At 40.2% G+C, this 144,179-nt stretch overlaps 4 protein-coding genes across 7 annotated transcripts; 2 read left to right on the forward strand and 2 right to left on the reverse strand.

Annotated features, from left to right (window-relative positions):
• The first annotated feature begins 16,342 nt into the window (after positions 1 to 16,342).
• Positions 16,343 to 32,130, forward strand: HEXB (hexosaminidase subunit beta). Its single transcript, XM_066180743.1, has 14 exons — positions 16,343 to 16,667; positions 16,761 to 16,918; positions 20,246 to 20,311; positions 21,075 to 21,121; positions 21,327 to 21,437; positions 23,954 to 24,055; positions 25,647 to 25,776; positions 26,460 to 26,640; positions 27,662 to 27,748; positions 28,331 to 28,403; positions 29,051 to 29,225; positions 30,126 to 30,216; positions 30,447 to 30,551; positions 31,944 to 32,130. The coding sequence occupies exons 1-14, from the start codon at positions 16,375 to 16,377 to the stop codon at positions 32,005 to 32,007; spliced, it is 1,683 nt and encodes a 560-aa protein (XP_066036840.1). The 5' UTR covers positions 16,343 to 16,374; the 3' UTR covers positions 32,008 to 32,130.
• Positions 32,131 to 32,265: 135 nt separating this feature from the next.
• GFM2 (GTP dependent ribosome recycling factor mitochondrial 2) lies at positions 32,266 to 50,904 on the reverse strand. 3 transcript variants are annotated; one of them, XM_066180741.1, is made up of 22 exons: positions 50,767 to 50,904; positions 50,195 to 50,283; positions 49,834 to 49,923; positions 49,227 to 49,311; positions 48,232 to 48,277; positions 47,671 to 47,768; positions 46,509 to 46,634; positions 46,032 to 46,120; positions 43,644 to 43,732; positions 42,899 to 42,959; positions 42,618 to 42,803; positions 40,696 to 40,776; positions 39,819 to 39,967; positions 39,153 to 39,293; positions 38,973 to 39,072; positions 38,249 to 38,438; positions 36,982 to 37,058; positions 36,335 to 36,473; positions 36,033 to 36,218; positions 34,032 to 34,147; positions 33,620 to 33,802; positions 32,266 to 33,173 (listed from the first exon to the last, which is right to left on the reverse strand). In XM_066180741.1, the coding sequence occupies exons 3-22, from the start codon at positions 49,894 to 49,896 to the stop codon at positions 33,045 to 33,047; spliced, it is 2,334 nt and encodes a 777-aa protein (XP_066036838.1). In that variant the 5' UTR covers positions 49,897 to 49,923; positions 50,195 to 50,283; positions 50,767 to 50,904; the 3' UTR covers positions 32,266 to 33,044. The 3 variants fall into 3 exon arrangements, with proteins under 3 accessions (XP_066036838.1, XP_066036837.1, XP_066036839.1); XM_066180740.1 differs by lacking the exon at positions 50,767 to 50,904 and adding an exon at positions 50,493 to 50,718; XM_066180742.1 differs by lacking the exons at positions 50,195 to 50,283; positions 50,767 to 50,904 and adding an exon at positions 50,493 to 50,718.
• Positions 50,810 to 56,551, forward strand: NSA2 (NSA2 ribosome biogenesis factor). The gene is made up of 6 exons (XM_066180744.1): positions 50,810 to 51,020; positions 51,251 to 51,438; positions 53,021 to 53,171; positions 53,511 to 53,690; positions 54,772 to 54,964; positions 56,286 to 56,551. Exons 1-6 carry the CDS (start codon positions 51,018 to 51,020, stop codon positions 56,351 to 56,353), a joined length of 783 nt encoding a protein of 260 aa, XP_066036841.1. The 5' UTR covers positions 50,810 to 51,017; the 3' UTR covers positions 56,354 to 56,551.
• A 2,231-nt stretch (positions 56,552 to 58,782) lies between these two features.
• Positions 58,783 to 98,816, reverse strand: FAM169A (family with sequence similarity 169 member A). Of its 2 annotated transcripts, none has more exons than XM_066180747.1 (13): positions 98,760 to 98,816; positions 84,053 to 84,190; positions 82,499 to 82,598; positions 81,303 to 81,388; positions 79,902 to 80,073; positions 77,873 to 78,052; positions 76,312 to 76,440; positions 69,966 to 70,075; positions 67,538 to 67,592; positions 67,063 to 67,201; positions 64,825 to 64,990; positions 63,755 to 63,961; positions 58,783 to 63,011 (listed from the first exon to the last, which is right to left on the reverse strand). In XM_066180747.1, the coding sequence occupies exons 1-13, from the start codon at positions 98,799 to 98,801 to the stop codon at positions 62,478 to 62,480; spliced, it is 2,058 nt and encodes a 685-aa protein (XP_066036844.1). In that variant the 5' UTR covers positions 98,802 to 98,816; the 3' UTR covers positions 58,783 to 62,477. The 2 variants fall into 2 exon arrangements, with proteins under 2 accessions (XP_066036844.1, XP_066036843.1); XM_066180746.1 differs by lacking the exon at positions 98,760 to 98,816 and adding an exon at positions 91,292 to 91,719.
• Between the last annotated feature and the right edge of the window lie 45,363 nt (positions 98,817 to 144,179).

Consider the following 144,179-nt stretch of genomic DNA (forward strand, 5'->3'; position numbering starts at 1 on the left):
GTCTAAATATACTGAGCAACACTGCTTACAAAAGCCTTTTAGTTTTTATTGTGGTAGCTCTTTGGATTGTGAATCAGTGTTTAGATATATTTTCTTTGATACTTTCAGGCTCTACACTGTACTTTTAAAATGTTATCATAATAAATTAAATATTCACAGTAAAGATAAGGAACATGGGGAGGTGTGCATATCAATAATTATATTAATTATATATTAAAGGATCTATTATTCACTTTACGAATACACAGAAGGTTTAAAATATTTCAAATCTAAAGTCTTTCTCGTAAACAAAGCACTTTAAATATGAACTCTATAAATTCCATCAAATTTACTTTGCACTTGCCCATTAAGTGCTTTATTAAAGTTAATCCTGAGAGCTGACTGTGATGACTAAAATATATCAGATTATTTTCTCTATTATGGCAAAAACATAGACTATTGGCTGGAAAGGGTCTTTGGGGTCTCTAGTCTAACCTCTTATTCAAAGGAGGGTTATTTTTGCTGCTAAATCAGACTGCCTACTGCCCTTTTGAAAATCTCCAGGCAAGTTTTGAAAAATCTTCAAGAATGGAGAATATTAACTTCATTTAATCCACTGGTGGTGTTGCTTATACCACCCAGGACACCATGCCCCATCACTGCTGTGAGATCACGCTGCTGATCAGGTTAAACCTGCAGTTCACCAAAGCTGGTCTTGTGACAGTGTCCAGCTGGTACCAATGCATGGGGGTTTTCTGCCTCAAGTGCAGGCCTTTACACTTGTGGAAGTTGTTTCTCCTTGTTCCATGGTTGCAAGGCTCCATGGGTTTGTTTATCTCCAGCTCATTTAAGTATATTCTAACTTGAGCCTCCTCTGAGCTATTACAATAGTACAGAAGAGAACACAGTGGAACAGCCCAGTTCTTGTTGGAAGGGACCTACAATGATCATCCAGTCCAGCTGCCTGACTGAGGCCAGCCAGAAGTGAAAGCATGTTATTGAGGGCATTGTTCAAATGCATCTTAAATGCTGTGACAAGCTCAGGGCCTTGACCACCTCTCCAGGAAGCCCATTCCAGTGTTTGACAGCCCTCTCAGTAGAGAAATGGTTCCTAACGTCCAGGTTGACCCTCCCCTGGCACAGCTTTGTATCATTCCCACACATTCCATCACTGGGTCCCAAGGAGAAGGGATGGACATCTCTCACTCCCTGTGCTCAGGAAGCTGTACAGAATAATGAGGTCACTCCTCAGCCTCCTTTTCTTCAAAGTGGAGAGGCCCACAGTCCTTTGTGACTTCTCACCGAACACATCTTCCAGAACTCTTGCCAGCTTTGTTGCCCTCCTTGGGGCATATTCAACAACTGTCACCTCCTTCTTCTCTGATTCTATGATTTTTTAATCACAGGGCCCAGAACTGCACTCAACACTCCAGAAGAGGCTGCACCAATGCTGAGTACAGTGATAATCACTTCTCTTGCACTGGCAGTGCAGTGTTTGATGCATCCTGGGATGCTGTTTTCCTGCCAGGCTGGCAGGGCTCACTGCTGACTCACACTGAGCTGCTGCTGACCAGCACCCCACATTCATCTCCGCAGGGCTGCTCTCCTGCCACTCCTTTTCCAGTTGGTACTTGTGTCCAGTCTTATCCTGTCCCAGGTACAGAACCCAGCATTTATTCTTGCATTTCATGCCCTTGATGGTTGCCTAATGCTCTATTTAGATCCCTCTGCAAGGCCCCTCATCACTCAAGAGAGTCAAAAGCACCTCCCAGTTTATTATCATCAGCATAATAATGGTGCGTTCATCTCCTGCATCCAGATCACCGATAAAAAGATCGAACAGAACTGGCAGAACCTGGAAGGCTTAGCAGGAGACTCTGCTAGTAAAGGCTGAAATAAGTAAAGCATTAGGTACGTCAGCATCTTTCATGCCCTTCATTAGTAGATCACCCACCTGATTCACCACCACGTCTGTGATTTCCCCAGTCTTCTTTTTGCTGCCAATATACCTGCAGAAACCCTTCTTGTTTCACTTCATATGCCTTGTATGTTTCAATGCCAGCCAAACTTTGGTATTGCTGATTTCATCCTTGCATCCCCATATGGTGTTTCTATTCTCAGTATTATATCCCAACTTTTCATACTCTCCTTTCTGATGTTTGTGCTCAGTCAGATGGTCTCTGTTTGACCACATTGGTTTCCTGTGTATGTCTTGAATATTGGGGTGATATCTGTGGCCAATAAAGATTGAGTCAAAGCAGATTGTGTCCACAGGGATGGACAAATTTCAAAAAAAATTGTTCCAGTTTGGACTTTGGGAACATTCTAATATTTTGGCTTAGAATTATCTTTTTCTGATGAAATCTCTTCATGTCCCTCATATCTGAATTACACATAAAGGCTGAGACATGCTATCCCTCTCTGTCAGGGCTATAGATTATTAATAAATCCATACATCACCGTTTATTTGTTACTGTAATGAAAGGGGTGACAGGAACACTGGATCCTGAATTTGAATTTCAGGCCTTTTTCTCTACACCATGTTTTTCTTTTGCCTTCATCAATCTTGTTACTGAATGAAGCACGTATACCTACTCTGTTCATCACAGTCTCAAAAGTGGAAAATGAGATACAAATCCAGGGAAAATTCTAAAAAGCAGGAACTTAATGTTGAACCTGAATTCAAAGATACCTTTGGAGGGATAGATGGAGAATATAAACGAAAAAGTAATCCAAGCACAGAATTTTGTGTCTCCTGAAGCCTAAAATTATTGGGACTTAGAAGAACTATTTAAAAAGAATTGAAAAAGTTGAGAGAGGAAATGATTCAAGAATGAATAAGAATTTCAGAAGAGCCAGAGCTGAATCAGGGAAGAAGCCTGGCAGTGCTGTAGGGATTGGGAAAGGTCAGTGACACACAAGCAAACTGTAAGGAGGATAGAAGGCTTAGAAATCAGGTCAGCCAATCAAGGATGGCTTTGAGATTTCTGGTCTTCAGTACTGCAGAAGATAAGTAGGCAAATTATTGCAACAGCTGGAGTCCTCTTACAAAGTTTAAAGAAAACAAAACGTATTTCATAGCTGCCAAACCAGCATCCCTGCAGATTTTTGCTCCCTTTCAATAAAAGTTAATGAAAGGAGGGATGCACTAGTGGAGTTCTGGTACTGACACCTGTCAAGGCTGGCCTTAATGCATTCGCTTTAAAACAAAATGTAACATATTTGGAAATACTTATGTAGAGGATTTATTTGTTTGAGGAGATTTTGCAGAGTGAAAAGGAAAAATAAAACCAAAAAAACAAACTAAAGAAACTGTAAGAGATTGACATTGACAGCACTTGTACAGATAATAAGCATGTAAAAAGCCATGGAACAAATGAGTATAGCAAATGCAGAATGCCATGTAAACAAAACTCAATGTGCTCAACAGAGATGGCAATGGTAAACGAAAAAAAGTTGCAAGTACTATTTTTGAAAAAGTGGTGATGTTTCAGGGTGAGAACAGTGACAACCTTAGACAAAGAAAAGGTGTAGAGGAGAGAACAGCTCAGTTATGTGCTTTTCAGAGTTGTTTGGAAATTAACAATGGCAAAAGCAAGGTGGGCATGATTCAGTGAAATCTCTTTTCCACTTGACAGAAGTTCAGTTCACCTTACCAGAAAATGTCATGCAAGACTGTAAAAATTGAGACTTTGCAGCTGGCTTTCATGCAAAGCTGTTGTCCTAATGAGAAAATGTGAAAGGCTGAAGAACAATAATTTCATGGATCTGTAAATCTAACAGAACACAGTCCTAGAGAAGAAATAAACAAGTCCTGGATCAAAGGCTTCATATATCACCTTCACTGGAGGAATAAGTACAAATTTATTAGTTGCTTTTGTTTTTCTTTTTTTTTTTTTTCTTTTTAAGCCAGCTCACAATAAGTATATAGTTTAATGTCAACTTAAATTACATCTATAGTTTTCTGACAGATTCATTTGCTTTTTGAGGTTTATGTCTAACACACTGACAGTTTCTAATCAATAGGAGACAATTCCCTTTGAGAGTTATTAAAATATACCTTGCATTTAAATGCAATAAAAAGCATGACTGAACATGCCTCTGTTCCTCATAACACATAAATGCCACATCTGGCCCATAAAAAACATGCATTATACAAAAGTTGTATGAATGCCAGATACATATTATTACATGGAACTGTTTTATCCATCTAGCCTAATTTCCAGATGTTTTATTACTTGTAGACAAGAGTGTTGTCAAAACTGTTGTTGGAAGTCCATTTATTTCAAGAGGGCAAGGGACAGGAATAGCAAGTTAAGCTACAGGAAATGTTTGTGATACAGTTAATGGCAAATCATGTGACTGAATCATCAGTGCTATCATGTTTAAAGAGACACACTTAAAAATTCAATTTCAGACTAAGACTTCACTTGACTTCATTTTAAATATGCACTTACTTATTCTTCCAGAAGTAAATGGCACATAATTGTAGGTAATATTTACAAAAAGCAGAGCAAGCAACTAATGAAAATGAAATGGAAACCATTAGTAGAAAAATTGCTGGTAACTGTAACCATATCCGAAAACATATCAAGCAGTTAGCTAAAAATTCTGAAGACATTGAAAACTAATATCCTTGAATTCCTCCAATTTGGAACTGGGCTGTGGGATTCTTCTTGGGTTTTGTGGGGGGGGGGGAGTGGTTGTTGGTTTGTGGTTGGTTTATTTTTTAATCTCTAAGGAACAGAAATATATTTTCAAATATATTTGAAATTAGAGTGACAGTTCTCAAAGAACCATATGGCATCTGAAAAGCTTCTTTGGGTCCCTCATAAAAGCCAGGTTTCTAGTGCAATAGTAAAAGTATAAGGTAGAGGAGGGGATGAAAAGGCATGTAAGTGAGCACATAAAAGAAAGGAAAAGCAGCAGACACTATGTCATGAAAATGGTGTTTCACCAAGGTGTCCAAAGAGACAGGACACAGAAGACTTTAAGCACAGCAAAGTAGAAATGAAGAATTGTAAGAACACCACTAAAAAAGAGGTACTAATATAGGGGTTGGGCAGTAACGACTAGTTTTCCTTGTAATGAAAGCATATTTTATTAAATGCTGCGTTTGGTTTAATGAAATACAAGATATACAAAGAGATGTGAAGGTTACCAACTGAAAACACACATTTTTAGAACAATCAATGTATCAGTGTGACATTTCTGCTTTTCTTCTCGAAAACAAACAAAAAAGCAACAATCTCAGAATGACTATAGCAAATATACTTCATAATCCTATTCAAAATGGGATCATAACAGGATCTCATAACTTCTGTTTCTAAAAAAATAACATTAACCCCAGGGTCTTTTCTGTCCTGTAATATTTTCTATACTGGCACTGAAAACCTAAATTCCTCTGCTCAATTCATTGTGAGTCCTGTTTCAAATTACATACTACTTCTCACATCATGTTTTCTTTTTTAGTAAGTCCCACGCAGGAGCACAGCCATTTAAAAGGGAAAAAAAAAAAAAAAAAAAAAAAAAAACAAACAACAACAACAACAAAAAAACCACCAGCAAAAAACCCCAGACATTTCAGGTGAAGAAAGGCAGAATAGGGTCTCAAAGAAACCTGGAGGCTACACTCTAGGGTTGACTTCATAGTTAATGATTAATTTATCTCTCTTCAAATTTACTAAACACCAATATTTAAAACAGGATTACACTATATCCACTGAAAACATAAAAAACCCCAAGTTTTTTGAAATACAAAACAGCTGGGAAGATATAATTATTTTCAGTCCTATGAATACCCTGACCCCGTAACTTGTATTTACCTGAAACTCAACAAAGACTACAAAAATGTCCCAAGGTTTTAGACAGGACTCAAAAGATGGGAAAACATTCATCATTCTGTTTATGAAAAATATGATGGTTGATCCACCATCAGTAATTATTCCTCAGAAGTTGAGCTAAGATGAGGACCAATAATTTACTCTACTTCTCAAGTTAAGACCTGTCCTACTACATCCATCAATTGTCTTCTCTAAAGACAGCTCCAGTGACTGCCTGATTGGTTAGCATTTCAGCAGGCCCCTAAACCAGTCAGAAAACTTGGGGCTTAGTGTACTGCTAACTACAAGACAAGGACATTTAGTTATGGACTGAGTAGCACAGCACAGCATATTATCCTTAGTAAACACAAAGCTGGCTATTTACTTGCCTTGCTGTGAAAAGCTGAATGGGTTTTCAGTGTGGCTCCAGACCAAAGGCAGAAGACTTCTTACATCCCATGTCTAAAGGTTTGTGTACAATGATTAAGATAGCTGTGACAAGACTAAGCAGGTAATTAATATTTCTCACTGTATGTATTAGCCTAATTGCCATTGCATTTCTCTTAGAAACTCTTTGTTCGTTTATTGTAAAGAGAAAGCAATCTAGACCAAGAGCATACCTGATTCTTCTTGTCCAATGGATTGCTTAAGGAGGACAGAGTACACAGAAATATTCTGTGTACAGACAGCAGCAAGAAAAGTGAAACAATGCACTTGTGCAATGCTGGAAGGAAAATAACCTACACATGCCCTGCAATGTTTCTGAGTTGGAAATGTAAGTGAATTATTCATTTTTGGATTCCACAAAGGCCTGGTTAAATCAGTCTTGAGGTTCTGTATGACTCCCGCTATTGAAAATAAAAACTTCTCAGACTATCTACACTGCTACATATCCTGACACCTCTAGGAATCAAATCTTAGATTACATCTAAGATTAGAATACATCTATAATGTATCCAACAGAATGAAATTAAAATTGACTGGTTACAGCAGTATAAACACATTATTAAAAAATTCAAAACAAGCAGCTTGTTACACACATTACAGATTTACACACTTATGCTCAAATTATTTTTTCTCCAAAGCTAAGAACACAAAGAACTAAAAACTAAGAACACAAACACTACTAGTAGTGTTTATGTTAGGAGGTCTCCAAACACTTTGCAAAGGAGACACTGCTCTCCAAATGTAACATGCTAGCTAAAACCATGCTAACCAAGTCAGAATACTCACAAGCTAAATCAGAACAGATCCAAATATATGGCAGGTAGAACTGGCCTCATCCTCACCCTTTGAGTAATGCATTCACCTGTGTTCTACTATCAGTTTTTATTGAAAGCATCTGCAAGCTCTCACTGTAACACTCCATTGTCCAGGAGAAAGACAAGTGTTATTAAAAACAAAACAGTATCCTCAAAGTTTTCCTCTCTGGAGATTTTTTTAATATACTGTTACCTATATTATTGTCTAAACCATAGGGTATTCCTTTCGCAGTTCTCATGAAGTCCAAGGAAAAAAAGGTATACATTTATCTTTGATTTTCTGGTCTAGAAAATGCATCTGCCTTGTATGTACTCTGGGTCTTGTTTGCATATATGCTGTAATCCTAACACATGTTCTTGTTTCATTTTATAAGGACCAGTGGAAGAGTTTGTATGCTCTGGTTTCTTTACTGCTCCATAAAGCATGACTCTTCTGTAATCAAAGTTCACGTTAAAAATTAAATGAGCCTAAGGAGGATAAGTTGTATCTCCTTCCTTCATGTTCCCCCATCCGTGCCATCCTGCATCAAGAAGACTGTACTTGATATGGCAAAAAAAGAAAGGGTTGGATTACTTTCTTTTTAACAGACTGCATGCAGCTTGCTGCTTTTGGGGATCATAATGCTGTATGAAAATAATAAAAAATCAGTAACAAGCTGCCAGCAGTGAACAATGCACCAGATCTAGTTTGGCAATATACTGGAACACATTACTGGTCAGCAACACTGTCTGACCTTTTCGACCTGAAGATCCCATATCACAGAATCATAGAATGGTTTAGGCTGGAAGGGACCTCAAAGATCGCCTAGTTCTACCCACCCTGCCACAGGCAGGGACACCTACCACTAGACCAGGTTGCCCAGAGCTCCATCCAACCTGGCCTTGAACACTTGCAGGGATGGGGCATCCACAGCTTGTCCAGGCAACCTGTTCTAGTGTCTCAGCACCCTTATAGTGAAGGATTTATTTCTAATGTCCAATCTAAACCTAGCCTTTGCCATCTTGCAGCTATTCCCTCTTGTCCTATCTCTACATGTCCTTGTAAAAAGTCCCTCTCCATCTCTTCTGTAGGCCTCCTTTACATACTGGATGGTGCTCTAAGGTCTCCCAAGAGCCTTCCCTTTTCCAGGCTGAACAACCCCAACTCTCTCAGTTCGTCTTCACAGGATAGGTGTTCCTGCCTTGTGATCATCTCCATGGCCCTCATCTGGACTAATTCCAACAAGCCTATGCCTTTTTTATGCTGGAAGCCCCATTGCTCCAGGTCGGGTCTCAGCAGAGCAGAGCAGAGGGGCAGAATCCCCTCCCTGGCCCTGCTGCCCACACTGCTCTGGATGCAGCCCAGGACACATTTGGCTCTCTGGGCTGTCAGTGCCCCCATGGCTGGGTCATGTCCAGCGTCTCACCCTCCAGCACCCCCAAGTCTTGACTCAAATCTATTATCAGTCCATTCTCTTCTTCTCCCCCCCTCCCCCCCTCCACCCCCCGTCCCCATACTTGTGGTTGGGATTATGAGATGTAGCACCTTGCATTTGACCTTGTTGAACTTAATGAGATTTACACAGACCCAGCCCTCAAGACTAACAAGGTCCCTCTGGATGGCATCCCTTCCCTGCAATACATCAACTGCACCACAGAGCTTGGTGGTGCTGGCAGCCTTGCTGAGATTGCACTCAATCCCACTGTCCATGTGTCTTGGTTTAGATAGACAGGTATCTGCCAGGGAGGGTTGGAGTCTCCCTTAAAATGTAGGCCCCTCCCCCCCTTTTCCAAATTATCATAAATTTGCAATTTAAAAGGCTGTCAGGCAAAGATTTTGGGAATAGGTAGAGCAGTTCTTTACTAGGGATATAAAAATACAAATGTTGTAGTACAGAAGAATAAGCAAGCAAACAAACAAACAAGAAATCCTAGAAAACCCTGACAGAGTCAGAAGTACAACCTGACACCCTGTTGGTCAGGGTGTTGGAAACAGTCCAAAGTAAGCCCTACTGGAGTGGCAGATGTGATTCTGTTGGAGTAGAGATGGTCCCGTTGAAGAAAAAGGGTCCAGTAATGGGGAGATAGGTCCAGTCTTCCTCCAGGAATCCTGTGGAAAACTGGATGACTGGTGACACTTGTGGCTCCTTTTTATCGAGGTTAAGATGGTTTGGCTCCTCCTCCCTGTGTGGAGCAGCTTACAATAGTGCAGTGTAATGTGTAATGTCATTGATGAGCTCTTAATGGTCCATTAGCAGAAGACATTCCCATGGAAGTAGTGAAACAATGAAGAGAGATAAGTAGCACTCCACCATCTGCTAAGTGACACTGACCCATTTGGGCAAAGATAAACAATTCTGCTTCACCCAGATGGAATAGAATAATATGCTCTTTACAAAACCCATGACACCATGTCACCAACAGATATTTTAAACAGGGACAATCACAATACTAACCCCTGAGAAATTCCACACATCACTGGTTTCCACTTGGACATTGAACCACAGGCTGCAACTCTTGGAGTGTGACCATCCAGCCAATTCTTTATCCACCAAGTGATCCACCCATACAATCCACATCTCCCCAGTTTAGAGACAAAGATGTCATGCAGGACAGAGCCCTTTACAACAGAAAGAGCAACAAAAGCACTCTGTTTTTGGAGCACCTCTTCCTTTTACCTTTTCTTGCTAGGTGATCTTACTGCCCTTGAGCTGGAACTTGATGTATGGGACTTTATCTCAATAGAAAATGGAGTACTGAGTAATACATGCACTCTTTTTTGTTCTTCTCTTTTGCTCTCCTACAAAACTTCTCTTCCAGGACAATATAAATGCAGTCTTAGCTTTGTTCCATGTCCAGATCAGTTTTAGTGAACCCTACCCATCCCAGCACACAACAGTGAAGCTGTAGGGTCCCTCAGTTCAGCTGCAGCAGAGAGAGGCACAGCATGGTCAGGTGACATAGAGCAGATGAACCTGGCTTAGGGTATCCAAGGTGAACAGAAGACAATATCATTAGATTACTGTTCCTAGAAACTTTTATGTCATGCAAATTTCCCACACTAATCAGTGCATATTCATAATTTAAATATAGTGTGCAACATAGATCTACTGCAGCTGGCACTAAGCCGAAGCAACATGGCTAAAGGAATTCTAGCAGGAAAGAACTTCTGCGCAAAATGGATTAACAGCAACCCAGATGACGTCAGCTTCAGCCTTACCTGGCCAAGCTCAAATGCCCCATGGATGAAACAACACAGCCTCTCCAGAGAGCTTGTTTCAGTGCTGCACTGACGAAATCACCAAACAGCATGTTCTGATGTGCAGGGCACTGAAGTTAATGAGCTTTCTGTTAGTCCAATCCTTAAGTTTCTCAAAGTCTCTCTGAAGCTGTACCTGCAGGTATGTCACCCCCTCTGACTAAATCATGCTGTCCATAAATTGGACATTTCATCACAACAGACCAATGGGTCTCCACTTGAAAACATTGTGTTTGTTTAGTCGGGACCTAGTTTTCAGAGTAAAATTAGGAAAAAGACAAGAAAACTTTTCCAAGGCCACAACAGTTTAATTCATCCTAAGTTTGACATTTTCAGTGACAGCAATGAAGGAAGCAGAAACAAAACAAGATCTGCTCAGGTCCTGAATAATAATAATTTGATTTCTTGCCTGTCTAAACATAGCTGATTTAGCTCTTTTTTCCCACTGGAAAGTTCTTCTGGTGTCCCTAAGGAGGACACAGACTTAGCCCTGTACACCGGGCTTCCTATTATCCTGTAATGTGTAATCAGTAAATTTGAACATTAACTACTCAGAACACAAACAGTCATTAAGTAGGCATCTGATTTGCATGGATTTCTTCAGTGATATTAATTTTGCTGTATAAGCATAGCATGGAGAAACTCAGCAAAAAAACTTTGCACAGGGAATCCTGGGATGGTTTGTAATCAGCTAACAAGATGTAGAGACGAGAATAATTGTTGTTGCCATCAAGCCTGCAGTTACACTTTCAGGGTGAAGTCCCCAGGAAGGAGAGACGCTGATGCAGTGAGACCATAGCACCACCTCCTGGTGAAGACGTGGCTTCAGAAGGGAGGAAAAGATTTTGTCATCTTTCCCCACAATAATTAGATATAAGTCAATCAATCAATAAAAGCTCTCTGTATAGACTTTGTCCTCTTTGATTATTAAAGAAATCTCCAACATGTAAAACTTGCAAGGGTTCTGCACCTCAGAGATTGTGTGGACACTCCTAGTGTTTTGTTATAAAAGAAAAAAAATATTAAAGGGAGTGTATAGTAAAGGGGGGCATAGAGAAGGCAATTCAGGTAGTCAGTACCTTCCAAGGACCTCAGCCAGTGGGGAAAAGAAGGGGTGATGTTGCCAGGAACTCAGGATAAAAAGGGGGCTGTGTCCCCCAACAATTTGAGAGATCCCAGGGGAATGCCCAATGGCCTCTCCCTTTATATAAAGTTACATAAAGTGAATAAAGTTACTGGACTCCTCTGTTTCCTGTCTGGACATAAACCTCTGCTGTTGTGAATTTTTCCACATATTTCTAATCCAGGACAGCTCTACTATGTCCTACTTGACAAACTGAGTCTGCAATGATGACCAAAGCACTTTGAGAAATCAGCAGTTAATGAACAGGCACAGATCATTACCCAAAACAGACTGTACAAAGGCTTTACTTAGCCTTTTTCTCCCTCTGATATCTCACTGCAGTTGCTGCAGACCAAAAAAACAGTGCTGATGAAACCAAAGACCCCAGAGCAATCTATTTCTGAGCAGCATATCTCTACCAGAATAGGAGGCTCCATGACACTGAAGTCCCCAAGCCCAGTGACAGCACTGCTCCAGACCTGACTTTCACAGAGTTTCCCAGAATTCCAGCTGTGAAACTAAAAAGACAAATCAACAAAAGACCGTGAGGGGTTTTATAGCCACCCAGTAGCCTAGAACATTTCTGCATCTGGCATGTGTTAGCACTTTCTCCCAACATGTTTTACACACCTTCTAGGGGCTTAGGCACTGAAGCCACAGACACGACCCAGTACTAGAATCATATAGATTTCTTTCTATCCAAGCCACATAACAAATACTAAAAGTAGTCAGACAGTAGCACACAAAGAGGCTGGCAGCCTAAACCACAATTCCCTTTACAAGAGAATGTGCATGTATTATGTATGCTGTGTCCACAGTTTTCTTTCTAGCTGGTTCACCTACTTACATTAATCATGCATCTGGCATGTGCATCCATTCACAAACTGTCCTTGCTATTGTTTGAAATGCTATATGCTATATGTTGAAACATTTTCAGCCTGTGAGTTCCCTTGAAGTTACATCACTTAAAACATCCTGTTTTCATTAGTTCTTATCCCTAATTATGTATGTCAACATCCATACCAGCATTCTCAGTGTGTAGCTCACAGACAGCCCACATATTATGTTCCATTTAGAAATTCCCTTCAGCCAACAAACATACTTAAAGCTGGACAGTTCTAAACCCATCATTCAAGCACTCATTGGTCACACACAGGATTTCTAGGCTGTCAGGCTTTCCAGCCTTCTTGTTGCCTGGATACTCCTGACATATAAGAGACATCCTTAAAAGGTATCTATACAAAGCAGCCAGGATGAAAAAGAACATTATGAAAAATGTGGACAGACAGTAGCCCTACAGAAGACTGTGTGCAAGCTAGGTTAGGAACTTACAGTGCAGCAAGTGACTCCCTGCTAGAAGTTTATCGCATTTCCAAAGTGCAGAATCTTCACAATCTTTCCCTATACAAAATTACTGTCAGCAGCTGTATGTAGTATGAAATTATCATCCTACTTTATTCAATCACAAAACCCCCTTGTAGGCAAGACCTTCATCTGAGGTACCCTATGCCATGTACCTACAAGTAATCAGCTGCATGGAAGGATTCAGTCCCATCTGCAAATGATATCTACTACTCATAGGTTCCACTTCTCAGATAGTGGAACAGCAGCACTTATTACAACTATGGTAAAAAACATTGACTTGTGATCTGTCAGTTTCAGGTAACATAAGAATTTAGCTTAGCTTGGCAATGCAGCAAATAAAATATCACCAGGATTCCAAATAATGGGGAAGTCATATTTTCACTAACAGTCATTAATTTCTTTCAAAATTTAATGGATGAACCTTTACCATACTCCAAAAATGTCTTTGTGAGACACTGATGTGCAATTTCCAGTCTGGTCTCAGCTCACACCCTAGACTACCGGGCAGTAACATTCCTTCTTTCTTTCTTTTTTTCTTTTTTTTTTTTTTTTTAATTCCTATTTAACACAGGAATGTGTGTGAAGGAATCTGTACAATTCTGTTGTAGGAGTCAAGCTCAGCTACATTTACCATGGTTTTTTCCTCCCGTTTTCAGAAACGATTAGTCTGCAACTAACTGACACATAACTTCTGTCTTGGGGTATGAAAAAACCATCTGTGGTAGAAACAGGGGATTGAAGTTCCTGATCTGAATAACTCATGATTGCACTTTTCAATTTTTCCACGAAAATGCAAAACAGTACTTTACTACTCATTCAGTGGGTATGTATAACCTATAAAACCATGTAAGTCTTTACAAGCCTAGGTAAGAGTACATTCCCATTCTAATGTTTTGCCAATCTAGGCAAAATGTCAACAATAAAAAAAGATCAAAAATACATTCCTCTCAGAAGCACAACATCAAACTTAAAGAACAGGCTAAGGCTAAAGTATGGTGGATTTCCACATTCAAGATTTTGAGTTGATACTGGAGGTCTTTTTTTTTTTTTTTTTTTTTTTTTTTTAAGAGTATGAAGCACACTGATGTCTTCTTTCATTGTGCACAATGCTGGAAACAATTACAGTCCTAGCTCCGCAGTTTCATCATTCTGCTCTGTCCTATGGAAATCCCACTGAAATCACTCTTCAGTTTTGTGTCCTGCTCATCCTCTACTGCAAGCTTAGAACCAGTCCTAAGATGCAACTTAAAACTGGGTTACACCATATCACTTCAAACCTAAGTGTCTAAAAATGCCAATGCAGACTTAGATTGTTTGTGCTAACCAAACGTACTTCAAAAAGGTTTCCTTAAAAAATGAGCCTAGCATGTTTATGTCTGAGTACTCCACCAGTAATTGTTAAATCTCAGCGGCCACCTGAAGCAAAACTGGCAGATATATAAATATCTCAAAGATACCAAGTTTCTACAATTTTGTAAAGTATACCAAGGAGTACAAGAAAGAAGCTATATTCATGGTCTTACACAAGGAAAGACTACCTGATCTCTTTATTGATTATCAGAAAATCTATCCAGAGAAGACAGAAAAGCAAAATTAATTTAAATTATTATTTTGTGCACAGGGTAATTTTAAAGTGTGATAATAAGAAATAAGTAGGTGAATATTTATTAGATGACTAGTGAATGGGTGCACTTCATTGGTATAAAACAAACTTGCTCTACAGAAGATACAGCCACTGAAAACTGAAAGAATAAAAATCTCACTGTGTCTGAGAATTACCTTAGGGGTGGCCAGGGTGATTAACATTTACCTGTAAACAAAAGATTTAGTTTACTGTACTACAGTACCCCCTGCAACTGCAGCTACTTATCCTTACCCTCTCCTTCCCATGAGAGCTTACTGATCTCTCAGATAAGTCAAAGAAACCTATGAAAGAATCCATCTTTTTTAAGTATGTCTAAAAAGACGAACAAGGGTAGGCAGCAGGAACAATTGAACCAACACAGCTAAGGAGACAATCACACCAGGCAAAGGAAAGATATATAAGGTATATGTAACAGGCAGCTGGAAACCTCTGCCACAGCTTGAGGAGTGTTACAATTGCCGCTGAGAGCGCCAGAAAAGACAGCACTGCCACTTCCATGTGTTTCCTGACATGCAGGGGCAGGAGGGTAGGCTTGCAGGTGTCACGTCCTGTTGTGCCTCTTTGATATCACCTAAGAAAGAATTCCTTTTACTTACAGCATTACAAGATTAAATAACATTCCGCTATGGATAGCACGCATCAAACACTTTCCATTAAGCCTTTATGCACTCCACTTGCATGGCTGGGCACAGAAAATGGCAAAACTAGAATGTTTTGTGATCCATCCCCTTCAGAATGGCTGAGCAGCTCCTCAGTTACTCTGCAGTGGCAGAGTGCAGGTGTCAGCTTCCCCCACCACTGCTGTGGGTTTAACTGGTGCATCAGCCAAAGCAACAACGATGACACTTCAGCGTTTGCATTAACCATTCAATTAGAAATGGCATGAAGCCTGAAATCCTCCCCATGAAGACTTCCAGTCTTGAAATGCTTGATTTGCCTTCTTCACTAACACTTCAGAACAACTTCCCCAAGTTTGCACTGAGATTGGCCAAAACACCGGGTTTGTTTGGTTTACAGGCTAAAACACTTAACTGCAACTCAGACTCCTGCTTATTCACCACACAGCTTATAACATTCTGTAGAAAGCCTGTGAAAAAGTAGCTTCTGCTGAGACTGAAATTGTTTTGTAGTAGTACAAGAGAAGCAGTCTTTCTTTCATAAAAGTGTGCCCTGTATCACAGCCTTTTCCATACAGAAAATTAAGCTGGCCCAGCCACACTCCCTTATTCTATAGAGCTGTGCCATGCCCATGATCTCATGGTGCCAGCTGATAGAAAGGCATGGAATATGCTGAGCTGCAAGGGACCCATCAGGAACGCTGAAGCCTAGCTCTGAACAGGACAGTCCCAAGAATTACACCATGTCCCTGAAAGCATTTTTCAAATGCCTCTTGAACCCTGTCAGGCTGGTGCTATGACCACTTCCCTGTTCCAGCGCCAACCACCCTGTGTGTGAAGAACCTTTTCCTGATAATAACGTGAACTTCTCCTAACTCAGCTGCGCACTGTTACCTCAAGCCCTGTCACTAGTTACCCGAGCGAAGGGATGGGGACCTGCCCCATGCGAGAGTGTTGAAAACCACAATGAGGCCTCCTCTCAGTCTCCTCCAGGCTGAATCGACCAAGTGACCTCAGCCACTGCTCATACGGCTTCCTGACTAGATTCTCCACCATCCTCGTGGCTCTCCTTTGGACCGTAATAATGGTTCTTTAAGTGAGAAAACCCCTCGGACGAGCGTGAAACATCCACTCGCTGCAGCAAATCGCGTCTCCGGCCCCAGCGCCGCCGCACCGCTCCTGAGGGGCCGCCGGGCGGGCGGAGCCGCGGGGGGGGGGGGGGGCACTGGGGCTCCCGAGCCCGCCCTGACCGGCTCCGTGACGCCGAAGGCGGAGTCGGGCTGCCCGTGAGTGGAACGGGCGGGTTGTGGCGGCTGCCCCACTATGTGCCGAGCCATGGGGCTGGCTGGGCTGCTGCTGGGGCTCGTCGTGGTGCCCGCCGTCCTGGTGAGCACCAACCTCCGCCACGGCGCCCCGCGGACCGGGGCCGACCCGGAGCCGTCCGACTGGGAGCTGGCGGCAGACGCCGGCCCCGACGACTCGCTGTGGCCGCTGCCGCAGTGGGTCCGCACGTACCCTCGCCAGCTGCTGCTAGCGCCCAGCCGCTTCCAGCTGGTGCACGGCGCCGGCTCCTCGGCGGGGCCGGGCTGCGGGCTGCTGCAGGATGCCTTTCGCAGGTGAGCGGCGGCGGGGCCGAGGCGCTGCAGCGGCGGGCCGGGGACGGGAGCAGCCGCCTCAGGGCCCCGCCGGCGCCTCTGCTTCCGCGGCAGGTACTACGAGTACATGTTCGGGCATTCCCGGTGGCGGACGTGGGGCCCCAGGCCGCTGGCCGCCCGAGCGGAGCCCGAGCTGTTCCAGCTGCAGGTGGTGATCGAGGCGGGGGACCCTGGCTGTGACAGGCACCCGCACCTCGCCGCCAACGAGGCCTGTGAGTACCCGTTCACCGCGCTTCTCTTCCCCGGCTTAGGCGGCACCGTTAAGCGCTTGTTTTCCTATCACGTGTCCGGTGCAGAAGTCAGCTGGTTTCGGGGTGGTTTTATTTAAGGAACTGGGAAGCAAAGGCTCTCCGAAGCGCGCAAAAACGTTTCACAACAGCGGCGAGCAGAAGATGGGTCTTGCTCTTGATGCTGAGGGAAATCTCAGCCCACAGTGAATCATGAAAGCTCGTCACGTGTCGCCCATGAGTTTTGCAGTTCAGCTGTCATACAGCTCGCTTACCTGCTGCTATCCTTTCTAGCAGCTAGCATTAGGAATCAGAGATACCATGTGTGCAATAGCCAGTTATCTCTGGTGAGATCTGTGCTTAGTCAGGAGATGATCCCTTTCAGTAGAGGGTATTTATTGAGTGAAGGCTGTCACTGCTTACCTGTCTCCTAAGAAATGATTGCATTTAAATTGAAGCTACTTACACTGAGATATGTACATGGTATTTCCTGTTTTTCCAGGAAAACCAGAAAATGCTCGTTGAACTTGTTATTCATCTTGCAGTGCTGTAAATCTACTTCCTTTCTATGCGTAGATACAAGAAAGGATTTAAAAAATTATGTTTATATTGGATGTATTTTTCTATGCTTCTTTAGCTCTGTGACTGAAGTCCAGAGTGAAGAACTACTCTAAGTAAAGTATTAATTGCCAGAGAATTTCCTTAACAGAAATAAGACTGAGCAATGATACTGCTTTTTGTCTGAGCATGCTAACACAAAAATTAACATACTCAGTTAATCTAGTCCTGTTTTGAGATAATATTCTGTTGTTTGGTATCGAGGATACAGATCCTTAGAAAAAAGATCCTTTTAATCTCAAGTCATAGATCTGCAGCAGGATTAATTCCACCTGACTTGTGACAGAATGTACTGATATTAAATTACTCAGTCCTTCTGACATACAGCCAAAGAGTTCGGTTTTTATGTGCAAGCTTATAATACATTTCAATGCAAATGAAATATGGCAGCAAAAATGCTAATGGTCTTAACATGGTTCTGCCAGTCAGGTTATTGTGCTGTTTTATTATTATTATTTGAACTCTGAACTGGTTTGTGAACTTTAGATTACAGCCAAGGCTAGTTCTTGTCTTATGTCATGGAATCTGTTAGACCATGTGATTTTTAGGTTGCATTCTTTAGAACTGGCAGTTTTTCCCAGGTGCTTTAAGAAATAAGTTTTCTGTTACAAGTAACATGTTTTCTTCATGTAAGAAGCTGAGCTTTCCAGACTGCAGAAAGTTTTAATTTTCTGGTTTTTAATGGGCCATCTTTATAAGGGTACAGATTTTGAAAAATGCTGTTATTGGTGACTTGCTGGTTTGGGTGGTCTGGCTCATTAGTAAAGATAGTATGGGCCAGTAGCAAGAGTATTGGATATGTTATCAAAGTCCAGGTTGTCTGCCTTTCTGCCTGCTGGGTTCTTACCTGTTTGTGTAAAATGTGTCAAGTAGCTTATTAGAACATTTTCCAAGTTCATTAAGGTATGATACCTGTTCAGAAAAAAAAAAAGAAACCAAAACCAAACAACCCTGCTGTGTTGGAAATAAATCCTTGACAATTTATCACATTTTTCCTACAGTTTAGCTGCGGAGATTGCAGTAGTCTTTGAAATTCTCATTCTTACCCCAAACTTCCAGTATGTGTAATCAGTGCTTAGGTTAACATGGAAGCTTGAGGTACTTCCTTCATGTCACTAAATGACTTTTCTCTGGTAGTTTAGATAAATGTTTGAACTGTGTAAATCGTAGCCAACCATTCTTTCATATTGACACAGATCAAATAAGTCATTGTACAGTATTGCAACCCTTTTTTTCCTCTGCTGTTTCAGATGTGCAGTTATTGCTTTGATGTTTGAAGAATAATATCTATCTATATACTTATAGATGTAGTACATTTTTATGCATATATATGTATGTGATTTAAAAAATACTTAAAAGGTATTTGTTCCTTCTCTAAAATTTACTGAATCACCTTAAATTCAAAACCAAAATTATTTTAGCATTTTTTTTTCCTCCACCAGTACTTTGTACTGTACTTCAGTACTCAAACTTAAGGAAGGATTGTTATGAATTCCTTCAGGTACCACTCATTATTTTACTTCGTCTCATTGCCCCCATACTGGTGCTCAGGTCGAGAGGGTGACCTGGCACCCTGTTGGTACATCAGGGACAGTATCAGCTGGGCAAGGGAAGGGATTGTCCTGCTCTGCTCTGGGGCAGCCTCACCTCCAGTGCTGGGGGCAGTTCTGGATGCCACAATAAAAGAGAGATATAAAACTCCTGGGGAGTGTCCAAAGGAGGCCACAATGATGGTGAAGGGTCTGGAGGGGAGGCTGTATGAGGAGAGGCTGAGGTGACCTGGTCTGTTCAGCCTGGAGGAGACTGAGGGGTGACGTCACTCTGGTCTTCAGCATCCTCCTGAGGGGAAGCAGAGGGGCAGGCCCTGATCTCTTCACTCCCATGACCAGTGACAGGACTGGAGGTAGCAGCACAAAGCTGAGTCAGGGAAGGTTTAGGCTGGGTATCAGGAAAAAGGTTCTTCACCTCGGCTGTGGTTGGACACTGGAACGGGCTCCTCATGGAAGTGGTTACAGCACCAGCCTGACAGAGTCCAAGAGGCATTTGAATAATGCTTTCAGCACATGGTGTGACTCTTGGGGGTGTCCTGTGCAGGGCCAGGAGTTGGACTCCATGATCCTGATGGATCCCTTCCAACTCAGCATATTCTGTGATTCTATATTTTGATTAGTGATTTCTTTTCTTTGTAATAAGACCTTAATAGTAAGCACCTGACAATATGATGTGACAAGTTATGTCTCTAAAAAAATACATAACCAAAAAAAGGAAGGAATATATATATAAGGAAGGTAAAAGGAGAAGTAAACTTTTCATGATTAGGTTTGGCTTAGCTGCCCAGCCCTTTTCACATATGTCTTAAATGCAAAAATATAGTCTGTTATGTTTTAAGTCAATTGGGTTAAACTTGGCTGGAATTTTGGCTTATGTACAATATTTTTACATTGCCCTTACTAAGCACCTTACTTCTTTTATCTTTCTGATTAGCTGTTGACTCTCCGAACAGTTTGCTTTATATATATATACACAGATGAAAAATAATTGCATGCTATCACCATTAAAAGCAGGATTGGTTGGAATTTAATACACAAATGGAGATGTGGTACTTAAAGAATCTTTTTAATGCCTTTTGGGATTGTCCTGTCAATTCATTCGTTCTTGATGAGTAAGCTTTTTTTTTTTCTTTTCTTTCTTTAGACCATTTAACTGTTACTGAGCCTGTCGCTGTACTGAAAGCTCCTGAGGTATGGGGTGCTTTAAGAGGTAAGCTGATGCTTTTTCACCTTGAGCTATTTGTTTGGGGCTTATACAAACTTTGTGGTAGACCGTGAAGAACCAGCTGATCACGGAGCCTTGCCCTCATTCAGTACTTTATTGTAAGTAAGCTTAGTCAGGACAGAAGGATACTCAGATGTGTATCAGTGGTGCAGATGCTCAGCATCTCAGACCCAGTGGCACACTGTAAGTGCATTCTTTCTGGGCCTGAAATAAGCCAGGCCAAGCAAAAAGCTTTCTAAACTACTGTGTGAACAGATTCTTTTCTGACTGCACCTATAAAGTGGACATGCTGAACACAACACAAAGAATAATAATCCTGACATTTCGGTCTGCAGTTCTTACTGGAATGTTAAGTCTATGTATTAGTTACCTATAAATCAACAGATTTTTCATGCTGAATTAGAAACCACTTCCAGAAATTACAGGAATAGATGTACAACAAGACCAGAAATTCCCACCTTACTCCCAGTAACCTTCCTTCTATTTGGGGATTTATCTGCTACAGCTGAGTGGAAGCACAAGTATTCAGTGTCTGTGCATAATAGACAATTTTAATGGTTCTCTCCAAAATTTTTTAAATGGTGGTGCTTGAGCAATTAAGGGAACTGTGCTAAAGAGGAAGAAACTCAGCTACAAAGCATTCTTTCTACATGAATGTCTGTTAATAGTTACGGTGCTGTTTGTAACTAAAATTCTAAGGGCAAGTACTGGGTTGTAACTGAGATCCCTTTCTTGGATATTTTTCCAGGTTTGGAAACCTTCAGCCAGTTGGTTCATGAAGATGACTATGGAAGTGTAAGTATGGCTGCTAACTGAATCCACTGTCCTGGTAACTGGGTGCTTTTCTAGAAACAGCAGGTCTACCAGTTTCTTTCAAAAACATTTCAGCTTGTTACATATTTCCAAGAACCATTTTCTGAAAAAGAAAAAGTATTTCCTATTTGAAGTTATGAAGATGAAAATAAAATAAAACTCTAATTTTTAAATTTTGTTCTCACAGTTCCTTGTCAATGAATCTGAAATCAATGACTTCCCAAGATTTCCTCATCGAGGAGTCTTACTAGATACTTCAAGGCATTATTTACCATTGAAATCTATTCTTACAACCCTGGTAAGTAGGCAGTTTTGTATCAATTATAATGAAGGCTTTTTGTTGTTGTGTTTTGGCCTTTGAAATAGGTAGCAACTGGAGCTGGTGAAAGAAGAACCCATCTCCTGTGCCTGACTTTAAAAGTACAGTGAACTTTGATAAGCAAAGGCCTGAAGATAGACTGGAGAGGAATCAAGTGGGCAGACACAGTGATTATTGAATCTGTAAAGGGGACTGGTGTTTGTGGTACCTTGGATTCTCTTGTTTTCTGATGCCTAAACCAGCTTATGTATTATTTCTTAGAAGGATATTTTGAGACATTTGACTGTCATCAAGAAATACAAGGGATACCTTGCAAATTCTAGCTTCAGTCCCAGTGATTTCGGGAAAACTCCAGTCTTTCAGAGCAAACTTTGGTAGTCCAGCATCAGGTTTTGGTAGTCCTTCCTTAGCCTGGTAAGTGCAAGCCAGTAATTAAGTATTACAGAGCAAGGGAGGAAATTCGAAATGTTTACTGGAAGCTACTTAAAAATAAGCCCTGACTATCAGATAAATACAAACAAAACTTCCTCCAAAAAACTTAAGCACATTAAGAATTAATGTGCTCCAGCCCTGTTGGAAAGGTGGTGTATTTGTGTGAGCTTAGCAGCCAAAGCTGGGGTTTTTACTGTTTTGCACTTCCCTTATTTTTTTTTGTTGAACTTCCTTGTAGAAGGGATTTAGTTAGTTGAAGAGGAGGAACAGGTTTTGATTCTGTCTTGCTTCTCCAAGATGAAATAATACTCAAAATTTCCCCTCCGTATTGCAGACCTTTTTGAAAAACAGGTTTAAGATAGCCAGATAGAGTGCAAACCTGTTTGATTTCTGTGGTCATCCTTGAGCTATGTTCAGAACTTGTCCTTTTGGTATTTACCACTTGTTTTCACATTTGAGCTCAGTGCCTGTTCAGCAAGTAATGCTGGTATAGTGTTACGTTTGCGACAGAGAATGCTTCAAAGTCTCTAATGTTTGTGTCAGTCTTTTTTTGTCTTGTCTAAAAGAGGTGTCCAAAGAGACTTGCATTTCTAGCTATTTTTGTATTCTTGTAACTGCTGCTGTTCAGCTTTCTTTCCTTAAATTGCATGTCTGTCCGATATATTATCAGAGGCACATTTCATGCTGTTTACTGGTTTAAAAACAAGCATGCTTTTCTTCCCACCTCTGTGCCTGCTTGAATCCAGACTAATAAAAAGCATCAGTAATCTCTTCTCTGACATGTGGTGATTAAATACTTAGGGCAACAGTTCAAGTACATTTCTTGTTTCTGTTCAACTGCTGCACTGTATTTTCAGGAAGGGCATTGTCCCTGAGGAAGGAGTAGGTGAACTGAAGGTCCAGAGATGTAATTTTCTATGCAGAAGGATGGTATCTGTTAGAAATGCGTGAAGACATGGCAATTAAAACTTCTGAAGTGTCTTGAAACAGATGAGATAAATTTGGGGAATGAAAAAGATATGAAATTTCTTTGTATTTGGTGGGAGTTCCTGAAGAGATTTATTACCTCTTTAAATACACCTAGGTAAAAAAAGAATGGGAGGAGTGGGTGGTGAAAACAATTTTATTGCAGCAAGGGATTAGGAGTAGCTGTGTTGCAGTCAGTCATGGACAATGCAAACATTATTTCGTCTGCTCACAGCACACCCTTCTAGTGACTGTCAAGCCAGCATAACTCAAGGTATGTGTGTGACTGTCCAACTGGAGTCATTATTCTAAAATAAGTGTGATAACGTTTTGATCTTGATTATTTTCAAGATCAAAAAAAAAGGGAAGTACTGACACTATTATGAACGAAACCAAAAAAGGAACAGTGTTTTTTGCAGGGAAAATGCATAGTTTATTTTGCATGTGTTGGAAATGGATTCTGCAGAAGTCACTAGCAAGAAGGGATATACTGTGTAGTAGGAAACTCATGCTGGTTTTGAGTCCAAGATATTTAGTTATAAAAGTATAAGCTTCTCTGTAAGCTGAAATAGCTGATAGATGGTTTTGTGGGTAATTCTCTATGCACTATGTTGGAAGGGACCCAGAAAGATCAAGTCCAACTCTTAAGTGAGTGGCCCATGTTGGGGCCAAACCTGCAACCTTGGTGTCAGTAGCATAATGCTGTAATCACCTGGGCTCATCTCAGGGTATGTGTTCTGAAGTGGAAGAAATTCCTAAGTGTTCACAGCAGTTCATACTACACAGGTTGGTAGAACAGGGGTCAGATCAAAAATTTTTTTACAGTAGTGGTGAAAATAGATTGCAGAGGGGTAGAGCAGTTGGAGGTATGTGCTTCTAGGATTTAATGAAACAATTAAATTGAATGCTTATTTGGTTTGGTGGGGGGATTGGTGGGTTTTAGTTGGTTTTTTGGGTAGTTTGGTTTGGTTAAGGTTTTTTCTTTTTTAGTTGTTGCTCTAGCCATCTGGGATATGCTGAGACAAGACCACTTTTTTGCATAGATTTTCTATGAGAATGAAGTGTTTAACTAGACTTTATTGCATTATTTGTTACAGGACGCCATGGCTTTTAATAAGTTCAATGTTTTCCACTGGCATATAGTAGATGATCAGTCCTTCCCTTACCAGAGCATTTATTTCCCTGAATTAAGTGATAAGGTGAGTGAACATGATTGGAGCAGGGTGGAAGGGCAGAAATCTGGCACATTTCATGATAATAAAATGCGGAGTTTACCAATGCTTGAGGTCATCTGCTTTGGCTGATTGTAAAACCAGTACCATGGGACCAGTAACCAGCAAGTCCACATTTAGGATCCTGCCTGAGTTTCTATGTGGACCATTTTGAAGTCTTCTTTTGGATACATGGTAAATTACCACCTTTACTCTACTGTGCAAATTTTCTGAATGATCCTCGGTGTTTGCAGGCCTTCAAACACTAATAGTATGCAAATAAGTAGTGAATACTGCTTGGATTTCTGTTGATGGGTTTCTTTAACTGGTTGACTTTTGCCACTCAAACGAATATAAGAGATTTTCCTGCCAGCTCTTGGCACCACTGCAATAGTACTTTTGCCTTGTCTGATACCTAGTTAGCTTTACAAAACACACCATGTCTGTAAGAGATTCAAAAGCACAAGGTTGTTTCCTGAAACAAATACAGTGGAATGTATCTCTATTTCTAGAGGCATAATAGGCTTTGTTACACTAGTGAGAGCCATCGTGAGGTTCTTGCTTAGTCACGGTACAGTAGGAGCCAAATCAAACGTACTTAAGTAGTTAAGAATAATTAAATAGACTAAGCCTAAGTACAAGATTTGTGATTCTGTTTTAAAATGCTTGTTAGAACCTGACCTCCATGAAAATTATGTTGGCAGTCCTTGAGCAGATGCTATGAAGAATTTCATAATTCAAAAATTGTAGATGTTGCACAGTGCAGTCAGATTATTTTGTCTAGTAAAGGTAAAAACTCTAGTAGAGTTCTGTCATATATCCCACTGACAGCCAGCAAGAAAGAAGGTCTTTGTCTCAACAAGCTCCTCTTTGAAAGGCTTCTGTTGTCTACTGTTTCTTTTTTGAGTAACTCAGCTGTGGAAACCATTTTCAGGTAAACAGAAGCTTTAGGTGCCATAAATCATGAAGCGTCATGATGTGTTCTTATGTAGTTTGGCTCTTAGGCAAGCATCTGTTTCACCAAACCATAGTAATCTGGGTCATTTTCAAATTTGTTGGCTGTGTGGGAGTGGAATTACACTCTAATTTAGTGTCACAGAATAAACATGTCCTGATGCTAAATTGACCAGTTTTGGCTGTATCAAAACTGAGAAGAAGAGATGTTGGAAGTTCTTTCTGACTTGGCAGAATTTTTCCAATTATCTTGTATGTTATGTAGCAAGGGCCCCATGTTTCAGAGCTAATGGGCAAAAATAACTTGGCTTTGTACAGAGAAACTGAAAACCATAACTTTCAAAATTCTCAAGGAAAATAAACTAGCTTTTCTGTGTTCTTTAGTAATTGTGAGCTAAGGAGGAAAGGAAGGTCTCCTCAGAGAGATCTGTCTCAGTGTTGTGAATTTGTTGTTTTGGTGGGGTTTTTTTCCATCTCCGCAAGTTAAGTGAAAAGTTCTGTCTGTGCAGTTGATAAACCACAGCCAACTTGTAAAACTGCTCTCCAGTCTAAGATAAAGTGCTTCTGTCCAAATTTTGTGATCTGCTGGTACAGTGTGTTGTCTCTAAATATGAATATTTTACAGGGGGCCTACTCCTCTAATCTCATCTATACTCCTACTGATGTGCGCCTGGTGATTGAGTATGCCCGATTAAGAGGCATCAGAGTTATCCCGGAGTTTGATACGCCTGGACACACGCAGTCTTGGGGAAAAGGTATGCCCAAGAAAGTATTCATTGTTAAGAGACTGTGGTAAGTAACAGCAAGCAAATTAATTTTTTAAGAAGTAACCAATAAAGTGCTTTGGAAGGCTCTTGAAAAGAGGTAAGGAAGGGGCACTAAGTGATGTCACGACCCTTAGAGGTTACAGGAAATAAAATGTATGAGGAAAGTTGACGTGTTCTATGCAAGATGTATGTGCAAGGGTACAGATACATTCTGCTTTAGACTTCATTCTACCTTGTACTATGTACCTCACACTGACTTAGGTGTTAAAAAAGCAGAGTAATAAAAAGAGAAAAGAAGCTTCTGAAGCACACTCATTATGTTTGGCTTTCTTCTAACTGGCTTCCCTCTGATATTCATTAAAGCTTTCTTTGTTGTTGTTCAGTAGTTATCCAAATGCTGTTTTCCTGGTATTGTAACATATTACATGTAACATATATTAGTGTGTGTTAGATCACAGATCTGAAAGTCAGTCCTGACTGCCAGGTAGCGGGTTCTTCAACCTTTTACAAGTTGTCTTACTTCATCCCACCTCTATTTGATTATACTTAAAATTGGTGAGCACTTAGGTCATGAATATTTACCTTTTTAACATGGCTAACTGCTTCTTCTTCCTAGCAAAGTTAGCATAGCAACATGAAACTGAATATCATCTATTAATTGTTTTTATTAGGTCAAAAAGATCTTCTCACTCCTTGTTACAGTGGAGGACAGCCAACTGGGTCCTTTGGACCTGTAAATCCTGTTTGGAATACAACTTATGACTTCATGACTAAGTTCTTTAAAGAGATCAGCAGTGTATTTCCAGATGAATTCATTCATTTAGGAGGAGATGAAGTGGACTTCAGTTGTTGGTATGGTGACAATTCAAGGAACAAATACCTAGTGCTTCCTAAATCTGTCCACCTCCATCAATTATGGAACTCAGTTGCATAGGACAGTTTTTACTGCATAAGCAAAAGATCTCCACTCCTACCTCTATTTACAGGCAGGTCATTTGTGATCCTCAAAAGGCAGCTGATGTGCAGAATTTTGCTTTGACTCACAATTTCATAAATACTCAGGTATTCTAAAGGATTTCTTTATGAAAATTACCCTGGCAGGACAGAGAACTAGTATATTAGAAAAGTACTAGATAAAAAAATTAACATTTAAATGGTTTGGCTTAAAGTAAATGTTTACATTGAGTTCTGCCCACCAGAAAACCTGGTAAAAGTAAGAATTACCAAACAGATTCATGTGTGATTGTATTAGAAATACAGCAGGTACTTAATAGTGTTCTGAATTCGGTTGTGAATGTTGAATATTTTGGAGTCTTTCTCTGCTGGAGAGACTAGCTAATAATAAAGAGTTTGGAGTATTTTGATGAGTATTCAAATTGATTTAGTTAGTATTTCTACATTCTCTTTCAAGATCAAATCCAAACACTTGGGACATGATTTAATTTTTATAGAAAAGGAAAACTTCTGGCAAATGCTTCAACACAAAAACGTTGGTTTGTTTTTTGTGGTAGAAACACAATATTGTTGAGTTCTCAGACTGCTGATAACCCTGGCACAAAGTGGCTGAGATGCCAGGAACCCCAAAGCTCTTAGGAGTTTGAGGCAGCCTGCCAGAGACTGCTTCAGAACGGGGACTCCAGCAGATTTACCAGAGAATTAGGTCTATCAGCTTTATTTCAAATCAGGATGAAACTCTTCCCAAATATCTAAGTCATGTTAACCTGCTGCTTCTGCTCTGCAACGTGTTCCAGGCTGTGGCATGCTTAAGGCATCAGTTTGTGTGCTGTGCATAGGTAGAAATGATTGGTAAATCTGGTTTAAAACACAACAGAAATAATCCTTTTTTTAACTTGTTTTCTTGTTATTATTTAAGGAAATCTAACCCTGAAGTGAGAGAGTTCATGAAGAAGCAAGGTTTTGGCCTTGACTATGCTAAACTGGAATCTTACTATGTTCAGAAGTATGTTGTTTTTTTAAATTCTTGCTCAGTTTTTCACAGCCATTATTTAAGGGTGGCATTGAGGTGCAGATACAAAAGCTGACTTAGTATCTACATTATTTTTAAAAGTTGCCACATATTTGGGACTATCCACTTTATTTTAAAATACCAGGTCTGAAGGTTCATAGCTTTAAAATGTGGGACACAGCACGGGTATGTAGGCTACTTTTACTTACAGTGTGAATGTATTTGGTATCTTAAACTAGGTATCTGCAGTAATGTTAGCACACAGGGTGGAAGGAAGTTTTTGCAGATGTTTCTTTCCCTCCTTAAATAACACTGATTTCGTCACCCTGTATGAGTTCCTGGTAGTTCTGAACATCAGTTTGTGTTAATGGTTGTGCACGTTGTTCTACATGGTAGAACATGCTCTGCAAGACAGAATGCTGAAGACCAAAACCAGAACAACCAGCTTTTTCTTGGTCCCCTATGCAGTGGTGAGAAAGGTCTGATGTGCCTTGGGGTAGAAAATGTTGCTCTGCTTTGAGTGCTTCTACTTATCTCACTGAAGTTCAACAACCTGATCTTATTTTTGAATTCTAGCATTTTGGACATTGTTTCCTCCTACAACAAAGGACAAATGGTCTGGCAAGAAGTGTTTGATCACAAAGCGCAGGTAAGATGGGAAAATTAGCGAGGTACTCTTACACAATGTTGTGTGAGGCTTCCAAAGCAGACTATTAAGTATATCTGGCTTTATCTCTTAAGAGTTAAAGCAAGTCTGCTGACCTTAGCAAGTCTCTCCAGCTGTGGGTAATTTCAATCCCTTGAAACTATAATTTGTTGAGTATGTAATAGGTGAAATAGGAACAACAGCATTGAAGTGCTTTTTTAAGGTGAACACAGTTAATATAATATGCTTTAAAACATCGGAGTAAAGGGTAGAAAAGCTTCTGTGAGGTTTTTTTTTTTTTTTTTCCTCACATAGCTGTGTGTCTGGTCTAGTAACACCAAATGCTCAGCTTTTAAGAGCTGGTCAGATACACAGTGCATGTAGGAATCCTCTTAGAGCATTAGTTGTCTGTAGTATAACCTAGGCTTCACTCCAGCTGAATGTTTAAAACCAGCAAAGAGCTAATCAGCTTTAGATTTGGGGGGAGGGAAGGGATGACAAAAGCTAGTTTCCAAAATGTTCCTCTTCAAAACAAAATAGTTTTGAAATTCATGATCCTTTTCCTTGATAACAGCAATTAGGATTGTTGTTAAATCAATGTTTTTTGATTAAATTGGTTAGTTTGCTTATTTTGTCTTTTCCTCTTCTAGCTGAAACCAGACACCGTAGTTCAAGTGTGGATGGCAAATAACTACGCTCATGAACTGAGCAGTGTCACTGGAGCTGGACTGACTGCTATCCTGTCAGCACCCTGGTACTTAGACTACATTAGTTATGGGCAAGACTGGAAGAAATACTACAGTGTTGAACCACTTAAATTCCCTGGTTTGTTGTTTTTTTGTTTCATTTTTTTTTTTATACACATGTTCTGTGCATGAAACTCCTTGGTTTATAGTACAGTGTAAATGGAAAAAAATAGGGGCTGTTTAGAGTGGCCATTCCATGACTGTGATCATAGTGATTATAGTATCATCAAAGAAACTATGGTCAGCTAGAGCTCTGGAAAACTCTTTCCTTAAAGAAAGGAACTCTTCCTTTCTTTAAAGGAAATAAAGTTTCTTTAATTTAAGGAACTTTTTTTAATTAAAGTTCCTTAAATTAAAAAAAAGGAACTTTGCACTTCTCACGGGTAAAGGTGTTACCTTCCTCAAGCATCTGATACTGGTGTTTGCGTAAGATAAGGGTGCTGGACTAGGTGGGCAGATGCTTTTGGAGCAGAGTTGTGCAAAATGGCTGTTTGTAGACAGACAATGAATTTATGTTACCAAGCTTCTTGAGTATTAAACTAGCCTAGAAAAAGACATGTTCTCTCCCTGTATCTAAAGCTGATATAAACCTCTTACACTTTCCATGGGGCTTTCATTTTGTGCAAGGGAGCTCTCAGAGCTCATAAAGGACAATACCTGACTAAGTAATTTTTTCAAGGAATGTTCTGCATGTGATAGAATGAACAGTTTTCATCAGGATTTAAATCTCTGAGGAATGTCAAAAAACTGAGGAATCTCTTCAGAGCATAAAAGGTAAAATCCTTTCTGACAGAGCAGAGCAATGGCTTCTCTGGGCAAAGAGCTTGGTGGTTCTCACATTCAGTAATAAGACTACCAAAATGTAAGTTAATGCTCAGGATAGGTATTTTATACAAAAACAACTGAACATCAGTCCAATCTAATTGTTGATATATGCCATCTTCTGGGCAGAAATACTGACTCTCTGCTTTGAATTCAGGATCTGAAAAACAGAAGAAACTTGTAATAGGTGGAGAAGCCTGCCTGTGGGGGGAATTTGTGGACGCAACTAACCTGACACCAAGATTATGGTATGGACTGCTTTATCATTAGATAATTTTAAAAAGCCAGCTACAAGAAGTATTAATTAATCCCACAGGACTGTATGCTAGTGGTAACAGTGCTCTATGCTGAACCTAAGCAGCTATGAATATTAATGCTTCTGGGTATTAAAGTATTATATTAGACCTGGTATTAAAAAAAAAATATCCATTCTTGGTTTTAAACCATACCTACTCTCAAACTTAGTATACCTTTACAGGCCTCGAGCAAGTGCTGTTGGGGAAAGACTCTGGAGCAGCAGCAATGTGACCAACTTGCAGGATGCCTACAAAAGGCTAAGGCATCATCGATGCCGAATGCTCAGGTAAGATTTAGTAGCTACAGTGTATCTTGGTTCTCAAGTTTTATAACCAATGGAATAAAGATACCGGCATGGAGAGGAAGGGAAGAGAGCTAGCAGTTTAATCTGACTGTAAATGCAATGCCATTTGGTTTTGTATCCACAGAAGAGGAAGACAGACACATTAGGACAGGAGCTCTGGACAGTTTTGCAACTAAAATTTTCAGAACTCACTTTTTTCAGTGAAATACTAGGACTCATCTGTGTTTCTCTTTCTTGTAAAGGAAAAAAAGAACACCATGACTGACTTATTTCAGACAAAAATTACATTTAAGGGTATGTGGGAGGGGTACACTGACAGAAGGAAAAGCAGACTTCTAAAAAAGCCAGTAGTATTATTTATTATGAATAATAATTAAAGACCTGCAGCAGGAAATCAGTTGGAGCTGTTTGCATGAGAGTTGAGCCTTGGGCAAGCTATTCTTTCAGGTACTGCCTTACTTTAGGGGCTGTCCATGACAAGCAGTCCATGACAAATTTTAATTCATTTAGGAGCTGACTTTGTTTACAGTAGTCATAACACATTCTTCTCCCAATTCTTTCCTAAAAAGTACCTAGGCAAGTTACTGATTATTTATTGCCAATGTTGTTTTTGAACATTCACGGTGGCAGATATGAGTGATTTCTAAGTTTTAAGTCCAATTTTGACTCCACTTTGAAGTATACAGTCAGCTGAATAGTTGGACTGCAGCAAGCATGAAACATACCTTTTTTTTTCTATAAAGAAGTTTATGACAACTTATTGAAAATCTCAGCTCTGTGGTAGGAGTTCAAGGAAGATACAAATCAATTTTTTAAAGAACAGGATACAACAGCCGTTACAGTCAGCACTTGAAACTCAAGCTCATGTTCATGAAGATGTCTTAGCATGATTATCTGTTGGAATCACTTTTGTTTAGAGTATATAGTATACTGTCACTCTTGATTAAAGAGGGACTGACGCACTTGAAACAGCTCCCAAACTAATGAAAATTATAGAGATGTATATGAAGGAAACAGTGATGTTGGGAGAGGGGAGAGTGTGTAAATGTCAGCTGATTCATATTTGCCTTACTTATGACTTCTTTTCAATAAAAGCATTAGATTTTGCGGAACATAAAAGAACTAGCCCCTGAATTTGAGCTTTTCAACACGTCTGCTAATAGCTAGGTGCCTCTGAAACAGAGGTTCAATCAAAAGTACAGTCAAAAGTTGAATAGGACCCTTTATCACTCCCTAAATAGGCCATCTGTTGTTTGTTGGGAGTAGTTGTGTTTATGTAGTAATTAAAATAAGATTGCCAGTATCTCTCTTCCTGCCGACCCAAGCAGCCAGTTGTTTGACTACAGTCATACCCATTCCACTTTATTTTAACAGCCGTGGCATAGCGGCCGAGCCGGTGTTTGTTGGATACTGTGCCCATGAAGCAAGAGTGCCCTAACTGCTGCACAGAGTACTTCTCAACAGCCTCAAGTGCCTCTGGGGTATGAATATGTACGTGAGGTTTCGTATCTGAATCAAGACTCAAAATTTTCACTTTTAAAATAAAATTATTTGACAGCCCTGTTGGAGTAAAAATGATCGTTTTAAACCTTTCAAAAATACTGTGAAATCATGAAACTTGATATCGTAGAGTTACTAATTCTAGTTTCCTTACACTCCCAGGTTGAAGAAAAATACAGCTAAGACACTATTTAAATTAGGAGCAACCTCTCTTTTTTATTTCAAAGTATCACTTGCCACTTTTCTAGGTCATCAGATATTTGCAACCCATAGCAAATCAGAACGATTACAGCTTAATTCACGTATTGCTAAAGGTAAACAAACAAACAAATCCTTTCTCAACATACTGCAGGGTGGTAGGTAGGAATTAATGTCCTGGAAAAACTGCCCTTCTTGTATTTTTTTTTGGACAGATCTTACCTGATTTGCAGAAGTATCTATTTCACTTAGTTGCTAAACTAAATGCAGGTAGAAATTACACCCAGTCTGGAACTCTTGATTCATAACTGGTTTCTACCAGTAGAACCTGTCCAGTTTAAAGTGCTTATTAACCATATCCTTTCACACAGCTGAAAACATACCAAGATACAGAGTGCCCAAACTGTAAAGTTATTACAGTGATAGACAAAAATTTCACAAACTTTATTTGCTAGATTAGGAAAACAGTCCCAGTGGCACATTAAGGTGGACTTAGTGCTCATTTCTATGAAGACTATTTGCATCACTCCTCATTACAGATGTCTGCAAGGTAAGAATTTGCAAAGCAACAACTTGTGGTTGCATCCCTGCTTTGCAATCACAAGGTTACGCCAGCAGAGCAGAGTCTCTTGAACCTTCCTCCCTGGACAATTAAAAGCAGTCTGCTCATACAGCTGCTAACTCACTTTTTGCCATCACCAGTTGATCTGAGACGAACACACTGGTGGTACATCTGAAAATATTTAACAGGGGGATAGCAAATACTGTTCCTAAAGATCACACCAAACCCATCCTCCTCTGAAGAAGTGCACTTTGCTCTTCACTGCTCAGGGCTTGATAACTGGCAAGCTCCAACGTGAAGGTTGCTGAGCCCGATGTTAGAGAACGCAGAACTGTTGAGTAGCCCTGGACAAAATGGAGAGCACACATCACTCAAGATAAGGGGAAGGTAAATTAGCATGGAAAACTGATTAGACCACAGAGAGACAAAGAGTGGCAGAAGTATACTGCACCGTACTAGTAAGTTAACTTTCCAATTTTACTGTATTAGAATTGCAATACATGCATGAGTCAATAATAATATTTTTTAAAAACTGTTCTCTGCAAACCTATTTTGGTATTTACTACTTCTCTAACTTACAGCTGAATACATGCTGTTTTAGCAATCTGAGCTGGCCATAAAAACACTCTTCAATTTGTGGGCACTTCCTCCAACCTTCAATAATTAAAATACAATTTTAAAAAATCATTCTAAATTTACTTATCCATAAAAAATGAAAATTAAACTGAAGCCAAATATTTTAAAGCATATTAAAAAGACCAGTTTTACCATTGGTAAGGTAATCACATACCCTCATTTCTGCTAGTGGAACAGCAGCAACCACAACTCTGTTATCTTGACGAGACTGGATTTCTTGAATATGACCTCTCCGCTGTGCAAGATCAGCAAGTGCTGCACTGAGGTGATCTTCACTTACTGTGATTTCTAGGTTCATCAAGGGCTCCAGTATTTGTACACCAGCTTTTTTCAAAGCCTACATGAAAAGAAAGGAAGTTACACTGATATACTCTTATGGGATTTTTAAAATAAAATTGATATAAGTACTTATATCACTGAAGCTGACTCAAACTCTCTACTTGCAAAAGCTATAAATTCCCCAGCAAGGGCATTACAAGGCATCAAAAGAGGAACAATGACCAGATATTGATATACATGTTTTCCCAGCAGTAGATCATGCTACAGTGCTTACAGTTTCACTGTACCTTTTGCATGCAACGAGAGACACAGGCTGATACCATTGTGTGCGAGGTGTCCGGGTGCACTGTCAGTGACTGCACTGTCACATCTATATCTTGAACTGGGAATCCAAGCAGAGGTCCTGGGCAGAGCCATAGAGAAGAGATAAAAGGAAAAAGAAAAGAAAAAAGAAAAAGAAGAAGAAAAAGAAAAGGGAAGGGAAGGGAAGGGAAGGGAAGGGAAGGGAAGGGAAGGGAAGGGAAGGGAAGGGAAGGGAAGGGAAGGGAAGGGAAGGGAAGGGAAGGGAAGGGAAGGGAAGGGAAGGGAAGGGAAGGGAAGGGAAGGGAAGGGAAGGGAAGGGAAGGGAAGGGAAGGGAAGGGAAGGGAGGGGAGGGGAGGGGGAAGAGAAGAGAAGAAGAAGAGAAGAAGAAGAGAAGAGAAGAGAAGAGAAGAGAAGAGAAGAGAAGAGAAGAGAAGAGAAGAGAAGAGAAGAGAAGAGAAGAGAAGAGAAGAGAAGAGAAGAGAAGAGAAGAGAAGAGAAGAGAAGAGAAGAGAAGAGAAGAGAAGAGAAGAGAAGAGAAGAGAAGAGAAGAGAAGAGAAGAGAAGAGAAGAGAAGAGAAGAGAAGAGAAGAGAAGAACTCATTTGTTTTTCAGAATACTAAGATGCATGCAAAAATTTTTTCAAAATTTACTTGAAGTTCCTCATTTTCCTCTTTGCTCTTTCCTCCCTGGTCCTCCCCTGAGGGGTGTGGCTGCTGGTCACGTTCTCATTTTGAGGTTTTGTCATTACCAAACTTTGCCAAGAGACAAAGGAATGTAGACTTACACTTTCTTACTCTCTTTATCAAAAGCACAGATAATAATCAGAACCAGAAGCTCCTGAATATACTCATCCAGACAACCATTACCAAAAAGTTATTTTTAAAAACATTATATTATCTAAAACTGGTCTCTTCAACAACACATCATTTGAAAAAGTAGGGAAAACTTTTGTTTAACCAGAAGCCAGAATATTTTCTTTATTTTCCTTTTGAACACTATAATCACAGCAATGCCTGACACTAACACATACTCAAGACTCCAGGGGTAACTCAGTTCCATAGAGGATAAACTAGTGTCCTAGGCAGATTACCTCCCTCCAACCCAGGACTCTCAACCAGACCAAACTGTATTAAAATAGATGTGAGGCCTGAACCACATCTAAGAAAAAAAAATCACTTTTTTTTTTTTAACAGAGAACACGGCCAGGTATTTTTATTTTTTTAAAGCACTTAATGGCATCAATCAACTGTGCTGGAGACAACACAGTTCTGAAGTTTCTTCAAGAAACATAAAGAAAACACGTGTTTAAGAGATTCCACAGGCAAAAATGGGAATGTTTTCGAATTCCACAAAACAGCTTTGAAAAATCACTTCATGCTGGTTCTTAAAGAGAAATTCTCCTTTGTTAATCCACTATCTATTGATTTTACTGTAGGGCAGTTTTTTGCCCACAAGTTACTTAAGACTTCCTATTTTTAATCAAAAGTCTAGGATGCTTTTAGCCCTTTAGAAAATGCAGACTCTGCAATTAGGTAAAGCTTTTTACTGAAAACTCATGGATTTAACATTTGAAAATCAAAAAATGCAGTAATAACAGTAATAGAAGTGTAATACATGCTGGCCTATGAAACCATTTCTGTTATATCACTACATTATGTCATCGAGTAAATACCTTATCTCTTATACCAGATTAAAAAATAAACCAAAACAACTCCAAGCTCACTGTTCAGTGACTGAGAAGAAGACATCAACCTTAAAAGCAAACCAAAGGCATACTGACTTCCATTCCTGGCAGAGAGAAAAAGGTGTTTGGCAATTTTTGTACTTGAAGACATTTTGTAATTTTCCTTTGTACCTTACATACACATTAGTTGCACATATATGTACTATCTTTTAGTTTTCAAGCTACAAGCAGTTTTCCTTCTAGAAAATTGCCTCTTACAAAACTATTAGACCAGTATAGCTGACATAGCTTTTCCTTTACCTTGAATGCATGAATTTGTGATTCCGTTTTCTATAGCTCCTTGGAGTTCTTTGGGCAGTACTTCACTGACATTCTCAGCATAGCTGATGATGGGTTTTGTTGTTGCTCCTTCTCCTGACCTGGGCCTCACCTCCACCTCTGCAGTTACACAGTGTCGTTTATCACCTACTGTTTTGTCCAATACATCTGCAGGGGGAGGGAAAAAATACATAAAATTCATCTGAAAGCTACTCATATATAATTTAAAGTAAATCAAGCTACAAAACCAGGAACAGGATGTTCTTTCCGTTCACTCGTTTTACCTATAGCTTGGGCAGCATTTAAGATAGTTTCTCGGTATGCTATTTGAAGAGGTCCCAAATAAGTCTCAATTCCATATTCACGTTTGATTCTGTCATGAATGATTTCTATGTGTAGTTCTCCCATGCCACAGAGGATAGTCTGGAGAGAAGGTAATTAAGAATGAAGTAGAAAAATATGCAAAACTCAGGTCTTAATACAAATTCTTCAAGCAAGGACTTGAATGCTTCAAATTGTCTCTTACAAATGCTTCTAATTCTAACGGCCATAATACTTGGAATTCTAAGGACCCTAGAAAAATACATTGCTTTAAGTCATCTGACAAACATATTTAAGTGATAGGGTTGTTACCAGTACTGTGCTCACCATAAAAAAGATTATCTTACCTAACCTTAAAGACTATGTAATTCAAACCTTTTTAAATACAGAATTGTCAAAAAACATGCAGAGCATGGGTTGACTTCCTCTGCTCTGTAAAGCCCAAGACTCCATTTTAATTTCATACACAGAGCCTTGTACATGTATCATAGGAACATTCAGAGAGTCCATTTTATTAAAGAAAATCTCAATATGCAAATGAACAAACTAAAGTGTGGCCTTGATGTTCTAAAATAATGTTGTAAGATGAGCAATAGAAGATTTGTCTTACTTGTCCTGTGTCAGGATCTGGCTTCACTTTTAAACTTGGATCTTCACGCTGAAGGCAGCTCAATGCATTATCCAAATCTGTACAGAAATATCAAAGATTATATCTGAAGCGAATTCAGTCATTTCAAGATCAGAGTAAGTGCCTACATACCACTTTCCTCAAAACAATCAAAAGGATACTAGAGGAACATAAGATTCTGGCAAAGTCAGGTTCAATTACAATTAACCAGCAACTTCTGATTTTATCCCATAAATTAACTGTGCTCCAGAGTGCTTGAATTTCATTATTATACATACTATTTTCAGAGTCATATTTTGTGCTTCTATGAAGACAGATTGGAACCTACAAATTATTCATGAAGTCTGTAAATAACTGATAAGAAAAATGTCAACTGTTACACGATTTACTTAAGCATTTCAAGATGAGTTTGACATGAAATGATCCAAATGAAAATGTACATAGTCTTTTATACAGGGTTTTGGGTTTTTTTCTGATTGCCCAATATTTAACTGCTGAGGAAAGTAGCAGAATGATGAACCAAGAGCCAAGACTGCATCCATCATACCTTACAGTGTTTGGGAGAAAAAGCAACAAAAGCAAACAAGCAAATGCAAATGAAAACATCCAAACACCACAAAATCAGTAACACCTTGCAACCCAGTGGCTCAGCCTGCAGACGTGCTGCTCCAAATCTGTCTTCTACCTTACTCCATTCTGTCACTGTACACTGGTATTTATCCCTCCTCCTCTTCACCCCCAAACAAGCTCGGCTTTGTTAGAACAAAGATACAGAATTTAAAGGGTGTTTCCAAAAAGAGTCAAATTATCAAGCTGTCTGGTACAGGTAGTGTTGGGAACTCCAGTAAGATTACAGGACTGCAAGGATGAACCCTAACTAGACAGAGAGAAGTCTTGGCATATAAAGACTTAATAGAGTAAAACTTTGAATGCCAACTGAAAAAAAAACCCCCATTTCAAGGTTATTTGTACTTGGGACACTATGTACAGCCCACCACTGTAACTGCAGCAAAACTCAGAACGAGTGCCTCCATCCCTCTATTTCTAAATGAAGAAATAATACTTTTCTACACACAAAAACTAGAAAAGTAGCAGTACCACTATTGCTTGACACCGTAACAGCAAAGGATATGGACAATCATGATCTGAAGTATAACATCAGTATAAAAAACACCAGAAAGAACCATATTAGACCACTGGCTGTGAAGTTTGTGCAACTCACTCATCCAGCTAGGTGGCTGCATCGTACCTTGCTGTCTGGCCATTGAAGGTGGTTCAATGGTACAGAAGAAGACAGGCTCAGGGATCTCAACCCCTGCCAGCAGGAGACTGTCTGTGCCACTGACAGACCTCTTCTTTTCCCCAGCATCCCTTCCAGCTCGGCGTGCTGCAGCAACAGCTGAAGCCTTTGATGACACTATGGTATCTCCAGTGGCACTCTACAGATAACACAGGAAGTGATGTAAAAAACCAACCAAAAACCCCAAACTCAAAATGTATCACAAAGCTGGTTGGTTACATTTTAGAAAACCTGTGCATATGAGATTCATGCAGCCTGTTCAGATGGTAACAAATTATTAAACTAATAGAAAGCATGAAACACATCTATTTGAACTTGAAACTGTTGCTTTTGGGTAACTGATTGGGAACATCATTCCCCTTCCGGACAGGTCTCTTTGTGACATTACACTGTATATTTAAAGAGTTACACTATTAATACAAGCTCAAACCCTAACAAAATACACCTTCAGCTTTCTGTCCTTTCCAATCAGCACTGCCGCTTCCAGGCCAGTTACTGATATTTGTACATTGTGGTATTTAATTTTAGGAGGAAGTACATCTAAAAGTACTTCAAATAAAGCAAGTTTACATATGTCACCATAATCAAGAACACATATGAGATAAAGTATCATAGGAGTACAAAGCACATTAGTGAAACAAGCTCCTTTACAGTATGAGTATTTTTTCATTACCTGTTTTAACCCAACAGTCAGAGCAATGTTGCCAGGCATTAGTGATGGTATTTCAATTTGCTGATCAGCAAAAGGCAGCAGCAGCCGGCTCATTCTTTCTCTGAAAATTAAATTCTCTGTTACTCAGAACTTTAACAGACATTCCATTGCTACACTGAACCACACCTCTATCTTACTCACGTGCAACTTTTGTTAATATTATATACAGCTGACTGAGGTTTCAATGACCCTGAGTAAACACGAACAAAAACTAGTGGTCCACGACATTTATCATGAAGAACTTTGAAGGCCAGGGCACACAGGTCATCCTTGTACCACTGTCTGCAAAATAAAAAGCACAACAAAAAGCATACTTGTAGGATTGATCCACTCATATTTACCAAAATTTTCACTCATTTAAGAGATGATACGTTTCTTACTGCAATGTTAATGGAGGCAGATTTTCAAAAACTGTAATTTGTACTGAAAAATAATAATCTAAGCAGTTCCAGCTCCAATAGGGCATATAAGATGTTATGTGATTCACACATTACTGAACAGGATTCCTAGATCACATTTTTGTAAAATAAGAATGCCCTCAGATTAAAAAAAGGCTTAAGGACTCTAAAGTGCAAGTCTGACAACTGGAGATAAATGCATCCAATTCCTGCAGAACTGACCACAGCAGGTTCAGTACTCAAGTGTATTTTTCTGTCCACACATCTCTACTATTATTTAATCCTAAAGATGGTAATTTTTTTTAAAGAATATGAATGCTTTGTTAATATATTTTATTTTCTCCTTTTGTGTTTTCCTACTCATTCTTCCTTCTTTTTTTCCCAAATTTTCTTTTCTGCCTGTACTTACAGAAACTCGTGTGAGCGCTCATTAGGTGCAGGCAAGTACAGGGTAATGGCATCCAGTAATGGCTGCACCCCTTTGTTCTTCAGGGCACTGCCACAGAGTACAGGGACAGCCTTCTGAGCTAGCGTGATTCTGCGGATTGCAGACTGCAACTGCAAAAAAAATTATTTTCTGTTACAATTAACTACAATTTAGCCTTAAGTTGCACTCCAGCTATCAGATATCGCTAACCAATACCCAAAAAGCTAAAAAGTATGTTTGTAAAGACAACATAACTCGTCCAATCTCCTTTCACTGCTTTTAACAAGCTTCAAACCATAAACCCAACATAGCTGCTAAAACAGAAGACACTGGTTTTAAGGTTTCTAAACATTTCACACAGATCTCCTGCTGTCCTTGTTGCAACACTCCTTTTAATTCAGTATTTTGTAACTCACTGCTTTCAACATGCAATGTCCAAAGATCCAACCATTTCAAAGTAGCTGAGATGCTGTTTTAGTTAGTGAGAATCAGCAGTTCAGTCACAAACTGCATTGAGTCTACCTGAAAGTTCCATTCACTTTTCCCTAAACTCTTTTGCAGCACTCTTTCAAAAAAACCCCCACCTTCCTGCATAAATGTACCCAACTTTTGAAATTATGCCTAACATCCTTAAGAATCATTTAAAAAATTCCTACTAACTCCAACTATATTCTATTATAAATTCACACTACTGTTAATTTACTACAGTCTAAGATGGTATGATCTTTTTAATTGAAAAATCTGCAAAATCATAATTTGATAATATTAAGAAGACAGAAGATATATTTGATAATATAAAGAAGAATAACCCAAACCCTTGCAATAAAAGCTAGTAAACACTTGTAAATGTAAAAAATACCTTGTCAGCTGGTATTAAGTCAAAATTTTCATCATTTTCTCCTAGAACCAGTTCGGCAAATTCATCATCCAGATCTGCAACCTTCAACAGAATAGTTCTTTATTATTTGGCATACAGCAGTTTCACAGAAAAGTTACATATCTTACTTAAGATATATAGCTAAACAGAGCAGGAACAAAACCTTTAAAGATATCAGCAATTACAAACTCAAATAATATAAAAATTCATTATGGAAATGAAGGCTTCAAGAAAGGATGGGGGGTAAAAAAAAACCACTTGTAAAGCTGCTGACAAGCAAAACATCAGTGGGACAGAGAATGCTTGCAATTCTCCCTGAAATGGAAAAAAACCTCCAGCCATACAGTGAAAGCCATGAGGGGTTTAACTGATATACTTCAGTCCTGCAAACATAGGGAAGTCTGAAGTAAGCAGCAAGCAACCTTTCCAAGCCAACAGATACTGAGCTGGAAAAAACAGACAAGCATCAGGGCATTTTGGCCTTCTTCATGTCAAGGGTTTGTAGGTCCAAGAGCATGTCTCTTGTTTTCAAGTTGTACCAGTTAGCTTGACATTTAACTTAACTCCTGAAACGCCTCGCATACATCCCTGCACTGTCACTGACCCAGGACACCCAAGCACAGGAAAGCACTTCGCCCCCTCTGTTGGCTACACCACCAACTGGCCAAATTCTGAAATAAACCTTGGATAAGCAATTAGAAGTCTTATCAAGTTAAGAGTCAAAACATGAGAGATAAAGGAAATAGTTCATTTAATTAAGTGAAAGTAAAGTGTGCAAAAGGGCCACTATTCAAAATGCTACATTTTACAGGGTTTCTGATAAGGAGTAATAACAGCATAGAACGCATTTTGAAAAATATTTTACAAACACAAGGTTATCTCAATTATCACACCAGTGGTCCACCCCTTCCTCCTTCAGGAAGTGCCCAGAAAAAAAAAGGGGAAAAAACTAACACTGTTCTTACAAACCTTTCTATCTGACACAATATTTCTTAAGATAAAAGGCTGGGTATTAACACTGCCACTTAAAACCTACTAAGTTTGAAATCCAGATTGTGCATATGTTCTACCGAACTCAGAGCAAGATAAAACAGATCTCTTCAATTTCAAAGGAAACTGAAAGCTAGCACCATCTGTTTATGCATTTGCACAATGTTATTCACAGTTGTGTGGTAGGCAGCCCTTCCAACAAAAAGGATCCATTTATGATTGGACTGAGATGCTTCTAACACAGCATTTAGTGCCATTTTGACCAGGCTGCAACATCCCATCCAGCTTCCAGCTGTCACTTCAGAAGAGTATGGATCTCTGGATCCAGAGGAGTATGGATCTCTCTTGAAATCCTGCAGGTTTCACGTCACATTAGCCAGGTTTCATGTGAATGTACCAAACATATTTTGGCATCTAAGACAGTACAAACACTCTCTGCTTTTAGCTTCCCCAGCACAAAAGAGATTGACAAATTGTAGGAACTCCACTGGAAAACTACTAATGGGGCTGGAGGCCCAGAGAGATGGGTTTGTCTGGCTTGGAGAAGCTAAAGCAGGATGCAAATACTGTCTCTTACTATTTGAAATATTGGTAGTGGCCCTGCTTCACGGAAAACAGAACCAGATTCTCCTCACAGGTACACAAGGCTGTGCCAGCTTGTGACATGGTAAAATCCCACTGGACATAAAGAAATTATGATCCAGCACTGGGACAGGCTGGCTACACAGAATCATTGTCCTTTGACTTGAAAACTCAGCTGAACAAGCCTGAACAAGTTGACCTAAAGTTTGAAGTCAGCCCTCCTTTCAGCAGATCACTGAACCAGACACCCCCAGAGGTCCCTTTCAGCCTATTTTTCCTACTGCTCTGAGTAATGGTTTTAAATATATTAAGTATTTACTTTAGAACTTTACTTGTTCTATTAAGGTATTTCTTGCATCCTGAACTTCTTGGAATAGGTTTGGATCGTCAGTCTCCAGCAGCAGCTTTCGCTCAAAATTTTTTCCATCATCCAAATCAGAAATAGGTTTCCACATTATTTGCTCCTTAGTCACAACATCAACCAGTCCTCTAAAGGTCTTGGCTTCCCCAATGGGCAACTGCAAATAGAACAGAGACTTTAAACAGCTGCAAAAAATTAACAAAGGAGTCCCATTCAAAAGAAAGGGAACAAGCATTTAATTTCTAAGCTTACCTGTAATAGTAAAGGTTTTGTCTTCAACTTTTGTTTGATGCTCTCAACAGCATATGTAAAACTACAGAAGAACAGATACAAGTTACACAAAACTTTATGATAAAAATAGGCTCACCATTCCCTATTTACTGCAAAAATTAGTCCTATAATTACACAAAAACATGCATTTACATAATCAAAGGAGTATATAGTCAGTATTGACATTAATTGGGTTGCTCTTGATGCTTCAAGTTTTAGCTTTCATGCTTTTCAGATTCTGTGCTGCCTAGGAGTGTAGTTCTGAGCTTCATATTAAGTGCCAGTGAGCTCTCTTCACAGAGTAGGGAGACAAAAAAAATCCTTTTCCTGCTGAGGACCAAGGACAACTTTCAGGCCTGAAAGCACAAACAATGGTGGACTGAAGGGAGGAACAAGAAGGATGAGACTTCACAACGTGGAGCTGTAATTGGACAATTAAACCCTGATATCCAAATGGATCAAAACTTACAAAAGTGTAAGACCTCACGACCAGGTCGTTCATTTTGTGACCATTCTCAGTCAACCTTGGGTGTAGCCCTGGTCAGGCACTTGTCCTGCCCAAGGTGTACCCTAAAGACCTTTCAATAAATATCTACTTTATTCTCTAGCTCTGTCCAGTCTCTGTTTCAGGTCACCCTTCCCAAGGCATCACTCTGTGCTTAACTGGAAAATGCTAGACATTCTCTTATAAGTTTTTTAGCAATTATTAAAATAACTGCCTATATACCTTGCCCTGCTCTTGTCCATCTTGTTTAAAAAGCAAATTCGTGGTATCTGGTATTTGTCTGCTTGTCTCCAGACTGTCAGAGTTTGTGCCTAGAACAAAAGACAAAATGCAAATATTAGTGACAACAGCTGAACTATATGCTCCCCAACACCACTGAAGGTCTGAGTTCAGAGTAAAAGGCAACTGTGCTGTGTATTGTGACAATCCCATATCCAGCATCACAGATGAACTTCACATGCAGCTTTGTCTTATCTTGTCTCTCAGCTGTTGTCATTTTCTTTCCAGCACTAAGGGCATGCAGGCATAGTGCCAAGGAAACATGAAGAGCAACTAAGCATTATGGGGGGCACGTATAGAGAAAACTCTGTCATGCAGAGACTTTATGCTTTATCACCAAATTACTTAGGCACACACAGGCAAGCATTTCCGTAGCTACACATAACAACACTAAAAATTACTTTGGTTTTAACAGTAATTTGTGCACTGCTGAGCCATTTAGCATATGTATTTTTATTTGAAAATTAAAGCAGGTATATAGAAAAATTTGTTCAGATTCAGTAATAGTCTCTTGCCACTACATGGAATAATGCAAGAATTTGCCACAGAGTTTTAGAAAAAAACAAGCAGATATAATTGTTCTGTTGTTGGGATAGAGGCTATTACTCAGTTCAGGTTCATATTTAATGGCATCTAAATTTTTCCAGTAGCAAGTTAAATAATGTACAGTGATTAAGGGTTCTCTCATTCCTCATCCAGGAAAAAGGTATGTCCCATGCAAGAGGGATTTCACAAGTAACTTTTTTACAGTATTGAACTACTGAAACATCTCATGCTATAAAAAGTCCAGTTCTAGCCTGCTTCCACCTTTTCTGCACTCTGTTAAAAAGACCGCTGGGGAGGGAGAAAACCTGCCTGAAAATTACCTATTTTCTACATGAAATCTGAAAATGAGAAATTGACAGATATTAATTTTGTTCTGTTTGTGGAGCTAGTCAGAAGCATTCACCTCAATCAACATTTGTAAAAGACAGCAACAAAACAACAAAAACATCCCAAACTTATAATGGTAATCACACTTATTTGCTGCTTATTACCATGGAAATTCCTGTGCACTAAAGGATTTAAAATTAAATGCTCAGCTTCCTGAAGCTGAATTTTGATAAAAGCATTGAGAGAGAGAATACAGAGAAAAACCTCCGTACATTATTTCAGCCTGATTTAAGTCACTAGATATGGTGGGAAAATAACCAAGAGTGACTGGAGGTAAAACCAGAGAAAACTGGGAAGGTACATTCACCCTCTAACAGAATTTGTGGAAATTACAGGGTAAAATGCAGTTGCTACTCCCCAGATAAGATGTGGTCAGCATGCCTGACTTCCCACACACAATACATGCTGAGGGGGACTAAATGGAGGCTGGAGCAGAGTGGAGACACTGTGTCCAGGCTCTGTTGAAATCCTTGCAAGAGGGGGAGCTCAGGGGTACCTTGTAGCTGATAAGCCACATAGCAGCTGTCAGCCAAAGGAGAAAAAGTAAGATTTCTTGCTGTTGAACCAGGAACCATGGCAAGATCACAGACATCCACCTCTGCCTTAAAGGTGACCTCAGATGTAACACTGGTATTACCCACATACAAGGGACAACCATCCCCTGCTGAACATGATGCATGACTACAGTCACTCAAGCTCCACCCAGACACAGAAATAGTATAAAAATAAATTAAAAATGAGAAGAAGTTAGATACTACTGAGAACTTCTGGGATCAGACAGCAGGCTAAACTTGTCTTCATTCCCACAGCGACATCTATTGGGTAAGAACTGTACTCTCTCCATGCTGAATAACCACATCAAGCTAACTTTGGTTAGGTATTAGAGCTGGTTAGCATATTGCTTTGAAGACATTTTTGCAGCCAGGTGCTATCACCAGAAGTCTTCAAACCTTAACCTGTCACAGTTTTCATTTACATTAATGAGGAGTGTTATTCCATAAACTGTTAAGTCTGAGTCCTTTAAGGGCGCTAACAGTTGATGGCAGGAGGTAACACACCAGGCTGTGGAGGCCCAGGGTCTCCCTTATGCTGTTGGTCTGTGGCCCTGGATCCTTCCTGAGGCCAACAGAACAATTAAGGACCCCTCAGGAGGGCATCCTTCTGTTTGACCCTGAACAAGGTAGTTGAACCACACTCTGATCTTGTGGACTCTTGGGTGAAGGGGCCCTGGGTCCCCTTAATGAAACACTGACAGACTGAATTGGGCACAAGGGTCTCATCTTTCCTGGGCAACTGGCAGACTAACCAAACACAAATGGTTTGAGAAAATTTCTTCCCTTTCCTATGACAGACTGCACACACACACACAAAAAAAAAAAATCTAACAGTTGATTTTACCTCGACACCAGCTGAAGCATCAAATACTGCTACTGCTCCATCCAGGACTCTCAAACAACGCTCAACTTCCACTGTGAAGTCCACATGGCCTAAAAACCAATCTTCCTTTTATATCATCACAATTCAAACTGGCAATATCAACAGGTCATTGCATATTTAAACCTTTTTTTTTTTTCTTTCAAGTAATGTCAAAACAACTTTTTCTTTACTTGCAAGGAAATACACCTAACAGCCTTTAAAATAAACAATACTATTATAAAGCAATCCTAGAACTGAGAACAAGTTAATGTGGAAACACCTGAGCTCACTTTATATAAGGCAGATTTGGAATCAGCAAACAATTATCCAAAGCTGAACAGAGCTTAGTATAGGTACTTTTACTAACCGATCAAATTTTGCACTATATTAAAGATAGTCAGTGACACTCCACCTCACCCTCTCTGCCTTAATAATACAAGTATAACTACAGAGCAGTACCTGGGGTGTCAATCAGATTGATTCTGTAGTCCTTCCAGTCAAATGTGACAGCAGCGGACTGGATGGTAATACCACGTTCTCGCTCTTGTGCCATAAAATCTGTCACCGTGTCTCCATCATCAACATCTGCAAACAGAAACCAGGACTGGGCAGGTAATCAGTTCAAAATCTGAAATTATCTTAGAACGTCAAGAGAGGGCTGGAAATAGTCCCTTTTACAGATGTATATATATATACATATATATATATATATGTATAAGCTATGAAAATTAGCCTTTTTAAAAACATTATAATGCCAGGCAATTTACCCAGGCTCCCTTTCCTAGGAATAACTGCCCTGCAAATGAAAGACAAGCACAAGTGAAAGACAAGCAATTCCCCAACAACCTTTATGTTGTTCTTAACCCTAGAAACACCATGAGCATCTTAAAAACTAAACAGAGTCCAAAGTCATGAACCAACTACAGCTTTAAAAAACCTGGCTGCACTCACTGTGTAGAATGTCACTGACACTTTGAAATTTGGTAATCAAAAGGTAATTAAGTCAAAAGTAAAGTACAAACAAACCACCAAGTAAGAAGCTGGGCTTTGCTTACTTTCTAATAACAAGAGAAGCAGTTCACATTTTTAAATTAGCAAGACCCCAAGTTCCACTGCTTCACAAGCCTAGCATCTTCTATCAGTTATATACAGTAGAGAATAGTGTATAAAATTTAAAAAGTCAAAAAGAAACACAACCAGAGGCTGCTGTGACCATTTCAGTCTTGAAGAATTCTATTAAACTTGGTGTAGCAAGAAATTCTTCCTGTGCCATGGCTTTCAAAAGGAATAGATGGTCTTTCTTACTCTGGTTTCTTCACAGGTCAAAAGAGAACTCAACAAACTGCTTTTACCAGAATGGCCAATGAGCAACCAGTAAAATAAGCAGATTCACTAATTAAATGTGCCGAAAGTAAAAGAAAAATATCAATGATAACTATGATAACTGAAAGCAAAACTGCCTTACTACACAAAGGAACATGCACTAAAATTCAATAAGACTGCAACACAACTTTGGAACAACTGCCTCCTACATGAGGTATTCCACCAGCAACTATGCTGCAGGTAATTGTACACTATTAAATTTCTTAAACCTACTGAAATACAAAAAAGCATTTCTAACCTCCAAGTGTTCTTATATATCCAGAATAATACAGCATTCTCTCTGTTGTTGTAGTTTTGCCTGCATCAATGTGGGCCATAATGCCAATATTTCGGATTCTGCACGAAGTGAAAACACTGTGGTTAGTGCAGTAATTTTTTTAATCCCGTGATAATTCTCATTTGCATAAATGGTTAATATTCCCCGAGAACAGCACACCAGATTAATTGCACTGTTCCTCTGCTGCATATCTGATACAGCGTGCATTCTAACACTGAAGAATGCCAGTATTTAACGTGGCAGTGCTCCCGTGGACACAAAAAATAGTTGCCAGGACATCCTTCCCCCTTCTTCAGCTCCCAGCAACATCCCTGGATTTGGAGCTTCCCTAACAGCCTGGGTTTGGTTATGACAGTGCAAGCTGTGCCATCAGCATTGAAACTGCACAAGGGTAAAGGTAAGCAAGTACTGACTTTATATTAAACATACACGAGACAGGCATGGGGCAACAACCTACAATTCTGTATCACATCAACTGCTCTGACTGAAGTTACATCCCAACAATAAATTAGCTTGATGTACCTGGATATATGAGGATTGATGACAGAATGCAGAGACTTAACATCTCCTGGAAACAAACAAAACAAAACTTTTCAGACAGAACCCAGTGTAGAAATATACAGAGCTGCAAGTCATGACAATCTGTAATCTCTATCACCTCAAAATTTTAAAGACATGTACTTAATTTTAAACAAACCCTACCCCACATCAAAAAAAGAGAAATGCTTGAAAAAACATCTGTCATTTAGAAACAACAGGAAAAAGCCAACACAGGAAAGTATCATCATCTTATTCTGCAGAAGCATACCTCAGCTCAAGACAGTGTAATGCTGACATTCATCTGGTGATTAGATAATAAATTTGGAAAGTTATTTCTCATTTAAGCCTTAAAGCTATACAGCATAATTCTCAGGGATAAAAGGCAAGCTGACCTGTGTTGAAAAAACACGGGACTGGGAAGTTTTAAATGCTATTTTCTTGAAAGATATACTCTTTCTCACACAGTTCAGCTGGAAAATAAGTTTTCACAGTAATATTTTATGAAACTAACCCAAATTCAGTTATTCAGGCTACTGGAGTTGTGTTTCAGGAACACACATAGTACTTTAGTTCACCTTTGGCAGGCCACACAGGACTCAACAATATTTAAGCCAACATTCCTTCTCCACCTATAGATCACCTGAGTCATCAGAGGTGTTTTAAAGCAGCATCTCACAGAAGCCCTCAGTGAGGGGTTCCAGCACACTTCACAACTGACCTGACCTCTTATAACATCTGCCTTTGCTTATTATTGCTTCCCAAAGGCCTGTGGATGCTGTGAATCTACTGAGAAGGGAGCAGCAACACAACTCTTCAGGCTTTGAGCCGTTTAGCTGCTGCATTTATGCACTAAATTCTATAAAAAATGGCCAAAAGAATACAATAAACCAGAAAGTATACAGCTACAGAAAACATTTTTTATTCTTACTCACTTTTAAATTAATCTTTACTATAAATAAAACAACATAAACTTATACCTGGTGGAGAACTGTAGTTCCTCAGGCTGCAGTTTCGCTGTGTCACACTCATGACCCTCATTTCTGTATTTCTGAAGTACACACACTTGAAAGAAAAAAAGATTCATATGGAATGTTTATTGTTACAACCAGCTACTTTGCACATTTTACAACTAGCTACATTTTTGGCAGAAAAACAAACTGAAAAAACAAATCTACAGTAACAGATACTGTTGTCGGGAATTTATATAAGCTCAAAACACCATTAAAAGCAGATGCTTGAAAAAGATGCTCACGCTGAGGTTTGGACCAAATTTGATCCCAATAATATTTGGGATATTCAGTAAAAACTTATGGAAGCATCAAAATCTCTTTCAACAACCAAAAATTTTTAAATACATCTAATTGTTTGTGTAAATAATTTAACAAGGACAAAACGAAATTACAAATTCAATTCCCAACTCTGAAGCCCCATTCCAGCACGAAAGGATGCCTTATCCAGAGGCCATCTATTAAAGACAAAAAAACCCAAACAAAAACCAGCACCCCAATTAATAAAGTTCACTCAGAATTACCCAAGTGTTTCCCTTGCTCACAGAGGAAGTATCACAACTGGGGAAGAACTTACCTTACAGCAAAAACTTGATGACTTCAACGCATTTACTGAAAGTTTCCCCACAATTCTCAACATTCTGGCTCCTGTCTCCAAAGCTGTCCCCTGGCAAGGTAAGCAAACATTGTAAAAAATGTTTATGACAGGGTAACTACGTTCCCTTGACATAACTTCATCACAAAACTTCATTCTTTTTGATGGGAAATCAGGTTAATATTTTTCAGGTTACGGCTTTGCAAGTTAAAACAGTGTCATATCCGTAATAAAAACGTTATTTGGCGTTAACAATGCTGCACAAATGCACGCCCACAAACACCACATGTATTTCTCGATGAAGTATTAAAGCAGAATAATGAAAATCAGAGTTTACACTCACTCTCAGATAACCTCCAGAGCACCGATTACTGGTGAGCAAAACACAAACAGCTTTTCTACTCTTGAAGGAAGGACTGCAGGGCAAAGTACCTGTTTAGGTCATAAAAAACCAGAAAATGTTAAGTAATATTAAGAACCTTTCAAGGACAGCCAAAAAAACCCACTGCAACAAAAAGCCGAAGCGCAGCAGCGCCAAAAGCACCCCTAGATGGTTGTTTGACGGGACGTCGCTGTCCAGCTCCCGTGAATTTATGCTTCGTTCCAGAGCGAAGGGCGAGCGGCTCAGCGCACACGCTCACCTCCGCTCCCTCATCCTGCCCTGAAGGCGCCGGCGCAGCGGGAAGGGCGCGGGACCTTCACGCCACCCGTGACGAGTCCCCGCGCCGAGTCCCGCCAGGGGCCGACCCCCGGTGGCGCTCCGCCAGGCGCCGCCGCCTTCCTCGCCGCGTTTCGAACCTCCGGGCGCTTCTGCTCCGCTTCGCCCTCCGCGCCCCACACGGACCCGGCACAGCGCGGGCCCCACTCCTCAGCGCGGCCGCCGGAAGGCAACCTGCTTCTCCCTTCCCCCGCTACCTCATCTCCCTCCCGCGTTCCGCTCTCCCGCCACAGCCTGACGGACCAGGCAGCAAAAGCGCTTCTTTGACCTCTGCCGATCCGTTTTTCCCCTTCTAGCCTCGCCAAGCTCGGTGCGAAGCCCCTGGGAGGCGCGGAACGCCCTCTCTCCGCCGGGGGAACTAAGGCGGCGCGGGGGAGAGTTTCCAGCCGGCGCCGTTTCCCAAGAGACCCGCCCTTTCCGCCGCGGAGAAGGCCGCGGGGCTGCCGACATGGTGGGAGCCGGGAATGCGGGATAGGAGCCGGGGACACACAGGGGCGCGGGGCTGTGGGATAGGGAGTCGGGGACACGGGGCCGGGAATGCGGGACGCGAACGGCGGAGCAGGGAGGGACGGGGAGGCCGCGGGACGCCGGGCGGGCCCCGCGGTGAGGATGCCTCCGTCGTGAGGCGCCGTCCCGGCCCCGGCGAGTGCCCGCTAACCGCGCCGCCTTCCGCCCCCACAGCCGCAGAACGAGCACATCGAGCTCCACCGCAAGCGCTATGGCTACCGGCTGGACTACCACGAGAAGCGGAGGAAGAAGGAGGGCCGGGAGGCGCACGAGCGGTCCCGCAAAGCCAAGAAGATGATCGGGCTGAAGGCCAAGCTTTACCATAAGCAGCGGCATGCCGAGAAGATACAGATGAAAAAGACGTGAGTGTCCGCCTCCTCTCTGGTACCGTCCCGTTGTCCTGACGCTTGAAGGACGAGACGGCATGTTGATATTGTTACAAAGAGCTCACTATTGCTTGGGTCACACGTTATGGTTTTAAATAGCGATCAGGCTGCAGAAGGAAGGGGGATTTGCAGCAGTAAACTCATTTCAGAGTCCCTCTCTTTTAAATGAATGTTAACAAATCCGCTGCTAGAAGTACTCTCTGAGAAAAGTGTTGGTGAGCAGTAACCGTGACTAATGTAATCGTGACAGAAAAAGTGAATGCATTTCCATGGAGCTTTTTTATCAGTTAGTGTAGCAAGAGGCAGCACAAATTTTTTAATGGTTAATAGAAAATACACAGTGGCATATGCAGTTTTTAAGCAGAAGGTAAGGCCTGTCTTCAAGGATAAACAGCAGTGTCAAGCATAGACAAATAAAAACATTTTTCTGTAAATTTTACCTGTTATCCAGGACTTGAAATCAAAGCTGTGAATGATGCCTGAAAAGTAGGCAAGAAAACAATACTCCATAGTACCCGGCCTGTAGAGCTCTTTTTTTTTATTTGACACCAGTAGTGGGGGGGGCTAGCTCCACCACAAACTTACTTGCTCATTCTTTGCACAGTACAAGCTTTTATACTTTTTTTTTTTTTACTTAATGTGGACATTATGCTGTCCTAACCTTCATTCTGCAACATATTTTCTAACTGCATGGTTATGTAAACCCTTGTAGCACATGTGTGGTTTCTGCACGAGGTGGTTGTTTTGGATGAAGGCTCAGAAGTCTTCCTCGGGCTTGGGCTTTTCACTCCTACTTCCTGCACATGCTCTCTAAGACATGCCTGCACATGTCTGCTCAAATGGCCAGTGGTTAGCTTTTTGCAGTTAGCTTGTTCTGCTAAATTTGCTGATTTCTAAAACAGGCTTCATTCACAAGCCCTGTTACAAAGTAACTATTTCTTTCTGCATAGATCCACCTTTTACCTCAAGCATTATTTTGTTGCTCAGGCATCATTAACAGTCTCATTAATTGCTAATGGACTTCATACCTGTCCCCCATGTTGTTTTTGCTGGTTTCAAAGTGTAGATAGCTGTTTTCCTCTGCTGCTTTTAAAGATAATGGATTTATTAACCCATTTTAAGTTTGTTGGTATTTTCTTCCCCTCAGTAAACGACCTCAAAATTAATAAAACTTGGCCCCTTTTACAACCACACTTCCCACATATGTAAACATTGCCGTCAAATCTCAGAAGAGGAGTAGAATGTTATTTTTTGTCAGCAGAGAGGAGGGCTGCCATCTCTCAAAGTGCTTGGCTGTTTGCTTTAGGTCACTCAGAAATTCCTTAAGGAGGTGCATGTCTTTCTTGTGTTCCTGTCCTGGTAGGAAGTGACAATATTAAGTGAAGTTAGTAGCTTACCCTGAAAATTATTTAGTATTATTCCTTAAATATAAATACATGATACTTCACAAATAGCTCTTAAATAAAAATTTGAGCAGGCACAGGCTAAGTTAAAATGGTATATGTAGAAATAAGCCTTTATTTCTTGTGCTGTTAATATTGATGTTCTTTCTTTGCAGCATTAAAATGCATGAGAAGAGAAATACAAAGCAGAAGAGTGATGAGAAAACACCCAAAGGAGCTGTACCAGCATACCTGCTGGACAGAGAGGGCCAGTCCCGGGCCAAGGTCCTCTCTAACATGATCAAACAAAAAAGAAAAGAAAAAGCTGTAAGTAAAAGTATCAGATTCCTAAAGTTACGTGTAACAATGACCACTCTGTATTGCTGATGCTCAGGTTACCTAACAGTCTTCAAGCAAAGACTAATTAAAACATCTTGAGTAACTAAACAGCTTAGGACAATGTGAGCACATGCAGTATCTTGATTTCTGGAACTTGTAAGTGCTAATTAAAATAAGTGGATAAGGGTTGCATAGCAACTATGGTCTACCCCTGTGCTTCACTGAAATTTGATTTTATGCTTTGGTTTCCCCCCCTTTCTTTTAAATATGTGACATGCAATAATAATATTGCCTTTTTTGTTTTGTTTTGTTTTACCCTCCTTCCAGGGGAAGTGGGAGGTTCCTGTGCCGAAGGTTCGTGCACAGGGAGAAACAGAAGTTTTGAAGGTGATTCGTACAGGAAAGAGGAAGAAGAAGGCGTGGAAGAGGATGGTTACTAAAGTTTGTTTTGTTGGAGATGGCTTTACCAGGAAACCTCCTAAGTATGAGCGATTCATCCGACCAATGGTAATGTTTCAGAACCTTAAAGAACATATAAGTAACAGTTCTTTTAATTTACTGCTTTGATTTTCTGTGGTAAAGAAGCTTTCTTGTATGATAATGCACTTGATCATTACTCATGTAAAACATTCTGTTAGTTTCCTTGCAAAAATATAAACCTCTAATAGCATGGGGGTGGGGAGATGCCTCTACAGTCCCAGTCTGTGTTGAAATACCTGCTTTTATTCCTGTAACTAAGATGATGCCAGTAAGTTAAAGCTACAAGCTCTCATATCAGCATGGGAAAATCTTTATCAAAGGTACTTTGCAAAGCTTTTAAAAAATGGAGGTGTCTTTTTCAAGATGCCATAATTCTGTGAACTGCAGAAGCCCAGTCTATTCTAAGACTTTGGAATTCCCTCCTTTTGGCTTAAGTAAGTTTTAAGCACAGTTGTGATTGTATGCAAGGGAAAAGTTGTGCCTCCAGCCTGACCTTTACTTACAGCTGCAGGAGCAGTGCCTGGGCTCTGTCAGCCTGGCAGCACACAGGCAGAAAAGCTGGATTCAGTGAGATTGTGTTGTTTTATATAAATACTCATTCCTTACAGGAATTCCCTTACAGGAATCAACAGTCACTGTGCAGGCTGCTTGTTGAATTGCACTCATTACTAGTTTGATGATCTTACACAGCCTTGGAAAGATTTTTTTGATACAGAAACATGTGTGGTACATAATTGTAAAGTACCCTCTATGAAGTGCAGGTCACTAGGTAAAAAGTGCAGTACGAGATGGGTCTTTCATATTTTGCCATACTTTCTTCATGGAACAGAAATTGTCCAAGGTAACAAGTGTTATTGTTGGGCTACTACTAAAAATTGACATCCTGAAAACATACATGGAAAGCTTTACCTTGTCATTTTAATCAGGTTTTAAAATAAGTTCGGCAATCTACAACAGGCAGATGACATTCTGTATTCTAGGTTGTTTCATTCTTCCCAGTCTCTCTAAACATATAAAGATGAGGACATAATTTTTAAACTGTTTAAGTAGATCAGTTGTGAGAGCTTAAAGCAAATATTAACTCATTCTAACGCTCTTCATGCAACAGGGCTTACGTTTCAAGAAGGCACATGTGACACACCCTGAACTTAAAGCTACTTTTTGCCTACCTATCCTTGGTGTAAAAAAGAATCCATCATCTCCTTTGTATACACAACTGGGAGTAATTACTAAGGGTACTGTCATTGAGGTGAACGTGAGTGAGCTTGGCCTCGTGACACAAGGGGGCAAAGTTATCTGGGGTAAGTAAGTTTAACTAATTGCACTGCAGAACTGCTTTTTAAAATTCGTAGTCTTCATTGCATCATGTATTGTTAAGACCTCACCCTTGAGTCATAACTGATCTGTTGTTAAAAGTTAGGCTTGGGCTGTAGCAGAAGCAGCTAATAGGAACTCTAAAAATACAAGCTTTAAGTGTTAATCTAAGCTTTCCATTCACACTTCCAAAATCCAATTAGATGGAGTTCAGAACAAAGACTCAACTTGCTTGCCTATCATATTGAGCAATGCTACAAGCCTGTAACCATGTGAACCATGAACAACTGAATTACATTTGCAGTGGAAGCTGTGTGCACGAACCTCATTAACAGGATCTGCACCTGAGGTGGGGCAGCCCTGGTTGTGTGTATGGCCTGGGGAGCAATAGACTGGAAAGCAGTGCCATGGGAAGGGACCTGTGGGGCGTCAGGGGCAGCATCAGCTGGGTGAGGGAGGGGATTGTCCTGCTCTGCTCTGGGGCAGCCTCACCTCCAGTGCTGGGGGCAGTTCTGGGTGCCACAATAAAAAAGAGATATAAAACTCCTGGGGAGTGTCCAAAGGAGGCCTCAAGGATGGTGAGCGGTCTGGAGGGGAGGCTGTATGAGGAGAGGCTGAGGTGACCTGGTCTGTTCAGCCTGGAGGAGACTGAGGGGTGACATCACTCTGGTCTTCAGCATCCTCCTGAGGGGAAGCAGAGGGGCAGGCCCTGATCTCTTCACTCCCATGACCAGTGACAGGACTGGAGGTAGCAGCACAAAGCTGAGTCAGGGAAGGTTTAGGCTGGGTATCAGGAAAAAGGTTCTTCACCTCGGCTGTGGTTGGACACTGGAACGGGCTCCTCATGGAAGTGGTTACAGCACCAGCCTGACAGAGTCCAAGAGGCATTTGAATAATGCTTTCAGCACATGGTGTGACTCTTGGGGGTGTCCTGTGCAGGGCCAGAAGTTGGACTCCATGATCCCGATGGATCCCTTCCAACTCAGCATACTCTTTGAGTCTGTGATCTTCATAGGATCAGACTGACCATTTAACAGAGCAGTTCACTTGGACAGTAGGAGACCTAAGAATTTTTTTTTTTTTTTAATTCCCTGAAACCCCTAAATGATCCGTTTATAAAAAAGAGCTTGAATATAGTGTTTTGAGAACATAAGTTTAAAGCTCAGTAGAAGGTAGATTTAGATTTTAAAATACATTTGAGTCCCCGTACTTTAGAGACTTGTTGATTGAATTTGCAAACATAGAAAGATCTACTCCATATGAACTAATTCCAGGTTTTATACACATGTAATTTCCTTTTCTCTTTAGGGAAATACGCCCAAGTAACTAACAATCCAGAAAATGATGGCTGTATCAATGCAATTCTACTTGTTTAAATTGGATACCAAGCATTGGATGTGGGCACCTACAAAACAAGTGGACTTCACCCTAATTTAGAAAATCTTTTGGAACCTTTAGCCATTCCAGAAGTGACCCCACAAGACGATGAGGAACTTCAGCCAGAAACAACTGCTCACATTTTTATATTTGTTTGCTCAGCTGAACATTGTCCAAATAAAGAGATTTAATTTTTATGTTTTGCTCATGTGGTATGGATTTGATCTAAACCTTCTTGGTGTTTTTACAGGAGCAGTTTCCTTGCTTAGGTATGTTGTACCTAATTCACATCACTGTGTCAATTCATGTCAGCCATCCCCAATAGTCTTCAAACATTACTTCCCTGAACCATAACCTGTGGAACAGTATTATTATTACTGGACTTTTGAAGAATTCCAGTAATTACTTACTGCCAGGATAAAGATTAATTGATGTCTAAAGTCTATCATCTTGCAATCCTATAGACAATGCTCCTAAGGGAGGACCTTTTAACCCTCCTGGTTCCTCTGAATGGAACACTTCCCACAGCTCACCAACTGGAGTTTGTGATATTCACAGGACCAGTGCCAAAAGCTGATGTTGGGACCTGGGCTGACAGCTCCCCACACTGCCTAAGGCTCAACCCTCACTCCTTCAGAAAGGCAAAGGCATTCAATATGGATTTCACTGAACTCAAGAGGAACTTTAGTAGGTATCTTTATCTTTGTGAATTGATTTAAACACCCTGTAGCAAGAACAGTATAAGCATTGCCATCTCACATCTATAATTAAATTATTGGTGAGTAAATACTATTGAGTCTCTTCATAAATGTTAAACTATTCAATGACTGAGTGTTGCCAAGTCCTTTACAGATAAACCACTTACAATGTGCAGAACTAAGACTGGACTCGGCATGCTCTGTCAGGAGTTTGGAAAGCTGGGATGTCCCAGGGAGAAGGAAGCATCTAAGGTTCATAGGTGCTTGTGGTTGAACAAAATGACAAAAGTCAGCGGCTCCTCAAAATTCCATACTTAGCATGGAAGTTGGTACATTCGTCCCTGATCTCCTAGACACACCAGGAGGGTTTGGATAAAGCATAGGGTGAAAAGGAAGAGAAATAAAGGAGGGTGAAAAGGGAAAGGAACACACCCTTGTGTTGTGCTTTATTTCCAGAAGCCAGAACAAGGATTTGTTTGGTCCTGGAAAAGTCCTGCCCTACATTTGTACGTCCCCATCTCAGTCCATGTCCCGCTCTTGCTCAGAGTGTAATTACCAACAAACCTTATCTTCTATGCTTCTACAAAAGTAAGGGTGTCCACTTGAACCTCGTGACTCAGCAGGAGGTCTCTCTCACCCTTTTGTATTCTCCATTTCTGCAAATAATTTTAGATTGATCCTAATTCAATTTGCCTTTGTATGCTTCATCTCTGTAGTAAGCAATAGAGCAAATCTTGCCATCAAACTTTTTGAAGTCATGCTTCTGTGAATTTATATTCAATCTGCTTTTGCTAATACCTTTGACAGTGATTTGTTAAGCAACCTAAACTACTCATGATGTACATTCCCCTTCCACGAGGTATGTGTACACATCCTGAGCTTTCTCTTCTCCAGGAAGAGCAATCGCAGCTCCAGCTCTTCTATCACAGGTGTTTCTCCAGTCATGTTTCAGATCTGGAACTGTGGTAGGAAGTCAAGCTAGCTGCTTTTGTACAATCTTTATAACTTCTCTTATATGATCTACGGAGACAGTAACTGTGACCATAACCTGTCACAACAATTTCATTATTTTGGCACATTGTCCTAGTCTAGGCTTGGTAACTTACCTGTCTTATTTTCTATTAGTTCCAAGTCATTTGAAAGTAAGAGAGAGTCACAAACCACTAAGTTATTTGCTTGGAGAGAGGGCACTTTGTCAGAAAGATAAACCTCCATTTATTCAACTAAAGCAAAGTTCTTGTTGCTTTAGTCTTTGCTGGACATTAACATGAGAATACTTTGATTTCCTACAGCTGTCTTGAAAACCCTTACTACATTTAGTGCTATAAATACATAGCTTGTTGGCCGAATAACACAATTCCACTTATGACATTTCAATGTACCACACTGTAGGGGAATGTGTTACAGCATTTCTAGTTGGTTTGTCTGTAGCAAACGACATTAATAACTCCTAAGTTTACAAGTCATCTTGCAGAACTGATTGAAACAGCAGAATGCATGCCGTAACATTCAGAAGAGCCTATTCTGCCTTTTTTAAAAATAAAATCTGATGCATAAGCTAACGAAAAATATTTTAATTGATACAATTTTTTTAATTAATTACTTTTGGTTTTTTTAAAAAACTCCTTTGAAGAAGACAGGTTGTAAAATGACAGTTGCAGTGAATTAAGCCACTTTAAAATGTGCCTCCTTTATAGCAGAGGACTCAAATATTAAAAACCAAGCAAAAATTAATCACAAAATAAAAGTTTATTACTACTTCAAAACATTTCAAAAGCAGCCAAGACAGTACTAAAAAAAAAAAAAAGGAAAAATTAACACAGTAACAAGACTAAGATACAATACTATGCAATAGCAATACATCTTTCATAAGATTTATAAACAGGGTATCACTAGTTTAGAAAACATCTAACACTACATCTGTGGAAATAAATTTAAAGTTATCCCCATAGTAATATTTTAGAACAGTCACGTAGAAGCAAGGAAGCTGAAACTTAGGCCAATTTGTTGCTAATAGTGTCAATGACATTGTAAATGATCAATGTGATTACTGACATTTACAAATGAAATGGTACAAAAAAAGCAGTAAGGTTGGAAATAATCTGAAATAAGTTAAAGCGCTTTTGAAATAAGATATATACGCTTTCACGCGAAGGACTATGAAACAGGAGAACAGCAAACAAGAATTCTGCATTAAATTAAAATTGACCAAGAGAGAATATGGGAGAAGCAGTACAAGACAGACATTTGAACAAATATTGGATTCAAGTACAAAACCATTTACCATTTAAGTGCAAGGCTGAAATCACAAAGTAATGTTCTTTAAACTCTATTCCTAGACTAAATAAAGCTCAAAAATAATACTGCCTGCTTTCACTGTACACACAATAGTTCCACAGCATGTTGTAATAACTTTTGGTACAAACTTGTGTAAAGTTGATGTTTTAATCATTCGTTGCTGGTGGAATAGGATCTTTAAAATTGTTTAAGAGTTTGATGTTAATTAGACAGTTGATAGTCCCCAAGGTAAAACACTCCAGTCAATACAGTTGTCAAACACATTTTCTTACAGAAGTGTAAGAGAATTAATAAGGTATTGAACTACTGTTCCTGTGGGACAATCAGTACAGCAATAAAAACTATTATTTAAAGTCAGTATTTTGATTTTGCTACTCTGCATTTGCTGGAGAAAGATTGATGCCGAAGAAGTTGTTGTAGAAATAAAATGTGTCCTTTGGTTCAAAGTACTGCTGCAATCACTGTTAGAACAGTGTCCATTTTTTAAGACTGTACTGGTTATTGGAATTGCTAATTGCACCACAACTGCCCCCCTTCTGTTTGTAAAATTCTGTTCATCAGCTATTATCCCAGGAACCCCAGATTTATAGAGCTATCTACTCAAGGGTATACTTTTAACATGTGAATTTAAGTTCAGTATTTAAGACCGACTCACTGAAATGAGATCAGAAATTTTATTGTTCTCAGTAGAAACCAAAACTGTCCTAATATCATAATCTTTATATTTTTTTACTCTGCAAATGTCTCAAAAGAAAATACTAATTGAAGTCATTCCAACTTAAGTATGAAAACTGAAAGCCAGGTGAGTGAAATTACCTTCTCATGAACAGTTTTCCAACCTCACTGGGAATATGAGTGATACATATACACACAAAAACTCCACCTAGAAGTAACTGAAATTACTGAGGCTCACAAGAAAAAGCATCCTTAACAGTTTCAAAGTGGATACATTTGTATCACTTCAAGGACTCAGAAGAATCAACTTCAGCAAAGCTTGCCCTAAAAATGGAAGATGAGTTGCAGTATACTGTATATAACCACTCTATTCTAGGCCACCAGTCCTCAAAAATCCCCAATTCTTAGCAATGCAATAGATGTGTTTTCTAGCCACTTTGTTTTTAAAAAGAGTCTCAGCAGTAAAAGAGAAGCCACACAGAAAATAACAAAAATTTTGTCTCATGTGGTTTATATAAAAAGCTTTATGACTTTTAGAAATGCTTAAGGTTCACTTGAATATGTTTACACACAATCAGGAAGGATCTTGAATATTTATCAGTCATTTATCAGTCATGTGGCTCCTAACAAGTATTTGTATGTACATTGATAAGATACTATAGCTACATGCAATAGTTCAAGAAACCCAGATTTAACTCAGTAATTTCAGGCAGCCTGAATCTAAAGTTTAGGTAACACATATTTTTTTAAAAACTGGCAATTTTTTTTTTTTTTTTTGCAAGTTGCCTTAATAGATTAAAAAGGAGCATGATACTTCATCACCTGAAAAAAATAGTATGAATATATCTTATACAGGTAAAATATCTTATAAATAGAGTTAAACTGTATAAACATAAAAATCCAAAACCCAGATTCTTACATTGCCTCCATAAAGGGATAAAAGCTAAGACAGCTCTGCAATTATTCAAGTGAACCTTGTACCTCTCTTTTTGAGCCACTGTGAGAGACTAGTCCACACATCTTGGAAACGGCATATGCAGGACAAAAAGTGGTGTAATTTCCTGTACTCAGAATCTTTTTTCTTTTATTTCTGAGTTTTTAGCCTGTTACAAAAGGAGCTGCATTTATTGAAAAAAAAAAAAAAAGATAGCAAACTAAGGCTAACTTAGGTACATGTGACAAGTCAAGCACACAGTTTGCCAAGAAAAGCTCAGGAGGGAAATAAGCATGAAAATCTGGGTTTCTTCCTGTCTAGATAGAGCAAAGTTTGGTTGCTCAAAGTCATCAACTGGGAAGCTATCATCCCAGGAATTACACTCAAGTTAGAAAACAAAAGTGGGAATCAGAAGTATTTGCAAGGTATCACCCACTAACTCCTGAAGGCATAGAAGTTTGGCAGACAAGCATTTGCTGAAATACCCACTAATACTCACACTAACGAATATCACAACCACCTGAAATGTCAGTGCTCACAGGAGTCACACACCTGGAAGACACAACATTTTAATCGTTACCCCACAGCACCAGCCAAGTATTTGGAAAACACAAAGAACCACTTCCATTCCAACCAAAACAAGATCAAGAGCTGTCATATGCTTTTCCTGTAACGCAACAAGTAATCACCTATGCACTCAATACATGCGAGTAGTTAGGAAGGCAGTTCAAATGATTCCATACAGAGGCTTCATTCCATACACTCTGGGAAAAACCTGGGCTTACCAAAATGCTTGCCTTGGAAGCTACAAATAGTTTACAGCGTAGGCATCTCTTAATCTTTGCTCAAGAAATCCATTATCAGGCAGCACTGAGGCAGACACTGCACTGCCTTCTAACCAGCTCAGCTGTTTCAAGTGATTCTCATGAAAGACAAGTGCTGCTCACGTTGCATTGATCTACTGAGCTACACCTTCTTGCACATTTTGAGACCTAAAATGAAGAATCTTACATTCTTTTGATCTCTTAAGCCTGTGAGAAGGGAACAAGAAACAATGAAGGATTTTTCTTGTTCTGCTTTTCTCCACAGTACAGAACAAAAAGTTATTTAAAAACAAAAATATTATCTCAAGTGATGTCCAGTGACGTAAAAGTCTACAGCAATTTAAGGGACCTTGACAAAGCCCGGATTTCAGACTGCATTTTTCTTCCATGACTACCACCTCAAATATACAAACCATTCCCTTTGATAGCATGACTGTATTTATTCAGCAGGTATCCTTTATGAAGGGAGGAGACTGGCTATTTACTTTCATACTACAAAGAAGTTAAATTTCTAGTGGTTCAATATAAAAAAACCCAAACAAACCAAAACTTGAGGAAAGATGATGAACCCAAGAGGAAATCCAACCCAGAATTTTAAACACTGGTGTCCTTTGCCAGACACGGTGCAGTTACACCCTAACGCTTTACATAAAATAGCCTTGTTATAAATAGATAAATTATCAACATTTGACTTTTAAGCTGGCTTTCCTTTTTTCTTGGGTGGACCCTTGTAGCCTTTAGCCTTTCTTCTCAAGTTTCTCCTGTCTACAATGGGAACCTCAATTTCTGCCTCCTCGGAGCTGCTGTCAGCAGCCCTCTCTGCCACTGCCTGCGTGTAGTGATCCGCCTGCTCGGTGGGCTCCTCCGAGGGCTCCTCCAGCTGGTTCTTCTGTGCTTCCTGTCCAGAAGGCTGCTGGAAAGAAACACCCTCCAGTTCAACCATCACCAAAGAACCCTGACCTAAGGCAGCAGGGGCCTCCTGCGAGTTGTGCCCTGCCTCCTCATTCTGATCTTCTAATGAGGAAGGTAAGTTTTCAGGAACTGATTCTTCTGCTGCCTCAGTCACCATGGAGTTGGGCAGCCCGTTGTCAGAGGGCTCTTCCTTTGATGCTGAGGCAGCTGCATTTTCAGTGCTGGCCTTCTCAGATTCCTGCTGTTCTTCCGTTCCCTCCTTCTCTACCGATGCAACTTCTTCAGTCAGCATTTCTGAATCATTTTCATTTAAAGCCTATGGGTGGAGGGTGTCAAAACAATCAGAAGGAGAATTAGTTGAAGGTAAAAGACACTGAATAACTACTGCCTCTAGCTATCAACCTCAGAGGATACTTCAACATTTTTAATTCTATGAACACAACTTGACAAGGCTATTTTGTGACCTGCATTTCATAACCAGAGTTGCTCTCTTATTTTCAAATTGTTCAAAATAGTTGAATAGTTTGAGGTACAGAAAAAGCACTCTGATATTAATCCCAAGGGAAAAATATTTTAGACAATATGTGTATTTAGACAAATACAATTATTTCTTTGCTAGCATATAATAATCCTCTTTTGAACTACAAAAAAATAGTAAAACCTGTGTTCTGAAAGCAAAGGCATTTTAGCAGTAGTTAATTATTTGTACACCTCGTCAGGCAAGAATTGCTAGACAAAATAAGGATGTGGCTTTTCACTCTTACCAAACCAGTATTTTAGTGAGAAACAACAGTTTCATGACTGTCAAGGCAAACTGCTCCACACATATCGGGGTTTTTTGGGTATCACATGCATACAGGTCCCACTTCTGCACATGGGAATGGAAATGTTAGTGTATTCTCCCTATGGATTTACATCATCTGTCTTAATAATCGCTTCTCCCAATAACTTCATTCAATGTTAGGGGCTACTTTCTGTTACCAAAAGAAAAAAATCCCTGTGAGATACACACACACTTTGAAGTAGAAATGACTTCACATTTTGTTTCAGTTCTCTCACCTTCTCTGATTCAGTGTCTTCTGGAGATTTTGCGGGAGCATCAAGGGTTAGTGGAACAAACAGTGTCATGGGTTCTTTTCCTTGATTCTCAGACAGCAATTTTGATTCTCCACCTGGAACTTCATTTACTGTCTCCCCTTCAGCCACAAGTGAGGTCTTACCAGTTTCTTCTGCTACCTCACCATTAAGAGGTTCTGGTGGCATTTCCTAAAAAAAGCAAACCACATTTGTACACCAAGATTATACTCAGCTATTGTTCCCCAGTATTAATTGGTGTACATGTGATCTAAATTTGCAGCTTAATGTGAGAAGCAGATCGCTCAGATATCTAGAATTGTGTACTAAGGCAGCAGAACTTAATGCAGATTAGCTAATTGAGGCAGAGTATTAGTTTGCTGTTGTCAGCTGCACCTAAATATATGACCATAGCTTGCAGTCAGGAACCAAGAAAAGGAGTTTTAAAGGCATCTCTCATGCCTGCTGCAGTCATTCCTTGAACCCAACATGTGTAAGGTCCACTTTCTCATACATCAATAAGAGCATAAACCCATGAGGGCATTTCTAGGCACAAAGAATATTCAGAAATTTAAATTCAAGTTGCTAACAAGTTGAAGATAAAAGCTGGATTTAAAGTTGATGTTTAAATCCAACAGGCAAGTTTTAAGTGGAGAAGTAAAAAGAGCCAACAGAAGTCACTGAAGCATACCAGCTACTGACTTCTTAAATTTTTTTTTTTTCTTTACATTAGAGAGACTGGGTTAGATCTTGACCTTATCCTAGTTCTCTGGAATTTCTTATTAGGAGAAATCAATTAAGAAAATTAGTATGGCAGACAAGCTAGAAATTCACCTCACTGAACATCCTGTAAACTCTATTGTTTAAAATACATATGGCAAAATATTCCCTGAAACTAATTCTGTACTAGCCTTAACTTCTTAGATACACTTCTTAATAAAGCACTGCTGCAAAAAAAACAGAGCTGAGAGTCACATGGAGCAAGGTAGCAAGGGCCATAATTAGCAGAAACTGTATTCTAAACTTATCTGCTATTGCTATCCCATCCAGCTCACCTCTGTCTCATTTTGTTTCTCGCAGGGTGGTACATGCATTTCTGCTTCTAATACAGACTGGCCATCGTTTTCAACAATTATTTCCTCATCTTTCTCAACAGTATCCACCTTAGGCACTTCTACTTGGTCTTCGGAGCTTTCAGACGTGCGAGCAATAAGTTCCGGCCTGTAGCAGTTATTAAAATAAATCTTTTAGACTAATACGTAATTTTGGTGATCTCAGCAGGGAAATTCCTTCATGATCGACTACGTAGTGCATGCTTGCCACAGGAAATACCAATCAAGAAAACTAAATGCATCAAAAAATGGCTAACTCCTCATTAGGGAAAAAAAATATCAACCAGGAAAATGGGCAATTATAAAATTATATCTGTCTCACTTCCATTTTATGGGAAAGAAATCTGGAATTTCTCTAAGTTTGTTATTTTAAATTTAGAAAGCATTTATAAATAAATTATTTATATAAATAAATTATTATGCATAAAGTTATTATAAATTTAGGAAGTATTACATATTTGAGAGCTACAGAGTGTTAAGAAAAGCAGCAACTTTTTTTTTTCCCCCCACCCCCACTGCAGAAACAGCTTCAAGCTATGGAATATGAAAGCCACTTTATTTTTATAATCATTGAAAATACAGATATTACAAAGGCCATGACTGGAAAATAATTCAAGGCAATAAACATATCATGGGTGAGGAAGTTGCCATCAGCTAGGGATTACATTAGCAAACAGCTAAAGATCAAGTGCTGATGCACTGCGCCACTACTGCAGGGTGGTAACAGTAACTCAAATATTCAGTTCTCATTTTAGACAAACTGAAACTATTACATACAAGCAAAGAAAATGTGCATGCAGTGGATTTACAGGAGTCTACTTTGTGATCTCATAGTAAGGGCAGTACTGGAGGATTTTACCCTCCATGCCAGTTTTGAAATGAAGATCCTTCACAGGAAAGTGCACAACACAAGACCCTACTCCATTTGTTGGTGTGCATGGAAGGTAAGTACCAAACTGATACCTTGTTCTGTTGCCCTCATTTTAGCATAACAGCAACACCTCATTGGCTTAATTTTGCAAGGCCCAAAATTTGACATTCAGTATCAGGTTAGTCCTCTCACAAAGGAACCATCCAATTATTAGTAGTAACAGCATTTCTTAAGCTGTGGCAGCATCAAACTGTGCAACTTTAACCTGTTTGAACCAGCTTAGAGCAGCACACTGACAGTGCAGCACAGCAATACAGTATCTGTAATTCCACGGAGCAATTTAAACTCAAAAATTAGGCAGCACCTAGTTGCAGGCCTCAATTGCACAAAGAAAACGCCCACACCTAATTGTGTGTAAAGAAACTTCATGGAATAAGCTTGAGTGATTTCCTAGAAAATCAAGTTATCTCCAGTTTGCCAAAAAGAGGCTTTGGGGGTGGAAGTGGGCTTCTTTGGAAGAAAATGAAAGGGACACATACACAGGGAGCAGGGTGGGGTGGGCACACTGTGTCTATGAGGGAGGAAGGGGATATTTATTTCCTTCAAATAGATGTGCTGAATGGAAAGACAGTGCAAATTATTACTGCAAGCCCCGTCCTGTAAGAACTGTTATGGCACACAAGTCATACTATTCTTCACATCTACATCTGATGATTGTTACAGTGGTTACCATCATTTAAACTGGAATTGTTTTAGGCTCTTCTCAGGATGTTAGATCAGATATGATGGTTTAAAACATTGAGCAAAGGGCTTTCCTTTGAAGACATGGCTCCCTATAACACCTGTTATTAGCTGACAAGCAGTAACCAGCTCCCAAGCTGAACAGTCGGATCATATTTTACTGCAACATACCAATCATAACAAGAAGTCAGGAAGGAATACCTCCTCAAAGACCACAAAGAGTATTATGGATACAAATCCAGATACGTTCTCTCTAGAAACTATGCTGTGAATACATATTATTTACCATTGTACAGATTCAGTTACAACAGGACACTCGGCCTTCACTCTCTTCCTATTATTTCTGGTATCTGCTGAGCTTCCACTGGTACTGCATTTTGGTGCAATCACTCTACAAATGATGTCTCACTCTTCTTTCTTCCTTTCTTGCATCAGACTTTTAGCAATTTCAAAATCAAGCAAGTAAAGTAGGAATAAAGGAGAAGAAATAGCAGTTGCACACTCTGAGTAATGTAATGTAGTTTGTGACTGCCCAAGCAACAAAATAAGTAAAAATGGGCTCCTGGTACCTGCTTTTGGACACTTGAAGGGCGTTTTCCTCATCTCGTTGGGAAGTTTCAAGTCCAGGTTCCTGTCTATTCTTATTTATCCTCTGACGTTTTAAATGACCGCTTCGTGTCCAGACGGAAACAGGAGCTACATTAGGGTCTTAGGAGAGCAACATAAAAAGAAAATTCAAGTGAACAAATTCAGTCTAAGGTCTACATATAACCACCCCAAGCAAAATTGTGAAAGAAATTGAGTGCCACTAAAACAGCATTCCATCGTGGTACTTTTTTTCTGAATAGTATCTTTACCAAGACTCACAACAATTTTATCTGAATTCCTCTAAAAGGAAGTGAGTTGAACCTCAGCACCTTAGCAGAAAGCATGTTTTTTATGCCCATTTTACAGATGAATGAAGTAAAACAGAAAGCTGTAAAATAGCCTGCAAAACTATTGATCTATAGTAACTGCAATACTAATAAACAAGGTTATTTTTACCTTCAGATGTGCTTGCATGGACATCTGCTGGTTCTTTACCTTTTTGAGAGTCAGCCTGTGGTGCAAAAAGCAAAGCTGATGTTATTCTAAAATTTTCTGAATTGACTAAAACAACTTCATAATCCTACCTATGCTTGCATCTTTCTGAAGCACCATTTCATAGTAATGTTCCTATAAAAACAGCAGCTATAATAATTCTTAATTTATATCTTAAGTCTTCTGTCTTAACAAATTAAATATTTTTAAAAGTTATCTTTATGTCATGGATGATTAGTTTTTCTGTGTTCTACTTCTGGCCTCAATGTAGAAGATAAGATGCAAAGGTGACTTGTTACTATAAACAATACTACCAAGATTTTTCCTAAGAGTTCTGTTTATAGCAAGTGTCCACATAATTCAGTTTTAAGAGCCTCTTTCTGTTTGTTTCCTCTTTCTGTAGAATACCAAGGGACTCCACTGCAGTGGTTGGCAAAATTTAATTGTAAAGTCTTATTTTTATAGTTGTATCCTATTCTATAGTTTTATTTTTATCATGACATCCAACAGAATATGGCAATCCATGTAAAAAATAAGAAAAAACAGAACTTTGTGATTTATCAGTAATGCAGCTTACATGCACAGTCAGCACAAGAGGTTGCTTAGGTTCCTCTCCCTAGAGTTTTTTGTCTCCTGTTTCTCTACATCATCCCAATACCTTAATTTTTTTCTGCAAGTTAGCTGAGGATTCAGCACTTGATACAGTAAAGTGAGTTCAGAATCTACATATTAAAATAAAATTGTGTCTATTATATTTTCTTATCTGCTAGCAATAATCTGGAACAGCAATTATCAGCATCCCGGTCCACTTCTCCAGTCTCACTTCCAATACTGAAGTAGAAGAAGGCTGGCAAAAAGTGGCCATGTCTACATTCCGTTTTTTGAAGTAGTTTCAAGTATTAAATACATAAGAATTTGTAAACTAACAACAAATTATCCTAGAATCAAAATGCACTAAATAGGGAGCACTAAGTGAAAGGTGAAAATTAAAGTTGGGGAATATTTTTTCCTGGTTTGGGTGAAGGTGAGATATTTTATTTCCTTAAGGGGTCCAACGATTTTCAAACCATTGCTGAACTGCTTATGGACAGTGCAGATGCCAGTTTCAGAGCTGCCAGCAGTTTTACCAAGCTATGAGGAATTGCACCTCTTTGGTACCAATTGTCCTTTCCTCTGGAAAAAGGCAAAAGACAGGGCTTGACTTCTTAACTTGCAGCAACAAAAATCAAAAGAACTACTATCACTCTGCTATTTTCTCCAAGTATATCCTCTATAACAATCTCTATAATCAAAATGTGTAAGTTTTTTTAGATCATTTTGCTGATATGATCATTATTGGAATCTATCTAAAACTCAGAGATGAGGCTGGAGACACTGTTACAAATGAAATGCAACTAAGAGCTATTGCTTGAGGTCACTGAGATTAAAAACATCACTACTTTTCTGTCAATTTTGCTTTGGGAAAGGCTAATTTTCTCAACTGGGAAAACTTGACTTAAATTCCACATCTAAACTTTAAATATTAATATCTGAGAGTACTGATTTAGCCATTATTTCACATTTTTAATTAAAGCACTGACTTCTACAAAAGCATGGTCATGTCAATAATGCAGACAGTCCTTCAAGCATGCAAATACACGCTCGTGATACTTGGAGCTATAAATGATTGTCAAGCACATCCCGTGTGACTTCAGAACACAAATGAAATAAAGGAAGAGCTTCAAAATATATAGTGATCCAAATATATTCATGACCACATGTCCATGAGCAGCTGTAATTTCGTTGGTATATCAAATACAAAGAAAGCTGCAGTCTTTTTGTATGGACAAGGTATAACTCCCCATGCAAACTTAACATTATCCATTGTATTGAACTGTGACATGGATGTGTACCTCTAAAAACAGCCACTCTAAACAGTTTAATCTCAGAGACACTTGAAATACTCTCCTTTATCTAATCTGCTAGTAAACAGCTCAAATTCCAGACCCTGAATACTGCAGACTCTCTACAGGCATGGGGAAACCCCACCTGCCCACAAAAAGACAAAACAACAAAAAAGTCAAAATCAAAAAGCAAACCAAAAGCAGAAAAAAAACCCCACAAAAACTCAACAAAAAACAACAACTAAAAACCAAACAAACAAATAACAAAAAAACCAAAACAAACAAAAAACCCAAGCCAACAAAACAAAACCAAACCAGCGACCTATCTTAGTCATTAGCATTACATCACTGGGAAGCATTAAATCCACACAGAAAATAACAAAACAATTTATCTTTTATATATATTGTGGCAAATTCAGTTGTAATGATATGGGCAAAAATAATTTCTCATAACGGTTTTTTCAGTAACAATACAATCAAAAAAAGGAGGTAACAGACTGTGTACCTACACTTAGCTGTGTTTCTACCTCAGTCCTTGGTCCACTTGCTTCAGATGCTGCAGACTGACAAAAATTATCCTCTGCTTGCAAACTCTTATTCTCCTTCTTTGAGGCCTCCGCTGTGAAGATTTAAAAGAGGAAACAGAGAAAGAAAATTACAGTACCTTTATATAACAACTGTTTGTACTGCTTTCAACTGGGATAGGGCCACTTTTTTCCTAGTAGCTCATACAGTGCTCTGCCTTGAATTTAGTGTAAGATAACACACTGATGTTTTATTTGTGCCAAATAGAGGTTATCCTTATTCAAGGACTCTTCACTTTCTTATGTTAAGTGAACAGGTGCACAAGAAGCTGGGGAGGAGACACAGCCAGGACAACTGACCAAAGGAATATTCCATACCATGCTGTTAAACCCAGTATGTAAACTGGGAAGGGCTAACCACTGCAACTGCATTGTGCATCAACTCTCTCTCTCAGGTTTTATTTTTCTGGTTTTGTGGTCTCCCTTCTCATTATGATTATTGTCATATTATGCTTCTGTTTAATTTGATTTCAATTATTAAACTGCTCCTGTCTCAATCCAGAGGTTTTATGGGGTTTTTTTCAGAATCTCCTCCCCACCCCACTAAGGAGGAATGAGCAGACGTGTGGCACTTAGTTGCTTGTCAAGTGTGAAGGAAAGGTCTTCAAGGAAGATATCCCATGTTACCCAGGCAAGTGGACCACCATGGGGAGAGAGGTGACTAGTACCTGAGGGAGCTGGCTGTGTTAGAGATGATTTCCTGTGAGCCAAAGAAAGTGCAGTCACATACAGATCTAGACAAAGTCCAATGCACATAACCTGTGAAGGTTCTGGCTTCTTTTTCTCTACCAAGGTCGGGATTAATACACAGGAGTTGCAGTTCTCGTGTTCAGATTTGGATATTTATTATTTGTTGTCTATTTACAGACTCATGAGCCATGAGCTCTAACTAGCAAGTTAGAGAAATGAGGTAAAATGGAGTACCTCTCTATCTCTACGAGGCCTTTTGAAGGACAATCCATCCAATTATGAAATGCCACTGTCCTGGGTTGCAGTATAGGATGTGCACAAAGTATTCTATCACCATCTTCATGAACTGTTGAATCCAGGTGGGGCAGTTTTCCCAGAACCCCCCCCCCCCCCCCCCCACTCTGGGCCATTATCTTCTGTTAATGGCCCATCAGATGCCTTGCCCATGACTCACAGATAACTCCCTCCAGGAGCTCTCTCTGTTTAATGGGCCATCAAGGACCTCCTGCATGACCCATCATCCCATTGTGAGATGCTCCGCCCAGGGGGAGGAACCAAGCATTCTCACCTGGATATAATCTGGGGTTTGGGACAGTACAGGGGGCCCTTACCCACTGGATTCCCAGAAGACCAGAGCAACCAGACCTTTCTATGGGATCACTGCTTCAGGAAGACCACCTCATCTGGACTGCTTCCATCACCCTGCTCAGGTTGTATTCTGACTCTATCAGTGGTCTTTTGTATTATTGCATCTATTTTATTTTACTTTCTCTCCTTTCTTCCTATTAAATTGTATCTCTGACTTGGAGCCTCTCATTTGTTTTGCTTTCAAACCACTACAGCCACCTAATTTTTTTTTTACTTTATACCCAATAACTAACTACTTAAAGTCTCCAATGTGGACTCTATCAACCAATTACAGAAAACCACCCAAATCCATGAAGAAGAAGGAGAAGAAGGACTTAGACAACACCCAAAGTTCTCCATCTTGCCCTATACATTACTATATATTAAAATCTCAAATCTAAGTTTTTCACCCTGTGAGATCACACAATACTATTCAAACCACACACCTACAACCCCAGTGCTATCACTCAATTTTGGAAGCCTGTTCCATGGTCCCAAATCAAATGCAGTGCTCACTTCAGGGACAGTGCCCTTTAGAACAGAAAAACTGAAATTTTCAGCCTCCATGATTCCAACAATAACCCACATAGTAGACATTTGTATATGTAGCACACCATCCTCATCTGCTAACTCACTGCCTTTAATGACCTGGAGAGATGAAGAAGTACCCACGGTGGATGAAGTGGTTTGCAAACTCTGGGAATATAAAGAAAATCTCTCTTCCTACTTACGGGCTTGCCTCTCAGTTGTGAGAAAATCTGTTCAAAAAGTCTGATAAACAGCTCTAGGAGTTCCAGCAACAAAAGAAGACAAGTTCTACTCCCCACCTGTACAGACAAGTATCTCAGCTATTAAGAGAGCATTCTTTTGATAAAGAAAGAGGATGACTAGTACACACCATGGTTTTTAAAATCCTGTGGGACCACAGAAAGGATATGAAGAAATGAGATGGAAAATTCACCTCCACCTAGAGGCATGGGCCTGTGAACTGCAAGGAGAAACAATCACAAGTGTGGATTCTTCTGGGAAAATTGCTGCTCCAGGCTCCAGTAGGCAATTCCCCAGACAGAGTGGAATGGCTAATCTTACTCCTGATTCTATGGTAAAGAATTCTAATCCTTTTCCACAAGATGTGGGTGGAGAATTCTACATCCAGTACTACAGGGCCTTGCCTCCTGTCAGTGGAAGAAGAGGATCAGTTAAGTTCACTGGAATGTGAGGATCCAGTGGCCTAGAATGTCAAACCCACAAGAGTACAAGGCTCTAATGGACATTAGTGCAGAGTTTGCCATAATGCCATCATGCTGTAGAGAGGGAGAACCCATTTGTAGTGCTGGAGTGACAGAGAGACCCCAACAGCTGACTGCATTGGAGGCTGAGACCAGCCTGTCTGGGAATGAGGGGCAAAAGCCTCCACTGTCACTGACCCAGAGACTCTGTGCATCTTTGGCACAGATTGTTTCAGAAGAGGATATTTCAAGGACCCGAAAGACTATCACTGGGCTTTCATCACAGCTGCCTTGGAGACAGGGGAAAATAAGCATGTGTCTGCCTGCCATTTTCTCTCAGAGGACCCCTCTGTTGTGGGGTTGTTGAAGAATGACAGGTTGTCTTGGGTTTTGTAACCAAAAAAATGTTATTCTATTCCATCTACTGAAACCAGGTGGAGCAGTGTTGCTCAGACAGGTCAATGTTGCTTATCAGATGGAGCAATGTTGCTTATCTCTGTTCATTGTTCCACTACCCCCATGGGGATATCTTCTGTTAATGGACCATTAAAGCTTACCAATGACATGACACAGTACATCATCCCATTGTGAGATGCTCTACCCAGGGAGGAGGAGCCAAACCATCTTAACCTAGATAAAAAGGAACCACAAGTGTCACCAGTCATCCAGTTTTCCACAGGATTCCTGGAGGAAGACCGGACCCATCTCACCATTACTGTACTCTTTTTCTTCAACGGGACCATCTCTACTCCAACAGAACCACATCTGCCACTCCGGTAGGGCTTACTTTGGACTGCTTCCAACACCCTGACCAACAGGGTGTCAAGTTATATTTCTGACTCTGTCAGGGTTTTCTAGGATTTCTTGTTTGTTTGCTCACTTATTCTTCTGTACTACAACATTTGTATTTTTATATCCCTAGTAAAGAACTGCTATACCTATTCCCAAAATCTTTGCCTGACAGCCTTTTAATTGCAAATTTATAATAATTTGGAAAAGGGGGGGAGGGGCTTACATGCCAAGGGAGACTCCAATCTTCCCTGGCAGACACCTGTCTATCTAAACCAAGACACGGGCGCCAGTCACTGCTACAATGGTGCAGCAGCAGAAATACTGCCCCAACTCGATTGTCCAGAAATCTTGAAAGTGATCAAGGACTGGCCTGAAAAGATTTTGGAGTATCACTAGAGGAGGTGAACCCTTACTGAAGAGGACTCACTCTGTAAAAAATTATCAGAAAATGAGAAGAAATATGCCTTATTTAGTGATTGTTCTGCCACACTGCAGGAAAGGATCAGAGATCAAATCTCCTGCAACAAGTTGTTGAAGAAGGTGAACCAAGTGAGTTTGCAGAAGTGAGGCCATCCAGCTGGCTTTAGACACTGCTGAATGAGAAAAAATGGCCAATATTTTAGTTCTATACTGACTTGTGTAGTGGCAAATGCCCTGTGGGGCGGTTGCAGGGACGGAGGCAGAGCAACTGGCACCAAAAGCCTAAGGCCACCAGAGCTGCCACATTGTGACAAGGTACTGCTGTCAAGCTGGAGAACCTGGCTGTGAAAGTACCTTGCACAGAGACTGATGCACCCAAGAAATGGCCACAGAGGAACCTCAGAACAACCAGAAAGTGCAACAAACTGCCAAGATTGAAGTGACTCAGGAGGAGCAGAATTGTCAACAGAAGGGAAAATTATTTCTATCTTGGTGCACCCATGACACCTCAGATAACCAAGGAGGAGATGCAAATTATAGGTGGACACATGACCCAGGGGTGGACTCAACCATAAACACAATTGCACAGATTAGCCATGAACGTGAAACATGCACTGCAATTAAACAGGCCAGGTGGTTAAAGCCTCTCTAGTATGGAGAATGACAACTGAAACAGAAATATGGGGAGACTGGGCAGATGGACTATATCCCCCTCCCCCCTAAATTCCAAGGAAAATGTCATGTAATGGTGGAAGAAATCACTAGAGAGAAGAGAATATAACCTGAACCCCATGCCACCACCAGGAGCAGTGGGCCTTAAGAAGGAAACCTTAAGAAGATGACACAGTGTCCCAAAAATTCCAGAATGAGACAGTGGGATTAATTTCCTAAACAACATCACAGACAACTGGGCCACAGACCATGGCATTGAGTGGGACCATCACACCCTCTGTCATGCACCAGCCTGTTACAGACTGTTACCCATTTATCCTGGAGCAGTGGGTAGCAGGACCTTCAAATATTGGGACACACATTTAGCAGAAGCCACCTGTTTAGCAAACACTAGGGAATTTGACAGTCAGTCTGGCAGGGCACAGTCTGAACTTACACACATTGTAGAAAGGGATAAATTTCCTGTAGGGTGTGTAAATATGTAGTGAGAAACAGTCTGCATTATTCATGCTTCAGGAAAAGGCAAAATAATTTGTGGAACTGAATTTGCTCAAGCACCTGAGTCCTCTTAGCAGGTAATGCAGGAAGATGGGGAAGTCCATTGCATTCCTTATGGGGATTTGATTTTGGGTGAGAGTAACCAGTAAATTAAATTGCATAATGTTAATTCCCATATTACACTTTATACTGTCTCTTTTATGGTTATATGCCCATCACTGAACTGGGTATCTCACAGCACCTGTTTTCACCATTCTGAATTTGGGGATCTGAACCCAACTCCCATACAATTGCCATATCAAGGGTATTACAGTAAAAATAATCCAGACCAGTGAAGAATTTACTTTGTGAAATTGAACAAATGCAGTGGTGATGGAAGAAGAACTGGCTCCAGCATGCAACAATCCAAGTTGATGCAGAATCTTTTCTGCCCTGAAAGACTGTTATGACAGATGAAGCTCAAAGTCATGGACTAAAGGAAAGTGACATTTTAGAGGGATGGCCCATAGAATAAGGCAATGATACAGGCGTGTGATGTGTGTGTATATATCAGAAGACTGGAAAGGTAATGGTGAACTGCAAAGAACAGGACCTGGGTATGACTTAATAGAAGACACAGAAAATAAGGAGTGGATATCATCCTGCTTTCAAAAGGGATAGAATTAATTTTCTTCCTAGAAGCTGGCATAGTGCTGCATTTTGAGTTTAGTATGAGAATGATATCGATAATACACTGTCTTCAGTGCTGCTGAGTAGTGTTTATCCTGTGTCAAGGATTTTTCAGTTTCCCATGCTTTGCCAGTGAGCAGGTGCACAAGAAGCTGGGAGCAGCCATAGCTGGAATATCTGGCCTGAACTGGCCACAGGCATATTCCACACCACAGAACATCACGTTCAATATATAAACTGGGGATAGTTGGCTAGAAGGGGCTGCTTGGGATTGGCTCAGCATCTGTCAGCCTGTAGTGAGCAACTGCACTGTGCACCACTTCTCTCTCTTGGGTTTTATTTCTCCATTTTTGTCTCCTTTTTCATTATATTTATTATATTTTTTCTTATTTTCATTGTTAAACTCTTCTTATCTCAACCCACAGGTTTTGCTTTTTTTTCAGACTCTCTCTCCTATCCCACTGGGGGGAGAGAGGGTGAACAAGCAGCTGCATGGTACCTAGGTGCCAGATGGGGTTAAAACATGACACCATCTCAAATATGATCTCACAGGTCTCAGGAAAAAGAGAAATCTTCCTGCTAGTTTCTACTCAGTGTTCACAGAAGTCACTCTTGTAAAGTAATTGTTCAACTTTCAAAAAGTGTCACAAAAAAACAGAGTAAAGCATCCATACCTGCAGTTCTGAGTTTTTCCTTTTGCACTATAGACATAATAGATTTTCTCTGGAACCAATCTCCTCCTCCCTCCACTTGCCACAAAAGGTTTTTATCACCAGGGTACTTCTCAAGGTACTGCTTACAAGCTGAGCAAACACAAGAAAAAACACTATATTATAGACTCTATATATAATAGCATAACTCAGCTATAACTCTGTTTTTAAAGTTTATCTGAAATCAAATTATTTTGCAATCTACAATCATACACAAACAACCACAGAACTGTTTAACAAGATAGTCGAGGCTGAGATAAACAATATTGCTTTACCCTATACATCCTTCTTAATTAGTCTTTTCTTAATATAGGTTTAAATACTTTCCATTATTATGTTAAACTGCAAACAAAGATTAATGGAATTTTCGTCTTTTCCTGGTACCCACTTGAGATTTTTCGACTTCACTAGACACTGTTCCTGCCAACTACAAGATCCAACTCAGGACAGAAGCAGAGTATGTAGTCAAGTGCTTTTTGTCACCTCACACTGTAGTAGGCACCTGGGACAAGAACCCTTTTGGAGTGTTAACACATTACCATTGAATGGTTAATCACTGGCTACCTCCAGAATATTTTCTGCACTGCTGTCCTTCCAACTCTTTTCTCTCCATACCTGTATCAAACATACAGGTGAAGAGGCATGCATGCTTTGATATTATTCTTTGGTAGTTGCTAGAAAAACTACCATTTTTCACCTGGTTCACTACTGATGCACAGTTTCAGAGCACAAGATTCCCACTGTGTCATTTCTTGACTATAGAAAATAATTAGTTATTAAATTCTGCCCAAGTAATTTTCCTGGTTGAAGCATAACAAATCAGGTCTTATCAGATCGAGTGACAGACTGTGGTGCTTGAAAAAGCAGAAAATTTCTACTGGTTAAAGAAGGCCAGATAAAAATGTTCATAGAAGTAGCCCTGGCAAACGGCCTAAGAAGGAACACAGCTTGAGAAACAGGACAAAAGAAATGTGTTTCCTGTCTGAACAAGTCAGTCCCAAGAAGACAGTTCCCAGAATCCATGTCATTTCCTACATGACATAGTTCTCTTGGGTTGCTAATGGAAGAACCATATGTGTTTTCCTTCTATTTTAGAACTGTGCTTTCTGATAGACAAGTTAAAGCAGAGCCTAGAATGTTCTCCTCACCAGAGGTTCAGAGAAAGCATGAATTAAATGACCTTGTGAGGTTTAGGTGTGAGCAAGCAAAAGATGCAACAGGGCAGGTATTCATTAGATCCCACACAGGAACACGTCAGTCCATTGTACAGGCTTGCTGGGGGAAACTTCACAGCAGCAGAAAGCCAACTGAGTTGAAATAATCTAGTTTTACACAGAGGATTAAAAACTGAATCAGGAACTATTTCATCTTAAACAAATCAGGGTTTTTACCCTCCACCAAAGTGCAGAAAATTTAATGTAGAACCTGAGGACGAGGCCACAAACATGGAGCTTGAATGACAATACTCATTTGGACATGTAAAGAAACCACAAAGAAGATCAGAAGAAAAAATGAAAGAGCTTGCCTGTATACATGAAGGATGACAGTGGATATCGTAGGCCAAGAGGCTCTTCAGTAAAAGAATCCACAAAGTCTTCCAACATGATTAGCCCAGAGTCTTTCCCACGATGTTTCTTTCTAACAAACATTGTGTCTAGCACTGTCAACTTATACTTCTGATGAAGAAGAGAGCTACAAGCACTTCCTGAAATAATCAGAGAAAAAAATATTCATCAGTATGGATGCTGACTGACGTGCTGCAGCATGGATTTTAGCATAATTTAAATAAAGACTTTTATAACTTACAAAAATTCCGAACTATATAATACTAAGAAATAGTAAGTAAAGTTATAAGAATAATTTATAACTTTATTAAAAATAAGTAATTTCTATTAGTCATTTATTAACTTTTTTGAGCAAGCTTCATAAGGTTGCCAAGATACATCAATGGACTAATGTAACAGAGTGAGTCTGTAGTACCAGAAAAGAATAGACAAGACAGAGAGGAAAGGCTCACTTTGAAATCTCACTATACAGTTCAATATGAAAACCATAGTAAAAAAGAAGCTGAAAGATGGAGGAGGGAATAGGAGAAAACAAGACTATTTAATTACACTTTTATGCTGATTACATTACTTCTCAGGACAAATAAGAAGACTAATTCAGTTCTTGCTTAAAGGCTGAAAGAACGATTCCAATTTTTTAAATGAAGACAAAAAAAATGCTAGGACATTTCACACTGGAATTCTCCCATAAACAACGTATTATCCTAAAATAAACAAACATGGAACAGATGGTCACAACACATAGGTACTTCAGTATCAGAGGACTTCAAGGATAGCTATGAACTCAGCAGTGAGAAAGGGATGGCATATAAGGGCATTAAGACAGTCCATTAACAGCCAACCCATTTTCAGGCCCTTCAGTGAACCTGTGAACTATGCCAAAGAGTTGCCCTCTTCTCTACAAGGACAACAAGAAACCAAGTAGGCTACACAACCCAGTTAGTCTTTGCAACCTTGTATGTTTTAGGACCCATGAACATACTTATTTTAGGGCCATGAAAAGAATCAGAGGGCCAGAGCACCTCTCACAGGAGGAAACGTGAAGAAAGCTGGGGTTGTTCAGCCTGGAGAAGAGAAGGCTCTGGGGTGACCTAATTGTGGCCTTTCAGCACCTGAAAGGAGCCTACAAGAGAGCTGGAGAGGCACTTTTTACCATGTCATGTAGTGATAGGATAAGGGGCAGTGGCCTTAAGCCACAGGAGGGTAGATTTAGATTGGATATTAGGAAGAAATTCCTCACTGTGAGGAGTTGGGAGTTGCAATCTGGGACAGGTTGCCCAAATAAGGTGTGGATGCCCCATCCCTGAAAGGGGATGTTCAAACTGTGAAGCTGTGGATGCCCCATCCCATGTTCATACCAGGCTGGAAGGTGTCCCTGTCTGTCCTTGTCCCTGGCATGGGGGTTGAAACTAGAAGGTCTTTAATGGTCCATTCCCACCAAAATCATTCAATGATTCTATTATTGTTTTCATTTTTCAAGCAAAGGAAACTTGAACAGAGAGGTTACACTACTTGGGTACCTTTTGGGATGCTTGAAGAGCTCCACCACCCTTCAAAACATGTGTTTATAGAGTAGTCTTTTCCACATGGACTTTTCATTAGGAGAATACAACACACATTCAGACACAGGTGAAATTTTGAAAATGTTTTCAAAGAAAAACCTCCAATTTTTGCTAACTCAAGACAAACACAGTCCAATCCAACTGTAGACAACTGTTCCACAGAAGAAAAAATGATAGCTGTCAAGTATATCAAATTTCTCACAGTTTTAAATACATTTTGTAAATATGAAGAAACCTAAGAACTTATATTGTTAAAGCAGGTATCTCAGCTAGAGATTTTAACAGCCACCTGACATCTTATGACTGCAGGAAAACACCAACTCAATTAGGCCTGCAAGGCTCATGCAGCCTACTAATACAATATTCTTCAAACAAGCTATCTTCTCCCTTTTACCACCCAAATTCCCACAATCCTCAAATGCTCTACCTGTAGGTTTGACAGAATAGAACCCAACAGCCTCTCCTTTTTTCCACAAGATCTTAGCAAAGTGGCTGCTACCATGACAGAGGAACGGGATCTCATTTTTTTCCATTTCTTGTGTTCTGTAGATAATTCGGTTCAGGACATAGAGAACGACTCTCTCTCCAACAGACCTCACCTGAGAGAGCACAGAAAAAAACATTTCAGAAGGTTGGTCATGCTAGTTAATACCCATACCATGAGGGACCTTATTTAACACAGCTGCAGACAGATTTCAAGGGAAGGCTGTAAGTGACTCTCTGAGGTTTGTTACAAGGCAAGAAGATGCTCAGAAGCCATTGCAGTGGGTTAAGTACAAATCACAACCACAGAGGAAATTCCATGTCCTCAATGTCACCCCCAAACCAGTTCATAAAATCTGAGAGAAGGGCAATGGAGTGAGAATGTTATGATCTAACTCAAAACTGTTTTTTGTACTTAAGAAACATTCACCAAACACAACAGCAGTATATCAGCCTCAGAATTCCCAGGCTAGCAGGTAACTGGAGTCTTACAAAGGAGAAATGATGAGCCTCAGGGTGGCAGGACTTGGCACACTCAATCACTCCTGATAGAGTGGCAGGCAACAGCACATGATGCAGTGAAAAAACTTGTTACAACAGTTTCTGTGGCATGAAATAAGGAATTCAATATCCTTTTCTCTGTCCTACAGGGTTCCTTTTACATATGAAGTTTGAGCTCACCACTATTCTACTTAGTCTGAAGGAAGGAGGAACCATGATCTCTGCCAATGCTTAGTCTCAGCTACCTCCCTCATAAAGGATTCAGCTTTCCTCATTTTTCTATCATTAAGAAGTATGTGGAAAGCTAGGCTTTCACGCCAAACTCTCTACAGAAAATTTTAAAAATTATAAAAATTAAAGACATGCTACAGGGGTTAAATAATGATAACAAATGTCAATAAAGCAGATACCAGGAAACTTACTTTTCCAAACCTCATGTATTGCCACTGCAAGCCATCAGCTTCAACTTGCTTCTGTCAAACACATTCCTGACAGTATTTTTGGTTTTCTAGTCTTCTGATAAGACCAATAGGTACTGCTATGGTACAATGCACTATTCTACCAAGACATTTCAACACAACCAGATCACAATATTGTAAAGAGTAAAGAAAAGAAATGGTAATACAGCTAACATCTAAGTTGTCTGTGTGTGAAGCTGCTGTACAAAGGTCATTCTTGCTGTAGACATCATCTTCACATTGAGGCTCCTTTCCCCCTTGTACCTATTCCTCTAATCCCTTGAACAGCCCTCTCATTTCTAAATGAAACTAAAACATCTTGCACACTATCTATTTGCCATTTTCTTGAAGCATAGGATTGCTAGGTGAATGCTGGAGTGCTTTACCTGGTGGAGCCCCTGTCTAGCAGGGACAGATGTTCTCACAATGTCATCAATTGACCACCACTGGTCAGCAAGATACAGGGCTACAGCTTGAAAGAAACAAGGGAAATAAAAAGTTAGTGATTCTTACCATTCCAAAAGAAACATATTCATTAAAGTTGATAAATACTCAAGAATAACAATGGAGTAATCACATTAGGCATCTTCTAGATGGCACTACATAAATGTAGCTTCTACTACCCTAGCACAACCAAAGGGGCACTGTACACCCCCACCCATAATAAATGCTCTCTAGTCCAAAACCTTTTTTGATAACTGAGACTAATAAACACTAGGGACGTTTTGTTTGTTTGGGGGTTTTGGTTGGTTTGTTTGGTTTTTTTTAATCTGTGGTATGGTATACAGGAACTATTTTTCAGACGTAAGCACTATCCTTCAACACTGTGCTCTAACATGTTCTTCCACTAAAAACTGCCTGTCAAGATAAGTCTCAGTCATACATGTATTTTACTATTGGGTGGCTAATGGATATTGATATTGAAACTGTGCAAGTTTTAGGGAGTTAGATGGATGTAAAAAGGCTGACAGCCATGTGAGCAGCAGTTAGGAGGAGTGTGACCTATAGGCATTTGTGGCATACTTGGCAATCATATACATGGCATTAAATGAAGAAGGAAACATGGAGAACTGGAAGGGGAGGAAGAAGGAAAGAAGAAAGGAAGGAGAAAACCCACAAAAACCCTTCATCTCAGCCAGAATTATGCTAGCACTTCAAGCTAAAGACAAATTTACACACGACACTGATCAATCACTATTAATAAAGAGCATTTTAATTCATGTGCAAATTAATGGATTCTAAGAATGTTCAATAAATACCCTTTGGAGAGGTGAAGCATACTTAATGAGATCAAGACAGATATGTTGTACTGTGGTCCAGACAAGCACCACATTATTTTGCTACATATCAATGGGTCTAGTTCTGATCTGATTAGTGTGCAAAGTTCTAGCATTTGTGTATATAAATCCACAATAAAAAATAATAGTATGTGAACAAAAAGACAGGGAACAACAAATGCACAAGGGAAAAGTTATGGGATACAGTAGCATGAAATGAGGAAGGGCCCGGCTACATGCATTTTTCACAAAAAAAAATAAAAAATAGAAATAGCAATACAGAGATAAAAAACTTAAAATGAAACCTGTGAATGTGTCCCATGGTGCAAACAGTGCAAGGACTTTGTGTGTCTGCTCTTCACCATAAAGAGGAACAAAGCCCACAGATGCCAAGCTAATAGGAACCTGAAACAAGAATGTACAATAATTCAGTAGACTCTTGCTAAAACAACAGTAGTAAAATACACAGAGAATGCATATCAAGGTAAACAAGAAGAATATTGAAATTCAAGTCCTTAACAGCTAATTGTAAAAGACAAGCATCAGACCTCAGCCCTTTCTTCAGACACAGATTCCTGGAGACAAATCACATCTAAAGAGCTCTCACTCTCAAACTCTGGCAGATTTAGCTGCACTAATTTGTACAGCTCGCTTCTGCCAACAGTTTGCATTTGTGTGCACAACTGAAGCAAGGTGTGCAAGGAGCCAGCATTGTGTTCACTTCAACAGCCCCAAGATGTCAAAGCCAACAGAAGAATGAGGCAGTCAGTCAAGCACTGAAACAAACTGGCACAGCAAAACTGTTGTGTTTGTTAACAAGTTCTAATGTGCTACAGTGGGAAGACAAATTCAAAGAGGTTTTGTTCCCCCAAGTTACACACGTGTAATAAATTCTGAAGTTGTCTACTTGATTTCCCCCCTCAGGAAAAACATGAAAAGGGTCAAATGATGTTCTTTTAAGGAATCAAATGCCTTTGTGGAACCGCATTTCGATATTTAAATTCACATGCTTCCATTATTAAATTAACATACAAAAAGCTTCAGAGACATGAACGGTGTGGTAGACAATCTTGCTTAACCAATTTAAGAGGATTATAACATGCTATTGTCACAAATGGAGGCATTAATACAAGCAAACATTTAGGCATACAGCACTTGCATAAATGCAGGAAAGTAGTCAAGACTCCGCTTCTGCCAAGGAATCTGTGGCACTGACCTTTAGATCCCACAGAATATCCTCTCAGCTCAAATACTTTTCATCAAAGCTATACACTTCTGGTTTTATTGGTACTAGCTCTAATACAAGTGTTTGTCTGAACAGAACCAACAGTGACTGACTCACCACACAAGGGGTAAGTGTTTAAAACATAAGTGTCACAGCTATTCTCTATTAGAGCTCAATAACCGTATAGAACACTTCAGATAAAGAAAAAGAGCCACTTTTGAAATGAGTGAAGCTTATAAATCAAAACTTGAACCAAACATGAAGAACACTGAAGGATTGAAGTACAAAAAGAACCAGTTAGCTTAAGTAAATAATGAACCCGTAGTGATAAGTTTTTGAGAATGCATTAGGTTTATCAGTTGAAAATTTTAATTTACAGTCAGATTGGGCTTTTTAAAAGAATTTCTTAATATTTACAGATCCATTCCCTAGAAGCAGCACACAGTAACTGAAACCCAGATTTAAACCCAGATACAGAGTGAAAAAAGTAGAGTTTAACATAAAAATTCTGAATTTGGGAAAATACAAAAGCTTTGATAAAATAATTCTGAAATTCAATAGGACTGGATATCTTAAACCTTAGGTCTACAAGGACATTAAGAACTCCAGTCCCACAGTATGTGCTGGTTTTTACCTTGCGGCGGTCTGGTAGAGAAAAGAATTCAGGAGAGTTTGGATTCTGCCACCGAAGGCCGAAGACATAGACCTCTGCTGAGTTCTCCAGCTCCTCATGACTGTAACTGTTCAATATATCCACAGGGAAGGACATGCTCTTGAGAAATAAAGCAACATTATTAACGTAGGTAGTTTGAGACATGCAATGCACACGTAAATAAATTGTTGAACACCCACACTCTGCTGCTCACTTCTGTTCTCTATATCCATGACAGAAAAGAGAAACACTTCAGCATTCAGGATTAATTAGGATGGTGACCAATAACACCCAGTTTGTAAAATAACCGAATCTGTGCTCATAAGCAGAATAGCATGAGATTAGCCTATAGATCCCCCTAGACCTCAGTTGTGGCAGATTTCCAACATACAAGCCCTACGTTTGCTGCATAAGCACATGCTGCTTTGAGGTGGCAGACTTAGTTCTGTCTCCCTCCCAGATGATGTTTTTGATGTCACTGGTTAAGCTGTAACTTGGTGGTTAACAAAAAAGTAAACCACCCAGATGATAACAAGATGGAGTTGAGACTTTGCATTTAAATCCGTCTCTGGAGAAACCTAAACATTGCTCAGGATTTTTCTCAACAACTGGCCAGTTAGTGCGCTTAACAGATGGTTGTTTCCAAAAGCATTTCAGCTGTGAACAAACTTACACAAGCTCATTAAAAACAAGAGCCCACAACAGACTAAAGAGAAACACTTCGAGGAGGTGACATGACAAGACTAAAACACTGAAGCCAAACCTTAGTGACAACATCTCCTTAAAAGCTCTTAGATTCGAAATTTCCTTGTCAAAGCAGTGTCAAGTTAAAATGAGCAGCAAGAGCTCCTGGAATCCACTGTGTGGCCTTCAGGTAAGGCTCTTCCAGTTCTATAAAACCATACACAGAAATAGACCCCTCAGCTGCTTTCAAGCTATGACTCAAACTCCCAGAAGCATGAATAAACAAAAATTCATGAGAACCTACTCTGGTGTTCTGAAGGAACACAAGGACCTTACTCTATCTTGCTCCCATCACACAAGTTTCTGAACACAAAAGTTTTAATACAAGTTTTATGATTCTTAGTCCTCACTACGGAGTCTTATTTTTCAGTTTTATTTTAAATCTTAGTGTACAATGATTTCCCCCCGCCCTTAATCTTCAGCCCCTCTGTTTAATCCACCATTCATTATTCTACTGAGACAGGTAAATCAAGTGCAAAATAACATCTCATTCTGTCTCAATCAGTAGAAATTAAAAGTCTGCATTTTGAAAGCTTTTGAACACCAATAATATGATATTACTACTTTGACTGGAGAGAAGAGCCTGCTCCTCCTACAGAAGATAATTTTTTCCCTGTTAAAGTTGAACTTGGACACTTCATCGGCATCTACCATGGCTGCCTTTGTTAGGAGAAAACACTAATGTTTTCCAAGAATGCTATTGTTCAGATATACACATGCATTCCTCAGAGCCATTTCCTTTCAAAATCAGGTAACTCCTTCCCCAAAGCTGTTATTTATATTTTCTCCTGCCTTGCCCTCCAGTCTCTCACATTCCTCCTACTATTGCTCACTGACCCTACCAGACACTTAGCTGTATCTCTTAATTCTCCTCCTGTTTCTTTCCACATTTCAGGGCTGGCCTTGCTGACATCAACTTCTTTGGCTCCTCCTGTTCGCAAGTGAACTGATTTCCAAAGCCAAAGGTGAGGCATGCTTGCTTTTGAACGCAGCAGCAATGCACAGCAGACAGAGGAGCTGCTGTCAGGGGTGAAATTCATCCACCAACGGCCTCCTTATCTCCAGCAGATATGACTTGCCTGCACATATTACAGTTCTCAAACACACCAGCAATACTGCATGGACTATGCTGACATAAGCACACTGCAAGACAAAGCAAGGAGAAGTATAAGATCACATGACACTATTTCCACAAGAGGAAGAGGTTTTTCCACCTGGTTAACTGCAACAGGCAAGGTAAATTCAGATGTAAAGCAATATAGGTATGTGAAAAACACAGAATTTAATTTTCTGTATGCTGGCAGAAAGGCTAACCCTCCTCTTTTATTAAAGAAATACCAAAGTGCTTAGATAACTCTGCTATTAACAATGAAATTGAGCTGAGGTTTCATTATTACATGAAAAACAGACAAACAAGCCACAAGCTATAACTTTAAGCCTCTAGGTAATAATTCCTGACATTTTTTTGGAATAAAATAGTGAAGGACCAAAGCAGAAAACACTGCAATAAGAAATCCAGTAGATTATCTGAGTTCCAACCACTACACCACTATGAAAATAAAAGCAGCAACCGTATCTTTGCTTAAAAGCAAAAAAGGCTAATTACTGCATTCATTATATTACCCTCAACATCACTCACTGGTGTCTTTTCTGTTTGCTGTTTGGGCTACCTAATTTCTCATGCCACACTTTGATTTTATTTGCTCTCAACACCCAGTAGTCACTTTTGATTTTTTCTTTCACAGCATTTACAGAGAATGCAAAATGTTATGCAAAAGAAAACAATACAGATAAATTTTCAAGACTAAACCAAGAAAAACCTACTCAGCAGCCCTTCTAAATAACCATTTATCTTTTTTACCATGCAGCAGATTAGACATGTGAAGTTACAAGCTCTCATACACTTGTGTGATGTATTTTGTCTATGTGCTGAACAGGTCAGGAATAGTTCACATTTAAGTTCACTACCTCCCTGAAGAAATCAGTAACTGTTCACAAAGTTATCAAGCTATAATAAAAGCATTGAACAAGTGACAAAAGAAGAATGTTCCACGCCAATCTACAGCACAGCATAAGGAAGTAGTTCACAATACAAAATGCAAGCATCTCAAATTTGAAATGGAAAATAACCTACCAAAGACAAATGAAATGTCTTCCAACAGTAATGAATTAATAGATGTCCCTCATTAAAGCACAGTTGGCTTGACAGTATTTTAAACAAAGTAAAAACACAAAATAAAAATACAGTTGGCTCCACATCTAGCCAGTCTAAAGTAAAACAGGAGAGAGAAAAAGGCTGGAGAAAACAGATTTTCAGGTTTTCTTGGCTAGAGCATTAACACATTTCTGCTGCAGAGGCAGCAGGAACAGCACAGGTCTCTGCCATGCAGTCCCTCATGCCCCTTTTTGCTGCTCTAAGCCTCCATGCACTGCACAACTGTAAAACTGTCAGGTCAAATCTTTGTCACACGTTGCCCAATCACGCTCTGCTCATGGGGCACCATCCCAATTGGTTAGCACACAGTCAGGCTGGCTGAGCACATGCAATGTAGCCCTGAGCAACCAAACTCGTCATGACCGTTTCTGCATAAAAGCTTATTAGAAGAGTGTGTTTGGAGGAGAGAGAAGAAAATTAATTTTATTTTTCAAACGAGGTGACTTAAGCCTTTCAGTTTTCAAGTGAAAGAAAATAAATCTTGAGCTCTTCAAAACCATAAAAATTTCACAGAATAACATTGATGGTTTTGTGCAATAAACTCACATGAACAATATTTGCTTTAGTATGGAATCATATGACTTTCTCCCTTGTCAGCATTATGCAAGCTATTACATGAGAAATGGCACGTCCTTTTTTAGGAACAGCTGCAGCACCAGAGGGTAACAGATCAATTCATGGAATGTCAACAAATACCACATTTTACAGGATGAGTGAACACATTCCTGTGCCACACAGGCACTTCTTTACTCACAAAATCTTTATTACTATTAGCATTAAGGTTAAGAAAAACCATGGGATAAGTGAGCAGCACTAGAAATTGTTTTAATTATAAATTATATCTACACCTCCTATTCAATCTCGGAGTGCATGAAAGAGAGATGCACAATACACACAACTTCCAGATCACATGTAGATTTGAGCAGGAATCAAGAGGTCTATTCACCCCCTTGCAGTTCCTCAATAATGAATGACACAAAATTGCAGAAAGATAATAACCCAAAAGCTATGTTATTTCCTACAGTATGTCAGAGGGCTTAAATGCAACTTAAAACTGGGTTTGGGTGCCTTTATCTCAGGGGAAGTGAAGTCTAAGTGGTTAGGCTGACAAGGATTGAGAGGAATTTCCAGCTGTAGCACAGACTCCATGTGAACACAGGCATGTTACTTGATCTGCCTCAACTCCTCTACAAAACACAATCAATCATTACCTCAGAGGGACCGATGTGAGAAACATTTTACTGAGATCATGAGATACTTGAACAAACATTATATCAAAACTTGACAAGTACTGGAAATCTACAGTTACTTACACAGCACAGATAACTCGAACAGCTAGTTTTCCTTGAAAAAATAAAATAGTAAAAAAAAAAAAAAAAAAAAAAAAAAAAAAAGAAGAAGAAGAAGAAGAAAATCACAGAAAATCATCCAAGGTCTTTTCAACATAAGATAATAACTGGGACAAATAATCATGCGGTGAACAATCTTCAGATTTAAATTTGTTTTAAATAATAAATAATTATAATTTAATTAGTCATTTGGGGTTTTTTTAAATTGCGATTTGCAGTTTAGAGAACAGGTGCCAGGGTGCTCAAGCCACCACCTGCAAAACTTTTCTGCTAAACCAGGAAAACCAACTTAGACTCAGCCTGCAGGATCCAAACACAAGTCCAGTCCTGTGATGAAGCACTAGCCTACTCGGAGAGAGTAGACTGCAGTAATGTCTGACCCAAGCTTTGACCTATTTCAACAAGTGGAGAAGTGGATGACCAAACCCCTCAAGGACTGCCGTGCATTCCCCATGAGTCACCACACACCTTTAACCAATATCTGTCTTAAAAATATAATCCAGACTAGCTGTGAGCTAGACCTGGGCTCACATCATGAGAAGAGACATAAATAACAAAATAAACACGTATGTCCACACATACACCAGTTCCAGAGAAAGCCAAGCCAGGACTGCAGGAGTCCCAGGAAATGCTCCGGGTCCAGACTGAGGAGGCACCAACTCCTTGATAGGAGCAGCAGGAGCATCATTCCCATTTTGCTGTGTTTGCTTCCTACCTTGCAGCATCCAGTCGCTGCTATGGTGAAAACTGTGAAACCACGTAAAAGTTGTAAGAAAAGCTAATTTTTTAAAAAAGTAGACTTTTCAGTCTTCCGGCTTCGACTACTAAAAAAATCATCACACCTGCCACTTCTAGAATTGTTAAACTCTCTTACCAGTTATTCTATTAACAAACAAATCACATAAATATTTCTTTGCTTTCACTACCAGCTGTTACACACACACAGCATTTTCATTTTTCTTCTTTATTCAGCATCAAATACTTGAAACTGTGAGAAGTTGTTTTTAAAGTATTTTTTCTTATTTCTATAAAAATAGAGTCTGAAACTTCAGTTTAAAAGTTCAACATTTTCTACTACAAAAATAAGTAAATCTTAAACATATGCTAAGATAATTAGTCATTTAAATATGATCAAGAGAGTACATACTCGGTTTATCGTGAGTCTACATAATTGAAATACATACAGAAAACCTGTCCCATAATTACCTATTTAGACCACTACTGTAACAAAGCTTTTGAGCTTTATAAACATCCCCATCTCTTAAAACTCTATTAATTTTAATCTGTAATGTTATGTACATTGACTAGGAAGAGGAAGACATTTTAGGAAAGAGGTGTTAAAATTTTAAACAATAGAGTGCTTACTAGGATTTCTTGAAAAATGTACCAGCTTGAAGCAGCAAGAATAATACACTGATCTGCCACATTGAATAGACAGTTCAAGTCCTTCTCACTCAAATAACTACTTATTTAGAGTAGGTTTCCCCGGGGTTTAAATCACAAATTTGGGGCTTAGACAGCATGTGTTCAAACCATGACCGGCACATTAGCACCAAGGCATACTTCCCTGCAGTATAGCTTTCATTCACATTTTTTGAGAATATGGACTAATAAAAACAAGTTTTTGACACAAGTTCAGATAGATTTGATCTGGTTTCTTTTTTTTTTTTTCCTCCTTAAAAGGAAAAAAAAGATTTTTTTTGTTAGTTTTTCTGGTTTGGTTTAAAGTAACACAAACCCCAAACAACATCTATTCATCCCCTGCAAAATCACAAGTTGGAAGTTCTTAAGGAAACACAGGGCACTGTCTAGAAATTGCTGTCAACATCAACCAAGATCTCTGGATTAATATGCCAGCCACATTACCCATAATCTGCTTCAAGCACCTTATGCAACTCTGGCTTTCTATCAGACACACAAATCAGAGCTGTTGATTTGAATGCAAATAAACAAATAAAAACAACAATTTCCTTCATCAATTACCCACACAATGTAACTTATATGTATAGCACAGAATTATGAAATCTACACACAGGATTCAATTCCCCAGCAAGAATTATGGTCAGAACTTCTAAATGCTGGGTTTGAGCACTGTCTTATCAAATGAAACACAAACAAGGACAGAAAGAGGAAGAGTCCTCCATATTAAAAAAAAAAAAAGAAAAAAAAAAGTACTTGCATCAGATTTCTTTAATTAAAGATGACAGGGTAGTATTAGGAGAAGACATGCACCTTCTCTCTCAAACCCACCTTAGGTAGGTAAGATTCTTACTCATATGCCCAATTAGCCACCTGTGTAACACCACTAGCATTTTACTCAAGTGATTTAAATTAGATATTAGATAGCTTATTTAATCAACGACTAAATTCTTGAGTACACAAACTACTAACCTGTTATTTACATTTTTCTACAGTCTCATATTTTAATGAGATTATCATCTGGCTTTTTGAAGATCACCTCCTTCAGTGGGGAATTTTGAAAACTAACAGGAGCAAGTGTTTTCTGCAATGAAAATGTGCCAGAGATATACTATTTTAAAATTCTATGTTTGAGACTTATCAAAATAAACACAATTAATAAATTCGGAAAATTACGGTTTTTTACAGAAACCTTTCATGCCTTCCCTTTCAACTACTCCGATTCAAGGTGACTTTATCCATACATAATATGAAAACCATTCTAGATGTGTTTGAAAATAATTCACGTGTATAAGATAGAAAGATACAACCAGGTGGGATTATTACTCCATGAATCTGCCTCTCTCTGACATACTTCTGATCTTTCCACTGCTCAGCACTCACTCTTCTTTCTAATTTCCCACTTTCCTCTCACTTCCCTTCACTACATGACATACCTGTTCAGGAGCTAGGAAAACAACACCCAACCCCACAGAGACACCTCAATTGACTCACCTTTCCTCTCTGGTCACTACTCTTTCTCCCTTCCAGGCCTTAGCAGCTTGAGGCAGTTGGTATGCTGTTCTCCATCCTCAGTACCCTCCAATTTTTTTCCTGCAAGTCTAGGCCTTACACCCTGTGCTCCTAAAGACCTCAATGACCTTCCTATAGCTCAGCACTCAGAGCCCCCACACAGCCTCTCTTTCCAGGTGGCTGAGGGGCACCTGTGTATGTCCCCCACCTGGGACATGAACAGCCACCCTGCTCTTACCCTGCCCACCTTCTATAATTCCATAGGTTTACCTCCTCTTCTCCAGGCATCTAACAAGGCAATATTCTGAAGCTTAATTTGCTGCTTGATACCAGAAGATCCCTCTCTCTACTCCCACGTGGCACCCACATTTCTTAGCAACTTCTTCCATTTCCAAACCTTCACATCCTCCTCTAACATTATCCCCCTGGTTGGCAAGGGCCATCTCACAGATATATCTAGTGATTTCAGAGATAAGAACAAAAAAGAAAGCTCCTTTTTTTTACAATACTTAGTAAAAAAAAAATTAAAGGGACAACAAAACCCACCAAATCAGGGTAGACAGCTGGTGGAGAATCAAACCCAACATAACTAATCTAACACCACAGTGAGACTGGGGTTGCAGGAACCCCATGTAAGCATTTGCATCTATTTTTAAAGTGTTTGGCTGCTCTGTCCTATCACTCACAACTGGGGCGGACGTCAAAGCTGCACAGATGAGATTAGCCAGTCACAGACACGTGTGAGCACAGCTTTATGAGTTACCTCTCATCAGCCAAAGAGGACCAGGTCTCTCCATGGCTCCTTGGAGAATATCCCACCTGGAAACTCAAGTGACGGTGTCTGTGGCCACTAACAATGAGGGGCAGGTGATTCTAATCTTTGCAATCACAGCCTCCATACCCAAGCAGTTGCTAAAGCTGTTGTCTCAACTACAAATACGCCACATGAGGCCTGGCTTTCAGCAGATGAGCTGTAGGAAAATTCAACAGTTAAGCAGTGTGCAATCTCTTTCTTCTTGTTCAAATTATGTGTAGGTGGTTTTGCCTGCTTCTTAATGTCATTTGCAGCTGGAGACCTACAACCAAGAAAATAGCATACAACTAAGAAAGCACCAACTGCCTTGGTTTTGTGGATGACTCAAATGAAAAGGTAGAAAGGGGAATAGGAATTAACATGAGATTTTCCTGGACACAGGATTGCACATAAATAAAGCTGCAACAAGATATCCCTGTCAGCCAACCATAAAACTTCCTTGCAAAGCAACAAGCACACAGAATTGAGATGTTTCAGACTCTCACTGTATGGCCTTATGGCCTATTTACAACCGCCTGAGGATCAGAATTCTGAAAGCAGTAAGACAGTAAACATAACATATTTGGAGCAGTGAGAATTTAAACCTCATCACAGATTAAAATTTTCTGTTTTCCCAGAAAGGGAATAGGCAGCTATCTCCAAATTCTTGGTCCAACTCCAGCATCCTGAAGATACTATTCTTCACAATTATCTTCACAAGATGACAGATGTAAAAATACAGTGTTTAATATGAGCCATTCTGAATTTTACCTGCTGCTTTTGCTCAGTATCCAGCTGCAGCAAGTTCTTTCAGCTGCTTTGCACAACAAATTATGAACTACAACAAGATGATGAACTTCACAGGCATCCTCACAAAGTAGTTTGTGCACTTATCAAAAGAGTGAGGGATCACTCCAAAAGAACTAGGGACACAGGTAATTAGAATGAATTTTACCTTGCCTTTCTCAAAGGAAAGGTAAGGTAAAAGTAATACATCAAGATTATCACACACATCAAAAACATTGTTCAAAGGCTTTTAGACAACATGCTTGGGCCACAGACAGGATAAGGAGTCATCAACGAGTCCCAGTCTGAGCCCATTCATGCTATGAAGAGATATTACAAGTTACCATCCCAGGTGACAGAGACCATTCTCACAAATACAGTAATAGCTGTGAGTGACCCCATATGCCCACGAAAAACAGCATCATTTCTTCCCCAGCTTTACAAAGGCCACAAAAACTGACCATCTCTGTCTAGCTCACAGTTGTAGTCAGTAGTGACTATGTTTATCTTTCTTATCGCATCTTCAGAAGGATAGGAAAAAGGCACATACAGACTAAAACTAGAAAATCAGAAGTAAACCCTATCCTCTGAAAAATGAGCAAGTAACAAAATAATATGCAAACCTAGTATCAATACAATTTTAAAAAGCTAGGAAAGAGTCAGGCATCTTGTAAGCTGCTCCAGCTAGTAAGAAAAAAACAAAAGTTAGGAAGGTCTGGTATTTGTTTGTGTAGAAATCCAGTTCCCATAACAAAGGAAGAATAAAACATCAAAAAAGAATATTTCATTGCCCAAAGTCAGAATCATGAACCTGTTCAGAGTAACAGAATCAACTGACTTATGCCCTCTCTTCCCCAAAATGAATCCCTCCTCCCCAGTGTTCATACAAATATTTAACAAAATCCTTATCAGGTTGATTCCTGAGCAGCTCTGCGTTTGCCTTTTATTGCAGTAGTCTCATACTTGTGGATGAGACTTATTTTTTGTTTCCCACAATTTTTTGGGTACAGACACTGCTGGTTTTGTTCAACCCATGACAGCCACATTATAAAAACCTATCCATTAATGTGCATCCACAAGACATCACTAAACACGTTACTACAGGACTCAAGATCCATGTCTGCAAATTTTATCAAGAATGTCTCTAATAGCAGAAAGGAATTCACACACAACCTTCTCCCTGGTGTCATCCGTCCTCATCTCCACCGGTGATCATCCTGATATTCCAAGAACTCACAAGCTTCTGTCAGCACACTGTATTTCCCCTGCTTCTCACTGTAATATATGTTTGTAAGATTCAAATTCCTAAGCTACATCTTCTGGTACCTAGGCTATCCTGTTATAGCTGTACTTGAATTTTTGAAAAACGAAACAAACTGCTTTAAAAGCTTCAATACTTCGTCTTCTCCGAAAATGCACACATTGCTTGACTGTTAATGGTGGGTTTGGAAAAGGTAAGTAAGCCACTCAAGCTTCTGAACATACCACCTTTACTGTACTTTGTTAAAAAGCAAACAAGCAAACAAAAACCCCAAACCAACAAACAAAACCCCCCAACAACAAAAAGAACTAGTATTAGTAGAGCAAAGCATTAGCACTGCTGACTCATTATACTGACCGTAAATCAGTGCTCAGCTTAAGACTGAGTTGCCAGGAATCAGCTTATTATCTCCTGCTCCTTCAAAATACTCCTTTCTGCAGCTTCAGACTAAACAATCACAACATAAACTCTTGGTGTTGAGATATCAAAAGAAATTAATTATTCCAACATTTTAAAATCCTCTAAAGTTGCCTCTGTGCTGCACTGTAGTAACATTTACATTGCTATTGTTAAAATCCCCCACTGTTTTATCATTATCAACTCACAAATTATTCAAATTCCCCAGTTATGGTTCTTGCTGGCTAGCTCTACAACAGCTGTGAGAAGTATTGTTCAACCTAGAAAACATTTCTATTTGCAGAATTTTCTGCAAAAGAGCTAGATAAAAGACTGGTCTTCCAGCAATACACATTTTCTAACTTAAGCACACTTCACATTTTTACACCTGGTGTTTTGGAAGTGTGAAGCCAGTTAGGGGGAAGACAGAATTTCATACCATTCGAAGTTCTCTGATTCTCTGTGCTGGGGAAAGGCTGGTGCAGCTGCAGGCTCACAGCCACTGCCACGCCAGAACTTCTGTATTGGATGTATTCTTCCAGCACAGCCTCAGGGGCTACTGATTCAGCAGAGACCACACCTTTACTCATTATTCTTTCTCTTCAGTAACCCGCAGAATTAAAGAAATCTATTTAACCACCTTCATTCTACATGTTTTGGTGAAGCCTAGAAGAAAGGATGCATTCAATTCATCGTGGTCCATTTCCTAACCAATTTCTAATCATAAGCAGAAGTGAGAGATGCTGGCCCTGAGATTATGCAGGTCCCCTGTCCTACAGTATTCTGACATTACATGTTAATGTACACAAAACAAAGTACAAGACTAAGAGAGAGAGAACTCAGATTTGAAAACAAATCAAAAATCAAAACTATTACTTTGAATAGCCGGACAACACACAGTTCAGTATACAATTCAGAGAAATGGATTTTCCTAGATTTTCAATTCAAGAAATCATTTAGAACTTATAGACTTGTCATTAAAAAAGAGTAGTAGGTTTTCCAGTTTGCTCTGAAAGCAAAGAAACACGTCTGTGAGTCCTGACAATTCTCACTAATTTTATTGGGATTTTAGGAAAGATTTGAAATCTCATTACTCTTTCGGGACAGGATTCTTTTATGTATTTTAGCAAGCTATTTAAAAGCTTCTCTGAAATCTCTGACTCACTGGAGAACACCAACTAAATTTATAATGATTAAATAAATATATGCTGTCACATCCCATTGTTCAGGGAAAAAAATCAGCAATAGCAGACAAAACTGCCAGAGTATAAGAGAATAGCTACAAAGACACTGCATATGCTATTTTGGTTATATTTAAAACAATGCAGTTGAGGAAACACATTAGAGCAGGCTTTTCCACTCAGACTTGTTTAATCCATGCTGCAACACCTGGAAGTGTAGGTTTGAGAGGAGGGTGGAATTCTGATTGTTTATTTTTTAAAAAAAATCCATTTCTATCGTGAGAAAAAAGTTTTTTCATTTTTCAAGAGGTTACAAAATGGTTACCCAAGAGACGTTCATTGACAGAAAAAAAGCAGTTCCAAAGTGAAGTGCACAGCTCTGCCACTGCTGCCCCAAACATCCACAGACAAAAAGGATGACTGAGGATTTCTGGAATGTATAGTTGATACAATGTGACGAATAAGTTACAACCTTGAGAGTCAGGAGTAAAGCATTTATCTGTGAGGAAACAAGAAGCTGGTATCTTGCATGGAAAAATATTTAAGGAATGCCAATGTGAAAATAAGCCTAAGAAGACATTACTTCAGCTCTAATGCTACATTTTTACTTGCAGTTTAGAAACATGATTGGAAACATCTTTAAATGATCACACTACTCGGTATTCATTGATTGGTGGAAAATAGAGATTGATACCAAATGTTACCATATCTAAGAACATATCTAAAGCAATTGAAGGGCTCCTGTACTCTGATGAATTTCTCCAGCACCATCAAATTCCATGTTCATCTTTTAGAGATTTTTGTATCAACTATGAAAAAAAAAAAAACAACCCAAAAAAGCATTAATAAGTGTCAGCCTTAATAATGAAGTGAACTTTCTCCATCATTCACTGGCAAGGACTGCACTGGACTAGATAAGCAAGTGCAACTATTTAAAACAAACTGTGCATATACCATGTGTGGATAAGAAAAGTTTTAAGATAATTTTGAGTAGTATTATCTTTACAACACTAGGAGACATTAAAAAACACACACACACACACACACACACACACACAAACTTCCAGCTTTTAGATTATCAGATCAAAGAGACATTATCTACCTTGATGTGCATATTGAAGAAATTAAGGCTATTTTCCAATTAATTTTGCAGAGTAATGCCCATTTGTAAAGTGTCTAGTTATGTAACACTGCAAGAAGAGTTCTGGATCACACATTGCTAGAGAGATATAGTAAAAGTACAGTAGAATCCCGTCTTAATTATTCATCTTGTACAACAGGAAAGAAAGACACTGTAAAACATTTGATTCCACATGAAGAAAATTATAACAAACATCAGACTGTAGAAAGAGGAACAAGGAAAGGATTTTAAAACCCTGCCTATATCAGCAGCTCAAAAAAACGCTCAAAAAACCAGTGTTGAGATTGAGATGCTCACTGACATTAATAATACCTGAATTTGAACATTAATGGTATGAACCACTCACTGCCCTAACATTTTTCCACTATGAAACAGGTGATGATTTTTTTTTCCACTAGCCACCATTAAGACAAAAAGCAAGAAGTTCTTCAGTACCTAAATCAGAGGTCAATTAAACAAGAAAGGAACCAGTGTGGTTGAGGAAAAGAAGGTGCACTAAGTTCCTATAGAGTTTGATGGAGGAGGAAGACCATGATCACTCTAATCTGCAGCAATCTTTAATGGGTTCTCCAGTGAGGCAGCACTGATTTTATTATAATGATCACTCTGACAACAATACTTATTCCCCATATGAACTGGCGGGCTCTATACTAGGCTGTGACCAATGATGCAGCCCAATGCATAAAATGAGTAAGTGCAGCCATGCAGAACAAGAAAACAGTTCCCTCCTCCTGCACGTATGTAAGCAAAAAAAAGCAAGTATCAGCCAAACGGTGTACCCACGCCAAAGGCTGGTTTCCTACATTTCTGATTATTAATAACTGAAAACTAAAAACTCCACAGTTCAGAAGAGCTTAAAGATAATTCCTTAATAGTTTCCACTAAATAGAGCATTAATTCATGTACTAAATTGGTGAGTTAATACATTTTGTTTTCCATTTATGCTAGTAAAACCTTTTGCTCTAGCTCCCAGTGCAACCCACTCTCTCAGGCTGCATTTTACTCTCATCAGCAGGATAGCAGTGCAACATCCATGGATGCCCTAGGCAAGATGCTTCCCTCTGTTTTAAGAGGAAAGAATCGACCCTACCCCAAAATAAAATTCCAAATTACTTACATGTCACATGTAGGAGAACAGGAGAGTGTGTGTGCATGTGCCACTGCGTGTGTCCACATGTGTTTGCACACGTACACCCAGAGCCATCTTTGTGGGACGTAGCAACTGTAGCATTGCAATTACTGTTTTCACGCATACCTTGAGGTGTATTGGAGTATAATGGCTCTTACACGTGTGCGTGCGGCTGTAACACGAAAATTCCAACGCTACAATAGAAGACCCCACAAAAGATGGCTGGTTTTGGTGAACACGGAGTGGCCTGGGCCAGAACTCACGCCGAACTCGGCACGCCGCCAGCCCCGCCAAGACCGGGGGGAAACGCGGGAGGGTCGAGCTCGGCAGAGCCGCCCCCGGCCGGTCTCACCGCCCCACCGAGCCGCCTCCGCCCATCGCCCACGGCCCCGAGCTCGGCGCGGCCCTGCCCGCACCGCGATGGCAGCGGGGGCGGCGGGGTCGGGCACTGCCCGGGGGGCGGCGGCTGCGCCGCGGGCGGGGATGCGGGCGGGCGGGCGGACGGACGGACACCTGGCGCCCGCGGCGGGCGAAGGTCCGCGGGGCAGCGGCCAGCCCAGCCCAGCCCTCCCAGCCGCCTCCCGCCGCGTCCTGCCCGGCCGGGCCCTGCGGGGATGCGGGACGCCTGGGCAGGTTACCGCGGCGCGCCTCACCTCACAGCCGGCCGGGCAGCCCGCCGCGGCGGCGCGGGGATAAACGGAGAAGGAGGCGGAGGCGGCCGGGCTCCCTGACAGCACAGTTCACGACACACCCCCCCGCTTACCTCCGGCTTCGCCCGGTCCTGCTGCCCGGCGCCTGATATCATCTCCCCCGGCGGCCTCCCCGCCCCTCGCCGCTGACGCACTCCCGCTGATCCGCCCGGAGCCGCCGCCGCTCGCCCCGCCATGACGGCTGCGGGCGCCCCGCATCGCCCCCCCGCCCCGCCGGGGTGTGGTACCCGGCCTCGGCCCCGCATCGCCGCGGCCGGGCTCTCCATCACCGCCCCGCTACCTCTGCTACGGCCATGGGCAGGTGTGGTGCCCACGACATCGCTCACCGCCGCTGCTGGGCTGGGGGGGCACCTGTCCTGTGGCCCTGGCAGACGGAGGGAGTCCGGAGCTGACTCAGAGAACTGTGGTACTCGCGAGGAGGAAGGACCGAGGCCACACATCGTCTCCTAGTGCTGGGTAGCTCATCAAAAAGCTGGGGGTGAAATATCCTCTTTGCCTTGTGGACCTGGGCAGTGAGGTTTGCTTCCCCATTTCCCACCATGGACCAGCCTGAGGCCTCACCACTGCTCCTGTTACCAAACTGGAGTGCTGGTTGAACTCAGTTACTGGCAGAAGCTCGTTTTCCAAACAGAAGCATTACTCCCTGTTCCCCAGCACTGACCACCACTGGCCACAGCACCTGAGTATCCACCCCCAAGAAGACCTGTGTGCTAGGAAGCTGAGGAACACCAAAATCAAATGAAGGTGTTTGTGAGAGGACAGCACTTGCCCTTGACTCTGGCTGTAACATGTACCCTTGTTTTATAGCTATGATGCTTTGTTCTGAGAACGGGATGTAGTAGGTGCACATCTGTGATAACATCCGTGGGACAAAGGAGGATGGGCACAAGATGGAGTCACTGCCCAATATGGGGGACAGCAGCCATTTCAAGGGCTTCTTGGTGTTATTTGCCAAGGACAGCTCTGGGACCTGAGCTGGGACACTTCAGGGACCAGAGGAGCAGGTATTCAGTGTATTTATGATTACATGCATGTCCAAATGTATCAGGTTTGTGTGGCAAGGTTTTGGTCATGGGAAGGCTACAGGAGGGAGTTCTCTGAGAAGCTGCCAGGAATTTCCCCTGTGTCTGACAGAGCCCATGCCAGATGGCTCCAAGGTGGACCTGCCACTGGCCAACACCGAGCCCAACTGTGATTATGGTACCATCTCTAGGGTCATACATTTGAAAAAGGAGAAAACAGCCTGTACACCTCCAGCTCAAGAGTGGAATGAGAATGTGTGAGAGAAGAAGACATAAAGGTATTAAAGACATAAAGCATCCAAAGGAGGGCAGCTAAGATGGTGAAGGGTCTTTAGGTGAACAGTTATGAGGAGCACCTGACAACACTTGGTCTGTTCAGCCTGGAAATAAGAGACTGAAGTGAGACCTCATTATGGTTACAACTTCCTCATGAGGGCAAGAGGAGGCCCAGGCACTGCTCCCTTCTCTATGGTGAAGAGTGACAGGACCTGAGGGAATGGCCTGGAGTTGTGTTAGGGGAGATTCAGGTTGGATATTAGAAACAGGTTCTTCACCCAAGGTTGGCTGGGCACTGGAAGAGGCTCCCCAGGGTAGTGGTCATAGCACAGAACTGACAGAGTTCAAGAAGTGTTTGGACATTGCTCTCAGGCACAAGTTGTGATTCTTGGGGATAGTCCTGTGCAAATCCAGGAGCTGGACTCAATGGTCCTTGTGGGCCTCTTCCAACTCAGCATATTCTGTGATTCTGTGAGAAACAGCACTGCAGACACTGAGGACAGTGAAGAAGGAGGTGGAGGAAGTGCCACAAGCAGCAGAGCAGATGTTCCCCTGCCACCCGTGGTGAAGAATTACAGGGGCTGTGCCCCTGCAGCCCGTGGTGGACCATGAGATCCACTTGAAGCCTGTGGTGGATCTCAGTCACACTGGAGCAGGTGGATGCCCAAAGGAGGCCTGTGACCCCATAGGAAACCTATGATGGAGCTTCTGTCATGACCTGTGGACTTCTGTCAAGGCCTGTGGAGAGACTAGCCCATGCTGGAGCAAGTTTTCTGCCTTGACTTTTATCCTGGGGACAACTCAGCCTGGGGCAGTCTGCTCCTGAAGAACTGTGCTCCATGGGAGGAAGCCACACTGGAGTGTGGGATTTCTTGTCTTCTTTTCTCCCTGTTAGAGCTGGGATTAATGCACGGGAAACATAGTTTTGTGTTCAGACTCAGTTGTTTATTAATTCTTATCTATAGTACAGTCTCACGAGTTGTGAGTTCTAGCTAACAAGGTAAAAAATGGCCCTGTCTCTAACTCTTCCCAAGGTGTTTTAAACATAATTTGTCCCATAGCAAGATGACACTTACGTTATTTTTACTTTCAATCCAATTCCTAACCACTTGTGGTCCACAATACGGACCTTTTCACCCAATTAGAAAACTGCCACCCAAACCCATGAAGAAGAAACTTAGCCAACACCCCGAGTCCTCCATCTTGCTTTACATATATTACTATATACTAAAACCTTAAATCCTAAGTTTTGCACCCTGTGATATCACACACTTCTATTCAAACTAAACACCCATTATTCCAGTGTTATCACGCAATTTTGGAAGCCTGTTCCACAGCTTCAGGTCAATTGTAGTACTTGCTTGAGGGTCAGTGCCTTTTAGCACAGAAAGCCTAAAATCCGCAGCGTCCAGGGTTCCAACACTGGAGCAGTTTGTGTGGAACAGCAACCCATGGGGAGAAGAGAGAGGAATGTTTTCCTTAAGAGGGACCCCAAGCTGCAGCAGGGGAAAAGTGTGAGGAGTGCGTCCTGTGAGGACAGAGCAGTAGGGACAGCATATGATGAACTGACTACAACCCCATTCCCTGTCATTCTGTGCTGCTTGCATGGAGAAGGTAGAGAAAACCAGGAGTGAAGCTGAGCCTGCAAAGAAGGAATGGGCTGTGGCCAAAGTGTTTCTAAGATTTTGAGTTATTTCTCATTATCGTACTCTGACTAGATTGGTAAGAAATTTTTAGAAATAGTTGAGAAATAATTATGTCAGTTTTCCCCAACTTGAATCTGTTTTGCCCATAGCAATAATAGGTGAGTCACCTCTCCTTGCCCTTATGTCGACTTAGAAGCCTTTTGTTATATTTTTTTCTCACCTGTCCAGCTGAGAAGGGGAGAGGCAGAGCAGCTTTGGTGGGCATCCAGGCATGGTCAACCCATCACACTAAAATAATGTGACTTTGCTGAAACAGATTACAAATCGTGCGCTGGGAGGAAGCATCAACAGAACTTTTTTTGAATGAGTGGTCATCTTAAAACTCCATTTATGACAAGCTTTGACAAAGTTCTCTTGGCTAGAGAAAAAGGGACAACTTTTATGCTCTCCTGAGTTTTTCTCCTAATTAGAATAATACTTATATTTTATTCTAGCATTTCAAAGGAAAAGTTGGGGTTTTTTTAGTGCAGTGTTATGTAGTGAAAATTGTTCTGCAATATATAGTAAGCAAAATTGTCACAATTTCCAAAAGGGGAACTAAAAGGCAGAAAAATGAATTAATGCAGAAATTCTCCAATAAATCACTGCCTTTGCAAGACACCTCCAATATTGCTTAGAAACAGATTTGCATGTAAATTTGTTTTTAAATGATTACTATTTCTATCATGCCACCTCTTATATTCAGAAGAATCTCCATGCAGACCCCACAAATAATATGTATTTTCTACTGTTGTGAGGGTTAAAGTGATCTTGACAAAAGATTCTTGGTTAAGACTAGTGCTTTTTCTGGTAACCATACTCATCTCACTGTGAGTTTGTGTATCCACTTCTTCTCTATCATGCTTATGTTACAAATTTTTGGAAGCATGTTCAACCTTACTAGTACAAGTACCCACACCAATAACATTAAGTACATGCCGTGGGAGACCTTACAGATTACAGTACATGGTGCTAGGATGATCCTCTGAATACTTGTGTGGTAGGTCACACACACTCACACATTCCCATCTGCCACAAGGAGACTTTAGATCTCTTTCAACGTTTTGGATTGCCATGGTAATTTTTTCATGGTAACCTGAAAGACCATACGCCACTTTGACATTTGTGGTAGTAGAGAGAAAGTGAAGCTCCCACAACTAAATACTTTTGTCAAACCTTTATATTAAAGAGAGAATGTAGACATAGAAGGTCTGACATCTTACCCTGTATTTTCATGTGTTCTGTCTCTGCCATGTTAGCACAACTGATACTTCCCAAGAAATTTCAGACTGGAGGAAACCCCAGTAAATTTTCTGGCACATAGCACTGCCAGATGTTGCTCTAGGTTGATCTTTCTTAAATCTCTAGTGGGGAAGATGCCTGCAGCTTGCCTAGGGAGACTTCCAGATTTGAGGATTTTCCCAGTAAAAGCAACTAAAAGGAAAGGTAGCAAGTTGTAGTTGTGCCTTAGTCATGAACAGCATATGCTAAATGGCAAGCACACTGTGTAGCATGCTCAATAAAAGCATGCCAATTTAGCTACAAGACATGCATCTGAACATGCATTCAGCATAACTCATGGGATTAGTACTCCAAACATTCATTCAACTGACACAGGTGCTTGGAAACACAGTCATGGAATTGACTGGGTTGGAAAGGAGCTTTAGAGATCATCTAGTTCAGCTGCCCCTGCTTTGAGCAGGGACATCTTCCACTGGACCAGATTGACAAGAGCTCCATCTACTTTGACCTTGAGCACTTTGAAAATGGGGAATCCATAACTTCCCTGGGAAACCAGGTCCAGTATCTCATTATCCTCACACACACAGAGAGAAAAATATATATATATATATATATTAAATCATAGACATTTATTAATTAATTAGACATTACAGCTAATGATCATGAGACTTTTCAATAGACAAAATCAAGAATTTAACATGCAAAATACCGTGACAGGCAAGAATTGTTGGCAGATACTGCTGAGTGGCTCTGATGTATATACTCCTGCTGAAAGGCTCAGGTAGGATTTGGCAGCCAAGGAGTTAGTTCTTTATTGCAAATAACTCAGGAGTGCCTAACCCATGTAGAAAAATGGACAACCCTGCCCTTGGAAAGATTTTACCTAACAGTCCAAGCATACAAAACAAGCGTACAAAGCATGCAAAATCACAGCTGCTGACCACTTCATGGTATTTCTCTCCTTTCATCCTCAGAAAATGGCAATCTTAGGGATATTGTTAAATTTTGTGTAAAGAGAGAAAGGTTTAAAGAAAGACACATGCATCTGGAACTTCCTTTTACTGACAAGCTGTTTGAGAGCATATCAAGTAGCTATGTCAGGTCCAACTACCCCCCCTTCTCTTCAGCCTCACCCAGCACCCTCCAGAGCAAGAACAAATGCAGCCTTAGCATCCTTTGCACAGATGTCCTCACTGCCGGAGGAGTGATGTTACCTCCTCATCTTTACTGGTGATATATTCCCATCCATTTGTTTTATTAGCAAAAGTCTGTATGTTCCACTGTGGTGGGTTGATCTTGGCTGCTGTCATATTCTCACTAAGCCACTCTACCACTCCTCCTTCTCATCTGTACAGGGAAAAGAGAATATGATGAAGGACTTGTGGGTTGAGGTAAGGACAGGGAATGATCACTCACCAGTCACTGCCAAAGGACAAACAGGCTCTACTCAGGGTATTTATTTTCGTTTATTGCCAAGCAAATCAGAGTGGAATAACCAGAAATAAGAACAAATCTTAAAAACACATTTCCCCTTCCCCTCACTTCTTCCCAATTTCTCTACCCTCTATCCCAGAATCTCACAGGGGAATGTGGAATGGGAGTTGCAGTCAGTCTATCATGCATTGTCTCTGCTGCTCCTTCTTCCTCCCACTCTTCCTCTCTGCTTCAACATGGAGTTCCATACTTGGGAGAACAGTCCTCCACAAATTTCTCCACTGTCATTCCTTCCCATGAACTGCAGTTTTTCAGCATGTTCTGTTCCAGGGTTCTCCACAGGCTGCTAGTCTATCTGTGCTCTGCCTGGGATCTCCATGGACTACCCTTGGAGACAGACTGCCTCACCATTGTCTTCATCACAGGCCACAGGGGGATCTCAGCTCCAGCATGTGAAGCTTCCCCTCCCCCTGCTTCTTCACTTCAGCATCTGCAGAGCCCCTGGAATTTTCTCACTCCTCTCCCATAGATGCTGTTACACTTTCTTAAATATGTTATCACAGAGGCACTGTGATAACAGCTAAATACCAGGGATGTTGAGCTCAGCTTTGGCCATTGGTGGGTGCATCTTGGAGCCAAGTAGAACTGCCTCAGCTGGACATGAAGAAAGATTCTGTTAGCTTCTCAAAGAAGAAACCTCCTGCTACCAAATCCTTGCCACACAAACCCAATGCAATCACTATCACACTACAAAGTCTGCCTCTCCCTTCTTACATTCCTGTAGTAAGGCCAGAAACATTTCCCTTTCCAGTCAGCTTATTTCATACACGAAAGGATTTTTATGTCTCTTTGGAAGTTTCATTATCCAACGCATGCAATAGAAACAACAGTACTTCAGTTAGCACTTCTTTTCAATTTCCAGTTTTCTGTCTGAAATCTCCTTTTCCCTCCAAGTACTGTACGAGTTTTGCTTTCCCAGTCTGACCTTATTTTGCCTAGCCCCTATTCTCTCGAAGACTCCATATTCTGCCTTCTGGCATGAGAACATTTTTGAGTAGTTATAACAAGCTTTACCACGAGGTGATATTTTTGGAGCATTTTTGAATTATTTCATAAACTTTTGTCTGCATCTTCCATTTCTTGACTAAAGCTTCTTATTCCCCAAGTACAGAATAGGCATTTGTGGGTGAATCAAAGGTTCTCTAAATGATCCAAATAGAAATCTTTCCCCTATAAAAAAAGATGTGGAGGTGAGAATAAAATTTGGACAGCTCTTCCTCACCTTGTGTTGAGGAGTCACTTCATACACATGGAGGTCTTCTGACCTCACACAAGTGGAACTGCATTGCAAATCACCAACAGGGACTCCCTCTTGCACCATGTTGATGCTGCAGTCAGATGTGTGGCTGCCACACAGGCAAATACATTAATGTGCATACAGTGTGCAGGCCTTTAACCAGGTCAGCTCTTTTATTCATAGCAAGAGGACATTAATAATGCAAAGACCTGTGACTGCTTTGAAAGATGCCACGTGGAATTGCCAGTGTAGAAAGTTCTCTAGGGGAGCTTCATCACAGAGCAATCCAAGAGAAGATGCTACACAAAGCCTTTAAAACATCTTCACCATTCTAAGACTGGTCAATTTTCTTATGCAAACATGTAGGTTCATTATTTTTACTCCACCCTCCACATCTTCCAACTAGGACTGCCTGCAATCAGCAGCCTGGCTTCTGCAGGATGTCTGTGCCCTACTCCCCCACTCTCCCAGTACAAAGGTCTTATTATGCAACTAATTTGAAACCAGGCCTTGTGGCCCCTGTCCTCTTTCTGGCCCTATGACTTACTGCCCCTTCTGGCTGCAACACTTACGGCCCCTCACAACTTTCCTGGTGTGAAATGAAATACAACAGCAGTCCCATCTGCTCTGGGAGGGAGAAAGTCAACAAGTCATTCAGTAGTTGCAGTCCTTGGGAGTTAGAGAGGCCCTCAGCAGGGCACATGTGGGAAGAATGAGGGGAAGGACACAAAATGAAGAAATTGCAGTTAAAGTAAGCTGAAAAACTTGGATCTAATTTGCAATATGTTATTTAAATGGTGAAGAGCAGAAAACATTAATGTAAGCGAGGTCAACCTATCTCAGTATGTAGTGGCAAATTCAGATTTGCTCAGAGGGTTAGAATAGGGTGCTAATCATACCACGGTTCAATCCCTGTATGGGCCATCCATTTAAGACCTGGACCAGGATTTACCCTGATATTTAAGACCCAACTCAGAATATATTGTGACTCTGTGACAGGAGCAAGTTGGTCTGAAACAATTCTTCAAGTGGGTCTAAATAATCTATAGTAACAACCTATGGAAATACTTTTACCCGGGTTTGAATAAGGTGACTGTAAGAGGGTTACCCTTTTCATTAAAAAAAACCCAAAACCAAACTACTATGCTGTTACCCCAACTTCTGGCAGAAATACACACACTTTCCTTGCACTTAGATGATTTTTTAGTGAATACCAAAGCAGTTCTCCATGGCTCCCTTCAAATCCTTTCTTAATGTTTATTTTTGTTTGTGGTAGCTGTAAACACCTGATAGAAGATAGGTAGAGACAGATAACTCACAGGCTGGGCCACTCTTTGTCAGAGTGGTCACTGTCGTGTCCCTGTTCCCTCATGCTTCTCCTGTCAGCCCCCCTGTTTCCTTCCCTACCATGACACTGTCAATTCTTTAAACAGAAACCATCTTCTGGTCATAGATAAGATTCACTTATGACAGGATTAACATTTTATGGTAGAGAAGAAAACTGAAGGATGGACTTTGCCCTAAAATACCACACACAGATTACCACAGACAAATGGTAACCCTGAAGCCAGGATTTATCCTGTAGCTTCAACAGAACCCGAAGAACTCCAAGTTGTTGTGCATGTGACAGGAATGTGGCTCGCATTGTGTTTTGAGAGATAAAAATGTCTCACTACCTCATCTTTTCACTCATCTAATATGGTGATTTTTAACATGGATAAGTTTGTATGTAGGTTTGTGAAAAAATTTAAAAGAATATTGAAGAATAGCCAAATAAAAGGCAAGTTACTGCTGTTATACTTAATTTTACCACACAGAAGTAGGCACTGTGATGTAGAAGTCTGCAGTGTGGGAAAGAATGAAAACGATTGCTCTAACTGAGCATACTTTTAATATCAAAGAGCTGGGAAAATAGCAAACTCTTTATTTCACCCTCAGGTTATCTGTGTGTATTTATTACAACAAAACACAAATTTGCTTACTTCTTAGCACTTCAGTGACTTTACCTACTTTGTCAGGAAAATAAAATTCTAGTTTTTTACTCCCCAAATTCACAGCAAAAATTGCTTTTGAAATTGGCTTGCAGCTCTCCCTGTACACGTTTTTATACATTGATCCCCCCTGTTGCTGCAGAAGGTGTGTCTGTCCATCCTGACCCACAGGACAATGGTGACATTGGCTCTCACTGTTGTGTGGCTGTGCTTACACTCACAACACTCCTGTGATGAAATCTTGCACCTGACCAGAATGGAATAAGCTATGTGAAGATTTATCAAGTCTGAGAGTTGGCCTGTGCAACTTCCCAGAATGGCTCAAAATAATTTTGTGAGAAGGCACTTCAGGTTTGTTTTGTAAAGTAAAAGATATAATAAAGACAAAATAGCAAACAATACAGAAACAAAAGGAAAAGCTGAGCACAGGTGTCAGAAAAGACCAACACCTTGCTAAAACACCCCCAAAAGCACCTGAGCTCCCCTGTGCACCCCTATAAGTACTTAATGATATAGGAGGGATAACTTGGCTTATTGCCAATAGAAGCAGCCACATGTTGAGAGACATTTCTAAAGCCCAACCAGTGCCCCTGTGCTGGCACTGGACCAACCACAGCGAGAGTATCACAGAAGAGTCTAGTCTATTTTCCTTTTAAGTTCAAAGGTCCTTTTAAGTTTAAACTGAAACTCTTTTCCTCATATAGAAACACATGCTTGGGTGCGGGGGTGCACTCCTACACTCCAGAGGGAATGTCCATGTGAGAAGACACAGCTTCTGCTCTGTGTTTCTGAAGTGAATAAATACAAATTTCAAAGTCTTAGTTCTTGCAGTTACTGTCAACTAGCATTCTGTGTGAGGAGGAAGGATACTTCAGCCTCAGGTGTCCTTTGGAGTTTCCTGAGCAGCAGTCTTCACAGACAGGTAGGGGCTATGGGCTCAGAGATCTAGTCTTGAAGGTGGCACTTGAACTCCAGTCTCAAATGTACTTTCATGCTCCATTCTCTTCAAATTACCAACATCCTTCAACATTTCCAAACACAAGTCTGAGATTTTCATCCTGCAAAATTAAGAGGATGAGGCAATGAAAATGTAGAATAAAATGAAACTGTTGGATAAGTGACTCTGATCATGTTCAATACCTGTAACTTTAATTCAGATCTTCATTTTCAGGTCTTCTTTAGGATAAACACTTAAGAAAGTTTGAATAGAATCTTCTCACTTGGAAAAAGGCAGATCTCAACACCTGCCAAAGAAAATATTTCAGGTTTCTGAGAGGAGTAATCTGCAAGAACTGTTCTTCTTTGAAGCAATTGTGATCAGGATCCTTTCACCTCAATTTCTCTGCAGGCAAAGGAATTAAAGATTTTTCCTTAAAACAGGGATAATCTTTAGTGATACCTGTTCTGTAGTCAACCTTCATTAAAAAACAAAACAAAACAAACAAAGAAACAAATCAAAAAGCCAAAACACAACTTCTTTCTTGATCACTAGAAGCAAGTATGTAGATTTACTACCTGTCTTTAGTACTGTGCTTGTTTAGAGTGAATACTGTTAAGAAATTGAGTAGTTTTGTATGTCCCTGCAGGACCAGGAGCTATATTTGTTTTCGTTTTTGATGTAAAAACATTCTTTATGTAAATGACAGAATGACAGCTACATTATCCAGGTAGAAAAGTAATGATTTCTTGTTTTGCTTTGTTTGTATATACAGCTCTTGGTTTGCCTACTAAATTACTTTTATTTACATCTGTCAGTTTTCTCACTTGTGCCCTTCTGATTCTCCTGCATCAGAAGGAGCGGAGGAGGAGAGTGGCACGTGGCTGAGTGGCTGTGTCAAGCTCATCTGTAGATAAACCATAAACCATGACAGAGATACTAGGAAGAGCATTTGGGGATTATTCGAGATTTAATTAGGGTTGGTTAGGGGACAAAGCAAGAGGTCAAGATGTTTTGGGGAGGAACAAGTATGGAAAATAGAAGGATAAGAGGATAAAAGGGATAGTGACATTTAAACATGTTTATTGCTGCTCTGCTTCCTTTGCTGGCCATGCCATGTGCCTTGTCACCACACTCAGGTGGTGGTGTCTTCCCACTAAATCTATTCCTGAGCAATTTCCTGGGTGAAGGACTGTCTATTCTGCATGCACATGTGGGCATGGGTGTCTGTGTGCACTGATGGCCTTGCCTGTTCCTTTCTCTGGCTGATCAGGATGAAGCAGGGACCATGTGTCACAGGAGTCCATCCATCCACAGTGCCAGGGACTGGCCTGGGGGCAGTTGTACAAACTGGCTGCTGGAGGCATTGGGAGTCCAGGTCAGAAAATAAGGGTTGGGGTCAACTGAAAGATCTGTTTGTATCTCTGTGTGTGTGTGTGTGTGTGTGTGTGTGCCTGTGTGAGACAGCTGGAGACAAGGGCATCCAAGTGACACTTCCTTGGGGAGCCACAGTGTGCTTATGTCCACGAGTAAAGCTGCAGGCACTGGGGGCATCCATGCAGAGGTGCCAGTAACCGTGTAAATTAAGCATCCAGGACCATTTAGGGATGGTTTCTGTTATTGGAGCAATCCATATTTTGTTTAAACCTATAGATATGTTTCCCACCAATTTGACCTTCATCCTGATAAGCCAGAGAAGGCAACAATACAGAGCCATTGGTGCAGTTTGTGTGAGTGGTGCATTTTTGTGTCTGACTCCATCAGCGTGGCCAGCTATGTGCATTTGTATTTATAAGTGTGTGTACTGTGTATGAGTATCTGAGCATGTAGTCCTGGGTGGGCCTGGCAGTGTGGAGCTGCAATGGGTTCTCCCTCTGTTGTACTACCTGATACCCCCTCTCCATTAAAATGTTTTGATGTCATATGAGCGCAACTGCATGGCAAAGAGTTCCTGTTTTGTTTATAATAATAAAATCTTGCCCCAGGCTCAAAATAAGAGAGAAGGATTTTGGCTTCTTGTTCCAAATTAAAAGAACCCCAAATACAGAATTAATAAGGGGGGAAAATAATTCCTCATCACTTGCATTTCTGAAAGTCTCTGGCAATTCCAGAAAGTATAAAAAAAATACTAGAAATTTTGGATTAGAATACATTTGTTAGGCTGTATTTGAAATAAAAAAAGAATTGTGACAGATAAAACTAAGCAAATACTTCCATGGTACAGCTACCAAGTTCTGGTATCTACATAGACAATAATTTCAAAAGGCCCAGGATGACCTGAGGAGAATACCCTCATTTTACCTCAATCAATTATGCTGCAATTGAAAAGTTGTTGCCCTAGTTCCACTGCAATTAAAACTCTGCTCATTAGACCCAGTGAAAATGTCTTCTCTTACAACACCCCTTGTGTACTATAATAAATGAGGAGCAGACTGCTCTGGTATTGTATTCCTGTTTAATGGGCATTGATACACAGTGGGATGCCCAATATCCTCCTGGTGCTGCTGGAGCTGGAGGATTAAGCCACTGAGAACACAAGCAGCAGTTTAGGACAAGAAGTGTCTCCTGTCCTGTCCTGCTGAAATTTTGGGCCAGAATTTAAATAGGCAAAATCAGCCATCCAGACGGTATTAGAGTGGACCAGAACAAAAAACCCCAGCCTGCTTCTTTTTTTTTTTTCTTTTTTCTTTTTCTTTTTTTTTTTTTTCCTTCTTCCTAGGGAAGATCCACAGACATATAAAAAGCTTTTGTAGAGGTTGTCCAAAAAAGTTGAACTTCTGCTCATAGACTTGAGATTTTTCTGATAACATTTTAGTTTTCTGAGGTACTGCACAAAATTTACAATTAATTCAGGCATAAAACACAGCAGTTAACAATTTTAGTTTACCACTTAATTCTGCATCTAGAGCTCATCCTAAAGTCATGGTGGACTGTTTAAAGAGACATTCAAGAAGATAATCATAATTTTCTTAATCAAAATATATTACAAATCAGAATCTCTGGAGCCTCATAAGTGATAAATTCTGTAATAAGCTTAAATTTAACTTGGAAAGTTCAAAGTAGACCAAAATTAATCCTCAAATTCAAAAAGTGAAACGTAAGTATTAATACAAAATACTCCCCTTGCTTAACTCCATGACCAAAGATCTTTTTATGTAGGTCCATATCATATGTATTGACACTTCATTTATGATTCACGTTTATTTATGATTGAATGTGCTGTGTTTTCAACACAAATTGAGATCTAAACCTAGGCTTTCAAATACATGTGAATAAATCTGACATAATACCTGTGTACAGATTTTATTGATTTCAGTATTTTGCTGACCATTCCATCTCCTCAGCTGTGCTCCCATGAAATTCCCAGAGTTTCAGGATACAGCAGTGCCTGTAGTGTGATAATGTTATATGAAAGCAGGGGAAATTCCTGAGGCACAGCTTGTTGGTCTCTCTCTTCTCAACAAGAGCAAACCTATCCAAGTTTGTTCACTTTTGTGCTGGAGCTCACACTGTGCCCACTAGCCAGAGACTGAGTTCTGCATCTCCCAGCAATGACCTTCATTAAAGAAGTTTGGCTTTGACAGTGGGGAAGGAGCAGGAAATGTAAATCTGACCAGTCTGACAGCTGAAATTGTTAATGTCTTGAAGAGGCAACGGTGGTCCATTATGGTAATCAGCACCCAAAACCAAAATAAAACCACAGTGAAATGTGAAAGCCCCCTGGGTTTGTAGAGATCACTTTACACTGTATATAGAGAATCGTGTAGGGAGGGAGAGAGAAATTAAAAAGTGACACAGAAAGGAGGAAATTACTTTTTCACTTTTCTTCTGCTCATTGCTCCTTCCTATCCCCAGCAGAAGCTCTGGGTACAGGTTTGCTCAACTCATGTTTCTCACTTGCCAGCCTTGTGGCTTCAGACTCTGCAGATCAGAAATCCCGGATCCCCATTTACACCACCAGCTTCACCTGGACCTGGGTATGTGTTTCATAGTGCTTTCCTCTGGGACTGCCTTTCACTGCCCAAGAGACAGGCTGGGCTGTTTGCCATTTGACAGCGAGGGCATCACTTTTTGCACTGGTCTGAAAAGCAATCACCTTCCCCCTCACTCCATTGCCTCAAGGCAGGAGGGAGAGGCCTTGTCTATGTCTTGCTCAGTTTCCTTAGATAAACTTGCCAAGTGCACTCAAGAAGGAAGAAGCTGCAGCCTTCATTCTGCTTTTCTAACAGCTTCTTCTATTTCAGAGCAAGCCAGTCATATATACCTTGTAACAAGAGCCAGAAACCTAAACAGAATTGCTAATCACACTCTTCTGCTTGCTTGTCTTCTAGAAATTTCTACTGTACTGCACTGTACTCCCTGCACCATCACACACACTGAAAGATCCCTACATGAAAAGAGACAGCCTGAGTGGTTGCTAATGGAAAATAATGGTGGAATTTACTGACAAAAGACAACACATTATAGTGCTTTTTATCACCACACATTATCTGCTTGTTATCTGAATATCTTGATGTATATTGATGGGACTAGTGTCCCCGATTCAGGTCTCTCTAAACCTGGCATGGACACACTGTCATGAGGATGCTTCAGCAGGAGAATGACAAATACATCACAGATATGTGATACACAAAGACATCAAAGACATGCAGAACAGATGCTGTCAGAGGGACTATTTTGCCACCTGGGTGCAGGGCAGAAGTCACACCAGTCACTTTCTACTACTTAACAACTTCTTTGCTCTGCCGACAGTCAGCCACTGCAATTACTCTCTTGCTTTTAATAAAAAATGTTTATTTACTTAGTAACTATACATCTAGCCACCTAGGAAAGTGCAATTATTTCTAGAAGATCTTTAGGTTGGGCATAGCAATTAGATATGTCTCCTTTTAAATGTTTTTTCTTCACCTACAGCAAAACTGAGCTCCATTCTCTTATCCTGTCTGAAGTCCATGTTCAATCCTGTGTATTTGTACATTGTGAAATGTAAGATTACATTTCATCGCCAGTGGAACATGAAGGGTGTTGCTTTTTTAGACAGTCTATTCCTAATTCTGTAAGCTATGGTTTATTAGCTGAAGCAAGCATAACACACGTAACTGAAAGCATTAGTTTAAATCAGATTGACCCTGGGTTTACTTTTATTTGTTTTTACTTATAATATTTATATATTATAAGTATATATATATTTATATACTTATTTATATAATAGCTTTAATATTTACTTTATTTGTCTTTTACAAAGACAAGTAGTTTAGACTGGAAATGGGGAGAAAAAAAAAATAATGGGTGACACTGGTTGGAGTGTTAAACCAAACTGCTGCTCCTGTCCCTGAATAAAAACAAAAGAAGTTTTGTTGCAAGTCCCTTGTTTGTCTTCAGTAATGTAACATTTTGTGGAAGAGATGTAAGGGAATGGAATGCACATAAAAGTCTTCTGAGAAAGGTCAGGCTGAGAGTCACAGACTCAGAAGAAAAACAGAAAGATGCAATATCAAAGAACAGACATGAAAGCTAGGTATGAGTATCAGCTGAGATTCCAAATGAGTTGATACACACAGTAATTATGGTTTCCCATAATGACTTATGGGGAAAAGAAGTTACACTGGGAATTACACAGTCTCCTCTCACTTGTAAAAGAAGAGCTGACAGTATTTAGTGATAGACCTTAAGACACAGAAGGATTATCTGGTTTTTTTCAAGGTACTATTTTAAGGTGAAGCAAAGCCCACATGGAGATCTGTGTGTCTTAATTCTTGAAACACAGCCTGGTTGATGACTTAAAGCTAAGAAAGCAGAGTGTCTGGTCCTATCACTGCAGTCAGCTGCCTCATCTTCAGGCTAGGTTTCATCTGGAGAGAAGAAAATTCAGTCATGTCTCAAGCATTAAAAAATCCAGTGAGCAGTATAAGGAGAGGTCTTCAAATCAGAGCATGGGAAAAAATGTTAAATTAAAAGGTTCATGTAACCGCAAAATAAAAGGCCATAGCAAGTCATTTTACTTCTAGGAAAATCACTCTAGCAGTGAGCAAAGTGTGCATTTAGCTAGACCTCAATTAATGTGGTATAAATACAACAGGCAAAATGCAACACTTGACAAGAACAATATAGGCAAATCTAGGCTTTAATATTAAAATTCTACATAATGCCGAATATAACATTTCTAATTTCACTATTCAAATTCTCCCCTCAGTTTTAATAATTAACTGGCTGTCAGCTAATTTTCAGGAGGTTTGTATCCATTTAATCGATAATTTATATGTGATAACTCACTGGTGTGGCAAATTTTTTTCAAAGGCTTAATCTAAATTACGTGATTATCTAGTTGCTATCAAACTTGTATGTGCTCAAGTGAGATAACACTGCTGTTCTTTAAAAAAACCTGTAAAAAGCCCAGTGGCAGATTCACCTTGGAGTTGTCTGGGGCTGGCTCTGTCAGATACAGGGGAAGTTTCTGGCAGCATCTCACGTGAGTCACCCTCACAGCCCTCTGCTGAAGACAATAACTTTGATACTTCTTTTATCTTCTTTGTTACCTCTAAGAAAAATCAGATTTCAGGTGAAGGCTTCAAAAAAAAAAAAAGTAAAATTAGTTTAGGTTGGGCTGCAGGCTACTATCCCAAGGGTTTTCAGCCGTTCAGACACGTCCCTGTGGTGAACATAGTGTACCCACAACTTCTACGCTGACAAAATGTCACTATGCTTGTGTCTTATTTGGCTCACAGTTAACATGGGATACACGAAAAAACGTGCATGGGTGGTATTCAGTTATTGCTGAAGCAACAATTTGGTAGCAGTGGGGAATACTTTAACCACAGTACTAGTTAAATTACAGTAGTTTCAGGAAAAAAAGTGCATTCAGACAGCTTAGAAAAGCCAAGCCATGTGAGGCATTTCCAGGAGATGGTGCTATTCTCAAGCCTTTTGCTTGAGCCTTTGCCTCTCAGGGAAAAGACCCAGAGGATCACCGTCCTTCCCCTCCTAAGATCCGGGTTTGTATCTTTTATAATTAAAATAACCACGAATTGATTTGGTTCCTGAATTGCATGTTGAAGGATCCAGACTGCTGAAATCCCCTCAAGAAGTGCCCTGTGCCATCAGGTAAGGGATGGAGGAGGCTTCCTGCACCCACAGAGAGAGAATCAGTCTCCACTAGAAAGGGAGACTTAAAAGAATTAACCTCCAGGGTTGTTTGAGGTTTTCTTTTCCATAATCAAACCCTTGGGTCTTATTCTAAACAAGAAATTTAAGCCTAGATCTGTAATGTGAGTCAGCCGTTCAGTCTCACAGCATCACCTCTGCAGAGAAATTCCTCCTCAGGTCTCCCAGCAAATGCCAGTGGGAATAAATGGCTTTGAACTAGAAACCATAGCAGACAGTGAAGAGAAGGGAGTTGCTGAAAATAGCCTGAAAAGATGATGCCAATGCAGTCAAGAATGCCTCTCAAAACCATGTCCATGTTAAGCCTTCACCACCTCACTGTGCTGTAGGTCTTTTCTGTGCCCCCAGCATAGCTCCTGGGACCTAGCAGTCTGTTTTTCAAGAGAAAAACTGGTTTTGTAAGCCAAGAAAGAGTTGTGAGAGAAACTAAAACTAAAGGTTAGGGAAATCAACTGGAAATTAGAGACTCAGTTAGCAAAATTGCACTGGTAGGATTTGGAGCCTGGATGCCCATTCCCAAAGATCCCAAACCATTTGTCTGCAGTCCTACATCACTCTACATCTTATTTATTTTTTGCTAGCAGCATGGCTTCTTGTGGAGACCTAGGTAATTTTCCCCAGCTTGTCCTTCAAATGAATGAACCTGTGTCCTGATGGTTAGAGGAAATCTGCCAGGCTCATGGGGAAAGTGAGGTCAAACCTCCTGGCTCAAGCCATGAAGAACACAAAGGCCTTGTCTCATCCACTGCTCTGGATGGAAGAACTTGCATTTTACATGAAGGTCAAGGCAGCAGGTCCCTGGGCACACATGAGAAATGGTCTTTTAAAAAGGTTGAGTGAAGAATCATCAGGTTTGTGAATCTTGACAGGCTTACTCTTCAGCTGCAAGATGATCCATGCAGCAGCAAGAGCAAAGAGCCTCTAATATGCCCAGGAGAAATCCTTCAGGCATCAAAGGAATTTCAATTTCAAAATTTCAGACACTGGGAGGCTCAGACAGCAGACAAGGGGGACAGGTAGACTTTGGCTAGCACTGCCAAATCTTCTGATCTCTCAGAGACTTGGTCTTTTGCCTGTAAAAAGGAAAGTAATGTTTATCTTGGGGTTGCAAGACATGCTTGAATAATGTTCCAATCCTACCAAAGTCACTGAAATACTCAAGTGAATGAGGTGGCAGGACTGGATCCACATTCTGGGTTTGGTGGGGAACAGAGCCCCAGGAGTTTCACTTGCCAGCAGCATTCAGGTTCTGAAGGGTGAATGGTATGTGGTCTCACCTAAAGGTGAAAAGTCACAAGCATTAGTTTTGTTAAAAGAAAACTACAAATTTTAAATCCACAACTATCAAAAACCAACAACTTTATTTTTTTAAATAAAAGTCTGAGAAGTTTAATTCATGATTGTGTTTAAAACAGACTAAACCATAATTTTTTGGCTGAGATTTCACAAGGCCCAATTATTAGAACAAACTTCTGAAATATGCACATGGTAGTTCATGGGCACTCATGGCTGAGCATCTCTGGAGGAAATGAACAAACAGATGTCTGGTCTGGTGTTCTCATGGTCACTTTTTTCTTATTTTCACTACTTTTTTTGCTACTGCTTCTTTTGAATGTGCAAGAGAAATTCTCGACTTCTGTTCCCCTAATTATAAAACCACACCAACGACTTAAATATATTTTATTTAAGGTGTGTAATTGTAATTTGTATTCTGTGGTTTCTAGGTAGACAAACCCTTCTGGTTTTGGTACAAGTTTAGAAAAGCCTCTTTGATGTGGGAAGATATTTAAGCACACACTTCAGTTTTAAAATGTATTTGAGGCTTGTTGGAGTTGTGATCAAACTCTTCCCTGATGATTTCAGTGAAAGAATTGGGACATTCAGTTGGTTTGTCTTTTACTTACCAGGAAAGTCTGCAACAAGAAGCTATAAACAGTGTATTAGTGAATCAATATTTTAGACCAGGAAGCTGCTCTGAATTACATTTTTCAGCTTTTGGAGTATTGTATTAAGCTTTGAAAATGAGTCACTGGGGATAAAGAGTGGATCATGAGAATCCATTATGAATATATTAGCTGCATTGCATTTTACTCTTGTAAAAGAATAATTTCCCTCCTCAGCTGAAGGACTTACTGAAAAAAAGGATGCAGAAGTATATGTTATGTTGCTCCATAGCTCCTTACCCCATTTGTGCATGTGCAAACAAACTAAGAGATTGTTTTGTGTAATTTGTTCAACAGGCATAAATTTATTCACGTAGTTGCTCCCTTGACTTAAAAATAAGGACTGCATTTGGCTGTGTATCAACAAACAGAGAAATGGGTAAATGAGCAGAGCTTTGGGGTTTTTTTCCGTGTTTGTATGGAGAAATCAAAGAACAAATGAGTTTGTTGGTTATTATTGATATAGTTAGCAGATGGAAAACATTATAGCCACTCTGCATGAGGTCCATTTATGGTACTAAGAAGTAGTAAAAAAAAAAAAAAACCAACTTAGTGTCTTTATCAAAGAACCCCTGAAAAACTGAAAACTGTATTTAAAAAAAAATTGCAGCAGAAATCTGCTAATTCACATCAAGCACTACAGCTCCAGTGTTGTAAAGCACAAGGCTAAAGGGAACAGCTGCATCTGCACAAACTTCCCAGGTCACTCTGCACCTGGACAGCGTGGGGGTACAGGCCCCCTACCTCTTCTCTTCCAACTTGGAATTTTCTGCCAGTTTATGCCAATTTATATTCTGGTTTAATAACTAAATAGGACTTCTATTAAAATAAGGATATCCATTGATGTGGAAGATATCAAGACGTTTCCCCTTTACACCAGGTACTATCCTTTAGGCTAGAATGTCTTTGCAAAACTGGCCCTGTTTTCACTAAAGATTCATAGAGATTCAGATTCATCTTCCACTGAACTTCAATATAATTAAATTCCTTTGAAAATTTCAGATTTTCCCACTGATAGTGGAAATAGTTTGATAAACTGGAGATTTGCTTACCAGAAAATAGATGCCAAAAAAAGCTCCTTTCAAGAAATCCTCTAGTCCTTTAACCCAAGGGTAAGCTGAATACTTGTGCACCCGAATTAAGCCAGAGCCAGCCAAGCTGTTAAAAAAAATTCATCTGTATTTTTAACTGTTAATCTTTATTGTGTCTTGACAGCATCCTGTTTTTTAGCTCCTTAAGTCAGGTTTGCACCTAGAGACTCAAAACTGAGCACAGACGTTCTGACTAGAGCTGCATCTCAGCTAACAGTCTTTTCATGGCCTAGAAGGAAATGTTCTCCCAAGGCCTGTTTTGTCTGCCTTGGCACAGGTCAGTGCTTGTTCAGGTGGAGCCACCCCTGCACCTAAATCCTTTGCTCCATAGGCAGGGATATCAGCACTCTCTGCTGTGATGGTCAGCATTCGAATGTAATGTTATGCAAGGAGAAAAAGGCTTCAGGAGAAGCAATAGATACTATCAGCTTGCACTGAAATGCTGAGGTTTGGCAGCCCTGACTGCACTTGAAGCTTCCCAGAGCAGAGCTCCCAAGAGACCTGTACTGCTGGCTCCAAGCTCCATAAGCTTAATACAAAAATTTTCTCTAAGACTATCCCTCTCATCAACTGAAGCTCCAATGCAGCTTATATCAAGTCATGAAAACTATTCCACGACTGGAGAAAGTGTAGCAGAGCATCATGGATGCTCTCCAGAGGCCAGAATCCCTGCTACATGTTTGAAGACTCCCAAACCATGCTTACATAGGGTAGAAGTACCAAAAAAGTATTTAAGCAATGGAGTATTTGTTATCCGTGTAGCTAATTGATGGAGATAAAGCACTCTGAGAAAGAAGGATCACACAATGCTCTTCTTGGATTTGTTAATTCTGCAGAGTTTTATGGAAAGGTTAGGTCATTCTACACAAGTAGATTGAACATAGCTGTTTCCATGTTTCATTTCTTTCATCTTTCACTACAAGCTTGTGTGGAAGGGCACCACACAGTCTCTGGCACCTTCCTGCAAAGTTAGAGCTAAACAGCTACAACTGCTCATAATTTCATAGGACTCCTATTACAGGGACATGTTTTACAGTGGAAAATATTTTTAACTGAGTTTTTTTGTGTATGTGCATTCTCTGATGTAAATCAAACCATGAGCAAATTTATAATTTCTGATAGGATGACAGAAATGGTAATGAGTGTACTGAACTCAGGAAATGAAATAGCCACTAGGGGACAGGAGAAATCCTACTATTATGGCATACAATAGTATTTAATAGAACACAGCAAAGAGATGTCAAACCCAAATACATCATTGTATCTCTTTGGACTAAGATACCTCTTGTTTTGTCAGGGAGCTGCCCATCAAATTTAGTTATTTGGGTGGTATAAGTAAAAATTGTTTAAGATTTGAAAAAATATGCAATAATGAATGCTACAAACCTTTAAGAAAATAACTCGAAAAAATAACTGTGCTTAATTTTATCAGAGACAAAAATGTTTCTCACAAACCACCTCTGCAGAAAGGGACAAATTAGTGTAAATTAGTAAGTGTAAATTAAATTAGTGTGTAAATTCTCAGACATGGGAGCTAGAGTTGGATTTGCTGAAAACAAACCAACGTTATCCAGAGAGAGTGAAAATTTTTAGTAGCTTTAAACAGAATAATCTGAAGATGTTTGTGGACAGAAGAGTTTTTAGAAGAGTATTTCCTCTAAACTATTCAGTTGTCTCATGCTGTTTTATAGGAATACACAAGAGGTCGTAATCTCCTGATAAATTTTTTTTACCTGATTCTATGTTCAGAATTGAGATGTATTTTATCCATCAGAGCAGAAAACATGAAAAGGAGGCAGTTTGGTAAATGCAGTTCCAAGAGACATGGCACAAGTGCAGTCAGAGAGTCAGAGGATGGTGTTGTACTCTGAACTCTCATTCTCCAGCTGATGCAAATCTGTTTGCCTGCTGCACTCCAGGTCCCTTCCTCCAGAAAGGAGCTGGTTTGGGGCTGTTCAAGGCTCTTTCCTTGTCTCTACATGTGTTGACCAAGGTTCACATTAATTGATGAAATGCTTCATTTTCCTGTGATGAATGTTTAAACAGTGGGGGCTTTGCTAATGCATTTTGCACCTGCATACAAAGACCAGTGCCAAGACCATACCACAAACACTGTCTGACCAACAGATAATAAATAATCTATTGCTGCTCCTGTTATCAGATATTGGCTTGCAATCTAATAGCTTTTACAGTTTTCCATTAGACTTGCTGGACATTCATTTAGTCCCCGTGAAGAGGTACTGTAAAAAATGGAGGAAGAGGGATGGGATGGGATGGACAGTTTCTCTTTTATCTGGGAAATTTATCTGCCCAGTCTGAGTAGGGGGCACAGCAAAGGATGCCCACCAGGCATTGTTCAAACGTGTCAGCAAAGGGAGTAAAAATAAACACAAAGCTCTTTTTCCCACCACCAGCTTCAAGACTAAAAGCATACCTGGTTCCTCCTAGTCACGAGAAGAATGGCTTAAATAAATTATGATGGAAAACAACAAGAAAAAGAATATTTAGGCCTGCTTTCTGATTTGGGGTCCCTTTGGTATTTCAAGTCCTCCCACAAAAGTGAGGCTGTTCCACTCCTCTGGGGCTTTAATTAGGACAGCAGTTAATGACCGTTTTTCCTATCAGTTTAAATTAATGCAAAAATGCTTTGAAAATTTTTATACAGAGTGCATAACTATATGTAACCTAAATGAAACCTTAAGTTTTACACAGAATATGTTAAAAAAAGATTACTTTTTCTTATAATCATAGTTGTACAGTATGAACTTAACCTTACAAAACAGATGGTAATGAGTTGGGAATCTCTGCCAAAATCCTCATATGAGGCTGATATTAAAGACATTTTTGAAAGCAGGAAATTGACAGGTGTGTAAGAACTGCATATTGGCTATTTTGACATCAGGCTGTTGGAGTGAGTCCAGAAGAGGCCACCAAGCTAATTAGAGTGATGGACCATCTCTTCTATGAGGAAAGGCTAAAGGAATTGGGATTATTCAGCCTGGAGAAGAGAAAGGTTTGGAGGGACTTTATTGCTGCCTTCCAGTATCTGAAGGGGGCCTACAGGCGAGATGGAGCAGAACTTTTTACAAGAGCATGCAGTGACACAATGGTGTGGCTTAACCTCATCCAGCTGAAACCAGTGCTCAGGACAAGGGAAAATGGCTTCAAAATGATAAAAAGCAGGTTTAGATTAGATACTAGGAAAGAAATTCTTTACTGCAAAGGTGATGAGGCCCTGGCACAGGTTACCCAGAGAAGCTGAAGATGGCCCAATCCCTGGCACTGCTCTGGCTGGAAGGAGCTCTGAGCAACCCAGTCAAGTGGAAGGTGTCCCTGCCCATGGCAGGGGGTTTGGAATTAGATGAGCTTTAAGGTGCCTTCCAATCCTAACCATTCTATGACTATGGTTTTTGTGGCTATCTCCCTTGCTCCAGCCCCAGCAGCTCCCCAGTAGTTTGTTACTTATGAGTCCCTCACACCTGTGAAAGAGCTGGTGCTGCTGCAAACTTATCATTACATATAATACAAGGCTCATCTCAGTGAAATGTTTGATCTTGAAAATGAAACTTAGATGCCACCGCAACTGATCTTTGATGTTTTCACAGAGGCACAAAGTGACACCAAAAACAGGGACAGAGATTTATCCAGAAATGCTGAAAGCAGGTAATGGTTGCTAGTTTAGAGATAGGTAGGCTTTCCAACTGAATAAAAAGTATATGGCAAAATATTACCAAAAAAATTTCTTGGGTCAGTACTGTTTCCCATTCAAAAAAATTGTATGTGCAAGATTTTTTATTGTTCTAAGAGCATCTATGCAACTTGCTTTCACTGCAATAAATACGCACAAAGGTGAAGTAAAATAATCCCCCACACCAATATTTCTGTCTCATAGAAGTGTGGAATTTTTGTCTATCGTTTCCCACAAAGAGACAATGTTCCTAAGTTTCCTTGTGCTTTTGAAAACCTCTGCATCATACAGAAAATAGGCATAGGAAGATTTCCTAGCTCCAAGGCTAGTAGGCAGCTCTAATTCACTATATTTGGAAGAGGCAATGGGAATTCAAGTGTGAAGGCTGCAACATGAACACCGCCACAAGAACTTCTCTTGACCTACAAAATCTAACCCTACAGACACAGTCAGCAGCTGGATACACCAAAACCATGAGAGGAGGATGCAAGAAGGGTATGAGAGACATCTAAAGAAAGTGAGGGGATTATATATGCAGTGAGGTATTGGGAGGCAAGGAGCAAGTGTGTGGGAGGCGGAATGGAGGCAGTGGTCTGAAAACAAAACCAAGGGCATTAGAAACCTCTGGCTGTGCTCCTCCTGCAGAACACAGGACCTCAGGCTCTCCTGCAATGCTGAACATGTTGGGACACTGGCAGCATTCATCCTGTTTTTTCAAGATATTTATGCTGAGAGCTCTTCCTCTTAAGACAAGCAAATTCCTGGAAGACAGACTCCAGAGGAAACCTCTAATGCTTGAATAACTTTCCACATGTGAACACAACTGAATTTTGAACCGTTCAGGATTAATTTACCTACACTGTGAACATCATGATCTATAGTAAAGATGCTCTAAGAAGTTTCTAGCAACCAGTCTCATTTGATCAATGAAGTATCATTCTTTTGTCATGGTGCTGAAGATTTTACTGTACATGTGAGTTGCACTGTACATTAAGACTTGCTCTTAGAAAATCAATAAAGGGAACGACTTTCATTGTGGTAAAAGACTCAATCCTAAATATAATGGTTCTATAGGCAAAATTCATCCTAATTCAACTTTCTTTCAAGTTAACTTTGGGGTTACCTATTTAATTTATCAACTATTTCTTTATACTAAATATAGCATGAATGATACTAAAAAAGTCTCAAAGTGTTAGAAAAATGTTTAATTTTTAAGTGAAATATCTCAAGGTATTTTAGCCTATAAAGAGACTGTAAAGCCTAGATATGTTTTCCTTTAGACTTTGATTTTCTTACACAGAAGAACATTGACAGAAAATCTCTCCCATATGAACATATGAGGTACAGTCAGCCATATCACAATGGTTCATTCATTCCTTTTTCTGTGTTTTCCTCTGCATCTGCTTCCGAAATTTAATTTGAAATTTCCTGTCTTCTCATCTAATGTCTGAAAGCCATCCAAACTCTCAACAGAAAAGTTGGGGTTTTTTAAAAATTCATCTTTGTCTTTTACATTCATAGCAAAACTTATGTCTGATGACCACACCAGAGAAACTTTTGTGCAGGACTCAAGAAAAAGGAGACTTAATTTATATTTTTAAAACTCTTATCCTAAACTTTAATCAAAAGCACAGATTCAAAAATTATTAAATGATCTCTTCTACTCTACAGGGTTTCACAAATCACTAGAAACACAAAAACTCCTCACTAAATTATAGCATATTTTTCAAAGCACTTCCCATCTCAGTTTGAAGCTCACAGATAAAAAATTCCATGGGGAGAGAAAATAATTACATTAGGTTGTTCTAATAGTTAATGTACTAACCTGTAAGCCATCAGTCCTCGCTCCTCTTTCCTCCTCTCCTTCCTAGAATTTCTTTGACAGTCACTTTCAGCCTGTGTTATGAGCTGACTGTTAAACCCTGCTCCAGTTGTTAGACAAGTTTGGTTATGCCAATCTGTTTTCTGTCACATGACTTGCATTCCAGGCCTTTATTGCATTTTTTTATTAAACAACATAGAAACCTGCTTATGAAGACACTTAATTTCCCTAGAAACCTGACATAGAATCTTTAAAGACATGTGACTCATCTTCTGCCTCTCTGCAGTTCCAAAATTAATTTTTTAATGTACTCAAGATTTGAGTAATTATTCAATAGAGGTCATCCTGTCCCAGTGTCCAAATAATGCTTCTTTTGAGATGGTGAAAATTGTTCATTTCCAAGGACTACAAAAGGGTGTCTTCTGTTAAATATTTTGCAATAATTATTATCTCTATTTCAAATGGACTTGAAGTTTTATTATTGTTTACCTCTATATGAAGCTTATTCAGTTAAATTGTGATTAAAAGGTCATTGTGATCACATTGGATACAGGCTCAGGAAGCACAGCTGTGCTGTCTGTGCTCAAGAACCACTTCTGCACATACTTTTGATGAAGAGAAATTGAATGAATGAAAATAACCTAAAAAACAAACAGAGGAGAAACATCCAGACAATAGATGCAGTTTTCCCCCTCTTACTGGCACAGTTGAGGCCTTCTAATACAATTCCCAAGAAGCTAATTCCTTTTACCCTTGCCATTTACAGCTTTCAGGATTGAATTTTAAAGCCAGCTGAAAGATTTAGAGAGAGAAGCCCTACTGATTCCCAGAAAACCTTATGTTTTGACCATAAATCCCCAAAATGCTTCTGATGTCTCCATGCATGCAGTTTCTCTATGTCTGAAATAGAGAGCCAGAACATCAGCAAAGACCAGGTCAACAGTGAGTCCCCAAACACATTGAACTATGTAATGTCCAGCTCCTGATAGCCAGTTCATTGTCTCTGACTCATTTTTGAAGGCTGGCTACCTACCACTTCCTCCTACCTTATGGAATAATGCTGAAATACTGGATTCTCAAGGATATCTGTCCACCAGGTCATTCTGTCCGGTCATCACATCTGTGGATGTGTTTCCTAGAAGGGACATGTCACCTTTTCCGGTGGAGGACATTGAACTGATCCATTAATGTATTGTGAGGGAAGGGTACAAGGGTCCTCCTCCCTCTTTGGGGAGATCACAGAAGGATGTAAAATCAGAGGAGACTGTCAGAGCCAGGCACACATGAGCACATTTATGGGGCGATTCACCCAGAAGAACTACACCTACCAGACATCCACTCTGCACATTCCCAGAAAATTCTAGACACTGCCTAACACTTGTTAAAGATGACTTGAAAGGAACAGAAGCATGGTTGTGTAAATGTCAGCAGGGCTTAATCTCACACTGACACCTAGGTTTAATGCTAATAAAGCTCACAGATCATCAGAATCTTGGTACTCCTAATCTCACAACTTTCAAAGTGGGTGAAGTGTTTATTTTAAAAATAAATATGTTAGGATGCTTTCAAGCTGGATTTTGCCTGTGATGGATTGTACCATGATTTACAGAATGGCAGTGTAACTGGGATTGGGAGGGGTCTTTTGAGGTCACATTACCCAAACCCTCTGCTCAAACAGGACCCCCTATAGCCAGGAGCTCAGGACCACATTCAGGTGTCTCTTCAGTATTCCCAAGGATGGAGACTCCACAAACTTTCTGGGCAACCTCTGGTAGTGCTGAATCACTTTCACAGGAAAAACGTGTTTCCTAACATTTAGGAAGAATAGTGAGTCCTGTGTTTTATTCGTAAATGCTCCCCTGGTGAATCCATTCCGAGCACTCCTGATGATTTTCTTGTTCATCATTTGCTTGGAAATGGCTTCCAGGGCTATCTGTTCTTTCCCCATCCCAGGAATCAAGGGGAGGTTAACCAGCCTGTACTTTTTATTTCTACTGATGTCATAGAACCTCAGAGACTTCAACAGGCTTCAGTTCAAGTCATAAAGAAAATGAGAATAGACCCAGGAACCTTATTTTTTAGTGTGAGCTACCAAATATACCTCTTAACATTAGTGATGAGCCAGTAGTTGCCTTCTGGACACAGGGCAAGTAGGGACAGCTGAGTAATGAATCACCTTCCAGTATCACCTCTGAGGAAATCAGAAATGATAAGAATATACTAAATAATCTTATTACAAAAAGGCACAAGTGTCTCTTACTACAAATAGCAAACCTGCTACATTACACAATTCAGAGGGATTTTCATAACTCTCTGGCTACTACTTAAACTGAGATGTTTTTCTCCAAAGTACAAAATATGCTCTCTGCCTCTGGCTGACTTTCTGTTTTCAGGGTGATTTTTTATCTGTTTGCATATCATCTCTCATTTGCACTCCTTCCTCCATTTTCCTAGCCCTGCAGTGAACAGACACTCTCACTGTCATTTCCTTTTCCAAGCCTCCTGGCGTGTTCAGCCTTTTTTATTAAAATCTCATCTAACTTCATTATTTTTTAAATATAAAAGGGAAAAATCTATTCCCTTTCCATTGCACTGATTTATTTCTTGACTACATGCACCATTCCAAAACGTAGCCCAGTTGTAAAAGAGCAAGATGGAATATCAACTTGCACATCACATCTACAATCCCTTCTGGATTGTGTGACAGGGAAGAGATACTAAATATAGAAATTAAATAGCTTCCATAGTTAATCTAGATAAAATTAAAGTTTTAATACTGAAATTGAGTATCTAATGTGGCTTTTAATCAGTATACTAATGGAATTATGTTTCAAAATATGAAACAGAAAATAGAACATTTAATATTTTCCACCTCAGAGTCTTTCTCTTAGGAACTGTATCAGTTTTTTCTTTAGGTGCTTGTAATTCCCTTCATACACCTAAACAGACAAAACAGTTTTAATCAGCAGGAAGGCTTGGCCACAGCCCACATGAAGATGTGCTGCTGGGTCTCCTTTGGCATTTACAACACCTGGGACAGGCCTTCAGTGGCTGAAAATTGGCTTGGGAGACACTGCAAAGGAAAACTGCTGCCAACCCAGCAGTAGGTTGCTGCCTGGCATGAGCTGCTCTGTGCTGATTTAAATCCAAATCTCCTCAGAACAGCTGTGCTCTGTTGAGAAATCTTACTCCTGCTTGGAGGCTGCCAATGACTCATTCTTGCACACACACATCCTTCTATTTAAACCGTGGTTTAAATATCAGAAGACCTTGTACCACCCCAGGAGTGCTGGGAGCTCTGTGGCCCTCAGACCAGGAGCTGCCTTCTCTGTCCCTTCCCCTGGATGCTGCTGTGTCTCCTTCCTTACACCTTGCATATCTCCACACTTTGCGAGCACCCTCTCATCTGGTCAGGATCTGGAGGCTCTCAGCTCTCCTTTGCCCTGGGGAGCAGCTGGAGAGAACAGAAGGCTTGGCTGAACCTGTCACCTCCAGGGCCCAAGGGGCTGGAAGTAGCAACTCTCTCCTGGAGGTTTCACGGACTTCCCTCTGTTAGCACTCTGCAAACATTGCTGCAAGAATCTGGAAACCTCACATCATTTCCATGCCCCATACCTGTGTGTCTTTCAGGGCTTCGCTACAGTTCAGCTAATGGACACATTTGGATTCCCCAAGCAGTCTGTGCTCCTCAAGGTGCCAAAGCTCCCAGATTATTTTGTCATAATATTGCTAATGTCAAGGGCTTGCAAAGCTGTCTCTGAAATATATTCCTGCACCCAGAGGCCTTAATAATTTATGAAGTCAGCAAATCACAGTGTTGGCACAAAGATATTTTAATATTAAGCTGCTGTAAGTTTGGACCAGATACGTTCTGCTGAGTCCAATGAAAGGCAATTGCAATAACACAACAAGACAGTTGAAATATTCAGTACATTTGGAAAGACAGTTGGAAACCCAAATATTTAACAATTTATGCATTGCTTTTGCAGATGCTTAAGAAGGATTTGATTTGTCTGAACACAAAACTAAGCTACTAAGAAGGTCAAAACCAAGTTATGTATTTACAATACGTAGGACAGTGTTATGTAAGAGAGCAAGCCCCTCAAAAGGACTATCCTATATGCATTTCTTTCACAACATGCTATATAATTATAAATTATAATTATAAAGTAATTCCTCTCATCTACTTCTAGCTCTGTCAGGCACATGGCACAGGAGATAGAAAGGAAAATGTGGAAAAAATATCCAGTTGAATAAACTCACATAATTTTGCCCCTGTGGGGGGAAAAATGGCAGTCACAAGCAGTCAGATGTGGGGTAGAACACAGCGGGTTCCAATAGCATTGACAAACAGCATATGTGTGCTTTGGGATGGAGGAGACTTGGGTGATATGAGAGACAAAGAGCAGAAAGCACCTCAGCTGTGTGCTTAGTTTGCATGGGCATGTTGCACTCTCTGAATCAGGAGTGGTTTTCAAGCAAGTCAAGTTTTTCTTCATTTCTGAAGAACCCGGAATATGTGAGCAAAGAAAACATAGAGTTTGTGAATAGGAAAAATGGCATTGCAGCAAATAGAAAAATAGTGGGTCCCACACTGAAAGGATCACTGCAAGAGTAACAAAAATAAGGTCTGTTAATATGAAGCACGGCACACTTGTACTGGTTTTGGCTGGGGAAGGATTAATGTTTTTCACAGTAAAATAATTTTGGCTGGAGTTAAACCACAACACCACTGCAAGGTTAGAGTTTTATTAAAACCTAACAGCCACAAGGTAAGGCAATTACAGATTCACAAGCACTACCTTTGTATACTTTCATTTGCATTCCAAACCAGGCATTATGACATTACCCATCCATGTTTCTAAGAGCAGAAGGCATTATATGTAGACCACCAAGTTTTGTCCATAGCTCCTGTTATTACTTTGTACCAACCTTTCTCCAGTTTCCTTTGCTGGCTACCTCTTATCATTAATACTGCCTTCCAGATACTGGTTTCACCTTTCTCTATACCCAGTCTCTCCCTGAGGGTTATCCCACAACTACTGTTTCATCAACAAAACCAAATGTTAAATTATCCAGCCAGTTGACTTTGACCTTCTAACTGTGAATTTGAGGTTTCGTATATGGAATTTGAAACAAAAAATTTCCCAGCCTGGAGCTGAGAAATGCCAGGTGAATATCAGATGACTGGAAAAAAGTAGAAGGGTGTTTCATCTAGACTAGAGAGAATTTTCCAACTAACACTGATGAGCTGCAGCACCTCAGTACATATATGCCTTTCAAAGAGAAGTACATTTAAGTTCTAATACTAAAATAACTTGTGCATATAGGCAGCAACTTAACAAAGCAGAAGTCTGCAAAAGGAGCTTAAAGCACATATTGGCAAAGTCCCAGTAGAACATAAACATTCCTTGGAAAGGCAACGTTGACAATATCCTATTGAAATCAGATGATCATTTCTTCAATTCACATGCAAGTCCTTATACACAAAAATTAAAAGCATATGGTTCTTTGCATCCATACTGTGCACTGCATCCTAGGAGAAGCATAGCCTCAGCCTATCATCCTGCCCCAAGCCCTGGCCTGCCTGGCATGAGCACCATCCCCTTCCCAAACAAACTCCTGCAGTGATGAGCTGAGGTCCACTTTCTCTGTAAAATTTAAAAAGTTTAATAAAAAGATAATTAAGAGACAATAAAACAAAGGTTTATGGCCAGCTGCTTGGCATTCAGCCAAAAAGCACACCCTAACTCAGAAAACACTTTAAATGCATCAGCATGTTGCATATTCATAGACCCTCATGCATTATTCAAACATTCCCTTTAGTTTTAGATGTTCTTTTGCTTGGTTTCAACCCCCAACCTGCCCCCCATTCCACCCTGCAGATCAAAATTTTTATTTCTCCTTGTGGCTCCATCCTGCCATCCCCACACTCCCTGATAACAGAGGGTCAGTAAATTCCTCCCCTGGGGCTCTGGTGTCTGTCACCAACATCTTCATTCAGATAGGATAGTCCAAGTGTGAAGAATTTCTTGATTACCTTTACCATTCTCTGAGTTAGCTATATGAACAAAAACATGTTATATATCACACTACTATTTTTTGTTAATAGCAGAAATAAAAGAAACTATATTCATACAGCAAAATCTTCCAACATTATACGTACAGCATTCATTTTAATATTTGAGAAAAGTCAATAATACAATGTGTACTTGTAACAGTGGGGCCACCAAACCTCACAGTCCTGTCATCAAGGAGCAAATATTTCGGAGGAAAATTTGATTTCATCAGTTTCACACACATTTTAGAGCTGATTTTAACCACCATTTTGTACTAGTACTTGTTTCTTGCCCTTGTTGTGTAGATCTTGTTTCCATCAAGTTCAGTGAAGTCTCTTCACCAAACTCAACAGGTCTGCTCCACGACTCTCACAGCCACCATCACATTTCTGATTGCAAAGTGCTGTATTCCAGCTTTGTGTTTGATCTTGTGTCTCTGTCTCGCCTGATCTCAACAGCTATAGCACCCTGCTGCTCACAGCTACTGGGTCCCCTTTTTAGTGCAAGCGATAGATGTCTGCCTTTTGAAGATGATTATTTCCCAGCTGCTGCACTCTACTGAAGGCAAAGAGTTAGCAAAGCAGGTGAGGAGTTGTATTTTATGAGAAAAATTATTTTTCATTTAACTTAATTCAAAGAGGTAGTTATACTAGATGCTCACAGAGATCAAGTAACATATATAGAATAAGAGTAATTTAAGTTCAAGATCTGTTTCCCAGATCACTACCCAGAGAGAGAAGAAAAAAAAGCAAGATTTACACAGATACTCAGTACTGGAAAACTCACCAGTGTCCTGATGATGCGGGACACAGACACCAGAGAGAAAAAGAAAAGAACTGATATAACACGGTTTTATCTTGTCCTGCTGTCTTTTTAGAAAAAATGAACATCAATTAAGTGTGAATATCTTCGAGGATTGCCCCCCTTTGGAAAAAAAATACTGCTGCAAAAGCTTTAATCCTCCAAATGAGCTGCTTCTCTACAAACTACATTGGCTGCTTGCCCATATGGGGTTTGACCCCTGTTTTTTTCTTTTAGCAGTAGTTAATGAGGATGTTTGTCTGATCAGATCGTTAGAGTCAACAGAACACAACAGTAAGAGACAAAAACCCCCAAACTGGCTTGGTGTTGACTGCCTTGCTTGTCTGCCAAACACATCAGTCCAGGAGAGTCAGCAGCTTTTATATTTTCTGCTGAGCTGCATGGGATTTATAGACTACAATAGGGTTAATGAGCTTTGTTTGTCAATCCCAAAGCACACTACATAAACCCCACACATTCATAGCGCAGCCTCTCCTCCAGGGCTGGGAAACACCTGGGGGAAAAAGAGGCCTGACCAACCAGTTTCTGAAGAGAAGAAACCTGATAAGTGATGAAAATTCCCTCCTTTTAATGTTGCTGCCCTCAGGGATACACAGCTGGCTTTCTTCAGGAGGCAAAAACTGAATGTGAAAATGGGTAATGGTTTGATTCAGTATTTATATTGAGTGGTTTTGTCTGTGTGCTGCAGAAACCTGAAGCTTGCTTCCCCAATCAAGTTACATGTTGTCTAATGTTTGTCCATAGACTCAGAAGTAAAGGAAAGCTGTAGAGCATTTTATGCTCTCCCAGAACATGTTGACCTGATGCACAGAAAAATTATGAGTTTCAGTTATTTAGATGGTGTGAAACCTTTTAATGTAATCTTTTTAATGTAAACTTTTTGGCTTTTGTAGCCAGAGTCAAAGAAATTTAATGTCCTAATTACAAAAAAAAAACTACCTCAAAACCAACAACAGCAATTTCTGCCCTGCACATGTTCTCGCTGCTTTCTGTTCCCACCTCTTCTGAACCACTTTGCCCACACCCTAGCTATGTTACCATATCCTGCTCAGCAGTGAGGAGGAAATTAAAAAAAACAAAAAGCGATGAAGAATCACCATAACATAATTCTCAAAAGGGGAGATGCTGCCCTCTTCACTGGAGACCATCACACATGTATATCTAGATATCTATATAGATATAACATATATCACATATATAATTTATATATTTTTATATATATGTCATATAATTATATTGCTTCATGGGTATCAGTGCAGAGAATACTGAGAATCAGACCAGGACAGATACTTCTGTATCTTGAACTACTGTGAAAAAAGTAGTAAACAAAGAGGAGGGTAAAGCATCAAAGGTGGAGAAATCCTCCTGAGACTTACTGAGCATTAAGCTTGGACATAATCTGATTAAAAGGGACCACATGTATTTGTAGATGACAGAGTAAATTGTGATGATACCAATCCAGAGCATGTTGCAGAGCACTGAATTCTCACCCAAGGGCAAGTAAAACAAGGTTACTTGTAAACGATTTGAGTAGGAACCTAATTTGTATCCAGGACAGTTCTGTCAATAAAAGCAAACATCCCAGACTGCTGTCTCTTTCTCATTTCCTTTTCTTCCTGGTTGTTAGTGAGCATTGTCTTATCCACAAGTCAGTATAGAAGCTCCATCAAATACACTTTAATCTGGCCACTGACCAGAAGAAACCAATTTTTTTAATTTTTTTTTATTTTTTTTTTATTTTTTTTTTTATTCCAGGGAATGCTTTACTCTGTTCGACAGAAACAATGAAGTCATACCTTAAGTCTGGGTGAGCTGGAAAGCCATCTTCCTAAAATTAATGCCTATGTTCCTAAGAGAGAGAAGATACAGGGACAAACCTGGCTGCCTGAGACTAGCTGCCTAAATAGGACCCAGTAATCCCAAGTGTTTTGATTTGGCTTGTTTGGCTGAGCCAAATGCATCCCAGTTCAGTGGGTGAGTTGTGTTTGCTGGCAGTGGCAGATCTTACTGCCCTGTTTGACACTGCAGTGCAATACAGAGTATCTCCAAAAAGTTTGAAGGCAAATAGAGGTCAGTTCTGGATGCTGCCATCTCCTCTGCTACAGGCTTTGATTGAGCCTGCTGTCCTAATGCCAGTGGGGCTGAATTGCAGAAAGTAGGGGCAAGTGCTTTGGACACTCCAGCAAAACAAAATACACATCATAATAGGCAGACTTAAGCTTTCTCTTTAACCAAATGGACTAGGAACTGTGAAGGTATCCCCATCTCCTCTGACCAGCAGTTACATGAATAGAGAAGAGTCTCAAAATTATTCCATGTTATGTCTGAGCACAAGAGATGTATTTCACATTTATTTTCCTTTCAGAGAACACAAATGCTCCCCACCCCATAGCTGGGGCAACCAGTGCTGCAGGTTCAGCTGTGCATTTTTGCTGCAGAGCTGCCTTGAGGCTTCTCTGTCAACGTCAGAAATAAGGGCCAGGGCTGGACCAAGGTCATGTTGTTGAGAACTCTGGAAAGGAAGAAGCAGTAAGAAGGGATTGTGGAGAGTTAATCTTCATGTTCCTTTACCATCAGCTGTGAGAGATTTGGGGAATAGATGTGTTGCCACTTGCATAGTGCAAGCTCTGCACAGCTCTTTTCTGGGCACAATTCCCCCTGCCAGCCCAGCTCCCCAGCTATCTTGAACAAACTTAAAGGAGGCCATGTAATTTTTCTGCCTGGATCCCTTTCCTTCTCTGACTTGGCTACAGCTTGCTGTGTTTTCTCCTAGGCCTGGCCTGACAGTGCAGTGGCTGCTATACAATATCCTGTTCCAGAGTTGCAGTGCTGCTTCTGACTGATTCAATCCTTACCCTGAGCCGTAAGCTGAAGTGTGGTAAATCCTTTCTCCTCCTCTGTCTCATTTCTATCTCCTGTGTGCTTGCTAGAAAATCATGATAAACATGAATCAAGGTGGTACCAACTGGAGAGGTCAGCCAGCAAAGGGACACATGCAGCTCACTTTAATGACCTCTCACTGAATAGTCACAGGGCGAGGAAGATTTTGTTGTACTTGTTCTTCTTTCACTAATTAATGTCAGTATGACAGCTTTCAGAAGAGGTCAGACAGCACCTCAGGGAGGCTACTAAATGCAGAACTCATTTGAGCATGGAGGTTACTGCAACTGCAGCCCTCAATAAAAAACTCAGTATATTCAAGCATGGCAAGTAATTAGTATTCTACCCATTGGAAGTTGCCTGAGAATGAGATGATAGTGAATTTTTTTCCTGTAAAGAGTCAAAATATACCTTAGAAGCTTATGCCTCTGCAATCAGACAGATATGCAAGTTCTGGAGGCTGAAAATTTATATACCTTAATTTTTTACTTCCATGCTTTGTTCCATTACTTTCTTGGGCCTCGAAAACAGCTGGCATAAATTCTAACAGCAAAGACTGCTTCAAAATTAGGACTTCAAACCCTTGATGTTACTGATAATTCTATTCTGTAAAAAAACAAGGACGACTATGGAATTTTCTTTTTACAATGCAGCATTTACACATAGGTCTGTGAAACATTTGCCTGGAAAATCATTTATCCATTCTATTCACAGCAGATCGATTGCAACCTGTAGTTACATCTCCGTGGGCAGAACTACTCACATTCATACCAAGGCTTAAGTTTCATGTTCTGTCAAGTAGCCTGGGCTTTTAGTAGGACATGATCCACAAATGTCTCAGTCATAATCTAATATATTGATTTTCCCCTCCTACATTTTCTCATATCATTATGACCAGATAGTTCTGATTGATGCTGCTTAGTTCCTAGTATTAATGCTACCCTTATGCACACACTCACAGACTCCTAACAACAGCTCTGTTCAAAGCACTGAAAAGGATGCTTTGTGATTTTTCACCTACTGGTACTCATAAAGAGATGCTGAATTTTCCAAGGTACTTTGTAGGTATTTATGCACCAATGAACTTAAAATCCAATGGTCACATTTTGTGGCTCTCCAAACATTTTCAGAATATTTAACTCTTTTGGCCAGGTTCTTAACTCCAGCACTATGAAACCAGCAGATCCAACAGTGTGGAAAAAGGTATTGTAGATTTTTTGCTGTAATTTGCAATCTGAACCACGAATTTCTCTTCAGCTAATTCACACATAAAGCCTGCTCACATCCACAAAACCCACAAGACTTTTCATAAAACTATCATTGAGTGAGTGGCAGGAACAAACACTGTGTCAGGAAAGCACCTGCTAGGAAAAGAGGATATAGTCAGCAACAACAGCTCACAGGTATCTTGCCATGTAATGACAACCTTTTGAAGGTGGTGGGAGATTCACTTTTATCATTAGAAGAGAAGATCAGGACTTCATGAAAAAATATTTTATTTTCAAGACGCAGGGAAGGAGGTCTCTGTTATGTGGGACACAGCAAAAACTGGTGTGAAAAAAGAAGGGGATGAAATAATTGAATGTTCTGACACCCGAGAGCAGAGCAAAGCAAAAACAAACAGGAGCAAAGCACTCTGGATACAGATCGTGCAGGACTAGCAAAAGCACAGGAGCAGATCCTGAATGATGATCTCCCAGCTGCCAGAAAACCTCCCCACATTTTATGCAGTCTATGTTATGTCCATGTGCTAGACTTGCATGGGGATATTTTTTTGAATCCAGAAAGATAGATAGATAGATAGATAGATAGATAGATAGATAGATAGATTTTTTTTTAATTAATCCTGGAAGAATGGATGGCAGAGCAGCAAAAGCCTTGTGCTCTCCCTGCTGGACCAAGCTGTGCTGGACCATAACAACTCAAAAAGACATGGAATTCTGTGCTTTGCTTACTGACTGGGCCAAATGCTGCTGTTACAGTCAGGGCAATGTGACTGAATCAATAGTACTCACTCTCCTCAACATATGCTTTCAAAAATTCCCAGGGAGAGCCATGGGAAGTGTCAAAGGGAGATCCCAGAAATGAAACCAAAGCAATGTCACAATAAAGCCAGTAGATGTAAGGAAAAAGTTGAAAAGTTGAGTTCATTCTTATCTGAGCAAAATACCATAAAACGCTCTAATAACCATGCCAATAAAATGGGAAAAAATTGACCAGAAGTCATTAATATGCATTTGTACTCATGAAAGCACCTACCTAAGAACAGAGAGCAGCAGTAAAGTTCTTAAGAAGAGGTCAAAGAGAAAGACATGAACTGTACATGTATTCATTTGAAAAGCTACAAAAACATAATTGTCTGTGATTCAGGAAAGCAAAGACAAAGCCTTTATTTTAGAATATGTATTTTATGTCTGTATTTACATAAAAGTGTGCATTTATCCATCTCCATAAATACACACAGAAATACATATATATACTTATGCACATACATGTGCTCACACAGGGTATTTGCTGTATTTGCTGTCTCTGGCACAGTGAGTAAACAGAGACAGTCCCACTAAATTCTGCCTCCAGTGAGTGAACAGGTGCAAAAAGTCTTGCTTCAGAAAAATACCTTGTTTTGAACCCAGTGTGGGCTGGTGCAGAAACCCGAGCATCTCCTTGTGGGTTTTTTATCTTCTTTTCTTCATGTTAGAGCAGGATTAAAGCACAGGAGAGACTCAGTTTTCATGTTGGGACTTTGTTTATTAATTCTTATCTATAGTACAGTCTCACGAGTTGTGAGTTCTAGCTAACGAGGTAAAAAACGGCTCTGTCTCTAACTCTTCCCAAGGTCTTTTAAGCGTCATTCATCCAATAACAAGATGACACCTAGATTATTTATACCTTTAGCCCAATAACCAAATACGAAAGGTCTGCAATGCAGACCTTTTCACCCAATTAGAAAACACCACCCAAAACCGTGAAGAAGGTGAAAGAAAGAAAACTTTGCCTACGCCCTAAATCCTCCATCTTGCTTTATATATATTACTATACACTAAAACCTTAAAATCTAAGTTTTCCACCCTGTGATATGGCACACTTCTATTCAGACTACACACCCCAGTGCTGTCACTGAATTACGGAAGCCTCTTCCATGGCCTCAGGTCAAGTGCAGCGCTTGCCTGAGGGTCAGTGCCTGTTAGCACAGGATGGCTGGAATTCTCAGCCTCCGGGGTTCCAGTATCTCCTTACAGGAGCTGGCACTCAGCTGCCCTGCTCACCGCAGGCTGGTGGCAACTTGCCAAAGGACAGAGCCCGCCAAGCCACGGGAAGCAGCAGGACTCTCTGCCGTGTGAAAGAGCTTGCTCACTAAGAGAGAGTCTCTTGTTTCCCCCAAAACACTCAGAGCTGCCCTCCTAGCAGGCTTCCACACAGAGCTGTCTCAGTAGTGCAGAAGCAGGACTGTTTTGAATTATCACTGGAAGGAAATAGGAGAGGCAGCTTGTCACAATTCCTGCAGCCTCCCTCCTGTTCTCCACACAGAGCTTACTTATCAGATGTGCTCCTCCATTTCACAGACACTGCAAAAAACGATGTTTTTTCAAACTTTATTTTTTCCTGGAGGGTATTAATTCTCAAAATGCAAGGAACTTCACCATTCGGGAATTTCTTTGGAAACATACCTTACTTTTACATTAATTATTCCTCCTCAGACTGCATCACAAAGCCCTGTCCTCATCTCCCTCCAGATTTTAGCCTTTAAGCTCACAGCATCCCTGGGGTTTGTCCAGAGACTCAAGTAGCCTTCCACTTCTCAGTAGGCAGTGGGACTACTATGACCCTGTCACTCACAGCTCAGGAGAAACCCAATTTATTTCACAGCCCAATGGATGCAGTTTTCAGTCAAGTGCACCCACCTGAACATGGTTTCAAAACGAAGCATTTTTCCTGCCAACACAGCATCTCTTCACCATCCTAAAGTCTCTGGAGCTCTGCACAGCTGAGAGGAGTAGGCACTCCTAGCAACTCCTAGGCTCAGGATCTTTGCTGATTTAACTGCCCAGGCTCTAAGTTTTTGTTGTTGTTGTTTGTTTGTTTTTTATCACCTTCTCATGTACATAACACTTAAATGTCTGCAGTAAAATTAACACCAAGTTCAAATCAATGCCTCTTCTAATTTTTTTTTTCTTTTTACTGTCTTAAAAAGCACTCTTCACACTGTAAAACATAAGCATAATTCAACTGTGAGCTTCAAGCAAAGCCCACACTCATCCACCAGGACACACAAGCAGCCAGCCACACCCTGCAATACTGCAGCTGCTTCCTGCTGAGCTTCTGAGCACCCTCACCTAGTTAGAGAATGAGAATGTTTAAAACAGTGAGAAATCAGCACCACAGTGAAGAGCTGAACAACCTGAAGTCTCACAGGAGTGTGTGCAGAGTCTAAGCCACCTTCCCTTGTCCCCAGAGGAGCAGCACCACAGTGGCACTTGCTGCAGGACCCATTATGAGAAGCAGACACACCCTTCCAGAGGACAACATCCTTACTGGCAATATCACCCAGCCTGTCTTCCATGCTCTGGCTCCTACAGATCGTTATCCCTATTTAGGGCCAAAATTTTCAGATGAAGGTGCTGTAAAACACATTAAAAAAAAAAAAAAAAACAAACAAAAAAAAACAAACACCAAAACCAAAACCAAAACAACAACAACAACAACAACAGAAAAAAAAAAAACCCACAACATTTTGATGACTGAGAAAAACACATGGAGCTCCTTTTCTTCCCAGAGTCAATCCCCTGGTCCAGACAATGGTACTTTTCTGTGAATATTAGAAAAAAAACCTGCCTGTAAGTTTGGACAGTGGAATAGTCTGCTACCTGTTATATAGGATTTTTTCAGCCAACCATGATTTTTTCAGCCACTCATGAGAAAGATGGCTTTCTGCCAAACCCTCAAGGATTTTCCTGTGGAAGTTCTGGTCTCATGATGTTCTCAGGCACCTTGCAGACTGATGAGAGCCTTTCACCAAGAAACAAGGAAGGAGTGCCCACTAAAACATAATCTTCTCTTCCACTTTCCAGAAGCAAACACAGTGGTCTTCAGTACAAAGGAGGAAACTCCTACCTGCAAATCAGGTTTCTGGGTAGCAACAAACATGACTAATTGCTCAGGCTTACAAGAGGCTGCTGGGTAAAAATTCACTTTGAAAAATCCAAATTATCTCAACTGTATAGTGGAAAATTGGACTTCCTCAATTTCTACAGAGTCATCAATCATTCCCTGACAAGTTCCTCATGTGCATGCAACCCAGACAGCACTGCCCTTTTCTTCAGCTTCATCCTACCTCTACTCATTTTTTTTGCCAGTTTCCCCATTTTTTTGCTACTTTTGACTGTCCTTCCAGCACAAGTCTTCTGTTCTGAACTTCCATTCATTTTCTGGCAGGTAGTGACTTGCTTGAATCTCACTCCTGTCTCCCAGCTACAAATTCTTCTTCATGTTTCTCTGCTTACCAGTTAAACTCAGCCTTATTTCCCATCATTTGGATTGCTTTTGACCAGCCAGTGTTAATGGGTTATGGTTAGCTTATCCAGGCAGCACTTTCCTGGCCTATTGTCTGTCACTAGCCATCACACTTTCCATCTGGTGAATCACACATCATGTCACTTACTGTCACTACCAGACAATCACTGGAAACAGGACATCAGATTGCTTTTCAGAGCTGTCTCTTTGAAAAACATGTAGTCTCATTAATCCTCGACTAGAGAATAGGTTTCTGTTTTGGGAAGGAGGAGGGGAATTGTTGCAAATGTGCAGAATTAAATCCTCATGTAGTTTAACATAAATCCTCTTAGTGATTATAGATGTGTGTGACTAGCTGACCCATTTTACAGCAACCTGTTCTAATTTTAATGTAATTTTCCATTATATTAATCATAATTTCTTGTCAATTTTTTTGAAGTCCTAATTACCAGGGGTTGTATTACACTGACCCAGGAAGATTTTCCCACGCCACCAGTAATCTCTGCAAACAAGTGTCCTGAAAACACTACACAATTTCTTAACAGCTTTAACATAAAATAAACTGGTACTAAAACCTGGAGATTAATGTTTGTGCAATGGCTAGTGCAAATGGCACCACATCTTGCTCCCAGCTTGTGCTTGCCTTCACTAAACATCTGCTATCAGTGTTTTTTCCCAATGACTAAGCCAGACTGCACAAATCTCTCCTGAACCACTGCACCCTGGAGAGTAAGTCTTATGCCATATCACTATTTGATCCAAATTTCTCCAAGGAACAACAAAATACCACAGTCATGCCTGGAACTTCAGTAGGCCACACCACTTTCCCACTAGACAATGCCTCAAAGAAGATGCATCAAAGCTGTTCAGGTGAGAAAAATCAAAGACTCATTGAGGATCCCATTTATTTTTCATGTGGGAGCATATGGTAAGCCCTGATGTAAGCTCCAGAGAACAGAAAATAAGGAAAATTTGCGATAAATGCTCTAGTTGTGGCAGAAAAGAGCTGACTAACTTAATATGAAGTATTATCTTGTCCCTGTGGTAATTTTTATGCTTTGGTTAGAGGGTAGCACATGCCTCTTGTGGCTGAGGAAGTCTGCTGTGGCTGAGTGGGTTACTCTGAGCTTCTGCAGGGAGCCAAAGTGCAAAGGCTCAAGTCCATGGAGGCAGACCACAGAAGAGACTTTCCACCTGGAGAGAGGAGAAGGAGACCTGCATGGCATCAGGCCCTCTCTGAGGCCAGAGCAAACCCAGAGTGAGTCAGACCCCTGGCAGTATAGCACAGATTGTTCCAGGGCCTGGAACAATCATCTCTCCAAATCTGAGAAGTCTGGCCAAGCACAGACACCCCTTTCCTCCATTTGACAACAACCACTAAGTGCAGATTTAAGGGGCTGGATGAGCAGTGGATTACATTATTACACATTGATGCATACACAAATATCTCAGGTAAGCCATAAAATTTTCCTCAAGGCAGCCCTGATGACCAACCCTGGGCCACATACAGCACAAGAAAATCACAGCCCACGTGGCAGAATGTTAATTTTGTTCAGAAAACCACAAAAGGATAACTCAATACAAAGCACCAAGGTGAGTGGCATGCACATGGCCACCTTTAAACATACACAGACACACCGACAGACACACCCCTCCCCATTTTGTGGGGAAGCTGCCACAAGCTTTGCACTTGAAAACCACATGGATGTTTTTTGCAAACTACATTTGCTGCTTGGATGTTGTGCCTTGGGTGGCCACCACTGCTTTTCATCCTCTTGAAGCACTGACACTCACAAAAGCAAAGGCAGCAATTTTGTTTAAATGTGTTCTTGCACTGACTCCATCACTGTCTGACTCACTGCTCTGAAAGTCACTGTTTTCAAGAGATGACTAGATGAGATTTATGTATCAGAGCTCCTTCCAGATGGTTCATGAGGGCTCTCATGAACTATCAAAGAGTAAAATCATCCCTATGACACAGAGCGCATAAATGGCCTTCCTTATATGTCTTCTTTGAGATAAGGCCAAGCCTAAACCAATCTTTCAGCGACTTTCAGGTCATTATCACCATGTGTTCAGGAAGGCACAGTAAGTACCTTCTCCTCCAGTGGCTCAGTACAAAATGTGACACAATGTTTTTCATCGAGTTCTCCTAATAGCTTTTCCTATCAGGGCTGTCTAAGGTGAAAAGTGAAGTGAAGCATTAAGGCCTGGTAAGTCAGTAACCTGCTACATAACGCATTTGTCCTACACAGGATGGCAAACTAACTGAATGGGGTTTTTTTTTCTTCCCCTTCCTGCAACCTCTACTGTTTGCAGCCTGCGGTTGGGAAAACTGCCTTTAATGCTGTGTGCCACAGCTAGCCCCTCGTGTGAAATCCACAGGAGCACCACACACAAAACCCAGACCAGCGATTTTCAGGAATTAGAACTTCCTGGTGTTTTTCCACTTCTCCTCACTGTTTACCTTTCTGCCTGCATTTGACACAGTAATTTTTCCAAGATTTGTTTTCAGCTCAGTTACACTGCTCCCTGGCCCAGCAACCAGTGCCACCACTTGAACTACATGGCTGTTGAAGGGCAAACCTGGGACACCTGGCTTACAGGCAGAAGGGTGACAGTCCCTTCTCATTACAGTGCACATCTGCTGTTGTGTTTTTTGGGTTTTTTTTAGGGTTGGGATCAAATTCCTAAAATGGTATTTCTTGTTTGGACTTAAATGTTTATTAATTCTTATTTATATTACAGTCTCACAAGCTGTGAGCTTTATAGCACTTCTAGCTAACAAATTAAAAATTGGTTTTGTCTTTCTCTTTACAAGGATTTTTTAAGGATAAATTGCCTAATTAAGAAATTACACTTAAATTATTTTTACTTTTAACCTAATAACTAACTACCTGTGGTTTGTAATGTGTTTGTAATGTATTTTCTATTTTATTACGGAATACTACTAAGACTTATGAAGAAGAAGGTGAAAAAGAAGGATTAGCTTTTGTTCTAAAACTTCTATTTTGTTTTATAGATATATATTACTATATTTTAAAACTTTAAACTCTGAGTTTTTTTACTATGTGATATTACACAATTTTATTTAAACTACATACGTATAATCTTAGTTTTATTATTTAATTTTGGAAGATTTTTTACGGCTTTAGGTTAAATGTAGGGTTTTGGGGGGGATTGGTGCTTGTTAGTATAGAAAGTCTAAAATTTTCAGTGACCAGGGTTCCAGCATTTTGCAGGAGAGCTGAAGGCGTTCCTCAGACAACGACCATATCCTTTGTGACAAGAGAAGCAGTGGTGCTTTCTAGCCTATAAAACCATGGATAACCTTAAGAAGGGCACACGAGTAAGGTGGATGTAAGCTAACATGGACAGATAATAAGCAAATTGCTATTAGGAGACTGCCTTGGCCATAACTTTGTTAGGTCTCCACAGGCAGCCTCTAGGGTCTGCCTGGGCAGTGCAGTTGCAGCAGGATTTATTGCATTTGCTTCTTCCCTGTGTTTCCTCATGGACTTCATGTTCCTGAGCTCTGCTGGCCCCGGATTCTGAAGCCTAAAATCATATTTATTTCAGACAAGCTCAGCCTTATTGAAGTTTGTTGCTCAGCAGCTCTGTCCCCATAAGCAGCACAAGAACTGCTCTGTGGGTTTCTAGGTGACTGCAAGACAATTATGTAGGCTAGAAAGAAACACAAATTAAACAATTGACAGGTCAAATAAGGACATGAAGCCCCTAATCAGGGTCTGTGAGATAGCAATAAAAACATATACATGTACATCTATTTGTACCTATTTATATTAACTGGCAGAATATACTGAGCAGAGACATTTTTCCTTTAGTGCTGTAGGAGGAAGCCAATATGAAGCAAGAAATTAAAAAATCCTCAGAGTGACCTTCTGGGCTGATGTATGCTGCAGACATTCCCGAGGCTGATGGAGACAGCATGATTAATTTTCATAAATTATTGAACCAAAAACAACTTTCAGCATCTAGAAATACATATCACATTGGTAACTGTTGCATTATTCACCATACATGGCCCGACTGAAAATCTATTTGCCAAGCAGTGAGTCAGATGTTTACCCATGGCAGCAAGGCAACAAGGACATGCACACCTATACACAGAGCCACAGGATTTTTGCAGAGGTTCACATCCTAGTAGAGGTTTATTTATTTTTTTCTGCTGGCTTGCTTTGCAAGATTCTTTTGCACTTTAAATGGTGACGTCCCCATTCAGTATGTGTTCTGAACAGTCCAGCTCTGTGAATACTCTTTGGGGGGCCAAGTCCAACATCCTAAGTACTGCTCATGCTGTTTTCTTGCTTATTTTAGGCCAAACATGTGAAAAACATGAAAAATAGGCTTTCCTTTCCCCTGATCAAAGGCAATATGTGCCTTGGTAATTAATTCTTCTTGAGTTTATCTGAAAAAATGGTATCACAGGCAGGCTGCAGAGCAGAATTTACTCAGCCACAAATGCAGAAAGAAGTTCCATATGGGAAAAATCAGGAGGGAAGGATGTGGAAAAGGGGCCAGCAGAAGAAAAAATACATTTTGAAGAGGATTTTCAGAGTATATACATGCTATCAAGTTATTAATATTTGGT

The sequence above is a fragment of the Chamaea fasciata genome, unplaced genomic scaffold (genome assembly GCF_029207755.1).
Source record: "Chamaea fasciata isolate MVZ Bird 193981 ecotype frontalis unplaced genomic scaffold, bChaFas1.0.hap1 SCAF_4, whole genome shotgun sequence".
In the NCBI taxonomy this organism is placed as follows: Eukaryota; Metazoa; Chordata; class Aves; order Passeriformes; family Sylviidae; genus Chamaea; species Chamaea fasciata.

Coding starts and splice junctions, on each gene's coding strand:
- GFM2 (XM_066180741.1), bottom strand. CDS start 49,896: ATGTTGAGAATTGTGGGGAAACTTTCAGTAAATGCGTTGAAGTCATCA. Junction 39,294..39,818: donor GAGCGCTCACACGAGTTTCT/GTAAGTACAGGC, acceptor TTTATTTTGCAG/ACAGTGGTACAAGGATGACC. Junction 39,073..39,152: donor AATATTAACAAAAGTTGCAC/GTGAGTAAGATA, acceptor TTTAATTTTCAG/AGAAAGAATGAGCCGGCTGC.
- NSA2 (XM_066180744.1), top strand. Junction 51,439..53,020: donor AAGATACAGATGAAAAAGAC/GTGAGTGTCCGC, acceptor CTTTCTTTGCAG/CATTAAAATGCATGAGAAGA. Junction 53,691..54,771: donor AGCGATTCATCCGACCAATG/GTAATGTTTCAG, acceptor TTCATGCAACAG/GGCTTACGTTTCAAGAAGGC.
- FAM169A (XM_066180747.1), bottom strand. CDS start 98,801: ATGATATCAGGCGCCGGGCAGCAGGACCGGGCGAAGCCGGAG. Junction 78,053..79,901: donor CTATTCTGTCAAACCTACAG/GTAGAGCATTTG, acceptor TGATTATTTCAG/GAAGTGCTTGTAGCTCTCTT. Junction 64,991..67,062: donor CTTCAAGTGTCCAAAAGCAG/GTACCAGGAGCC, acceptor TAACTGCTACAG/GCCGGAACTTATTGCTCGCA.
- HEXB (XM_066180743.1), top strand. CDS start 16,375: ATGTGCCGAGCCATGGGGCTGGCTGGGCTGCTGCTGGGGCTCGTCGTG. Junction 24,056..25,646: donor TCCCTGAATTAAGTGATAAG/GTGAGTGAACAT, acceptor AATATTTTACAG/GGGGCCTACTCCTCTAATCT. Junction 29,226..30,125: donor TGAACCACTTAAATTCCCTG/GTTTGTTGTTTT, acceptor CTTTGAATTCAG/GATCTGAAAAACAGAAGAAA.